Source organism: Pelophylax lessonae, assembly GCF_965119305.1.
Source record: "Pelophylax lessonae genome assembly, chromosome: 1".
In the NCBI taxonomy this organism is placed as follows: Eukaryota; Metazoa; Chordata; class Amphibia; order Anura; family Ranidae; genus Pelophylax; species Pelophylax lessonae.
In genome coordinates, this window is record NC_138768.1 from 627,865,177 (window position 1) to 628,009,355 (window position 144,179).

The 144,179-nt window shown below is 44.7% G+C and overlaps 2 protein-coding genes across 2 annotated transcripts; both read right to left on the reverse strand.

Annotated features, from left to right (window-relative positions):
• Positions 1-34,633: 34,633 nt before the first annotated feature.
• On the reverse strand, positions 34,634-106,022 carry BBS7 (Bardet-Biedl syndrome 7). Its single transcript, XM_082244195.1, has 21 exons — positions 105,844-106,022; positions 105,587-105,633; positions 101,237-101,400; positions 96,081-96,146; positions 95,925-95,987; positions 93,134-93,309; positions 92,469-92,655; positions 83,192-83,264; positions 78,479-78,595; positions 67,418-67,548; positions 64,556-64,640; positions 57,631-57,733; positions 57,338-57,530; positions 55,388-55,462; positions 55,234-55,299; positions 55,006-55,145; positions 53,336-53,500; positions 51,637-51,746; positions 44,631-44,734; positions 40,157-40,280; positions 34,634-35,410 (listed from the first exon to the last, which is right to left on the reverse strand). The coding sequence occupies exons 3-21, from the start codon at positions 101,270-101,272 to the stop codon at positions 35,277-35,279; spliced, it is 2,148 nt and encodes a 715-aa protein (XP_082100321.1). The 5' UTR covers positions 101,273-101,400; positions 105,587-105,633; positions 105,844-106,022; the 3' UTR covers positions 34,634-35,276.
• On the reverse strand, positions 87,493-88,143 carry LOC309544692 (uncharacterized protein; the record flags this gene model as incomplete). The annotated part of the gene is made up of 1 exon (XM_082243604.1): positions 87,493-88,143. One exon carries the CDS (start codon positions 88,141-88,143, stop codon positions 87,493-87,495), a length of 651 nt encoding a protein of 216 aa, XP_082099730.1.
• Positions 106,023-144,179: the final 38,157 nt, after the last annotated feature.

Sequence of the window (144,179 nt, forward strand, 5' to 3'; positions counted from 1 at the left end):
GTTAAGGAAGCATCCTCATGATCAGAATATTTAGAGGCTTGATTGTCTCTTACATCTGGTAAGAGGCTTGTATTTATTTATCACCTGGGTGACCTTGCACGTGTGCAGGTGGAATTAGAACACTGGTTTTTCCATATTAGAATATCATTATCAGGCACTTACCTTCTTTCCGCCAGGTAAGGAGGCATTTCACCCGGTGGAGGGAACACTACATCATCACCTTGATTTTTAATTGGATTCTCTTCACCATTTTTCACATTTTGGATCACATTATTCAATGGACTTTTATTTTAATGTTTATTTGTATAGTCACATTGAGTGTTATTTGATAATTTTGTTTGTTCATTTTACACCTACTCACCCATCACTGTGATTTCGATTGGGTTTTTTTTCCCATTTTTGTTATATATTGTTCAATATATGATTTTTCACATTTAAGAAAAGCGCACCATCACCTTTAAACATACCCACCACTTGGCTCCCGCTGTGATCACACACGGGTCATCCAGACCCAGATGTGCCAGATCATATACTAGGTATCAAATAAACACTATAACATAATGGCCATCATCTGTGTGTAGAAAAAAAAAAAAGCGGGAAAATCCCCGTAAAGAATAACCGCATTGGTTAGGCCAGTAAAAGGAGCGTATACAGTTGTATAATAAAAAATAACAATGTTTATTTAGATATAAAATAACACACTACAGCTATAAACATAGCCAAATAAAAACCCCATTAAAATAACCCTATACCCACATGCTATTTTAATGGGGTTTTTATTTGGCTATGTTTATAGCTGTGGTGTGTTATTTTATATCTAAATAAATTTTGCTCTTTTTTATTATACAATTGTATACAATTGTATTGTACACTCCTTTTACTGGCCTATACAATCCTTTAGGGGGATTTCCGCGCTTTTTTTTTCTTTTTTCTATCGCGTACTAGGTATGTGATCTGGCACAGAGCGGCCGCCCTGCCGCAGTCAATGCATATGGGGTAAGTGGTTAAAGTAGAGTACCTTAAATGAAACTGTTTTGGGAAACAGCTACGGTACATCAATGAGTTTAGTTCCACTTTAAAGGGATGGTTCACCTTTACAAAAAAAACTGCCTATGCAGGTAAGGAGTGTTTGTAGATAGAAACACACTGGGCAGCCCTAACTAAAGTTGAATGATGCCCTTTCTATTGGTGTAGGCCATTTACTTACCTTCCAAAGCCTGACTGGAATAGTCCCAGGACATTGCTAGGATGTGGCTAAGTAAGGCCTAGTCATTATTGCTCACCTCCACCATCACAGGATTAAGCTTTTTCTCTGATTTATACCTCCTCACGTGTTCTTTCTCTCCTCTGATACAGTAGCTCTGAGCTCAGCATTTGGGAGCTCACTCCTGTAATGGAGAAGGTCAGAAGTAACAACTAGGCCTCATTAGCAATGTCCTGGGAGTATTCCAGTCTCGCTTCATGAGGTATGTAAATGGCCTACACCTATAGCAAGGGCATTATTAAACTTTAGTTAGAGCTGCACAGTTTTTTAATCTACAGATGCCCTTTATCTGCATAAGCATTTTTTGGTAAAGGTGAACAAACCCTTTCAGTGTTGGGCACAGTGTAAGGGTTAGGTTATGTTTGAGTGTCTACATGGAGCTGTAATGTACATATGTGCAGCTTGAACTAAATTTCTATTTTGAAATCTGTAAGCAGGCAGAAACCTATCTCAATGCTCGCAGTCTGCTTTGGAATGTACACTGAGCTGCACCAGCACAGCTAAGTTTACATTGCCGCACAGTGCCTGTGTGCCGGGATGATGGCACTCCTGTGCATGCACAGAAGTGACGTTATCCCATGCTGGCCAATGAAGATGGCCACAGCCGGCACCCATAAGAAACCGGGGAGAAGATGTTGGCGTGTACAAGGGACATCAGACTGTTGAAGGTAAGGTAAGTATGACAGAGTTTATCCCTGCACTAGGACTCGCAAAATGTATGTTTGTTCTGACAGGAAGTGAAGTTAGTTCTATGCCATGGTGGCACAGACAAAAATACAGGAGAGTTGGAACTTCTGGTAATGATGCCCCTGATTTGGAGGGGCTTTTGGAACAAATTCTCTCTGACCTTCTTTCCTTCCATTTGTCCCTCATTTTGGTTGGTTATGTAGACCTCTATTAAAAATGCACTATTTACCTATCAAAAGTGTTGTACTGTGCTAAACTTTTCATCCAATTTCTAAATAGTTTTTTTTTATTATTTATAAATTTCAAAATCCATACAAAGGTAGTGGTAAAGAAAAGCACTTGCGTTCTCTATCTGCTTCCAGACCAGCGAATGACCCGTACATTACTGGACTTCAGGAGGTTATACCAGCATGATGCCTGCAGCTGCAGGCATCATTCTGCTACTGTTTTTTTTTAGAGTCAGCCCTCTTGTAAAAGCAATCCTAGCAGCTAACTAGCCACTGGATTGCTTTTACAAGCAGTGGGAGGGGAGGTTCCCCCCTCCTGCTGGCTTCCACAGCTTTCTTGGGCTTTCCAGGGGACTTGAAAAAAGCTGGGATCGGCTTTGATTGGCTCTTGGCTATGGTGACCCAGAAGCGATAACCTGGACATCACTTCAGGTTGACCCGAATGTCAACAGCACCATTTTAAAAAAATCAAAAGCATTTGCAAACAACAATCCTGGTGTTTTGGATGCTTTTAAGGGCAAAGGAGGATGTATAGACCCCAGATCTCTCTATAAAGAAAGAGTACCTGTCACATGGCTATTCAGGGGTGGCACGTCCATTGGGGGCGCAGGGGCGCTGCCCCCCCTATCCATGCGTCCGGCCCCCTAATCTACATGCAGGGCACTGGATGCATGGATTCCAATGGCATTTTTTTTTTTTTAAGCATTTTTTAAGCACGTGATTAGAGCCAGAGGCTCTAATAGGCTTCAAAAAAGGGTGGGCTCGGGGCACATCCCAGTTGTGTGACAATAGCGAATAATTATTCCCTATTGTCACAACGGATTCTTCTCCTGGCCAATCAGGAAGCGGGTCCCGATGGGCCAAAAGGAGAAGCTATGCCATTGGCCGAGGAGGAGGAGACGCAGAAGACCGATGGGTGCTGCTGACTGCCGACTGCCCTCCTCATGTCCAGGGTGAGAGGGTGAGTGAGCCGGCGACCGGGGGGGGGGGTATTATGTGCGGGCTGGTGTGGTCCGGGGGAGTATAGTGTGGTCCGTCTGCCGCCCCCCCCAGCCCATGGAGCATTAGCCGCCACTGTGGCTATTGCTGTCACAAGGATGTTTACATTCCGTGTGACAGCAATAAAAAGTGAGCCAAAAAAGTATTTTTCTTAAAGCAAAAGTGTAAAAAAAATAAATAAAATGAATTAATAAAAAATAAAATAAATAAATTGAAGTGCCAATCCCGCCCGTAGCAAACGCGTCTCGGTTCTGCACACACACATACAAACAGCGATTGTCCCACACATGGGAAGTATCGCCGCAAACTTCAGATCATGGGCAGTAATTCCAGCACTGGATCACCTCTGTAAATCTAAAGCGGTAGCCTGTAAAGACTTTTAAAGCGTCGCCTATAGATAGTAAAATATAAGTTTGCCGGCGCTGCAGGGACATGCGCAATTTTAAAGCTGACAGGGTTGGTATATATTTACTTGGTGTAACATTATCTTTTACATTTTGCAAAAAAAAATGCGTTATGTATTTTGTTTTGTTTGTTATTTTTCCCAAAAAATTGACTGGGTAGAAATACATGTATTATACAGTAATGTAGGCAGCCTAAACTCTGACAGCACATGGCTCTGTAACAGCAGGTGGGAAATGGGCTCCTTATAATAACAATAGCAGGAGGTCTTTTGACCTTCATGTAAATTACTGAATGACAGGTGAAGTCTGTGCTTTAAACAGTCTGTTCCCATTTAGAGGGGGAAGGAATTATAAATGCCCTGAGGTCATGTCTTGTGTTCATCAATGCACAGGACATTCTGCTGTAACACTCTGCCATTCGGCATCCCACAAACATAACTTAGTGCCAAGTAACATCTGTAACAATTTCCTTAGGCTGGCCATACATGTTCAATGTTCTTGTACAATTTTCTGTTAGATTTACCAAAAACCATATGATGTGAGGTCAAAACTAAACAACACTTTCAATTGTTTCCTATTAAGCAGGCCTTTGTGCTACATAGTTGAAGGTAAATCTAAAGAAAACTGTACAGAAATTTATAAGAAAATTGTATAATGTTTGGCTGGCCTAAGTGAGAACATCATTTTATCTGTAAATTAGCAGCATGAAATAAAACAACCACTTTTACAGTAAAGGAAAGTAGCGCTCCATTGTAAGTGTGTAGGTGCACACACTACAAGATGTCCGCTATTGTTATAGTTAACCGCTTGCCGACTGCCTAACGACTATTTACGTCGGCAGTCAGCCCCTCACAGGCTCACGTCGCTAGCCTGTGAGGCTCTAGGGAGCGAGCGCGCGTTGCCGGAGGCGCGCTCCCGCTCGCTCACGGACCCCCCCCCCCCCGCACGAGTGAGCGGCGGACTCGATGTCCGCCGCTCACTCGCGATCGTCGGTTACACCGGGAGAAAGGCAGGCGGCTAATGTAAACAAAGCCGCCTGTCATTCTCCCCTGTGTAAGAACAGAGATCATAGGGTTCTGCTATGTAGGACCTTAGATCTCTGCTGTTACATCACTAGCAACATCCAATCACAGTTAGAAACACACCCCTAGGGACACACTTAACCCCTCCTTCTCTAATAAAGTTAACCCCTTCCCTGCCAGTGTCATTTTTACAGTAACAGTGCATATGTATAGCACTGATTACTGTAGTAATGTCAGTGGTACCCCCAAAAGTGTCAAAAATGTCAGTCAAGGGTCCGATCTGTCCGCCGTAATGTCGCAGTCCCGCAAAAAAAAACGCAGACCGCCGCTATTACTCGTTAAAAAAAAAAACAATAAAAATGACAAAAATCTTTCCCTTAGTTAGTAAACGCAATAACTTTTGCGCAAACCAATCAAAATACGCTTTTTGCGATTTTTTAAACCAAACATATGTAGCAGAAAACAAATTGGCCTAAAATGTTAAAAAATTTAGATTTTTACATTTTTTTGGGGGGGAATTTCATATAAAAAAATGTGAAAAATATTGTTATTTTTGCAAAATTGTCGCTCTTTTTTTGCTTATAACAAAGGTTTTCTTGCACTTTGTTACTGGACGCTGACTTCATGATTAAGGTGAAACTAAACTTTAAATATAAAATTTGCCCAGCAGATATTTTTTTTGATTGAAGATATACCCACGGGCCACGTTAGTAGGTACACCTTGCTAGTACCGGGATTGACCCCATTTTGCCTTCATAACTGCCTTAATTATTTGTGGCAAGGATTCAACAAGTCGTTGGAAAAATTCCTCAGAGATTTTAGTCCGTATTGACATGATAGCATCATGCAGTTGTTGCAGATTTATCGCCTGCACATCCATGATGCAAATGCCCCGTTCCACCACATCCCAAAGGTGCTCTACTGGATTGAGATCTGGTGACTGTGGAGGCCATTGGAGTACAGTGAACTCTTTGTCATGTTCAAGAAACCAGTGGTGAGATGATTTGAGCTTTGTGACATGGTGCATTATCCTGCTGGAAGGAGCCATCAGAAGATGGGTACACTGTAGTCATAAAGGGATGGACATGGTCAGCAACAATACTCAGGTAGGTGTTTGAAGAATTCTCAATTGGTACTAAGGGGCCAAAAGTGTGCCAAGAAAATATCCCCCACACCATTACACCGCCAGCCTGAACTGTTATTACAAGGCAGGATGGTTCTGACCACCAGTGTAATGGGAGCTTCCTTACCACTGGCCACCAATGTTGAAGGGATTTTCCCACTGAAATCCTATGAATTGGATTTAGCAAGGGTTATTCAGGACCTAAAAACTGTTTTAAGGATTCCTCTGGATAAAAAGATTGAGAAAGGCTTTTATAAAAGACTCTACAGAGTTATCGAACGATCTGTCGTTCGTTTTTTGTGACAAGCTAGTCTGATGTGGAAAGTGAAGAGGTTTTTTTCATACGAATTTTCCCGTACAACAGAATTCTACTTCAGAAGTGATGTCATGTGTTGGATTGTTTTGTATGTCTTCTTTCGTCTCTGAGCATGCCTAGTCTTAAGATTTTTTTCAGATGAAAACTTTACCAAATAAACGAAAATGACGTACGATAAAAATTTTATAGCCTGCACATCCGGTCTTTGTTGTCCGAAAATCCGTAATCGGCTGTCAAAAGCACTGTACTAACAATCCGAAAATGGGCAGATCGTTCGTCGGACGAAATTTCCCTTCCAATTTTCGTATCGTGTGTACGGGCCTTTAGTTTTCTCTGCTACAATATGTTTATAGATACTGAAAAAAATCTGGGTTTTCTGTTTTGGCCCATTTACTGAAAATGTAGAAAAGTTGTTTGCAGTTCCTTTTTACAAATTCATTTGATCAAAGAAACCCTGTTAGGCCCAAAGTCACAGACAAGTCTGCCATTTAACGTAACTTTTTTATTTATTACAGATACCTATATAGTGCCGTCAATTTAGGCAGCGCTTTACACATATTTATTTTTCATTCACGTCATTCCCTGCCCTTAAAGCGGAGTTTCGGGCACAAAAACTATTTTTTTTTTTTGTGCCCCTCCGCTAGGTAGAGCTCACCTGAAAAGGAATTGGATAGTTATTTTTATTTTTTTTGTTTACTCACCTTTTTATTGAAGATCGTAAATACTCACCTCTGACTGCTTCCTTCCTCGGAGCCGCGGCTCACCCCGTCACTTCCTGCCTCGCGATGATTCCTGGCTCATAGCTCCCAGGAATCAATGCGACGGCACCGGCCCCGCTCGTCATTTCCGGGCGACGCCGCATTCCCCTGCTAAACAGCTTCTGGGCATGCCCAGAAGCTGTTTAGGAATGCGGCGTCGCACCGGAAGTGACGAGAGGGGCCGGTGCAGTGCATTCTGGGACACGAAGACGCGGAAGAAGACAGAGAAGAGGACCGCGCCGGCTTCAGCTGCCCACAACAGAGATGGAAACGCTGTGGAAGAAATTTTCTAAGTAAGTATTTCTTCTAAAAGGTAAGTGCGAACCGGGACAGATCAGAGGCTAGCCATTGTGGAATGTGCTAGCCCTGACTGTCCCGGGGGTATGTTCAGCAAAAAATAATTTCTGTGCCCGGAACTCCGCTTTAAAGTGATTCTAAATGCAGAAGGTTTTTTTATCCTAATGCATTCTATGCATTAGGATAAAAACTCTTCAGTGTGCAGCAGCCCCCGTCAGTCCCCCCAATATTTACCTGAGCCCCATCTTGATCTAGCCATGTGCACCAGTGCCTCAGCTGTCCGGGACTCTCCCTCCTGATTGGCTGAGACACAGCAGCGGTGCCATTGTCTCTCGCTGCTGTCAATCAAAGTTAGTTAGCCATTCAGGAGAGAGAGGGGGTGGGGCTGAACTGCTACTCTGTGTCTGAATGGACACACAGGGCTGCAGCTTGGCTCAGGTGCCATTTTAGCAAGGAGGGAGGGGCCAAGAGAGCCGGTGAGGGACCTGAGAAGAGGAGGATGCAAAACCACTGCACAGAGCAGGTAGGTATAATATGTTTGTTATTTTTAACAAAAACAAAAACTGAGACTTTACTATCACTTTAAGAAGCTTACAACAAGGTCCCTGCTAACCACTAAGCTTTCGTAATACTTTTACACCCAAAATTTTAAATGTAAGAAAATATTCAGCTTACTGGAAAATATTAACAGCCTTTTTGTCACTCTACAATATTATTATTATTATTATTATTATTTCTTTTTTGAGTTTTCACCTGGATTTTGTTTAAACTGAAAGAAAGTAACAAAATGTGTGACACATTTATAAGATACACTATATTACCAAAAGTATTGGGACGCCTGCCTTTACATAAACTTTAATGGCATCCCAGTCTTAGTCTGTAGGGTTCAATATTGAGTTGTCCCACCCTTTGCAGCTATAACAGCTTCAACCCTTCTGGGAAGGCTGTCCACAAGGTTAAAGCCTCGTACACATGCACAGATTGTTGGCCGTAAATTTTCGGCCAACGCCTGTTTGGCCGATTGTCGGCTTGTTAGTATGATGCTTCCGACAACCGACTGCGACTTTTCGGCCGAACAAAATCTGGTGTGCAGGCTATAACATTTTTGTTGGCCGTCACCAGAGCGGCCGATTGTTCTTCAGTCAGTACAGATTTCGGCAGACAAAAATCAGATGAGCAAGACTGGGCATGCTTAGAGAAGAAAAAACACATGAAAAGTAAACCAGCACATGACATCACTTCTGAAGTTGGTTGTTGTTGGCCGACAAAATTTGTGTGCAGTCTAGGCACATTTCAACCAACACAACAACACTGGACAAAAGACGGCCGATCGGTCGGCCAACAATCGGTGCGTGTGTACGGGGCTTTAGGAGTGTGTCTATGGGAATGTTTGACCATTCTTCCAGAAGTGCATTTGTGAGGTCAGGCACTGATGTTGGAGGAGAAGGCTTGGCTTGCAGTCTCCGCTCTAATTCATCCCAAAGCTGTTCTATCGGGTTTAGGTCAGGACTCTGTGCAGCACAGTCAAGTTCCTCCACCCCAAACCCCTTTATCAATGTCTTAATGGACCTTACTTTGTGCACTGGTGCGCAGTCATGTTGGAACAGGAAGAGGCCATTCCCAAACTGTTTCCACAAAGCTGGGAGCATGAAATTGTCCAAAATGTCTTGGTATGCTGATGCCTTAGGAGTTCCCTTCACTGGAACTAAGGAGCCAAGCCCTAACCCTGAAAAACAACCCCACACCATAATCCCCCTCCACCAAATGATTTGGACCAGTGCACAAAGCATAGTCCATAAAGACACGGATGAGGGAGTTTGGGGTGGAAGAACTTGACTGGCCTGCACAGAGTCCTGACTTTAACCCGAAAGAACACCTTTGGGATGAATTTGAGCGGAGACTGCGAGCCAGGCCTTCTTTCCAACATCAGTGCCTGACCTCACAAATGCGCTTCTGGAAGAATGGTCAAACTTTCTCATAGATACACTCCTAAACCTTGTGGACAGCCTTCCCAGAAGAGGTGAAGCTGTTATAGCTGCAAAGGGTGGGCCAACTCAATATTGAACCCTATGGATTAAACTGGGATGCCATTAAAGTTCATGTGTGTGTAAAGGCAGGCATCCCAATACTTTTGGTGTAACACTCCGTTACGTGATCAAACTTTGTGATCTAATAAAAAATAAATAAACAAATGCATAAATAGCGTAGCTGGATTTGATGTTTAATAGAGACATTTGTGCCAAGCTGAAGTATGTTGTGGCAACCCCCCCCCCCCCCCCCCCCCAGTGCCACACACAGCAGTCATTAGGGTAATACTGTTTAACTGACAAATGCAGTCTGAAGCTTCTCCTGCTTAGCGTGGGAATTAATGACATGGGGGAGGGGAAAGTACAGCTCAGCGTTTTTTGTTCCTCTAGTTTATAAAAGACCCTGATGAATATTTCTTCATTATAATCTGGCATATACAAGCCATCTGTACAACAACTACAAAATTATGTTCTGCCTACTATAATAAATGATATAAAATATTATTATATAAGGTAGCATTTAATAAAATATGTGATAAAGCTTATCCTGGAAGAGTCAAGAGTAGAAAAGCAGTAGATGTCATCTCTGATACCATCATGCAAACAAGAGGCTACCTTTGCATAAAAATACATTGGCTTTACGAGTTCCATTTGAATTTAGTTATTAAATGTTTGATTCCATTATATGTCAGAATCACAAAGCAGCGGCAGAAGACATTAACTGGTACTTTCAATCATCCCCAAAAATTGGATCAAAATTTCCCTGACCTAGCCCACAATTCTTTCTGCTTTCTGCTGAATTTTTATATTTTTTTTTTTCTTATATCCATTTTATTTAGTTCTGTTAATAAACTACATTTAGGCTTTTGATTTAGAAGTCAATTTGCTGCTTAGCTTTTATTTAAAGTGGGAGAAAACTCCCATGGATGGTTTTTACCTTCTGTATAGCTAAGCCTATAGTTTAGGACAGTTTAGGAGATATTTACATTTGAAACTGTCAGTGACATCATCCCGTGCCGTGAACAGCGGCTCCAGCACGCATGCGCAGGAGTGACGTCATCGCGGCTCGTCCAATCAAGGAAGGACTGGAGCCTGACAACCCAGAAGGAAGGCCAGGTGAAGATGGAAGCCCTTTCAGAAGTGATAGTGTGCCACTGGAGGACTTCGCTTTAGGGTATTTTTCAAATAATGTGCTAGTATGCAATGCATACTAGCACATTATAAAATTGCCTTGCAGGTTTAAAAAAAAAAAAGCCTGCGGTTTACTACCCCTTTAAAAGTCAAATTCAGGTAGTCAAACATACTCATAAGTGGTAGACTGTATGGTATCTGGGGATCAAATTATCCCCAAAGGGATTAACATTGACTAGAAGTTGACTTGAGGATGGCCAGCTTAAGTGTGAGGGTTAAGATTAGAGGGAGAGTAAATCCTACTACACACCAAAACTGACAGCTCCAGTCAGAGATGCTGTACTAACAATCCGATGTTAGTACAGTGATCTCCCCCGCTGACCTATTGTGTTCTGAGTGAGAATCGGGAGCTGGTGGTTGGCTGCTGGTTTTCCAGCACGCACATCCGATGGAAGCTGGCCGATTGGCCTGCTTCTGTGTAACCAGGTGCCATACACACGGGCCGAATGTTCAATAAAAACCGGCCGATGTCGCCTCACATTTGTCCCGTGCGTACTATGCTTTAGTATGAGGGGGCCCTTAGAGTAGGGTAGAGCATCACTCTTGACACTAGAAACTCTACATTGAAAACTACCAGCAGCTCCTCTATAGCTTATTTAGATGCCAGGATATTCATTGTCTCTTTGACTGCTGCACATCCCCCCACATCCAACCTAACCTTCCCCATTCCTCTATGTCCCTTGTTAAATAGGTTCAAGGAATTTTGTATGTTCATTCTCAGGTTATGTATACAGTAAAAAGTGAGTACACCCCTCACATTTTTGTAAATATTTTATTATATCTTTTCATGTGACAACACTGAAGAAATGACACTTTGCTACAATGTAAAGTACTGAGTGTACAGCTTGTATTAGGGCTCTTTCACACGGGCGATCCGATCAGATCCGCCTGTCAGTTTTTTAGGCGGATCTGATCGGATCCTCCATGCAGCTCTATGGGGCAGCGAGTGTCAGCGGAGACACCTCCGCTGACACCCGCTGCCATCCGCATCCGCTCCTGTGCGGGAAATCTGGACGGATGGAAACCCTATTTTTCCATCCGTTCAGTAATCGGAGCGGAGCGGATCTGATGAGAGCGGACAAGCGGTCCGCTCTCCTCCGATCCCCCATAGAGGGCAGCGGGTGCTGAGACACCTCCCTCTCCGCTCTGCAAGCGGAGACGGAGCTGTCATCCGCCCGGCTCAGCGGGGATCGCGGATCGATCCCCGCTGAGCAACACGGATCCGCCTACGGAGCGGACCGTGTGAAAGAGCCCTAACAGTGTAAATTTGCTGTCCCCTCAAAATAACTCAACACACAGCCATTAATGTCTAAACCACTGGCAACAAAAGTGAGTACACCTCTGTGAAAATGTCCAAATTGGGCTCAAAGTGTCAATATTTTATGTGGCCACCATTATTTTCCAGCACTGCCTTACCCTCTTGGGCATGGAGTTCACCAGAGTTTCACAGGTTGCCACTGGAGTCCTCTTCCACTCCTCCATGACGACATCAAGGAGCTGGTGGATATTAGAGACCTTGCGCTCCTCCACCTTCCGTTTCAGGATGTCCCACAGATGCTCAATAGTGTTTAGGTCTGGAGACATGCTTGGCCAGTCCATCACCTTTACTCTCAGCTTCTTTAGCAAGGCAGTGGTCGTTTTTGAATTGTGTTTGTGGTTATCATGTTGGAATACTGTCCTGTGGCCCAGTCTCTGAAGGGAGGGGATCATGCTCTGCTTCAGTATGTCACAGTACACGTTGGCATTCATGGTTCCCTCAATGAACTGTATCTCCCCAGTGCCGGCAGCTCTCATGCAGCCCCAGGCCATTCATGGATCTCTTGCTGATCAGGCTAGACATGGCCCATGTAAAAGGATCCTAAATTGGCCCTAGTTTGTATATGTATTTCTGCAAAATAGGGGCCTCATGCCCCATTCACATAGGCACCATCTAGTCCCATCAACAGGGAATATATGAACACATCCACTGCTGAATTGGAAAAGAACGATGTGTAATATTTGGATCTGATTAATTTTTCTTGCTACATTTTAAAACCAAAGCTTTTCAGACCCATATTAGACCTATGGGGGCCAGATATGAACATATTTGTGTCTGTTTACATCAGACTACCCCAGATCTGTCATATTTAGGTCCAAAAAAGCAGAAAAGGATGCAGACATTTTCTTTTTTTTTCCCCAACCCACTTATTTGGAAATTGGATGTAGTGAATGCACGTTCATTCACATCCAACCACCCATAGATTGACATAAAACATCCGATCAGGTCCACCTGAAAAACTGACAGGCAGATCTGATCAAACTGCCCATGTCAAAAGAGCCTTATGGCCCCTACACACGATCCGAAAATCGGACGAAACATATATGATCATACGATAAACGGATCGGTAGTACAGAGCTTTTGAGAGCCGATCACGACAGTTCATCCAATCAGAAAAGCACGAAAATGTTTCTCGTAAAATACCAGATCGTACGATTTTTGTTTAATCAGTACAGTTGTTGTCCAAAAATACAATACAAACACACTACACCACATTACATCACTTCCAAATTTTTATCCTGTCATACGAGAATTTTCGTAACTTTAGTAACTTCTCCATTTTCGATATGCGACTAGCATGCAAAAAAAAACGGATGATCTGTTGTCTGATTTTCAGATCTTGTGTACGGGCCATTAGACTGTAATCTCCTTGAGGGCTAGGACGGATGTGAATGTACATTATGTAAATCGCAGCATACATCGCCTGTGTTATATGTATTACATAATTACCTGTGATAAATAAATAATTAAAATACATTGAAAAGAAAGCCACCAGCAGCAATATACTGTTGTCTAAAGCCAACGTATCACAGACCAGACCTGCTAACTAACAGTCACATTTGCAAATATGTATGAACATTTAGAGGTGCTAATGTGCACTACACCCTTGTTTGTAGGTGTAAATAACTCCCAGAACAGAAAGTCATTCATGCTGCTGAAATGGGGACTTGCTAACTAATCTTTTATCATGTAAATAAATACTCTTACATATCAGTCAGTGCTAGATCTTCTACCTACAAAGCAAATAAACATTGTGTAGCTCCACTTACAGGCCTCCAGTGTTTCCTATAGAGGATACGGTTAAAGTGAACATATGAGGCAGAGGCGTAACTAGAACCTTCAGGGCCCCGGTGCAAGAAACCATGAAGGGCCCCCTGGACCCCTTCCCTTTAAGCTTGGGGCTCTTCCCACTGATCCTGGGGCCCTTTACTCTCATTGCGGGGCCCTTTATTATGGTCCCACAGCGGGACCCTTTCACAAGTTATGCAGTAGGCCCCTTTCCTGCCATCTTGGGGCCTCCCCACAGTGGTGGAATGCCAGGGCCCAGTCGCAATTGTTACCTTTGCGATCCTGGAAGTTCACCCACTGGAGTCAGTAGTTTTTATTTTTTGGTATTTTAATTGTATTATTTTTTTATCATTTTATTTTATTTTTTTACAATGTCACTGACTATGACTCTGTCCATTCAGAAAAGGAAGGAGCTGGTAAATGACATATTTAATGACCTCTTCCTGGTTCTCTATTGTGACACATCCCCTGCAGCAGCCGACAGGAGAGGGGAGGGAGCACAGTGGGGGGGTTATAGCACAGTGGGGTGGGCGGGGACCAGTGGAGCACAGTGGGGGGGTAGGGACCAGGGGAGCACACAGGTGCCCAGAGACAGCAGAACACAAGTGAACTAGATAGGAGGAGTGGCGGGGGCAGCATACAGAGGAACCAATCTCCTCCATTTTCCTCCTGCAGCTACAGGGGGAAAAAGGAGGACAGTGATTTCTCTACATGCTGCCCCCGTCGCCCCATCGCCCCTCCTATCCAGATGTACAGGGGACCTGCGCAGGACCTGCCCCTGGAGCATGGGCCCCGGTTGCAATTGCAACCACTGCAACCCCTGCAGTTACGCCCCTGATATGAGGGCTGAACCATGGAAGTACCTCAGTCCCTGTCAGGAGTCTTGCGCCCCGGGGGATCAAGGTCAGGGTCCGTCCTCTTCAGGGGTGGATCATTTCGCACACCCTGTGCACTTTTTGTGTTCTTCACGTTTGCGTGTGTGCACTTTTTTATGCACGGGTGTTAGTCTGAGTGTGTTTACACACCACGGGCTTTAAAAAAAAAATATGAGGGCAGAAAAAAGAGAGCTGCCATTACTGATTTGGCTTTTAGGCTCTATTCACATTTACAAATGTGGACATCTGTGATTAGATGCGGGAGGGAAGCCACATTGAGGCTAGGTTCAGACATCGCATGTGATTCGCACCGCATTGCTGTTACAGATCACATGCGATGTCTGTGCGATGCAAATTCAACCATATAAATTGTATGGCTAAAATTGCATCACATTCGAAAAAAAATGGTGCAGGACCCTTTTTTTTGGTCGGCACTGGAATTGGATTGCATGGGTGTTCACACCTATGCGATCTGATTCCTGCAACATTTGACAGTTTGCACTGCGATCTGTGAAAGAATCTGGGGGTGTCATTAACTTTACATTGACACCCCCAGGAGTTCGCATATGTCATTGTGAACCCGTGTGCGATTCAGGTGCGATGCAGGAACCGGCACTGATCGCAGGGTTTCCCGCATTGCACCAGTGTGAACCACTGTGAACCATTGTGGCTATTGAGAAATATACTGTATTTAAATGAAAGTTTCCCGGTCTGGAGTTAAACTTTAAGAAGTTTCCTGGGCATACATTGAATAGATTATTTAGGCAGGACATCACATCACATATATTAAAAAAGAATAGCGCGCAAATGCAAAAGAAATTACTACTATATGTCTTTTGGTTCAAAGTAGCAGCAGATTTGGAAATACATGGGTATGCTCCCCCAAATTTTTTGCCTGTTCATCACATCACATAGGTAGATTTGATGTACAATGAGTCCAGGTGAACACAAAAGATGTATGAAGATTAGGAGATGACTTCACAGCCAGAGACAGCCGGGCAACTAAAATTTTCAGAATGGGTTTGCAGTGGCAATATAAATACAGGTTTCCTCTAAGGGTACAACGACATATCCAGTACTTGGGATTTTGCCAATATTCTGCAATATGTGGAAATTCGGATCAGGGGCTGACTGGCAACTTTTGGCCTAGGTGGCAGTAAAAGGTATAACCCAGAGGCCTATGGTGCCCCCATCCCAGTCTCCCTCTTTCCTGCCTTCTCCCGACCCCATTCCTCTGCTCCAGGTATTCTCTGCTCACCGGGCAGGTCGGGCTGGAGAGTACCTGCTGCACCAACTCTGGGTTCCCAAACTGGTCAACAGGGAGTTGGGATGACTTGATTGGGGCTGGCAGGGGGGGGGGGGGAGCCTCCAGTGGGACATGGAGCCAGCTTCTGCTCGGCCTGCACTCTGTTCTTGTCCTCATTCCGTACTCTGTAGGACACCGGCGGGACGTCTTACTCCTCTTCATCAGGAAGCCTTTAGGCATGTCTGTGGCGGAAGCGGTGCAGCCTTTTTACAGGGCATCAGAGCTGCCCAGGGGGCAATTTCCCCCCCTGTCCTTTGGCCCAGTCCACCCCTGATTAGGATACTCACAGTCACTAGAGACTGTTCTTGGATTTTGCTGAAAAAAGCAGGATAGGCATAAACAAAGATCACAGGGATATCACAAGCAGGGTTTTTCAGACAGGATTATGCAAGTAGCAGCAGGTTTCAGATTAATCTTTGCTTACTTGTATATCAAAGGCATTGTAAAAAAAAAAAGATCAGAATGTGCTGGTGATCATTTATAGATGATACTGATATGTCCAGAGATGTGGACAGTGCACTGCCAGTCCCCAGAGGGTTTTTCATTACTATAACATGAGAGTTTCTGTTGACATTCTGCTCTTACAAGGATACTGGTGTCCAGGATACTAAAGCCGATAGTTCAGGTAGACCTTTTTTCGGGGATGTTGGCAAGGATAGATTTCTGCTATGGTCAAAAAAGAGCAATGTCACTTCACAGATTTTTTTTTTTTTCATCAGCGGAGATAAATGCTTGGATCCACTGCTCACTGACATCACTTGAATACAAATCTGTATATTTTGCCAATTTAAAGAGGCTCTATAAAATAACTGATATATATAAATCTATATTCTTTTCACACAGAAGACTGAAAGAGAAGGTTACTACATGACTTATTCAAAAGTTTTAGGCAGTCAGCATAGCTTCTTGAAACTGTTCAAAGCAGTATAAATATTCTGATCTGCCACAGCTTTTTGCATAATATTTTATTACTGCTGATACATAAATCCCAGTTATGATGCTAATAAATCTGTACAGAACAAAGTACAGATAACCAAGGTGCTGTAGAGTAAGGCTCCTTTCACACGGGCAATCCACCGATCCCCGCTGAGCAGGCGGATGACAGCTCCGTCTCTGCTTACTTTGCAGAGACAGAGCTGTCAGAGCCCCTCTCTTCTCAATGAGAGATCGGATGAAGACGGACCGCGTGTCCATTTTCATCCGATCTGTTCCTCCAGACGGATAGAAAATAGGGTTTCCATCCGTCCGGATTTCACAGACAGGATCGGATCGGATAGCAGCGGGTGTCAGCGGAGATGTCTCCGCTGACATCCGCTGCTCCATAGGGCTGCATGGAGCATCCGATCCGGTCCGCCTGAAAAACTGACAGGTGGACCGGACCAGAGAAAAAGGCCTAAATCTACTAGTCAACACTGGTTCAAGGGATTTTCTACCAGCTTAGAGAATATAGAAAACTCTGATCACAAAACAAAATTAAAGTCAGGTGATACCCAAACAATGCTAGTTCCTTACCACTGTTCTAATTAGGTCCTATAAAGTGTAACTTCCTGTTTGTCAGAAAAGTTTGTTTGTTTCCTTGGCAACAAATGACAGTACAATATAGTTTCCTGTTTCTCAATCCTTTTACTTTCTGTGATTTCTGTATACTACAGCCGTGGCCAAAGGTTTTGAGAATGACACAGATATTAGTTTTCACAAAGTCTGCTGCTTCAGTGTTTTTAGATCTTTTTGTCAGATGTTACTATGGAATACTGAAGTATAATTACAAGCATTTCATAAATGTCTAAGGCTTTTATTGACAATTACAATAAGTTTATGTAAAGGGTAAATATTTACAGTGTTGACCCTTCTGGGGCCCTGGCATGCTCTCAGTCAACTTCTGGGCCACATCCTGACTGATGGCAGCCCATTCTTGCATAATCAATGCTTGAAGTTTGCCAGAATTTGAGTTTTTTTTTTTTTTTCACCTGGCCTTTAGGGTTGACCACAAGTTTTTTTTTTTTTTTTAAGCCCGTGGTGTGTGAAACACACTCAAAAGACTTACACCCGGTGCATAAAAAAGTGCACACACACAAACGTGAGACACGCAAAAAGTGCACAAGGCGTACGAAGAGGAAGGGCCCTGACGCTGATCCCCCGGGGTGCGAAGCTCCTGACGGGGACGGAGGTACTCACTTTGGTCCGCCCAGCCGAAGCCAGGCAGACCCCGTTCTCCAGGGGGACTGCCGAAACAGCCCACCCCAAGTACTTGGTGGGGCTCCCTCGAAGGCCAGAAGTCCATATCCACCCCCTCCCAAGACTTTCAGGGCAGGCCCGAGGACCTACGCCATACCAGTCGTGCAAGTGATCAACAAAAAAAGGGACAAATGTGAACACACAACAAAGAAAAAAGAGTGGGGAAAGGGGAAGTGGAGAAGTGCTGGGTAGTGCCAAAGTGCGAGACCTTGACAGGCCCCCTGGCCAGGAATAAAAAATTCCTCTGGTGCTGGCCAAAAGAAAAAGTGTGATGGTGCAGTGACCAAGGTGCCAAAAAACTCAGGTGAGCTGCCCCTCACCAGTGAGAATTAAGACACCCCTGGGCTGCCACCCCAGGGGCACGTACACCACAGGCTTTTTCGGTCTCGGCCCCCGGCCAGACCCAGTGTAGCCCATCCTACCAGGAGGCATCAGAACTTTAGACAGCTTTGGGAGAACCTACCTTCAACTGGGGACAAGCCTTCTGCAAGGCCAGATTCAACCCAGGAGGAAAGGCTCTCCCACCGCCATCCGCCATTCCTTACCAATCACATCCAGGAGCAGTACTAACCGGTCGGACAAGCCGGTTTTCTCGCTCCCTTCAAACTGATAGGGGCGGACCCATTCAAATCAGAAGGCGGCGGACCCATCCGGCTTTCTCTGACAGTGCCTACTTCCCGGTCCCCCAGTTACGCCCAGGGCGCCCCGGTTCATTTAAGCCCCTGACGATACTAACCATCAAGGTCCATACCAACTGATAAGAACAGATACTACACTTGATCTTAGCCAAAAAGCCGAGAAGCGATTGACCACAAGTTCTCAATGGGATTAAGGTCTGGGGATTTTCCTGGCCATGGACATAAAATTTTGATGTTTTCTTTCCCAAGCCACTTAGTTATCACTTTTGCCTTATGGCAACTGGCAAGGTGCTCCATCCTGCTGGAAAAGGCATTATTCCTCACCAAACTGTTCTTAGGTGGTTGGAAGAAGTTTTACCATTCTTTATTCATGACTGTGTTCTTAGGCAAAATTGTAAGTGAGCCCATTCCCTTGGCTAAGAAGCAACCCCACACATGAATGGTCACAGGACGCTTTACTGTTAGCATGGCACAGGACTGATGGTAGCACTCACCTTTTTTCTTCTCTGGACAAGGATTTTTCCAGATGCCCCAAACAATTGGAAAGAGGATTCATCAGAGAAAATGACTTTACCCCAGTCCTGACAGAATATTAGTCTGTCCCTGATGCTTCTTTGCTGCCCTTCTTGACACCAGGCCATCATCCAAAAATCTTTGCCTCACTGTGCGTGCAAATGCACTCATACCTGCCTGCTGCCATTCCTGGGCAAGCTCTGCACTGGTGGTGACCCGATCCTGCAGCTGAATCAACTGTAGGAGACAGTCCTGGCGCTTGCTGGACTTTTTTGGGCGCCCTAAAGCCTTCTTCACAAATGCAGTGGAAATGTTTTTTATGAGATTAAGTTAATTTTCAAGGCAAAGAGGGACTTTGCAATTAATTGCAATTCATCTGATCACTCTTCATCACATTCTGAAGTATACGCAAATTGCCATCATAAAAACTGAGGCAGCAGCTTTTGTGAAAATCTATATTTGTGTCAAACTCAAAACTTTTGGCCCCAGCTGTTGTCTTGCTGAGCAGAGTTAAACACTTGCACTCATACTGGAACTTTTTTTTTCTTATAATTCTCTTCTTGTAGTTGCTACATGCGAATAGGATGGATCCAGTAAAATATTAAAGCACAGTGTTAAAAGGGCAAGTCTACTTTAGTTAAATCTAGACCCTGTATTTATGATGACCCAGAAAACTCTAACTTTATTCCCATGACTGGGGGACGGCCCCCTGGCAGACGTCAGCCTTCGATGGCCCCTTTTCTTGATATCATTTCCCTGGCAACCAGTGGACCTGATGACCTTTATTCATATGGTTGCGAATTACTACTGTTCTTAATGTTCTTTATTTTCACCTTTTTTTCATTTGTTGTTACATGTTATCATGTTTACTCACAACTGGAGGGCAGGGATGCATCATTACTCAGCTGTTTCTGCCTTACACACCCCCACAAAGGCCTGCACTCACTTTTTTTTTCCAAAACATTTTATTGAGAAAAAGAAGAAGCATTACAAGAAAAATTAACCACATGCAAGTATACAGGCATGAACAGTGAATAACAGTAAACGAACATTGTAATTTGGAGACAACCCCACCATCACATATAGGTATATGAAGGTCAAGAAGAGCAAGGACCAACCAAGGGCAATGTGAACCCAAATGTACACAGAGTGGTCAAGGCGCATCGTGCGTCTCATGTACAGCATGTATAAACCTGGAAGGTATCCCAAAATGAGGGGGAGCATTCCCATATTCTGGGGTCTAAAATGGGAAGGAACCCCAGCTACAAGGAGGAATGGAGATACCATAAACGCCAACGAGCCCTACATCGGGACAAACTAACCAGGAGGGGCATGACCTAGCTCGTGCCCATGCTCAGGGCACAACCGGCCCAGGCACGGCGAGGGAGGGGCGTCACAAAAGGGGGGAGATCCTGAAGAAGGCGGTGGAGGTAGTAGAGAGGTGCGCACTGCGTGGACCAGACAAACAGCGAGGTAGCACCTAGGAAGGTAGGGGGAGGGAGGGAGAGGAGGGGGAGGGGAACAGGGGGGAAGCAGGAGCAGAGGGGGAAGACTTGAAGGGGGAGAGAAAAAAAATAGACACACAAAATCAAAACTTAAGTCAACATCGCGAAGGCGAACCCAGAGGCTATGATTCTGAAGGCCAAAACAAGTCAGACTCCATCAAGAAATTCAGAGCGAAGGAGTACCGGTAAATCCCAGCCTCGCTAAGAGTTGAGACTAGAGAATTCTGCCGTGGTCGTGAAGCGAGTCCAGCACGCCCATTTCTTATGATATTTAGCGGGGGTGTCATTGGCAACATGGATAAGCTCTTCCATGTCCGCAATTGCAGCCACCCGGCGCAACCAATGTTTGATCATGGGCCTGCACTCACTTAGCTAACAGTTAGTGTTCCTGAGTGCCCATACTCCTTTTTACTATTAGCTGAAGTAGCAGGGTTTTCCTACACTCTCTTTTCCCCCTGTTAGGTCCTCCTCCCTTTTCCCCTTTCTTTCCATTTTATTCACCCTTCTCCCAACACCCCTTTTCCCAGACCCCCCCTTTTTTATTTTCCCTCTTGCTGGAGGATGGGATTGACACACACAGTGTCATGTCTTTGAGCGCTAAGAGGCTTAACATGCCTGAAAAAACGGAGGATGCTGCTTCATGATCTGAAACGCCTGCATTCTGATGTCTCATTTATTATGGAAACCCATTTTAAAGAAGGGAAAATCCCCTTTACTTAGAAGCAGATTCTATTATTTTTCCTATAATGCCTTTAACTAGGTGTCCAAATCTAAAGGTGTTTCCATCCTGATCTCAAAACGGGTTCCTTAGACTCTCAAAGTCCTGAAATCAGAAATTGAGGGCCGATTTCTGTTTCTCAAAGACTTAATTGTCGGCGATAACTTCACTCTGGCTACATTATATTTATCTAATTTTAATCAAGATCACTTTCTCAGCTCCACTATAGATAATCTACACGCTCTTCACAGGGCCCAGTTGACGGACGGTTGGCGCTTACTGCACCCCGACGAAAAGGACTAGACGTTTTACTCCTCTCCACATAAAACGTATTCCCGTATTGACCTTTTCATAATCATGCACCACCTGCTCTCTATGATCAGGGATGCTGACATAGGAAGCATCACTTAATCGGACCATGCCCCAGTTATGTTGAAACTTGTCCTCAGAGAACTTTTTGTCTACCACCAGACACTGGAAACTTAATGAGTCTTCTACAAGATAAAGTAGTAGTCACAGATGTGGTTAAAGAGCTTCAGTTCTACTTCTACTTTCAGATTAATGACACCCCACACAGTGACCTGGGAATAGTGTGGGAACCCATAAGACTGTGATCAGGGGGGCTCTGATCAAACATGGAGTGAGAATCAACAGTCAAAGTCAAGTCAAATCTACTTTATTGTCAATTCTTCCACATGTACAATACATACATACAGAGAATCGAAATTACGTTACTCTTAGACCCCTGGTGCATACAGATAACACTAACAATATAGCCTAAAAATCTAAAAACACAAAAAAATAAAAAAAATAAAATAAAAATAAGGTTAAATAAAAACAGCGCAAGGCACATGACAGATAAAGTGCAGACCAATGACTTCAGTTCCATGGTGAATGAGGTAGTGAACAGACCAATGCTGCCAAAGTGACTGGTGCAAGTCATCGAATGCTAGTGGAAGGAGGGGGTGGAAGGACCTAGGGATATAGGATCTAGGGAAGGGGAGGTGCATAGTTCAGTGGTGCCTATGGCAGAAAAGGGACAAGGGGGCAAGTTCGAAGAGAGTTCAGCTTCCTGACAGCCTGATGGATAAAGCTGTCCTTCAGTCTGCTGGTCCTGGCCTGGAGACTCCGCAGTCTCCTCCCTGATGGCAGCAGACTGAAGAAGCTGTATAACGGGTGGGTAGGATCACCTGCAATGCATAGAGCTTTGCGAGTGAGACGGGTTCCATAAATATCCTGAAGGGAGGGGAGAGAGACACCAATGATCTTCTCAGCTGCTCTCACTATGCGTTGCAGAGTCTTCCGGCAAGACGTGTTGCAGGTGCCATACCACACAGTGATGCAGCTGGTCAGAATGCTCTTGATGGTGCCTCTGTAGAAGGTGTACGTTATGGGGGATGGGGCTCTGGCTCTCCTCAGTTTGCGGAGAAAGTAGAGATGCTGCTGTGATTTCTTGGCCAGTGCTGCAGTGTTATCAGTCCAGGAGAGGTGACCGGGAGGCTAAGTTGGTGACTTTACTAACGGATATACAAAAGCTAGTAACCCACCATAAACATAAACCGAACACTTCCGTGGAGACAGAACTCTTGAGCCTTTGCAGACAGGTCACCTCCCAACTTATGGGCCAGGACATTACAAGAATAATGTGCTCAATCTTACGCCCCACACCTTGTGGGTCCAGGCAAGATTGGTTATATAGCGTCCTCCCTTCTTTTACTCTCTCGGTAGACCTTGAATCACCCATTACCATCGAAGAACTTTAGTTGACTGTGGGCTTATCCAAACCGGGAAAAGCACATGGCCTGGTTGTCTTTACATTTAAATACTACCAACTTCTTTTGCAACCCTTAGGCCCACATATGGTAAAAACACTCAATGCCTTAGACCAAAAAAAACCTAATTTCCTCCTGATACGTTGAAGGCGCATATCTCTGTTATTCCCAAAGAGGAAAAAAACCCTCCTCTTGCATCAGTTACCGTCCTATATTGTTGTTGAATGAGGACCTGAAACGATTTACTAAAATTCTTGCAACGTGTATCCAACCACACTTCTCAGACCTGGTCCATCTTGACCAGGTTGGCTTTATCCCTACGCATGAGGCCCATGATAATACCATTAAAGTTCTAAATTTAATCCATTTGGCCAATCCTTTAAAACACACCCTCTGTATATCTGGGAACTGATGCTGAGATTGGCTTTACACTGTGTTAGTTGGTCATTTATGTTTGCAGTCCTACGCCACATGGGCCTGGGAGACAGGATGCTCAAACTAATTTCTAGTGTTTACACTGCCCCAACAGCGCAAGTTAAATTTAACAGACTTCTCCAAGAGCCCCTCCCTATTTCTAATGATAACAAGCAAGGGTGTTCCCTCTTGCCACTCCTTTTTTCCTTCTCCTTGGAACCTTTTCTCTGTAAGGTTTCACTCAACCCAGACATTTCGTGCCTCTAGATAGGAGATGCTTACATGGAGGATATGTTATTTTCGCTCACCAATCCCATCATATCTCTAACAAATCTACCCCAAGAACCTGAAACATACGGCTCCCTTTCTAATCTGAAAATAAGCCTATTCAAATCAGGGGCGATGAGTGTTGCGATGAGCCCCAAATTAATGCCCTAAGATCTCATTTTAAATTTAAGTGGACTTCAACAGCCTTGAAATACTTGGGCACCTATATCCTCACAATTGACCCAGACTTACGCATTGAACTTTCCACCTCTGCTCAGTAAAATACATGACTTACTCCACAAAGGAAATCAAGATACTTTCTCCTTGTTCCAAGCATTTCCAATTTGCATTACTCCGGCCTGTTTTAAAAAATGAACACCATAACACCTGTTAACCCTACTCAAATGACATGGTGGCATTGCGATGACTAATATACAGAAATACTACCAAGCGGCTCACTTGGGGAGAGTTATTAACTGGTGCAGACATTTTGACATTATATTATGGCTACAAATCGAACTAGAGAGTGACGTCCCACTATGTCGGGCAGCTTGGTGCTTCAGGGACCTTCCATCCATGCGTATAACATACCCAACCCTAGGACCCACTCTGAGGCTGGGTTCACACTGCTGCACAGAGCGACTCACAGCAGGGGTCCAGTGCATCCCTGTTCACTGCTTCAGGCCTGATTTCATTCAGAATTTTTGGCTGAATTCAGACCTGAAATGGACCAGAAGATGCACAGGACTCTTGTGCAATTCGCACCAGAGCAGTTTCGGAGATATGTGAACCACCTCCATAGAGAGCCGGTCACAATCTCCTGACATGCAAATTGGATGTGGGGAAACCCGCATCCAATTCGCAAAAGTGTGAACCCAGCCTGAAAGAATTATCCTGCGTCTGTTCCACCACTTCATTATCGACTACCTATTACCTACTCTATCCCATTTTGGGGAATTCTCATTTTCCCCCCAGGCTGCAAGGGGGACTCTCTGTTCCCTTCTGGAGACCCAGGGTTTGCAAGCCTCTCATTTTTTTGAATCAGCTCATTAGCCATCCATTTGAATGCTGACATTGTCAATCAGCATCTATTGCCTTGATTTCTGGAAAACACTACAGCTCTGACATTTTCTATACTCCCTTTCCCCTCCTCACAACTTTTAGCAGCTGTTGACTGCATTGGGAAAACTGCATGGATACTGGTCCTGTCCCCCATACCCTCATTCAGATGTATTCCCAGCTGATCACTTTGCCCAATGACTATACCTCTCCTTTCTTCGGAAGTGGGAAATGGCACTGAACAGAATATTCTCCCTGGTCCCTGGAGGATGCTGCTTCATGATCTGAAACGCCTGCATTCTGATGTCTCATTTATTATGGAAACCCATTTTAAAGAAGGGAAAATCCCCTTTACTTAGAAGCAGATTCTATTATTTTTCCTATAATGCCTTTAACTAGGTGTCCAAATCTAAAGGTGTTTCCATCCTGATCTCAAAACGGGTTCCTTAGACTCTCAAAGTCCTGAAATCAGAAATTGAGGGCCGATTTCTGTTTCTCAAAGACTTAATTGTCGGCGATAACTTCACTCTGGCTACATTATATTTATCTAATTTTAATCAAGATCACTTTCTCAGCTCCACTATAGATAATCTACACGCTCTTCACAGGGCCCAGTTGACGGACGGTTGGCGCTTACTGCACCCCGACGAAAAGGACTAGACGTTTTACTCCTCTCCACATAAAACGTATTCCCGTATTGACCTTTTCATAATCATGCACCACCTGCTCTCTATGATCAGGGATGCTGACATAGGAAGCATCACTTAATCGGACCATGCCCCAGTTATGCTGAAACTTGTCCTCAGAGAACTTTTTGTCTACCACCAGACACTGGAAACTTAATGAGTCTTCTACAAGATAAAGTAGTAGTCACAGATGTGGTTAAAGAGCTTCAGTTCTACTTCTACTTTCAGATTAATGACACCCCACACAGTGACCTGGGAATAGTGTGGGAACCCATAAGACTGTGATCAGGGGGGCTCTGATCAAACATGGAGTGAGAATCAACAGTCAAAGTCAAGTCAAATCTACTTTATTGTCAATTCTTCCACATGTACAATACATACATACAGAGAATCGAAATTACGTTACTCTTAGACCCCTGGTGCATACAGATAACACTAACAATATAGCCTAAAAATCCAAAAACACAAAAAAATAAAAAAAATAAAATAAAAATAAGGTTAAATAAAAACAGCGCAAGGCACATGACAGATAAAGTGCAGACCAATGACTTCAGTTCCATGGTGAATGAGGTAGTGAACAGACCAATGCTGCCAAAGTGACTGGTGCAAGTCATCGAATGCTAGTGGAAGGAGGGGGTGGAAGGACCTAGGGATATAGGATCTAGGGAAGGGGAGGTGCATAGTTCAGTGGTGCCTATGGCAGAAAAGGGACAAGGGGGCAAGTTCGAAGAGAGTTCAGCTTCCTGACAGCCTGATGGATAAAGCTGTCCTTCAGTCTGCTGGTCCTGGCCTGGAGACTCCGCAGTCTCCTCCCTGATGGCAGCAGACTGAAGAAGCTGTATAACGGGTGGGTAGGATCACCTGCAATGCATAGAGCTTTGCGAGTGAGACGGGTTCCATAAATATCCTGAAGGGAGGGGAGAGAGACACCAATGATCTTCTCAGCTGCTCTCACTATGCGTTGCAGAGTCTTCCGGCAAGACGTGTTGCAGGTGCCATACCACACAGTGATGCAGCTGGTCAGAATGCTCTTGATGGTGCCTCTGTAGAAGGTGTACGTGATGGGGGATGGGGCTCTGGCTCTCCTCAGTTTGCGGAGAAAGTAGAGATGCTGCTGTGATTTCTTGGCCAGTGCTGCAGTGTTATCAGTCCAGGAGAGGTGACCGGGAGGCTAAGTTGGTGACTTTACTAACGGATATACAAAAGCTAGTAACCCACCATAAACATAAACCGAACACTTCCGTGGAGACAGAACTCTTGAGCCTTTGCAGACAGGTCACCTCCCAACTTATGGGCCAGGACATTACAAGAATAATGTGCTCAATCTTACGCCCCACACCTTGTGGGTCCAGGCAAGATTGGTTATATAGCGTCCTCCCTTCTTTTACTCTCTCGGTAGACCTTGAATCACCCATTACCATCGAAGAACTTTAGTTGACTGTGGGCTTATCCAAACCGGGAAAAGCACATGGCCTGGTTGTCTTTACATTTAAATACTACCAACTTCTTTTGCAACCCTTAGGCCCACATATGGTAAAAACACTCAATGCCTTAGACCAAAAAAAACCTAATTTCCTCCTGATACGTTGAAGGCGCATATGTCTGTTATTCCCAAAGAGGAAAAAAACCCTCCTCTTGCATCAGTTACCGTCCTATATTGTTGTTGAATGAGGACCTGAAACGATTTACTAAAATTCTTGCAACGTGTATCCAACCACACTTCTCAGACCTGGTCCATCTTGACCAGGTTGGCTTTATCCCTACGCATGAGGCCCATGATAATACCATTAAAGTTCTAAATTTAATCCATTTGGCCAATCCTTTAAAACACACCCTCTGTATATCTGGGAACTGATGCTGAGATTGGCTTTACACTGTGTTAGTTGGTCATTTATGTTTGCAGTCCTACGCCACATGGGCCTGGGAGACAGGATGCTCAAACTAATTTCTAGTGTTTACACTGCCCCAACAGCGCAAGTTAAATTTAACAGACTTCTCCAAGAGCCCCTCCCTATTTCTAATGATAACAAGCAAGGGTGTTCCCTCTTGCCACTCCTTTTTTCCTTCTCCTTGGAACCTTTTCTCTGTAAGGTTTCACTCAACCCAGACATTTCGTGCCTCTAGATAGGAGATGCTTACATGGAGGATATGTTATTTTCGCTCACCAATCCCATCATATCTCTAACAAATCTACCCCAAGAACCTGAAACATACGGCTCCCTTTCTAATCTGAAAATAAGCCTATTCAAATCAGGGGCGATGAGTGTTGCACTGTCTGAGCCCCAAATTAATGCCCTAAGATCTCATTTTAAATTTAAGTGGACTTCAACAGCCTTGAAATACTTGGGCACCTATATCCTCACAATTGACCCAGACTTACGCATTGAACTTTCCACCTCTGCTCAGTAAAATACATGACTTACTCCACAAAGGAAATCAAGATACTTTCTCCTTGTTCCAAGCATTTCCAATTTGCATTACTCCGGCCTGTTTTAAAAAATGAACACCATAACACCTGTTAACCCTACTCAAATGACATGGTGGCATTGCGATGACTAATATACAGAAATACTACCAAGCGGCTCACTTGGGGAGAGTTATTAACTGGTGCAGACATTTTGACATTATATTATGGCTACAAATCGAACTAGAGAGTGACGTCCCACTATGTCGGGCAGCTTGGTGCTTCAGGGACCTTCCATCCATGCGTATAACATACCCAACCCTAGGACCCACTCTGAGGCTGGGTTCACACTGCTGCACAGAGCGACTCACAGCAGGGGTCCAGTGCATCCCTGTTCACTGCTTCAGGCCTGATTTCATTCAGAATTTTTGGCTGAATTCAGACCTGAAATGGACCAGAAGATGCACAGGACTCTTGTGCAATTCGCACCAGAGCAGTTTCGGAGATGTGTGAACCACCTCCATAGAGAGCCGGTCACAATCTCCTGACATGCAAATTGGATGTGGGGAAACCCGCATCCAATTCGCAAAAGTGTGAACCCAGCCTGAAAGAATTATCCTGCGTCTGTTCCACCACTTCATTATCGACTACCTATTACCTACTCTATCCCATTTTGGGGAATTCTCATTTTCCCCCCAGGCTGCAAGGGGGACTCTCTGTTCCCTTCTGGAGACCCAGGGTTTGCAAGCCTCTCATTTTTTTGAATCAGCTCATTAGCCATCCATTTGAATGCTGACATTGTCAATCAGCATCTATTGCCTTGATTTCTGGAAAACACTACAGCTCTGACATTTTCTATACTCCCTTTCCCCTCCTCACAACTTTTAGCAGCTGTTGACTGCATTGGGAAAACTGCATGGATACTGGTCCTGTCCCCCATACCCTCATTCAGATGTATTCCCAGCTGATCACTTTGCCCAATGACTATACCTCTCCTTTCTTCGGAAGTGGGAAATGGCACTGAACAGAATATTCTCCCTGGTCAAATGTAGGTGCGTCATCCACTTTGCAATTTCAAACACCTCACAAGGTGGTACCGCATGCTGTTGGAGGTTCAACAAACCTTTCTCTACTGTATCTGATCACTGCTGAAGATGCAATGAGGGGCAGGGGACTCTACTACACAATTTCTGGTGCTGCCCAAAACTAGAACATTTTTGGAAGGAGGCACGTAGAATTTCCCAAAAATGTACTAATTACACCCTTCCAGAGAACCTGGCTTTTTTTCTCCTACACATGTCTGATATCCCAGAGATAGCATACAAAAAAATCGATCTTACGTCACCTCTGCTAAATTGAGTATCGGATTAAGATGGAAAGATCCACGCCCACCCTCTCACTATGGTTTATGAGAGTGAAAAAATTGAAAAAAAAAGAAAGACTTGGTTCTGTCAGCTCAAAATAAAAATGAATCTTATTCTAAAATGTGAATCCATTGGAACATATATATAATTCATATTTTCCGATGAGGGTAAAGCCCTTTTTAGCACTGGCACGCAGTAAACTATCCTGTATCGCATCCCTTTTTCCAGCGAGTCTCCCCTTCCCATCCCCCCTTTTTTTTTTTCTTTCGCATTACCTTCCCCCTTTCTTCCCTGTAATATTGTCCATGCTCCGTTTCCCTTCAGTTATTACCCACCCATTTTAATGTAAAGAGAAAACTCTGTATCCTAAGCATTCTTTCTTACTACCGTGCCTTGGTTAAGCATTTGTCTGGTAATCCAACAATTTTGGAAAACTTTGTTTTTAATGGACTTATTGGTGTGTGATCATTTTGATTGGACACCCATGCACTTTGTGGTTTCTTCATTTATATGTCTTCCATTATTCAGTTTAGGTGCGTGATAAAAATCCTCCAGATAACAAGCTTTCACTTGAGGATGTGAGTGCTTTGTTAGGTACGACCTATGACACATTGGATATTCAGGAGGAGCAGGTTTCTCTGTCCCTTCATGGTAAAATGTACCAAACTCTTAAGGAGGACAAGGGAAGAGTTTTCACAGTGCTTAGGCTTCTATTGGAATCCATAAAAAAGGAATGGTTTGATTCAGTAAAAAAAGTTGTTTTCCCTAAAAGCTTGAAGCACAAATTCCTTTTGAGGTCAATGCAATAAGGCCTTTAAACTGGATGTAGCCTTCTGCTAAGTATCCAAGTCCACTGACTTATCCTTTAAAGATATGGGCATCCTTAAGGAGCCCATTGGCAATAGGATAGCGACCTTTGCTGAAGTGGGCATGGGAGGTGGTTATGGCCAACATGCAAAGCATGCAACATGCAATCTTGAGGTTTGACTAACCCAGTTGCAGTTCCACTTGGAGTTGGGGACCTCACAACATGCTGAAGTCTTTTCCAGTCTAATTTAATGCTGCAGGCTACATGGCTGATGCTTCAACTAAGAACACAGTGATGATTGGTCAAAATGGGCCTGGTTCTCCAGCCTCTTATGCCTAGTGATAGAGCCTCGCTTGAGGTTCCTGGAGAGAGAGGACTTGTTGGTTCAAGGTCCAGAAGTTTATCAGAAAGTTCAGAACCTAAGCCTGTTGGCCTGAAGAATATTGAAAGGGAACCATCAGGACGTTCTCTATCAGAGTAAACAAACACATTGCTAATATTCTGAAAGGGAAAACCAACCATAGTGTTCCCAAACATTACCTGCAATATCACAAGAAAGACCCTACGGGAACTTCTTTTCAAGTGATCGCTTGGTTTGTGGCTCCTTGAAGGGGGGTCCACTGTCCGAGGTGTTTCAAGACTTGAGACGTATTGGATATATACTCTTCAGTCCTACGCACCCTATGGACTTAATATAGTATGGGACATCAACGCGTTCATTAACAAGTCCTAGCGTTTTTGTCCCTTTCAAGTATCATTTGTATTTTGTCCATTGTGTTTTTTCTTGTAATTATAGTGCGATTTACATTTCCTGATTTGTTCTCACTTCTCCTATGTTAATTTAATCTTCTATTTTAATGTTTCATTTTAATGTTTATTACATTTTTTACTTGCAATTGTTGATTCAAGTTGTATGCAGTAAGATGTTTATGTGCATACAAAGATCATCGTATTTTGTGAAATGGTGCAATTTTACCGCAGTGCATTTATTAACTTTGTAAAATGATAGAGGCTGATTAGTTTATGCTGTTAGCTGATGCCCATGTCCCCATCCTGTTTGTACTAGCTGTTTCCTGTAGAATTTGCCCGTAAATCCGTTAGCTAGATAAGCGGTGTAAGCCTCCTCGTCCTTTTTAAGGAGGGACTCTTCAAATAGGTATCTCATTGCTTAGGGACCACAAAAGGGGCATTTTGGACGTTCCCACTATTTTACGACAAATCTGTCAAAAAAGGAGGGGAAGGGAAACACCTTTGCCGTACTAGACGGCTTGTGAGTGCCAAAGGTAACCGGTGCCTCAGCTGGGTCCTCCATTTTAAAAGTCTCACGCACAGACACAATCAGTGCGTCCACCAACGCCTTTTCGTGCGCAGGTACAGGTGTGGAGGAATCATCCTCACTATCAGAAAAGTCAAGGCGCGTGGCAGACCTCGCAGAATGGGCCACGTCCATTGCAGCCAAATCAGATTCAGGATCTGAGGAGACAGATGAGGCAGGGGGCAATTTTTACTAGCCCGCTGCCCAAAAGCCATCTCCACCCAGGACACAAAGGACTCCAGGACCGTCGTCAGTGCATCAATGAATGGTTGGGACCAGGAGGGCCCTGCGGCCTCTGAAAAGGGGGTCAGGTGGGGAAACGTGCCTCAAAGACTCCATGAGTAATAAGGGGACTCCACAAAATGTGCAAAAAATGCTGCTAAGGGACACTCTAACTGTGCTGGTAATGCCCCGTACACACGTGCAGATTATCTGAAGACTTTTGTCTGCAAACTTACCAAAACCATATAATATGAGGTCAAACCTAAACACTTTCAATTTGTATGCAATCCGGCAGGCCCTTGCACTACATAGAAAAGGTAAATCTGAAGACAAAAGTCTTCAGATAATCTGCACGTGTGTATGGGGCATAACACCACCCGGTCACCAGCAACAGAGCACCCCACGATCCTACAGCAGAGAGAGGAAGGCCCTCACCAGACTCATCACCCTACCAAGCAGGCACCGGCAGCACCAGGATGCAGTGTGCTCCACATGTGGCGTCCAGAAGGAATGAGACCCAGAAGTCAGCACCAGGGGATAAGGAGGGGCTCCCACTGCTGAAATCTCCCCCCAGAAGGCAAGTACAGACCCCCCCCATAGCCGATCGCCCGGTCGCCAGCAGCGCACCCCCTCCGAGCCCCTATCACCAGTACAGCCCACTTCCACAGAAGGTAGGCCAGACCACCACACTACAACAAGATAGAAGGGGAGGGAGGAGAGGGGGGGGGTGTATGTGGGGCTATATGACCCACAGGGACCACCAGGCACAGAGGAGGGGGGTGCCTAATAGGAAGAAGGGAAACAGGTGGTCCAACCATCCCAAGGAGGGGCCCACATCCACCCCAAAACCCTCCAGGGGGAGGGGGGGGAAGCTACTCACCATACCAGGAACCAGGCAGGCACCACTCCAGACAGAACCTCCTTGCCATCTAAATAGGGGGGCTGTTGGCCAGGAGGAATGCTGCGACGCAGGCCAAGACCTGTGGTATGCAACCTCGCAAGGCGTTTAATTTGCAGGCCAGCCCGCGTCCAGTGGGGCTATGTCGCGGCTGACCTAGTGTGGAGCTGGGGTTTGCCCTGCTCGCTGGCCAGACTGGGGTGACCACTGGATCTAGATTATCCAGCCCGTTGCCCAGTCTGGCAGTTGATTGTAGATCTCGCAGGAAAAAACCAGGAGGAAAAAAAAAAATCTATCTAAAAGGAAAAAATTGCCAGGACCAGAGATCCCAGCAAGGAACTAGGTCCTCACTCCTGACTAGGCAGAAAAAAAACTGAGTACCTATAGCAGAGAGGGGGAGTGTACCTCCTGAGACTGCCCATAAGCGTAGTCATTCTTTTTTTCTGCTTAGTGTCCTACTCCTATAGGGGGCAGTATAACCCAATGGTCAAGAAGATCAGGAGCTGTGTTCGTCAATAAACTAAAGAGAAAGACTGTTCATCACATTATCACATTCAAATAAGACCCTTCGGTGTGACCACTTTTATATGGTAAACAATTCTCTGCTCCGAACTCGCAATTCTATTCTTGGCCAAAACAATTCAAAGAACCTTTACATCCAACTACCTATTAAAACATAAACAGTATGTTATCCCAATATTTCATATCCCTGAAATGTGCCTGCTATATACCATGTACTTGTGTTAAGAAGTATCCTGTTCTTTTTGCATTGCTACGTTTGTGTGAAATCCCTGGTGATCCTGCCAGTCCCACTTCTTTCCTATTTCATGCTGACCATGTTAGGCATGAGAGCACATCCCTCCCAGTGTGGTAAGTTTTCTGGGAGCACAGTCTGCCTGTCCTCCAATGGCCAAGACAAATACACGCACACACACACGAAATATGGTAATGAAGAAAATGGGCCTTTTTGAAGCATCTTTTATTCTACTACTCCACACAGGTGTGGCAATCTTACCCTTTACACATATTCACAAAAAAAAAAATCATGTCACTGATAAGTTACTGATAACTTAAGTTTAAAAACTTATAACTGTATATTCTGCTGATTGAAAGAAAAAAATGTACAGAGTTATATGAGTGCTGATACTATGTTCTTAGTGAGCAAACTTAAAGTCAATAGGTTAGCTACCCAATCTCTCAGGAGTACTGATGGGCATTTAAATCGACATTAAAAATGGCAAATGAGAGATATATGGAATACAGGGTTATTCAAAAAGATGGAGCAGAATTCAAGTTTTTATTCCAAACAAACTGTAAGGGATAGAAGCACATGCAAAGTTTTATGGTCCTTGAGGTTGTATGCACTCAACATGATTACCATGTGTTGCGTGATAAACTTTAAAACGGTCAACCATTTTTTGCCACACACGAATCAACTGATCGATAGTTATTGAATTCACAGCGGGCATAGGTGGGACAAAACACCCTTTCTTTTATGTACCCCCACAGATAAAAATTGCAAGGGGTAAGGTCTGGTTACCTGGGAGGGCACAGATGATAAACAAAATTTTGTTGTCCACCTCGTCCAATCCATCGTCCTGGGATAGTGTGGTTCAAATAACGCAGGACCTCCAAGTGCATACGCTCAACATTTTCATCTGAAGTGCAGGGACGGCCAGTGCTTTCCCATTTGCACATGCAAACATCTTCAACAATTTTTTATGCCACTAGTAAATTTGTTTATGCTGATGCGGCTGTTTGTTGAACCGATGGCAGAATTTACGTTGCACTTGCACAATGGATTTACAGTTCACAAATTGCAGTGCACAAAACGACTTCTCCTGTGGTGTCACCATTTTCCTATTAACTTAACAAGAAACAGCGCCGCAGTGTGGCATTGCATGCAACTTCTAGGCAGGCTTTCACTTTTGAACCTTCCCCTATCTAGTGATGTGCAGAATGTGCTTCTATCCCTTAGTTTATTTTAAATAATAATATAATAATATTCAACTAATTGAATAACCCTGTATAGTGTTATGGGGATTCATAAATAAATCCTTACAATTGTTCTTGCTGTAAAAAACGGAATATTTAAAGAGCTTATTTGGTGGGCTAGCAAGAGAACCTGTCACTTTGCCCTAAATAGGCAAAGCGTTAGATTCTCTCGGATAAAAGCATATGAATATTTTAATATAATTACTGAGGTCACAACATTGTCAGCAAAAACAGAGTTTATTTGGTTCTTCAGATAACATTTATACAGACTAATATATAAAAATATAGCCTTTCCTATGTACCATTACATATTTACAACTATTGATTGTTAATTCAAATGATATTAGCTAAGAGTGATAATAACAATGATCTATATATTGCTTTATAAAGCTGATATTGATAGTGAAGGATGGGTTTTATTTACAGCAAAATGTACCCATAAGCTTTATGGGACCTCCTAGGAGGCTGTAAACTAGGTTTTGCTTTCACACTGCACATCCATGAATGGGGAGCTGTAAGAAGAAAACCATCCAATGCTCCCATGCAATCAACACAATTGTTATTGAAACTCTTGGTGACTGCCTCAAACATTCAGCTAGGCCGGAATCCTAACCTTTGTGGTGTTGATTAGCTATAATTGCATATACAAGTCAGCACATGATATGCTAAGCTTTTAACAGATCAAATCCCATGGTGAGGATATATTAAAATCCACAGAAGACATAAAGTAAAAAAAAAAAAAAAAACACAACAACAAAACAGTTATACTACAGAAACATGATCTATCCAATACAATAAATACTGTACATAGTTGCTATAATTCACAGTACTCTTGAGCAATTCATGAAGTTATGATGCTTCTTACGCAGTATCAAAGAATGTCATGAGTGCATTCTGGTCATAATTGTCCAAAATCTCCAGCAAGAGAGGCACTTTAGTTTTCACATTTGTGCCTTTGAACTTGAACTTATCAATGAAGAGATCGGTTATCATTCCTATGAAACAAAACAAAAAAAAAAAAAAAAAAAAAAAAAGAAAAATGTTAAACATTTTTCAGATAACAGTAACAAAATGAGCTGCCTAGCAATATTTCACTACATTTATCAGGGGGTCCTATAAGAATTTATTTAGGTGATAAATAATAGAATTTTTGTAAGAACTTACCGTAAAATTCTTTTCTCTGAGTCCTCTGACAGTCGCCGCCCGTTCAGTTAGCCTTCACTAGTGGGTAATGGCGCCTCTGCAGGAGCAGGCTAGGCAGTAAAAGGTTAACAAACAAAAGCCTTTACACATAAACATACCTCTAGGGGGCTGTTCCTCAGCTATTACCCATCAGCCACTAGGAGCTGTTCTCCAGTTTTGTAGCAAGCAGTACATGAAGACTATCAACCCCAAAAAGAAGAGCGGCGGGGGCGGCGACTGTCAGAGGACTCATAGAAAAGAATTTTACGGTAAATCCTTACAAAAATTCGGACAGTCGCCTTCACTAGTGGGATGTCCCAAAGCAGTGTAGGTGTGAGGGGTGGGAAGACGCAACCAAAGAAAAGGCAACGTGCAACCAGGCCAGAGTCTAAACAAACAGAGCCAACCCTGGACAAAAAAACACCCCAAGAAGAGACAGAAACACACGTCTCCGCAAAACAACCGCCGTGCACAAAACTTTGCGACCAAAGGAACTATCCAAGGATCCTATCACAGCAGGTGTGTAAAAACCAGTGAAAGGTCGCACAGAGGACCAGGTCGCCGCTGTGCACACCCGAGCCACAGAAGACTGATGACGAAAAGCCCAAAAGACACTGACAGCTCAAGTAGAATGAGCCCTAACAGGGAAAGATTGAACCTGACCCTTGATTGAACAGGCCCGAACAATCGTCTGTCTGAGCCATTTAGACATGTTTGCCTCGGACACTGCCGCACCCCCCCCGAGGATCCCCAGGAAGGACAAATAGGGAATCAGACGTCCTAAAAGACTCCGTGGCGGGCAGGTAAACCCTGGTCGCCCGAACTACACCCACGGAAAGCAAGGCAAAGTCCTTGGGATGCTTGGGCTTTGCCCAAAACGAAGGCAGAACAATATCCTCATGGAGGTGGAAAGCAGATACCACCTTGGGGAGAAAAGTTTGACTGGGTCGCAAGACCACTAAATCCTTATGAAGAACCAGATAAGGTGACTGGCAAGACAGAGCCACCAACTCAGACACTCTGCGAGCAGAGGTGATAACTACCAGAAAGGTAACATTTTGGGACCACACAGGCAGAGGAATGGCTCGGATGTTCACAAGAGAAGGCATTGCAAAATGGGCAAAGCCAAATTCAGATCCCAGGGAGCCTTCTGCGGGGGAGCCAGATGCCGCACCCCTTGAAGAAAGGTGCGAATCAAGGAAATCAGTCGCCAAAAGGATGTTGGAAAAGAAAACAGCCAAAGCCGACAACTGACCCTTCATCGTGGTTAGCTCCCGGCGCTGATCCACACCTTCCTGCAGGAAGGCCGAAACCCTCGCCACTGAAAAGGAGCGGGGATGGAAACCAAGCGACTCGCACCAGGCAAAATACGCCTTCCAGGTGCGATGAGAAAGTCTAAAGGTAGCTTACCTCAGTCATTCCTATCTTCAATAAGGTAGGAATGACAGCAATCGGGAGACCTTAGTCCCTCAAGACTTGGCTTTCAACAGCTACGCCCAGAAAATGCGGGCACTGCTCGGATACGGGAGACCTCCCACCCTGAGTGGGGGTGCCGTCAGCCAAGGAGGGATGCTAGCAACACACGGTCATTCCGGAGTTGAGACACCCCCGGCGAAGATGGACCTCCGCAGGCTTGTCTCCATCCCGAGGGGCATGGTCATTGCGAGGCCAGGGCGCACCAGTGACCTACGACGCCCATTGGCAGGCTGGGACTCCATAAGGATCTATATTATCCAATGCGAGGCCCAGCTCTGCTGTTGCTTGTAGCCCTCCAGGAAAATTCCCTGACTAAGTAGCGATAGTGAGAGAAAATAAGCTAATTTCAAAAGAAAAAAACAAAGAAACTGAGACGCTAGATCCCAGCACGGAAGAGCTAGCTTACTCCTGACGCTAGGCAGCATAAAACTGGAGAACAGCTCCTAGTGGCTGATGGGTAATAGCTGAGGAACAGCCCCCTAGAGGTGTGTTATGTGTATAGGCTTTTGTTTGTTAACCTTTTACTGCCTAGACTGCTCCTGCAGAGGCGCCATTACCCACTAGTGAAGGCTAACTGAACGGGCGGCGACTGCAAGAGAAAGAAGAAATGATCTAAAATAGCATGTAAAGTCAAGTCCAAGGTTCAGTTCCAAGAAACCAGAGAAGTCACCTAAGGAGACTAAAAACAGGGCTAGACAGTTACTAAAAGCACAGCCGTACACTAGTTGATTTTTGTATGAAAAAATTTGTATGGAAATTCTCAGGACATTTGATGACTTACAGTCAGGTCCATAAATATTGGGACATCGACACAATTCTAATCGTTTTGGCCTTCTCATCCACATCAGTGCCTGACCATACAAATGTGCTTGTGGAAGAATGGTCAAACATTCCCATAGACACACTCCCAAACCATGTGGACAGTCTTCCCAGAAGAGTTGAAGCTGTTCTAGCTGCAAAGGGTGGGCCAACTTATTGAACCTGAAGTCGCACAGATATGAACGGTACTATTTGGACATCATGGAGTACTTTGTAGTCCCAAATCGCAGGACAAGTTGCACAAGTGTGAAAGGGGCCTTAATAGTTGCTAAGCTTTAATTGATTACATTTTACAAAACTCATAAAAACGATAACATGGGAACAATTGCTAAACAGGTAAAGCACAAATTTGAGACAGATCCACAGAGTACATTGGCCATTGGATTTGCTCTCTCTCATTTTGTGCAGCATTTAAGGTCCAATATAGCAAAAAATATTGCATTCTGGAAACTGCATGGGGTTACTAACTGTAATGCCGATATTCAGCATATACATTCCCTTCTTATTTTTACAGGCCATGATTCAGCAAAAGTGACAGTGTGGGGGTTACAAACAATTACATTGACGGGGGGGCTTAGAACGGTTACTTCTGAAAAATATAAAAATAAACTGCTGCTGTAATGGCTTAAAACATGTTAGCTGGAGGTGGGCTATAATTTGTTCATCTAAAAATTCCTTGTCCACAAAGTGACAACACTGCAGTTATTTCATGGCAGGTTAAATAGTGTTTTCATCCCTTTTCATAAGAGGAAAATGAAAGCTCTACTGGCAGTATCAATAAGTAATAAAATTATGTTGGTTTGGGTGGGGGGGGGGGGGGGGGGGAACTCATAAAAACAAAAAACTGACGTGTTAATGCTTTTGACATACTAAAAGCATATATTTTCTTCTTTTGTCTATAGTTCTATTGTAAAGACCAACTGAACTCTCACTATATAAAACTGTCATTCTGCCAGGCTTCATACAAAATAATAAATATGGGGCTCTATGTTTTTTTTTTTTTTTCTTAGGCAATTTTTTTTTTTGGTCAGCGTGGAGAGGGATTAGAACTCTTGTCAGGTTTTATTGCTGTCTGTGCCCCCATTAGCCCCGGTTCACACTAGGGCGACCTGTGAGGCGACCTGAGCGACCTGCAGCCCGAGAGGGAGTCCATGAGGGACAAGAACAGCTAGGAAGATGCAGAGCTGTGGTGCAGCATCTGTGTATAAACACTGGGACGTGTTTCATGGTCAAGAGCACCACAAAGGTAATGTTCAAGAGGGACTCTGAAGAGGTACTTGGAGCAGTAAAGCTGCCACAAGAGAGCCAGGAGGCTGAATGTTTGATTTACTGCAGTGATGGTGAGAACCCCTGGCATGGGAAGATATACCAGTGATGTTATTTTAAATAAAAGTGGGCAGGAGAGCCCTAAAACGATATCTGGCGTGGAGTAAACTCCCTGTTTTGGCACTACCAATATTATTAAAATTAATGCCAATCTACTCACAAAAAAACACAACAAATTGCATATAGTATTTCCTAACAAGCCACCAGAAGCGTGTCCATCCACCAGGGCACGGCTTATGCATTTCAAGGGCTATGCCCTCTTCCTCAGAGCTAACTCGAGCCCCTTCCCTGCAATTCATGAACAGTGGTATCATTATGCCAAAAAATGCAAACTCCCACCCATAAAAAAGGACGAGGGGTCAACTCATGAAACAGCACTCAGTGGAATCAACCCTTAAATGGGAACAGTCCTGGACATCACAATACATACAATATCCAAGGGTACACCATCAATACCATAATTAAAATGTTATATGCCCTCAAAGCTATTAGACTAAGCTCACAGCCATGCACTATCTACATAAACTTTAGGGAGCAGTGCTCATACCACAACACCTTATCTAAGTACCCGATCATGCAAGAAATCATAGTAGCAGCTTCATGGTGATGCATGGCAAATATTTTACTGATATTTATCATCCCTTCAATATATGTTTACTGCACGTGTTTCTAGCTTCTCTTTATTTGTCTTAACTGGTGATTCAGTAGGAGCTGGCAAGAAACTGTATACAATAGACAAATGTTTTATTGAAAAGAATAGGGTATTTATGGCCTGTTAATTTACAGTAATCTAAGAGAACATTTGCAATTAATATTGTTCTGGCTCACTGCATTTTACTGGTTTACCTGGCTTATGTAAAAAATGTATGACCAGGGTTATACTAACTTAGAAAGGTCCTTCTTATCGCGATTTTATACAAAGGACCTGAAGACCTTACCATAGAGCCTTTCAAGATGTGCTGGCTGCTTCTTATATTCCTCCTGGAGCTTTTCGGCTTCCTCCAGAATAGATCGATACTCTGGGATCAGAAAGTCCGTGTTCCCTTCGTGAACTTGCAGCTCCTTTCCCAAAAAACAGAAGAAAAAATTATAAATCACAGATACAACACCTTCATTAATGCTACAGCTCTTTACAAGCACGTTACTTTTTCAATCCAGAAAGAAAAAAACAACTTCTTTGTGATACTTTACTTAAAAAGATAAAGTAATGTACTGTTTCCAAGGCTTGCTTACCAATCACATATAGACATGCAATGTGATTCAACTCCCTCCTCACTGGCCTACCTTTACAATGGCTATCCCCCCTTCAGTCTATTATGAATGCTACTGCGCTGCCAAACCTTTCACTGGCTTCCCCTACCCCCATCGAATAATCGTATTAAAATTCAAAATACTAACCAGAACATACAAGGCCAACCTCAACATCGCCCCCAGCTACATCACCAACCTCATCTGCATAAATCACCCATTTTGTACTCTCTGCTCTTCGCAGGACCTCCTGCTCTCTAGGACCTCCTGCTCTCTAGCTACCTTGTTACCTCCTCCCATGCTGGCCTCCAAGACTTTTCTAGAGCCTCTCCCATCCTCTGGAATCCCTACCCTAGTATGTCCAGTCAGCGCTTACCCTGTCTGCCTTTAGGCGATCCTTGAAAACTCCCTTATTCAGTGAAGGCTACCCCACCTCTACCTAAGAACTGTACTCGAGTCACCTTCATCAGATCATCCACTGCAGCTTTTACCTTTTGTACCATTTCCCCCTCCCTTCAGACTGTAAGCTCCATGAGCAGGGCCCTCTTACTGCCTTTGTATTGAACTGTATTGTAATTGTACTGTCCCCCTTTATATTGTACTGTACTACATAAATCCTGTATAATAATAATAATAATAATACAGGAGAAATTCAACTAAGCCATGGGACATTAAGCACCGAGCTTCCCATAATTATTATTTTACACAATGCCAAATTTTGAGTATCACCTTCAATAACTGGGATGCTTGTAACTAACAGGTCATGGTGGAAAGGAAATTGGGGAAGCATTCACACCCGTTTAAAACCAGCAATAAGGGTGGATTCATAAAAAGCAGACCAACTGGTCAGTGCAACTTTCATCTCTTAAAAAAATCAAGAGCTGGGATCAATCTAAAGCAGGCAATAGATGATATGATTTTCTTTCCTTTCACTACGAGTGGAAGGACAGATAATCGCTCGATTTCCCAATCAGCACAGTTAGTGTTGATGGGGGAATGCCTCCTGCAAAGCTATTGTATTCTGCCAGCGGGGGCGCCAGGAGCATTCCTGGCCAGCAGAATACAATAGTTTTTGCTAACGACTGTAGCAGCTGGCAGTACCCATAAGTAGAAAAATCCAACAGGCTGGTTGCACCCAGCTTACCTGCTGCTCTAATCTTCTTAGTTATACTTTTTGTAAATTAGCTGCAATGTATGGCTTTAGATAAATAATGCATAATGTTAGGCAAGATGTAACAATAGTAGTACGGACCTGACTGCAGAATTAAAGTGCCACTAAACCCACATCATTAAAAACTATCAATAAATGCTGTATTAACCACTTCAGGACCGCCTGCCGCAATTATACGTCGCTACTTTGACGTTAAATACCGGGGTTATGGCAGCAGATAGCTGCCTTAACCCTAGTATTTTTTTACGGGATGGGTGGTCCCCTTTCTCATAAAAGTGGTCCCAGTGGCGGATTCGCCACAGGATCACTTTTATGGGCGGCGGGAGAGGTGCCCCTCCCACAGCTTCATGGTAGTTTTCCCCGCTTACTGGAGCTGTGGCGAGGAAAACAATCCGGTCCTCTCCCCTCCTAAGTTGAGTGAGGGCAAGATGGCCTCCACTCGACTCTATGGCCTTGGAGGACCAGAGCGACATCATACGTCGCTTCCTCCAAACAGCCTTAAAGGGCCCATTTTTTTTCCATGATGAAAAAAATTTCATTTTTTATTTATTTATTTTTTGCTTTTTAGTGTAGATGTGAGAGGTCTTTTTGACCCCAGATCTCACATTAAAGAGGACCTGTCCTGCTTATTTCTATTACAAGGGATGTTTACATTCCTTGTAATAGGGATAAAAGAAAAAAAAAAAACGTTTTTAAAAAGGGACAGTGTAAAAATGAAAAGGTAAAATAAATAAGAAAAAAAAAAAAATATATAATTTAATGCGCCCCGTCCCTCCGAGCTCGTGCGAAGAAGCGAACGCATACACAAGTCGCGCCCACATATGTAAACGGTGTTCAAACCACACGCGAGGTATCGCCACGGTCGTTAGAGTGAGATCAATCATTCTAGCCCTAGACCTCCTCTATAACTCGAAACTGGTAACCTGTAGAAATGTTTAAAGCGTCACCTATGGAGATTTTTAAGTACCAATGTTTGTCGCCATTCCATGATCGTGCTCAATTTTGAAGCATGACATGCTGGGTATTTATTTATTCGGCATAACATTATCACATTATGGAAAAAAATTGGGCTAGCTTTACTGCTTAGCTTTTTTTAAATGCAGTAAAAAGTATTTTTTCCAAAAAAATTGCATTTGAAAAACCGTTGCGCAAATACTGCGTGACAAAAAATATTGCAATGATCGCCATTTTATTCTCCAAAGTCTTTGCTATATATATATATATAGCAAAGACTTTGGAGAATAAAATGGCGATCATTGCAATATTTTTTGTATATATATATATATATATATATATATATATATATATATATAATGTTTCGGGGTTCCAAGTCATTTTCTAGCAAAAAATACAGATTTTTACCTTGCAAACAACAAGTGTCAGAAATAGGCCTGGTCCTTAAGTGGTTAAAGTGTTACCAAACCCACAACAGTAAAATCAGTCTGCATGCGCAGTAAAGCATACTTGTTATACTCACTGTGGAACCCAAGGGGTTAATCCTCCACATTGTGTAAAAAGGCTGTTTGATCCTGTCTCCTCTGATCCTCTCCTCCTTCCACTGACTCCTAATAATTTCCTGATAACACAGTCTATGGAGTCAGGCTGCACATGCTCAGTTTGGTATGTATTGCTAGAGAGGTTTTTTTTCTTTTTCTTAGGAGGGTGCATGTGATCAGCACAGAGCCAATCAACACTGTCCAGACAGAAGGTCAAGGGTCTTGAAGTCTCATAGGTCAGTCAGAAAACTCATCCTTCAAGCTTTTACACTAATAGAAGTCACAAGACTGCTATATACTGCTGATGAGAAAAGGTATTTTGCAGTTTATATTTACTAAAATAATTGAATTTCTATGTTCTGTGAACTGTGGGAAACCAGATATAGTGAATGCAGGGTCCTGCATTTAGTAACACTTTAAATGCTATTCATGCCCACACAGTTACTAGGAGATTAGTTTTTTGTATTCTGCAAAAAAACTGACTGATCCTGCTCTTCTCCATCTCCCCCTTCTGTCCCCAATTCAGCCAGGGATTTTACAGAGCAGTGTTGGAAGCTCTGCACATGCTCAGTTTTCAGTTAGTTTTTATACTGAGCATTTCCTCACTATCACATCTGAGCAGCCCATGTGACAACAGTCACACATGTGGGCGTATACACAGTGGTAAATGACAGCCCACTCCCTCCCCTCCATGTCCACTAACCAGCTAAACACAATGGGGATGGGATATTACATGTAGATTAATGGAGGCTTCATCTGCCTCTTATTCTAAGACACAGGCTAGAGGGGAGTGACACAGCCTGTAACTGGCGGAAGTCCGCACACACCATATTGCTGTCAAATAATTGTTTTCAATTATAGATTTGTATGACAATTTAAGACAGTTTATGGATAGTAATAATTTATTTTTACCCTGGATTCCAAAGAGCTATTTTTATTTTGATCAGGAAAAAGGTACTCAGATTTGTTTTTTTAATAATTGCAGGACCATCATCCATATACAGAAAATAAAGGGACAATGTAAGTTAAACAGAGTCTTAGTATTATTTTATATCATAAGACCACCAAGCATAATGTGATAAGTTCAATTTTTGCTAGAGAAATACTGCATATAGGAATAAAAACCTCTTGGTGTCCAACCTTCTGCAGGCAGGGTCTATACAACATTGCACTAACAATCATTGAAAAGTCCCAAAATGCTGGAAATTCTGCTGACTTATAACATTGTTTGAAAAAAAGGCCATTTGCTAAGAAAGGAAAGACATCTTTTTACTGCACACATATTCTTCTTTCAAAAACACAGAGAAAAAACCCTTTCTGGTAATCAAAACTGAACAATTTTGGGAGGAGGTGCAATCAAATCTATGCAGATGTTATATCTGCCTGTGTATGCCCAGTAATAGGCAGATGTCTGGCACAGCAGATGATATGAATGTAAATTCACATTACTCCTGAAGAAAGGTCACTGTAATAAAGCAAAGAATATAGACAATGTACCTTGAGAGCGTCAATCAAATGAACCTTTTTGGCCAAAAGCAGCTGGTACTCCAACTTCGGATGGATCATTCTCAACGTGTGGCCAACAGATTCTTCACTTATATCTGCATAGGGGAACAGCCATGATAAGGAGAAGGAAGATCAGGAAACACAAACTGGCTGAAGAAACCATCAGTTATAGACAGTTAAAGTATATCTGAAGCCTAAACCTGTTGTCAAAACACTTGTTGAAAGATTTATTGTGTACCCCACTTCCCACTTATCTAAACTTAAAGTGTAAAGTCCCCAGATTTTTTTTAATAACAAACGTGATACTTACCTGCCCTATGCAATGGTTTTGCACAGAGCAGCCCCAAACCTCCTCCTCTGGTGTCCTCCACCGACACTCTAGGCTCCTCCTCTCCTCCGAGCGCCCTAACAACAAGCCACTTGCAACAGGGACACTGGTGTGGGATCGCTCTTGAGCCAGGCAGTGTGCATCTATTACAGTACATACAGTTTTTTGATGCAAAGCACCCGTGACCTGCGCTCGGAGTGGTGTAAACTTTAGTCCACCTTATTAAGGTATTAAGAGTATTTCTGTAGCTGTGGACCCGACAACCCAGGAAAAATGCTACGGCCTTGCTGCCCCTTACCCGACCAGGAAACACTGTAACAACAAACAAACACAAGGGCGCACCGACCTAGTGCATTATCATTTGGATGGTTTATTTAAAAAAATAAGGATTAAAAATACTCACAAACAAGTTCTTGTTAAAAGCATGTCACAAAAGAAACGCAGTCCTCAGTAAAGGTATCCGAGGATGAGTAGTCCCTTCGATTCTTGAAGGCTAACGCGTTTCGAGGCCTAGCCTCTTCCTCAGAGCCTAGAGTAGGCCTACAGTAGGGACTACTCATCTTCGGATACCTTTACTGAGGACTGCGTTCCTTTTGTGACATGCTTTTAACAAGAACTCGTTTGTGAGTATTTTTAATCCTTATTTTTTAAATAAACCATCCAAATGATAATGCACTAGGCCGGTGCACCCTTGTGTTTGTTTGTTGTTACAGTGTGCATCTATTGACACACACAGTGTGGCTCAGCCCTGCCCCTTGCTCCCTCCTCACTGAATTTGACTAGACAGCAATGGCTCCCACTGCTGCCTGTCAGCTCTTGTGTGAAGAGGGAGAGAAGACTGCAGCTGGGCACAGCGCTATAGTGTGCCAAGAGTGAGTTAAGCATTTAAAAGGGGAGGGGGGAGGCACAGCAAGTCCTAAAATGTGCATTAAGTTATAAAAACATTTTAGCTTTAGAACCACTTCAAAGAAAATCTTTGATCACAGCACGCACTTCCTTTTTTTAACATCAACATTATAATAGCAATACAAACTATCCCATGTTATCTTGCTGCCTGCAAGCAGTGATTCCTGTACTAACTCTACCTTTTGAAACTCTTCCTCGTAGCACCTCTGTAGTTCAGAAGGCAGGCTCTGTGAAATGGGTGACACAGCAGTGCCCATCAATAGGGCATAGTGAATACATGTCAGAATTCAAAGAAGTAAATTATATTTTCAAGAGCATCAACACAAAACAATAGGGCTGAAGGCTTCAGCTGAAAATGGTCATCTAAGACAGATTCCTGGTATCTTTTTATTTGTCTTGATCAGTTAGCAGTAGTCTGGCAAATAGACATGGCAGCAATTGTTGGCTGTAGGGATGGAACTGCAAGAACAAATAAGGCCTTTAAAAGAGCTTTAAGAATTCTTAAAGGAGGTAACATCTTTAATAGAAACTGTAAAGCAATTATAGAGAACTGAAATGGCGGGGTCCACAACCGAAATAGTGCATTTCTTTTTAAAATCCTTTTCCATGAGAAAGATCCTAGCAAAAAGCTAAGTAGGAATAAAAACCATTTTAGGGTTACGCCAGTCCTCACAAAGAGCACAATCGTGTGTGTGTGTGTGTGTAAACGACAATACATTTCTGGGATTGCCCTCCCAAACAGTAACACCACCCAAAAAAATATTAAAACTGGGATTTTAAACTGGCATACCAGAAAGGTATTGACATTTAACGTCTCAAACACAAACATTTCACAAAACTGTTTTAAAAGTATTAAAAATTCCAATGTTATGCAATAAAATCATGCGTTATGTCAATTGCATCCTAACTTAAGCGTTAGTCAATGCATTCTGCTTCTTTAGGACCGCTCATATGTTAGGATATAACTTGAACAAAAGACACAACTGTCTGAAAAAAAAACGCAACAAAAATGTGGAAAGAACATCAACATCATACCAGACTGTGGGGAAGCATCAGGGGGCAGAAGAGGAAGCACATACTATTCTTTTCTGGATTAACGGAACACCATACCCCAAGGATAATATTCCAAATAATCTTGCTATCCAAAATATAAAAGCGCCTAACACTTATCTAGCACTTTATCCATACTGGCCACAAAATAAACCCCTGCCCTACTGGTACCTTGCCATACCTAATACTTATAATAAAGTGTTATGAAAATGTTTATTTATTTGTATGAGGAGTTATAGGAAAATACTTTTCTGGAGTGCTGGTCTGAAATTCCAGTTTTTGTAATTTTTTGGGTGTTGTCTGGGAAAAGTCTTTTTAGGCATAGCCACTCTTTTAGTACTTGTAGGGGTCTGCTTTGGCTGTGGAGAATCAGGTGCTGTCATACAAATACATCAGTGTGTCCGCGGTGGAAAGCATTTGGCGCAAAGTCATAACTTGTACCTCATAGAACGCAGGGGCGAGGAAAATCCTCCCCTGCCCCCACAAAATCATTACTCGATACATTTCCCCAATATTATACACAAGTAAAGCAGATTTAGCTCCTGATTCCTGAACAGGGTCAGGGGGAATAGAGGACACATAGCGTTTTTGGCTAAAGAATTCTGAAATAGTGGCAAAGAAATCTGCTTTTGTCAGACAGGTCACATGGTACATGCCCAAGAAAGAGCTAGAGTCATAGAGGACATTGCTTTGGGACAGGGGAACAGTATTCATCCTGAGCGTTCAGTGATTACTATAGTCCATTAGCAGAGCGCATGTTATTCTGACCTTTGGTTGTAGTTTTCTTGCGTCAGTTCTAGTGAGGAGGATCCCCAGTGGGGTACTCACGATTCAGGAGCGCAGAATGGATGGAGTTTTGTGTGTACAGAGAAGAAGCCGCTAAAACGTATGCATTGACCCAGTTCCTGTGTATCCATAAAAGATGGCAACAGGAATGCAGCAACATACTGCATGCATTTTTGGGGGAACAGGCAGGAAGAAAAATGTCATCTGGGAGGCATGACACAGTCCATATAGGAGGAAAAAAAAAAAAAAAAAAACACAAAATTCAAAGAGCTCACGCTGAGAAGTATTAGCAACAAAATGACAGGGGTTAAGAAAAAGTAAAAAAAAACTCCTAAATCCTCTGCCCACTAAACTGCCTAGTGTAATATACCCTGCGGATAGTGTTAAGGAACCTGAGTCACTGTACAGGAAAACCATCTTATGTTTTTCAACACTGGGCCTGTTAAAAGTCAACCATGGTGGGCATACCCACAAAAGGGTCTTTAATGTCTGGGAACCAGAGAAATTGACCATGTCCCTAAATGAACAGCTAACTTCACACACTGCACTTCATCCCAAAGTGAGTGCCTAATACAGGATCCTGTGCCTGAAGAAAACATTGCAGGCCAGCCCCACACAGTGGGGGTCTGGGGTTGGTCCCCGAGGTACACCCCAAGAGAAAGCAATACCAAAACGACTAAAGTAGCTCAAGGAAATAAGCAGTTGGATGTTGAGAAAAGCTTGAGATAAAAAAAAATGTCAAAGTTTTAAAAAAATTAAAACTCCAGAGGAGAACAGGTAGCAGCATATGACCCATGTGCTGTGCTATGAATACATGTTCTGTGTCGCATATTGTACGAATAAGATAAAATATTTTGCACGTTCAAAGTTGTAGGCATGTTCTGTATATCACATGGCACAGATCCTTAAAAATCCATTTTAATTCTAGGTTGTATCGAAACAAAACAGAAAACAAAAACAGGGGTGGTAATACTTTTGCAGGACACAATAAAAGGATTAGTAATATTTACATGCGGTACTTTAAAGAGAAGTATGGGTTTTTGTTTTCCACATTCATACTTACCTAGGTGGATACAGCATCGGTCCAATAGTACATCTGTCCCAGGTCAGCTTTAACACTGACAACCGAGCGATCAAACACCACTGATCGCTCAGTTCTCAGGTTCAGTGAGAACTGAGAGCTGGTGACTGTTAGTCCCTGCTGTCTGCTCTGCCCCCACTCCCTCATTCACTGGAGCACAGGGCTGTGAAGGGGCAGGAGCGGCCAGCTCTTGACTTCATTGTCGGGATCTTTCCCCAGACTGCACCAGCTCTGTGACGTCAGCCGACAGAAGGCTTCAGCTCACTGTCTGCTGAAAACAGATCACATTAGTGCATAACGAACTGCACTCCTGTGATCCACAGGAGAAGTACAGCCAAAGGAGCTTTGGCTGTACTTCTTCTTTAAGTAAAATTGTCAGATGCTCATATAAACCTAAGATAATTGTGAAGAACATCTAATCTTGGGGACAGAGAATTTTTCTACACTGACCTATTTACCTATTGAAGGGCAGTGTGGATTTTTGGTTATGGTGCCCTAACATTAAACAGGCCAAAAACAATTAGCAGGGTTGGATCTTTACAGCTGACCAGGTGAGGTTTAGTGTATACAAAACGTATTTTTGTTTTTGCAAGAGTAGCTATCAGCTAGTCTTCTGTCTCTTCAGGGAGATTTCGCCAAACCAAGGAAATACACCTCATAGACAGCTGTCTCCAGAATCTATTTACTTTTCCGAAGATCTCCCATCATCTTCTCTTCTTGTAAGAACACAAACATTTTGGATTACCCATCATCTTCTGCATTGAAGACAATGGTCACTAGGACCAATATTGAGGGGGAATATCCCAAGTAGGGACACAGATGGCAATATTAACATTTCTACATCCAATATAAAGCTAAAAAGAAGCGTGGGCTTCACATACACTTTAAAGGGGTAGTAAACTCAGCCATCACAATACCAAATAAACATTAGGGCAATCGGTCAAATACTTAAAATGGTGATGCGAATTATATTTCCTTTTTTTTTTTTTCCAAAATATTTATTTCCTAATAATTTGTTTATAATAGGGTTTTTGTGGCTTACTTTCATTTGTCAGATTCCCAGCTGAAGTTTGTGCTGCGTTGTCTATTCTATTCTGCTTCCAGCATGATTATACTTCCTCCTTCAGTCTAGTATGAGCGCCGTAATCTCGCACATGTGCATTAGGAGTCAGGAAATCAGTCGAGGGTCAGCACTCTTGCGATATTGCAATGCAATGCTGCAAGTGCTGCTGATGAAGATACATGGCAGGAGGATGGCTTGGGTTGAGTCCCAGTGGCGTGAGAACGTCCCGGACTTAACGGAGGAGGTGTGGCATGACGTCCTTCCTGAACAAATCCCGGTTGTAATTTCCTCCAGGGATAGAGTCCTACAGTTGAAATTCCTGTATAGAGCTTACTACACTCCCCAGTTTCTTCATAAAATCGGTAAATTATCCTCCCCCCTCTGCTCTAAGTGTTCTGATGATGAGGGATCCTTTTTTCATATGTTTTGGGATTGCCCACCTATCCGCACCTTTTGGTCGGGGGTGACGGCCTTTATAAATAATATCTCTCAGTTATCCAATGTTTGTAACCCCCTTCGTTGTCTACTAGGGTATGTGGATGATGAGGATGCCCCTGCTAGCACAAAACTAGTTTTGCGTTTGCTCTTCTTCTATGCTAGGAAAGCTATTGCTCTCCGTTGGAAATCTTCCACACCCCCTGACGTTCCATTTTGGATCTCTATTGTTAATCAGGCTCTGCCTTTGTATAAACTGACGTATGAGGCCAGAGACTGTCCGGAAAAGTTCCGGAAGATCTGGTCTTTCTGGGTAGACTCTGACCTTACTGCCTCCTCGGTGTCTGACACTACCTAGGCGATGTCTAAAGTGCCTTCTTTTGCTGTGAATGTATTGATATATTGCATGTGATATCGTGTTCCCCCCCTAGGGGTTCTTTGCTGTGCTCCTTATACCATGACTACTGTATATTCTCTGTACTATTTTTATTTTGCCATCTGATTTGAGAGGATGCTTTGTATGTTATGCGTATCCTCTCTTTTACGCTGTAATGCCCTTTTTCTCTTGGTTTACTGTGTTTTGTTTGTTCAATAAAAATACCTTTAAAAAAAAAAAAAAAAAAAAGGGAGGATGGCTTGACTAACGGCACACACACAGAGCATGCCGCAGGTGACAGGCAAATTGTGCATGCGCCGGTGAAGTCCCTATAGTAAAAATCAGGCTAGATCTTCTAAAGGGCGCAGATTAGGAAATGATAAAAACAGTGCAGAGCAAGTAAGAGTTCAATGCTTGTTATGGGGAAAGTGTGGATTGTGAGTTTACTACCCCTTTAAAGGGTACATTTAACCCTCTAAGGTCAGGATAACTGTTAAGGGTTAATATAGGGGTTACTTGTAAGGAGGGGGTGAAGGGTTTTGGGTAGGCAAGAGTACAGGTGCACATCTACAAACATTTGTATGCTAATTTTTGGTACCAAAAGCCCAGTGCTTAGAATATCTGCACCTGTCTCCAATAACTGAGAACCAATGTATACTGTGCTAGTGTCTGACTAAAGTAGCCTGTAAACAGGGGTCTCCAAACTTTTAAACAAAGGGCCAATTTACTGTCCTTCAGAGTTTAAGGGGGGCCGGACTGTCCTGGCATCAGTGGGAGTAAACAGTGCCACATCTTTGATAATAGGCAGAGAAATAGTGCCCCATTTTTTGTGTCAGTGGCAGAAATGATGCCCCCATGTTGGTAACAGTAGGAGGAATAGTGCCGTAAAAGCAAGCAAAGGGCCGCATCTGGCCCCCAGGTCGCATTTTGGAGACCACTGCTGTAAAGTGTTTATTAAAATAAAAAACATACCATAAGATATATTGAGATTGATCTTTCTTTTAGTGGCTTCCTTTGACAAGACATCTTTCAGAATTGAAATTGTGGAGATATTGTCTGAGTTAAAGATCCCTTCACCTTTTCTGTAATGAGAATAACAACCGATTATAGCTACAAAACAGATTTCATTACAGTATTGCTTAACTGTCCAACAAAACACTACAAAGTATACTCCTGATGTTGGGTAGGGATTAAAACTATGCAGTTATATTTCAAATGCCATATAATGTACACATGGAACAGCATGGCAATTTCATACAATGAAACAGCATAATATACGCAAGAGGAAAATTAAATAATTTAGAGGAGATGGGAAATTGGGTAAGGTAAAAGGAACTCTTTACTGAACGAACTATTTGGGTTGCCACTGTTGATCTACCACCTGACTGTTATGGAGTTCTAGTGGCTTTAAAGCGAACAAGAACAAGCATGCAGCAAGTAATGTGAGAACTCCTTGTTCTTGATTAGTGATATAGAAAGCATTGACACCACTGGATGACCACCACAGCAAATCAACTAGAATCTACAGGAGGGAAATGTTAGTAATGTATATATTTTTCCTTGGGGCCCCAGTTACACTTGTGAATGGGGTCATTTGCTGCAGTAAATCCAGCAGGGGATCCCTATGATTAGCTGCAAGCAGGAAGCCTTTTTGAAAGCAAACGGAAGACAGTCTAATCCCACAGCTTTTTGCAGCCACTCACGTGTAACTGCTTGTCGAACAATTACCTGTAAATGATCGGCCCTGGCGATCATGGCAGGGAACCCCCACTGGGTGTCCTGCAGCTAATCGCAAACAGCCCTATTCCCAAGTGTGGTGCAATGGCCCCATTCACAAGTGTGAATGGGGCCTTAAAGTGATTTAAGAGGCTTTAAATACTTCTGTGTGCTGCGGTCTGCCCCCAAGCCCCCCAATCCTTACCTGTGCTCCCTCCGATCCAGCAATTTTCACAATTGCCTTGGCTGTCCCGTGACTCTACCTCCTAATTGGCTGAGACAGCAGCAGAAGCTCATTGGCTGCTACTGCTGTCAATCGTATGGAGGCATAGAGCAGTGGCTCAAGAGCTTGCTTTCTCTGGGGGCACTGCTTGAGGGGGAAGAGCAAGGAGAGCGGCAGGGGACCCAAAAATAAGAGGATCGCAGCTGCGCTGTTCAAAGTATAACATGTTTGTTAGTAAAAAAAAAAAGAAAAAAAGTAATACTTGTTGTGCTAGAGGGCGTATTAAGCTGGCAGTAGGAACCTACAGCCCTCTTTATGCACCTTCTGCAGCAGCAGGTTTGGAGCTCCCTAACCTGGGGTATTCCATAATGGTAATGTCAACTGACAGATTCAATCTTCGACCTGTTTCCGCTTACTATTTTTTTTTTTCTCAGAATAAGGTTGGATTTACTGACCGACAACAAGGTGCAGAAGGTTAAATGAGACAAACAGAGCTCAGTTTTCTTTATGGAAGTTTGGATATGCACAACAGAGCGCCCTGGTTTTCAGGGCCCCTGGGTGCTCCAGCAGTGCACAAACTTTCAGAGGTCTACTTTTTAAAACCTGTTGGCTATGAAATAGTGTTACTAGAAATGAGGATTTCATGAAGTGTAAAGTTGTTCCTGTTCTGTTCATTTCATAAGGTAAAAAAAAAATAATAATAATTCAAGGTAAAATATTTTTTTTTTTTACCTGTATGAGCATTCCAGCTGTGTGTCCAGAAAAGTATTCTGAAAATAGAAAGTGATGTCTTCTCCAACTGGAGGCTTCTCTGGGACTTCAGGCAAGCAGAACACCATCCAGGAATGGATCTCCGCAAAACTAAACTGGCCAGTCAAGCTCAGAGTATTCATGGGCCTGCAACAGATATAAAATCCTATTACCTGTGTTATGGGTAGAAGTAAACTGATAGATACCTAAAGAAGAGGATTGATGAGTATGGTTGTACAACAGACTTGGCAAAAAAACAAACTCAGTAATCTAAAAAAGCAACATTTTATATAAATAAAAAAAAAGGGGTCACCATCCATTTAACAATCAGACACATACAAGAAATAACAAAAAACATATAACATATGTGTGGCAATCCTTTCTACAGCTTGTCACCAGGAAAAAAAGGTCTGATCCCATGGTGCAGCTGATGAACAGTTCCCATTGGGGCTACAGTCCCATTCATGTTCAGCACAGAAACAGATAGCAAGAGGCTACAGTCCCACCCATGTTCTCCTGCTAACTCTAACTGCACTGGGAGAATAATGAAGGCTTAAAGTAAACATTAAAAAAAAAAAAAAAAAAAAAAGATGAAAAATCTATTCCTCGCTGTGTGCTAGGCACCATCCTGTGCCTGAAATTACCCTTAGTGCTACCACCCACAACAACCATCAAAAGCTAGCTAGCAATTTTTGACAATGGCTAGTATTGTTAATATTTGGCTTGAAGTCCCATTTTTTTTTTTAAATGTGTTGACGTTGGTCTTTAATTTTTCCAGAATAGTATTATTAAAGTGGAATTTAGTCAGAAAATAGATTACTTCAGGCTGGCCCCTTTTGCAGGTATGCAACTATGTTAAACGTTAAAAATAAGTGCATATACTGTGTCAAATCCAGTAATACACTACCTCACCCTGCTCTGCACATGCTCAGTTGCTCTCTACTTTTAGGCACTGTGCAGAATTTGTAGAGGCCGGTCTATCTGCTGACAGCCTAAAGATTTACTGCTGCTTAGAGGCTCTGGTCTTCAGCAAAATGGCAGCCTCCAGTAACAAGAAACAGTATCAATGCTGGAGGCAATTTACAGTATACACTAATTTTGGTGGCATAATTAATAATGTGTTTCTTGCTAAAGAATATTATTTTTATCAAGTTGTTATGGGTAAAGTTCAATTTAAATTTTTTCACTGACCTCACCTGCTGGCTGGAATTTCAGTTTCAAAGAAACCAGTACAGAGAGAAATATGGCATTGCAATTTTAAAAAGTATTCTGAACAGAATAAGCATGCAGTGAGTGAAATCAGAACCCCTGGTCTGCATACGTGTTCTAAGCCTGAGTCTTAGAAAGAATGAATGCCACTGGATCAGCATGATAGCCAGGGAACTTGCATATTTTAGAAGAAGCCCGCAACAGGAGCGTCTATATTCTCTTGATACAGGTTTCCTTTAACATTTATAAAAACACTTGAAGTGCACGATCATTTCTTTTTCAGTTTCTATTGATTTTTTAGGCCAATATATACATTTCCTAGAAATGCAAATTGTAAACAGTATCCAAGCAGCAATGAAAGTCATGTATACAGTATTTACTGGCCATGACCCCAGGGTCATTTCATGAAACATGCACTTTCCTGGATAGTTTTTAAAAAGTACCTGTTTTGATCGAACACATGGCTCCTCTGATGGAGAGACAAAGGTTTAATCAAATACCGCCGCACCTGGCAGGTTTTGGGTTGAATTCTAGGTGTTACATAGGCCAATAATGTTCCATACTGCCCTTCAATTGACCGAATCTGCAAAGCAAAAATAACACACAGGTAGTTATTAAAGAAGCTTTGTTTGCTGGCAATATCATGAAAATAAATGTGTTCTAAATATCACCTTCAGCTCCAGTCTGGTGGTGTTTGCCTGGCAACGATAAGTAGCAAGCAGGAAGTTTCCATTTGGCTGTGGGGTAAAGAATATCTGTTGCAAAAGCGATTTTAAAAGACATAAAAAATATACAGTACCTGTAATGATATGAAAACATTCTCACCTCACTTTCGCAGCCACTAAAACTTACAACCGCTGAGTTCTTATCCACATCCAGCAGATCCACAGGAACATCACTCTGCAAACAATCATACATGCACTGAGATCCTTCAACAAAAGTTTAGCTTTAATTCATTATTGCCATTTTTTTTTTTATGTCACAGAAGAACTATAATTTTGAATTTTATAATTTTGAATTTTAAGGCAAAAAACACAATACATAACTAATTTTGTTTTTGTACAATATAAGATGATGTTACGCCAAGTAAGTAGATACCAAACATGTCACGTTTTAAAATTGTGCACGCCTTTGCAATGACAAACAACGGAAATTTTACTCGCCTATATTTTACCTTAGGCAATGCTTTAAAAGCCTATACAGGTCATCACTTCAGATTTATAGAGGAGGTCTAGTGCTATAACTACTGCCCATGATCTGACGTTTGCACGTGACCGGGGGGGGGGGGGGCTGGGGGGGGGGGTCTGGGGGCTTGGTATTTTAGGGGTGTTGGGGTGGAAGCACTTTAATTTTTTTATCAATTTATTTATATTTTTACAGTTGCAATTGAACACACCAAAATTGGTGTTTTCGAATACTTTTGATTATTGAAAATGGCGTTGTTGACATCCAGGTAAACCGGAAGTGATGCCAGGACATCGATTCTGAATTACTATAGCCGATAAAAGCCGATCCGGGCTTTGTTTGGCTCTGCGATCAGCTGGCAGAAACACCAGCTGGTCGCTCAGGTCACCAGATGGGACGGGAGAGCCGGAGTAAGCCGGGGAAGGCAGTGGGTGGAAGGGGGAGGGGGGGTTGGACCTCCTATGGCGCTGCTTTTAAAAGAAATCCAGCTACTCTCTGCCACATTCTAAGCCTAATCTATCTAGCCCTGTAAAGTATAATAGTGGCACTTTTCCACTGCAAGTACCGGCTAGTACCGGCTCGGCTCTACTCGGCCCTGCTTTGCCCGGTTTGCTTTTCCACTGCAGTACCGCATGGTATAGTGTCGGAACGGTTCGGTACGGTACGGTAAAGGTTTGCTTTTCCACTAAAGTAGTACTAAAGTTAAGTGGGTGGGATAACAACGGGGTGGGTGTGATTCTCTGACCAATCAGTGGCTAGTAGTGACTGCATGCAAAGGATTGTGGGATATGGTACCAGTTTGGTACCTGTTGGAACCACAATCGAGTAGGTACTGTTTTTTCAGAGCCGTACCGTACCGTTCGGTTCCATGCAATGGAAAAGCAAACCTATACCGTACCGTACCGAACCGTTCCGACCCTATACCATGCGGTACCGCAGTGGAAAAGCACAAAAGCGTGCCGAGCCGGTACGGTTCTATGCAGTGGAAAAGCGTCATAGCTGAACCTACCTGTACTGCAGCCACTCCGGTCCCACGCTGAGCTGTCAGCGGTGGCTTAAGCGTGTAGGAGAGACAGCCGACAACTGAGTAGTAAAGCCTAGTACACACAAGCCAAATGTTTGGTGACATCGGCTGGTTCAGTAGAAACCAGCCGACATTCGGCCTGTGTATACTGCAGTGGGCCTGCTTAGCCAGGTTCTGTTGAAGGGGTTTCACTGAAAAAGTTCTGCCGATCGGCTTTCGCTCAGAACTCCCAACCAATGGCTGAGAGTGCTGACTGGAGTGTTTTGGTGGGGCAAAACCAGCAGGGGAGATCGCTGTACTAAAGTCGGATTTTTAGTACAGCAGCTCCTCCTGGAGCTGTCAGTTTTTTTGGTTCTGCTGGGTTGAAAAAAAAAAAAACTACTAGTGTGTACTAGGCTTATATCTACGGGTGAAGTCACTTTCCAGCTATTGACAGTTGTCTCCTGCACAAAGCATCCGCTTCTGGAGATTAGGCTTAGAATGTAGCAGAGAGTAGATTTAGCGAAATCCACTTTAAAAATGTTCCTTTATTCACATGTCATACAACATAGTCTACAATCACTTACCTGTATTAGAACATTGTCAATAGCCATTTGAACCTCTAAAATAAGGCTGTAGCTGGCATCATCCTTATTAAGTGTAAACTTGTCATTTACACTGAAGACTGGCACTGCTGAGACTGCCGTGGTAGACTGTGACGAGTGCTGATACTTCTCTCTCTCCTGCACAACCTTGAATTGCAGCTGCTCCAGCTCAGACCTGGGTACATAGTAATGGAGAGGACTACTGTCAAGCACTCAACAAAACTCATTTCATTAGAACTGCATGAAATAAACTGTACATATTTGTTAGCACTCACCTTAAAGATGCTATTTTACCTTGCATTTCTTGGCTCACTTTAAATTCTTCACCAGGACCAGATTCCCTGTGGACTGGCTCTGTAGTAAGCCCAGTCACCCAGCCTGACAGAAAAATAAACAGATAGAAATTCTATACCTGTAGTTCTTTTCATTTCAGTAAGTTTTTATTGAAAATGTTTATTGAATATAGTGTACAACTGTGGTCAGATATAAAGATTCAAAATGTATCATTAATGACTAGCAAGTCAGTCACAGTTGTACATCAAATAGAAAAATTATGGCAAAAAAAACATTCATGCAGCTCTTTTCAACAATGTAACTCATACAGGTGCATCTCATAAAATAGAATATCATCAAAAAGTTAATTTATTTCAGTAATTCAATTAAAAAAGTGAAACTCATATTATAAAGATGTATTACACACAGAGTGATAGATTTCAAGTATTTCTTTCTTGTAATTTTGAGGATTATTGCTTACAGCTAGTGAAAACCCAATCTTCAGTATTTCAGAAAATTACAATATTACATAGGACCAATAAAGAAAGGTTGGTTTACTGAAAAGTATGTCCATGTACAGTATAGTATGCACTCAATAGTTGGTTGGGGCTCCTTTTGCATGAATTACTGCATCAATGCAGCGTGGCATGGAGGCGATCAGAATGTGGCACTGCTGAGTCCATTGGAAGCCAAGGTTTCTTTGATAGCGCCTTCAGCTCGTCTGCATTGTTGGGTCTGGTGTCTCATCTTCCTCTTGACAATAACCCACAGATTCTCTATGGGGTTTAGGCCAGGTGAGTTTGCTGGCCAACCAAGCACAGTGATACTATGATCATTAAACCAGGTATTGGTACATTTGGCAGTGTGGGCAGGTGCCAAGTCCTGCTGGAAAAATAAATCAGCATCTCCATAAAGCTGGTCAGCAAAGGGAAGCATGAATGCTCTAGAATTTCCTGGTAGAGGGCTGCGCTAACTTTGGACTTGATAAAACACAGCGAACCAACACCAGCAGATGACATGGCTTCCCAAATCATCCCTGACTGTGGAAACTTAACACTGGATCTTATGCAACTTGGATTCTGTGCCTTTCCACTCTTCCTCCAGACTCTGGGACCTTGATTTCCAAATGAAATGCAACATTTTCCACAGTCAGTGATGATTTGGGGAGCCATGTCATATCTGCTGGCATTTATGAGACGCACCTGTATATTAAGCAGGCCCCTAAACCTAGGGGTCACATGCACATGAAAAATATATATATATATATATATATGTATATTGAGCAGGCCCTTAAACTTGGGGTCACATGCACATACAAATTATATAACAAAAAAACGATAATCTAAGTTTATTAACTATTTAACAGTTCCTAAAGTGTAGGTCAGGACAAAATAAATAAATATGTAATAAATGCACATTTTTCCAGGCTTATCCCCTTTAAAAAAAAAAAGTACAGGAAAATACCTGTCGATCTGCCAAAAATCCAGTAAGCTCCTGACTGGGCAGACAACACAATGTCTTTGCTGCATTTCATTTTCAATCAGTGTTGTCAATCCTTCCTGTTGCACTAAAGAACTCCACCCTTTTCTGTCCCACTTCACATGAATAAATTGATTCCCAACAAAACAGTTCTGCTGTCCTGACTCCCAAGAACTTTCCAAGAATTATGGGGTTGATTTACTAAGGGGAAATCCACTGTGCATTGAAAGTGCACTTGGAAGGTCAGTCGCTGTAGATCTGAAATAAGGGGGAAGCTCTGCAGATTTCTATCATCCAATAATGTGCAAGCAAAGAAATTGTATTTTTTACTTACTGTAAAATCTATTTCTCTCATGTTCATTGACGGACACAGCTCCTGATCTTCCTAACCATTGGGTATACTGCCCCCTACAGGAGTAGGACACTAGGCATAAAAAAAGTCTGGCAACGCCTATGGGCAGTCCCAGGGGGTATACTCCCTCTCTCTTCTATAGGTACTCAGTTTTTGTTACAAGCAGTGTCAGAAGAATTACAACTCCACAGAGGGGTGGGTGCCGTGTCTGTCAATGAACTTCAGAGAAATATATTTTACGGTAAGTAAAAAATCCCATTTTCTCTTTCGTTCATTGACGGACACAGTTCATGATCTTCTCAACCATTGGGATGTCCCAAAGCAGTGTTAAACATGAGGGGTGGGAACAGCGAAAAATACATTCTCAAGGCTAACAATAGCCAACCAGGTAAACAGGAGCTTAACCAAAACAACTGGAGCTCACCTGAAAAAAACAATACACCCTCAAAGAGGCTTAGGTCCTCTAAACAGCAGCATGAAAAACCTTGCGGCCAAAGGAAGCAACCGCAGATGCCAACACATCCACTTTATAGAACTTTGTGAAAGTGTGCACCGACAACCAGGTTGCCGCTTTGCAAACCTGCGTCACTGACGCCTGAGAACAGAAGGCCCAGGAGGCACTGAGCATCGAAGTAGAGTGTGCCTTGACAGGGAAAGGAGGAACTAACCCTTGATGGAATAGGCCTGAATCACAGTCTGTCTGATCAATCTGGAAATGGTCACAGAGGAAGCAGACAACCCTTTCCGAGGCCCACCCATAAGCACAAATAGTGAGTCTGATTTCCTAAAAGACTCCGTAGCTGCCAGGTACACCCTAATGGCCCGGACCACATCCAAGGCATGCAAAGCAATTTCCTCTTTAGATGTTTTGGCTTGGGACACAGGGAAGGCAACACAATGTCTTCATTCAAATGAAAATCAGAGACAACCTGAGGAAGGAAAGACGGACAGGGGCGAATAACCACCTTATCACTGTGAACCACCAAGTAAGGTGAACGACAGGTTAACGCCGCCAATTCCAACACCCTGCACACAGAGGTGAAAGCTTTCAAAAAGGCCACCTTCTGGGACAGTGTAAGAAGAAGGGGAATCTCCCGAAGTTACTCAAAGGAGGCTTCTGGAGGACTGATAGCACCAAATTTAGGTCCCAAGGCGGCAACAGAGACTGCACTGGATGGGTCAAGTGCCTAACTCCATGAAGAAAAGTACGCACCAAGGAGCTATTGAAAGAAGACCGCTAAGGCCGAAACCTGACCCTTGATAGTAGTACTCAAGGCAAGTTTCTGCTCAACCCCCCGTTAAAAGGAAGGTCAAGATCCGAGCCACCGAAAAAAGAGCGAGGATGAACCCCAAGAGACTCATCACATCACGCAATGTATGTCTTCCACGTACAATGGTAGATCTTTCTAGAAGTAGATTTCTTAGCTTTTAATAGCGTTAGAATCACTGACTCAGACAAACCTATATCCATCAGCACCTGGCGTTCAAAAGCCAAGCCGTCAAAGCCAGTGACTTTAAAGCAGGATGGAAGATTGGTCCTGGGGACAGCAGATCCTTCCTGAGAGGAAGCTTCCAAGGAACGTCGGCGACCAGCCGCACCACATCGGCGTACCAAGCCCGGTGAGGCCAGTCCAGGGCCACTAAGATGACCGTCGCACATTGGAAGGAAGAACCTTACCGGAGGGTAAGAACGAAACTCGATTTAGTAGCCACACCGAATGACTTAGTGGACCCACCTGACTTGTACCAGGGGAGTCCATGGGTCCGGGAACCAGTGAAGACGTCTTCGCTCCCCAGATACGACCGAGGGCGCACCTTCATGCTGAAGGGGCCTTGTCCGTGGGTCTGGAGAAGCCCGCTCTTGACTTGACAAACTAAGTTCGCTTGGATCCTCCAGAGGAGGCCCCAAAGGGCTTTGATCCCTTGTTAGTCGACCCTGGGGGTCGTGGGGTCCTTGCCCTTAGTAGCCTGCAGAAGAAAGGTACTCTTCCCCCCTGTAACACCTTTAATGATGTCATCCAGGGTAGCACAAAAAAGGCGATCTCCTTAAAAGGGAAGATCAGTCAAGGCCTTTTTAGAAATCTGGTCCGCAGACCAGCATTAGAGCCAAAAGACACACCAAAAGGACCACTGCCGAAAAAGAGAGCCATCACAGATAAACTGCAGGCCCTGGACCAGCTGGTCCAGTTGGGCAAAGACAGGGGGAGCTACTCTCCCTCCAGGTCACGGCGCAAAAGCCTAGCCCATTCGGTCAGAGTCTGCTACACCAGGGCAATGGTGAATATCAGCCTCAGTGCCGATCCAGCCAGAGTGTACATACGGCAGGCCACAGCCTCTGCCTTTCTGTCAGCAGAGTCCTTAAAGGCCGATTACTCTTCAAGCAGAATCATGGTTGCCTTGTTCAATTTGGAAACCGGAGGGTCCACCACCGGTGGAACAGTCCACTTATTAAGAAGGGACTCCTCATAGGGGTATCGCCAAGCAAAAATCACTTAGGGACCCCAAAGGGGTTGCTTTGGTTGTCCCCACTATTTAGTCACAATTCTGTCAAAATAGAAGGGGAAAGGGAACACATTTTCCGCTCTAGATGGCTTGTTAATGCCAAAGCAAACCTGCGTCTCTGCCACCGCTTCAGCTGCGTCCTTCCTCTTTAAGGTCTCACACACACTTACAATCAGTGCGTCCACCAGCGCCTTTTCCTACACCGTTGCAGAAGTGGAGGAATCCTCCTCACTATCTGGTGATACAGGGCACGTGGTCGCAGACCCAGCAGGGTGACCCACGTCAGTGGCGGCCAAATCAAATTCAGGATCTGGTGAGACAGATAAGCCAGGGGAAGGTGGGGGGTGCTTTTTGCCAGCCCATCGCTCAAAAGCCATCCCCACCTGGGACACCAAGGACTCCAGGACAGCCATCAGTGCATCGATAGATGAATGGGACCCGGAGGGCCCCGCAGCCTCAGAGAGGGGATCAGGTGGCGAGATGTGCTCCAAAGACTCCATGAGTCACCAGGGTGACTCCAAAAAAAGTGTAAAACACTGCTAAGGGACAACCCCCACCGCTCTGGCAGCCCACCCTGTTGCCAGCCACAGAGCACAAATTGATCCTTGGGAGAGGACCCCACCAGACTCCCTACCCCGCAGAAACCAGGCAACACAGCTACCAGAAAAATTTGCACTGCAAGAATGGCGATCAGTAAACAAAAAGATCCAGGAGTCAGCACCAGGGGATAAGGAGGGGCTCCCACTGCCGAAATCGCCTCTATTTTCAATAGAAAACAACCGAAAAATGGCCACCAGACTACACAAACATTAAGCACACAGGCTACAAGAAAATGGTGGCACCATGGGGATCCCTAGGCCTAAGAAAACAGCACAGGCAGAAAGGGGGGACCCTGGCAGGAGCCCCCACCAGGTAAAGCCCCCCCCCCACAGCCGATCGTTTGGTCGCTGGCAGCGCACCCCCACCCCCATCGTCAGCACCCTGCCCCCACCCTAGGTGGTGAATAAGGCCACCTTACAGCGTCAGTGAAGGAGAGGGGGGGGCGGGATGGCCCACAAGGTATAGCCAGACTTTTTTGCTGCCTAGTGTCCTACTCCTGTAGGGGGCAGTATAACCCAATGGTTAAGAAGATCAGGAGCTGTGCCCATCAATGAATGTAAGAGAAAAGCTGTTTTTTAATTTTCCTTGCATTTACCCTCAGATCTACAGCGACTGCACTTCCAAGTGCACTTCCAATGCACAGTGGATTTGTAAAACCCCTATGTGTAGGTAAAGGGCTCTTGGGAGGTGTAGTTCTGGGGACGTGCCTAAAATCAATAGGAACCGAGCTCCCAGCCGCTGCTCCAGGAATAATTTTACAAGCCTGGTGATGACATTACGGGAATAATAAAAACGGGTTCTTGCTGCATAAACGAGGAAAGGGAAGAAAAAAAAATGCTGAGGCGTGCTCTGCAGTGGGGTACATTTTTATAATGCCTGGAATACACTTACAAATATAGGCTTACATTTATATAACGCCTAATTTACCAACGTTCTACACAGTACCCTTAAAAGGAAGTATCATTTTTTTAGTATGCTACACAATATATCTAGTTATAACCGGAACAGCTAAATATTTATTACAGTCTATAATTATTTTTTTTTCTGACCAACACTGCCTTGCCAGTACAGGACCAGTGTACTGTTTACTTGGGCTGTATATCTGTTATTTACAGTCTGTTAGTCCTAGTGAGAAATGTAGTTAATAGCGAGCCAATTACATAATGTCAGCCTCAAAATAGTTGTATTTAAAGTAGTAGTTTCAGTTTTGTCCCCTCATCTGCCTGCCTTCCTGTCACACTGACTGAGTTTTAGGGCTCATTCACACTAGCGGTTGGGCAGTAAAACCCAGTGGTTGAGCTGCACTTTTACCCCCCCCCCCCCCAACTGCTACCCCCTTTATCTGCAGCGGCTACGGCCATGGGTGTACACATGTGTCAGCCACAATGCTTTGCTTCATGGCTATAGCAGGAATTATACCCCGTCACTTTCGGTGTTCATACCACCCACCAAACCTGACCTGTTCAAGTGCCACGCAACTGCAAGCAACGTGCGTGGTTGTGGTTTTCTGGAGCAGGGTTGAAGATGTTTGAAGGTTGGGGCAAGGGGTTGGGGCAAGGGTTTGGAGCAGGCAGTGAGGAGGCGATACAGCACCCCCTCACTGCCTGTCAAATGCTCTCTGAATAATCAACCTAAACGCAGGTCCCTCATTCAGACAGCAAAGCTAATGTGTACAAGCCCTCTCCAGCCCTGCCTAGTAATGAAAACCTGTCCATCCTACTAGTCTTGCTCTTGGGGATGCTCTTGTTCTTGATCTTCATTACCCAGCAGGCACCTTCCCACCAGTGGAACTGGAATTCATGAAAAAATTGTGACAGTCCTGTGCAGGCCATGCAGCAGGAAACACTACTCAAAATAATACGGGTCTACAACACGTGGGTTGATAGAAAACACGTCACGTTCCACATTATGATACTAAGATCCATAGAATTCCTTCAAAATTAATGACAAAATAAAATTTAACAGATATAATTTTCCACTACTGCTTAACTGACCAGAATAAGTGGACAGAACAATTTCATCATAGCCTTCCTTCCCAACACAGCCTCCCTGGATGGACGTTATACTTTCTGTCAAGGCCTAAAAAAAAAAAAAAAAGAAGAGAAAAAAGGAGAGGAACAGTAATACAATGGAACTCATTTTCACATAACCTATACCAATTTATTAATTAAGCATATTTTAAGCAGAACCATGAGCAAAGGTAAAAAGACTCTAGTTTTATACCCATTAGCAAATGGCATTTATTTTGGACTATTACTACAACAATAACAGCCTAAAAAAGCCTGTAGACTTCTGGCCAGTTCCTTGGTTGAGGAGCTTGCTAATACCATGAACAAAAGCAATGATTTTTTTCTACATAAAAAAAAAAAAAAAAAAAAAAAATCAATACTTAAAAAATACATGTGATGGTGAATATATGATTGAAACAATGCTTCTCTTTGATTATTTGTTTATCTTAAAGTGGTTGTAAGGCTCCGTTCACATGTAGGCGTTTTGGGGCGTTTTTGGGGAGTTTTTCTGCTCTAGGATCAGCTCTCAAAACGCCCAACAAGACAAATCCTATTCATTTCAATGGCCCCTGTTCACATCTGAGCGTTTTGACGCTGTAAGCAAAACGCCCAACGCTCAAAAAAGTACATGAGCTTCTTTTTGGGCAGATTACAGGCGTTTTCCATTGGTTTCTATTCAATCTAAAAACGCCTGCACAAAAAAAGCCTGTAAATCGCGGTAAAAATCGCGGTAAAATCGCGGTAAAAAAACCGTGCGAAAACACTACGCTCAGGTGTGAATGTAGCCTAAACCTCAGACATGAAAAAAACAAAAAACAAAGCATATCTATCTATATATAGCTCTATATTATATATAGATATATAGCTCTCTCATATATATTAGTAAAATAAAAAACTGGTAAGTATATTTTCTCATCACCAGTCTATAGCAGTCTTTTGACTTCTATCAGTGTCCAGGCAAGCACTGGTAAAGCTTGAAGGAGGAGTTTTCATTCTCCTCTGACTCTCCTATGATGCTGCAGGACCCCTAACCCTCTGACTGGACAGTATTGATTGGCCCTGTGCTGATCACATGCACCCTCCCAAGTAAAAAAAAAAAAAAATTCTAAGAATACACAGCAAACTGAGCATGTACAGAGTGCCCCCAAGGCTCTGTACTATCAGATGGATTGGGGACTGTGGAAGAAGGCGAAGATCAGAAGACAGGTTCAAACAGCCTTTTTACACAATGCAGGGGATTAACCCCTTTTACGGTTGTGGGTTTAGTAACATATTAAAGCCACTGCATCTAAGCACTGATAAGCTGCAATATATGCAAAAAGCTTGTGCATCTGGCAGGAAAAACTTGTCCACCTCTTCAGACTGATGTTCTGGCTACATTCACCTATCAATAAATAAAAAATTCAGCGCAACTGTATAAAATAATAGAAAGCTGCTATGCACTAAAGGATCAATAAACCAAAAGTTCCAATAACAAATATATAACAAAATGTGCAGCGCTATCAATTATGGATTATGAAGATGATATCGAGGAGAGCAGTCCACTGGTGCAAATTATGGTGAAGCGTGCACAAGATATAAACATTCAGTGCTCTTCAATGTGCTGGTAATTCTCCACCCAGTCTCATTAGCCTCTCACCTCACACTTAGCCCCTGTGTCACCAGACGGGCTAGTAAGACATAAACTTTCTCCAAGGATATCACCAATATAGATCAAATCAGTATTCCTCTTCATCAGAAAATAAGTCTCACAGGTAACAGATCACAGATCCATAAAGCGGGTCACAGGTCCATAGGAAAACAAAGGTCCGGACATAGTGCATTACCGCAATAAATTACTTTATTGAACATAGCATAAAATCATAAAATTACCTTGTAAAGCACTATACAAGTGCATGGGATGAGCAGATCGTATTACACACACTGTAATACTGATCTGATCTATATTGGTGATATCCTTGGAGAAAGTTTATGTCTTACTAGCCCGTCTGGTAACACAGGGGCTAAGTGTGAGGTGAGAGGCTAATGAGACTGGGTGGAGGATTACCAGCACATTGAAGAGCACTGAATGTTTATATCTTGTGCATGCTTCACCATAATTTGCACCTGTGGACTGCTCTCCTCAATATCATCTTCATAATCCAGATTTGATAGCGCTGCACTTTTTGTTATACATTCAACTATGAAAGAAGAACTATCATCAGAATAAACATTCAGAGACTCGAAATCACACTTTTCTTCAGATCTCTTCAGGTCTTCTATTTTTGACATCTTATGCCCCGTACACACGTGCAGATTATCTGCAGACTTTTGTCTGCAGATTTACCTTTTCTATGTAGTGCAAGGGCCTGCCGGATTGCATACAAATTGAAAGTGTTTAGGTTTGACCTCATATTATATGGTTTTGGTAAGTCTGCAGAAATAATCTGCACGTGTGTATGGGGCATTAGATTCTTGAAGTAATGCCAATTTACACTTTAATAATGGATGTATACACTTTATTTGAAATAATAAAATGATTTGTTTTTATGCTTGTTCCTGATGTCTCTCGAACAATTCAGAAAAGATTAATCAGAACAAGTACTTCAGGAGGAAATCATCAGCATTTCAGTGTGCTGCAACAACATAAAAATGGACTACAGTATCTCTCTGTGTATGACTATTTAGTCCCTGTTCATTAGTACCATTCCTTAGAAATACCCCTCATCTGAACAGTGACAGCAACCCCAAAAATGGTAATGCAAATGCCTGGAGCTCTTCTACTCTAAATGCTTATACAATATCTGTTCAATGGGAAAAATACAAATATGTTATTTTAACAGATTATAAGGAAAATGACTAACTTACATGATCAAAGTGAAGAACAGGCTCGTTTGCACTGTCCAAGCCATAAATCTCCACTGTCCCATCATCCCGACCAATTAGCAGGTCCTTGACTCCATCCCCCATGATGTCAAAGTTATCAATGCACAATACACCTGCCAGTATGTATAAGATTCAATATATTATTTACATGCACCAACACGAGACAAGATTAAGCAATGAAAATCTCTGAACTGAATAGCGTCTTATCAAGGCTCTACATCAGTGCTACTGATGATTACACTTAGGTAGCCCATAGATGGATTTGTTTTTTCATTCGGCCAGCAGGTTGAACAACAAAAAGTGACCCGATTCCCCCATCCACAGACTCGATGTGGATGGGGGAATCCTCCTCACTGAGCTATTGTATTCTGAGAGTAGGAAGACTTCCCTGTTGTCAGAATACACTGATCAGCGCTGCAGGCTGTGATTAAGCGAGGAGAATCCGACAGGGTTATTGTATAGAAGTAGATTGGTGGATCAACTTCTTTACAACCACCTTGCCCATACTAGGCTTGTGACGGTATCAGATTTTCATGCTGCGATTAATTGATTAAGGTTTTGCCACGGTATACGATATTATCACGGTATTCAATTATTAAATTTCTACCTCACTTGAATTTCATTGCTGAATTTAGGGGCTTTGGTTCACTTATGCACATTATTATATAGTCAGTCAGTACAGACTCTGTGAACCAGGCCTAAAATAGGTCATCAAGCAGTGTCTGGCCTAACTGGTGATAACTGGTCCTGGCGCTCGGCTCAGATCTGATGGACTGGTCATTAAGAGGGCAATTCCTTGTGGTCAAGAAGTGGTTAAACCTGAAGGAGGTGTTATTTATAAATTACTTTACTATTGCTTTAGGCCTGGTTCACATGTATGCGGGTTGGCGGCCCACATTTGCACAGGCATAGCAGCCCATTGATTTGAACGGGCTGCTATGCCCTCATTTTCTGCAGAAAAAAGGTGCATGCAGCATTTTTTTTAAATTCAGTGGCCTTGAAATCCATCCTGTTTTTGCACCATGCGACTAACCTGCAGTTCCTGCTCTGGCAAGCTTTCTGCGTTTTTTGTATACGTGGGCACGGCATTTAAAAAACGGAATTTTTGTAAAATCTTACCTGTAAAATTCCTTTCTCTGAGTCCTCCGACAGTCGCCGCCCACTTCATATTCATCACCAATGGGGTTATGTCCTTTATTCCGTAGGAGTAGCTAGGCAATAGAATATGTTAGTACAAAGACTTTTAACATATCCCACCCCCAGGGGGTGGTCCCCTCAGTACATAACCCTCCACTTCCTGTATCCAACTCAGTTTCAGTGGAATAGCAGTAGAGAGTACAACAAAACCCCAAAAGAGGGGCGGGGGCGGCGACTGTCGGAGGACTCAGAGAAAGGAATTTTACAGGTAAGATTTTACAAAAATTCCGTTTTCTCTTACGTCCTCCGACAGTCGCCGCCCACTTCATATTCATCACCAATGGGGATGTCCCAAAGCAGTGTAAACATGAGGGGTGGGAAGAACACAGCCGCGCCCAAGGCAACGCCGTCTCCCCATCAGAGAAAGGAACCTTACCAAAGGAAGGAAACCAGTTGGGCATAAGAACAAAACACTCGCTCAACAGGAGCAAGAAAACCCAGGGAAAAAACAAAAATCCCAAAAAGCCAAAGAACCCGTAACAAGGGCTCTAGGAAACTGCCGCACTAAGAACCTTGCGGCCAAAGGAAGCATCAGCCGATGCCTGAACATCTACTCTGTAGAATATCGTGAAAGTGTGAACGGTCGACCAAGTCGCCGCCTCACACACCTGGGCCACAGAGGCCCCATGACGACAGGCCCAAGACGTACTCAGAGATCCGGTAGAGTGCGCCTTCACAGGTACAGGGGGAACTTTCCCCCTCAAAGCATAGGCCTGATCAATGGTCCGTCTGATCCATTTGGCGATTGTAGAAGCCGACGCCGCCATGCCCTTCCGAGGACCTCCCGGAAGGACAAACAAGGCATCCGACTTGCGAGAAGACTCAGTCGATGTGAAAAAGACTCTAATCGCCCGGACAACATCCAAGGAGTGAAGCAACACCTCCGTCGGATGCTTCGGCTTCGCGCAAAGCGAAGGTTTGACAAAGTCCACATTGAGATGAAAGTCCGAAACCCATTTTGGAAGAAAAGAAGGGTTAGGTCGCAAGACCACCTTGTCCAAATGCACAACCAGACACGGAGACTTGTAGGACAAGGCTGCCAGCCCCGACACTCGACGAGTTGAGGTGATAGCCACCAAAAAGGCGACCTTCTTGGATAACAAAGACAGCGAGATCTCCCTGAACCTTTCAAAAGGAGCACGCTGCAATACTGATAGAACTAGATTCAAGTCCCAAGGGGTAAGAGGGTCCCTCCTAGGAGGGATCAGATGACGTACCCCCCGCACAAAAGTGCTAACCAAAGAATCAGATGCCACAGGCCGTCGAAAAAGAACGGCCAAAGCAGACACCTGACCCTTGATCGTGGCCAGCGCCAGACGCTGGTCAACACCCGTCTGAAGGAAGGGCAACACCCTAGACACCGATAAGTGTCAGGAGAGAAACCCCTGGATACGCACCAGGCAAAATACGCCTTCCAAGTACGGTAATAAACCTTCCCCGAGGAAGACTTCCTCGCATTTATTAAGGTGTTAAAGAACTCAGGGGAAAGACCCCTGTTCTTCAGGACCTCGGTGTCAACAGCCAGGCCGTCAAGGCCAGCGACTGTAAAGCAGGATGGAAGATCGGTCCTTGCGACAGAAGATCTTCTCGAAGAGGCAGACGCCACGGGGCGTCGATTGCCAGATTTACGAGGTCTGCGTCCCAGGACCGGCGAGGCCAGTCCGGTGCCACAAGAATCACCGTGGTCGGTTCCGCAAAGGAACCTGGACAGCAATTGAATCGGCGGGAACGCATACATCAGTTGGTACTGATGCCACGGGGCAACCAACGCGTCCGACGCGTCTGCCCGAGGATCGCACTCCTTGCCACGAACCGTGGTACTTTGTAGTTCAGACGAGACGCGAACAGGTCTACCTCCGGAAGACCCCACCTCGCGCACAACATCTGGAAGACAGCCGGGTGAAGGGACCATTCTCCCTGGTCCAGGGTTCGACGGCTCAGATAATCCGCCTGCCAAATTTTCACCCTCCAGATACCCCAGAACCGAAATGCCCTGGGCCCTCAACAAAGCCAGAACTGGTGCCAGCACTTTGGTGAACACCCTTGGAGCAGAGGCGAGACCAAAAGGCAACGCCACAAATCGGTAATGATCTTCCGCTATGGCGAATCGAAGGTACCTCTGGTGACCCTCGAAAATCGGGATGTGAAGATACACATCTTGCAAGTCGATGGAAGCCATGAACTCCCCCGGAACCAGGGCAGCCACCACCGACCGCAGGGATTCCATGCGGAACTTGCGCACCCGCACAAGGCGGTTCAGCGCCTTCAAGTCCAGAATCGGACGCACCTTGCCCTCCTTCCTGGGCACGGTGAGCAGATTGGAATAGAACCCCCGAAATCTGTCCCGATGAGACACCGGGACCACCACTCCCTGAGCCCTCAGGTCCTGCACCACTAGATGCAGGTCCCGCAAACGCTCCGGGGATAACAGAAGACTTGAGGGAAAAAATCTGCTCTCCAGCCGAGAGAGAAACTCGATCTAGTGGCCAGATCGAACGATTTCCTGTGAAGTGGGTGAGGGCGCCCCTTCAGGCCGCACTGTTGTGGGCCGCAGAACCGGAATGGCCGGACTTTTGCCTACCTGCCCACGGCTTCTTGCGGGAGCCTTGACCCTTGGACGGCTTGTCCCAAAATGTGACCGAAAGGCACGAAAGGACCCCTGAGGGGGCCGAAAGAAATCATTCTGTTTTCCAGGAGCCGTCTTAGTCTAGTGGGATTGAGGTAAGAGCGTGCTCTTACCCCCCATGACTCCTTTAATTAGGGCATCCAGGGATTCGCCAAAAAGGCGAGAACCATCAAACGGCAGATTGGCCAAGGTCTTACGTGAAGATTGATCCACAGACCAACACTTCAACCAAACCAGGCGGCGAGATAACACCGCCACACTGTGTACACGTGCAGCCAACGGAACCATATCCAGGTCCGCATCACACAAATACATGACACCCTGGTGGATTTGATCCACCATATCCAAAGTCGCCTGGGGGGCAGAATCAGCCACCAGGACACGCCTAAGCACCTGCGTCCAGTTCGCGACCGCCTGGGCCGCCATAAGTGAAGCAATAAAGCTTTCAACACAGAATCCATAATAGAATAGGTACGACGGGCAAAGGACTCCATCCTCTTGTCCGTGGCATCCCGGAACACCGGGGTGTCTGCAGCAGGAATCGCAGTGGACTTGTTCAAAACTGCTAACGCCTGGTCCACCGGAGGTGGGACACACCAACGCCCATCAGTAGCGGGCGTAAAAAGATAGCGCAGCTTAAACCTACTTGGTACAGCAAAAGGTTTGCGTATATTACGCCATCGTTCTTTCACAGCGCGCTGAAAATCATCATTGCATGGAAACATCTGCGATGATATGCGCCTTTTCTGCGTCCCATAAGCCGCCAAGGCAGCAGGAGGACATGTTTCCTCCGCCAAACGCAGAGTTTGCTTGATAGAAGCAACCAATTCATCCATGAGCGCAAGCTCTTCAGACGAGCCAGGGGGAGAATTATCAACCCCCTCTACCTCAGCCTCCATTACTGACCCTATAAGGTCCCGGGAGGAACGAGACCCCGATAAGGAGATCTCTGCCCCAGCAGCCCCAGTACCACCACCCTCTTGAAACAGAGGAAATTGAAAACTCTGGGCCTTTTAGAGGATTGAGCAACCACCAGCATTTGCACCTGAGTCGCAAGGCTAGCCACAATCGCAGCCAAATCCCCCCCCGGGGGGGGGGAAACCGCAGTCCCCTGGCTTCCCCCTAAATTGGCAGGAAACTAGCATTCCTGAAAATCCATGCCCTTGTAGCAGCAAAAATAAATGGGTGACCGCCCCTTTAAGAGAGCGCTGCGATCGTAGCCCACTCACACTAAGCATCCCACACAAGGGACCCCCACAGGGACAAGTATACCAAGGCAGGATACAGGGAATAAAAAGAAATGAACCTGGAGAGATCGGTGCTGCTGCTGCTGCCTGCGGTGCTCCTGAAGGAAAGGAAATGCTGGCATACAGGGCGCTCTATGAAAGCCTATGGAGGCTACAAGAAAATGGCCGCCATGCATGTAAAACATGCGGCCGGAGCGATCGCAGTCAAAATGGCGCCGTTTGGCGCCGAAACTGCCGCTCCCACACCCCATGAGGGAGAAGTAAAACACACCATCTGCCCAAAAAAGGAACATGGTAAACCGCCGCAGCGGCGCTGTAATGTGCCCCAAGCATGAGAACCTCAAGCCCCACAGCACACAGCCGTTCACACAAACAGAAAACTGACACAGAGTGCAGCCAGCCCCCCCTCCTGCAGCCCACAGCTTGCAATGTGAGAGATAGGGAAAACGTAATAGTGTGAACACAGGGCAAGGTACACAGTCCCAGACTGACACCCCCCAGACAGACAGGTCCCCACATAAATGCACTTACCTCTCACATGGCGTGGGGGACCCGCACAGGCGAACAAACCGCCGCACATGAGGCAGGGAGAGTCGCGTCCAGGACGCATCAGAAGGTGGGTTGAGAAACCGCACAGCGTCCAGTGAGGTAGCCACCTCACCTAGCATCCCTGCACGGAACAGGGATGGGTCGTTCAGATAACTCAGGAGCGATACCTGACTGAACGCTCGATGGCGGGCTGAGAAGCCACTGACCCACAGCCTGCTACCAGGGGGGTCAGCCCGAGACGCAGCCCGCATGATCCTCTTCGTCAGAAGAACTAACTAACGCTGGTAAAATAACAGCTAACAAGAAAGAGAGAAAAAAACTCAAATAAAATCCAAAGAAAGGAAAGAGAGCTGAGACAAGGTGCCCCAGCACAGAAACTTCCAGCTACTCCTGACAGCTAGACAAATGAAACTGAGTTGGATACAGGAAGTGGAGGGTTATGTACTGAGGGGACCACCCCCTGGGGGTGGGATATGTTAAAAGTCTTTGTACTAACATATTCTATTGCCTAGCTACTCCTACGGAATAAAGGACATAACCCCATTGGTGATGAATATGAAGTGGGCGGCGACTGTCGGAGGACGTAAGAGAAACACAGTTTGCGTGTGCAGCAACGGCAGGTAAGTCGCATGGTGCAAAAGAAGGATGGATTTCATGGCCACTGCATTTTTTTAAATTCTGCATGCACCTTTTTTCAGCCGAAAACGCAGGCATAGCAGCTCAAGCCCATTCAAATCAATGGGCTGCTATGCCTGTGCAAATGTGGTGCCCCAACCCACATACATGTGAACCACCAACCCGCATACATGTGAACCAGGCCTAAAGCAATAGTAAAGTCATTAATAGATAAAAACACCGCTCCTCCTGCAGGTTTAACCACTTCTGGACCGCAAGGATTTGCCCCTTTAAAGACCAGGCCATCGGATCAGAGCGCCAGGACCAGTCATCACCAGGTAGGCCAGACACGGCTTGATGGCTAAATAATAATGTAATGTGGGCTGCTATGCGTGTGTGTATATATATATATATATATATATATATATATATGATATGCTGCTATGCCCATGTATGTATGTATGTATGTATGTATGTATATCTCTATCTATCTATATATATATATAATATCTATCTAATTCTATCTGCAGAAACTTGCTTGTATTAGGCAGTGTTTCTGTGTCTGAGCCCTGGAAAAAGCATGTGGGTGTGTGCTGAGTGGGAGCCGTCTGATTGGTTACAGGGAGGAGCCAAGTCTCTCACTCTAGGACAGTGGTTCTTAACCTTGTTGGAGGTACTGAACCCCATCAGTTTCATATGCGCATTCACCGAACCCTTCTTAATTGTAAAAATAAAATATGATTTTTTTCAAATTCAAAACATAGGTATATATTATTTTAGGTATATATTTATACATAGGTGCACAAAATGAACAAAACCATTAAGAACAAAGAACAAAACCATTAAAACATGATTTTCACACAAAAACAAAAACATAATAATGAATATTTACTGCAAATTATTGTGACTTCTGCTGTTGTCTTTCAGAGACCAGTTCAGAAATGCGCGGCTTTATCTTGGCAAGTGCCACTCTCATGTCATTTTCGCAACAAAGTCTGTTCCTTTTCTTTGTTTTTATGTCCAGCATCCCCCATTACAGCAGGCCAGGGTGAGGTGAGGTCCTGTCCCCCATATAGATCACCCCCTTTACATTAGGCCAGGGTGAGGGGGATCTATATGGGGGACCCCATATAGATCCCCCCTAACAGCAGGCAAGGGTGAGGTCCCCCATATAGATCCCAGGTCCCCCATATAGATCCCCCCTTACAGCAGGCCAGGGTGAGGTGAGGTCCCGTCCCCCATATAGATCTCCCCCCTTACAGCAGGCCAGGGTGAGGTGAGGTCCCGTCCCCATATAGATCTCCCTCCTTACAGCAGGACAGGGTGAGGTGAGGTCCGGACCCTGGCCTGCTGTAGGGGGATCTATATGGGGGACCCCAGAGTGACCTAACCTCACCCTGGCCTGCTATAGGGGGGAATCTATATGGGGGACCTCACCTCACCCTGGTCTACTGTAAGGGGGGATCTATATGGGGGATCATGTCCCCCAAATAGATCCCCCTTACAGCAGGCCAGGGTGAGGTGAGGTCCCGCCCCCCATTTAGATCTCCCCCCTTACAGCAGGCCAGGTTCCCTATAAAATAGATCCCCTTTACATAGTCTTCTCAGTGTTCTCACACAGTCAGTCAGACAGTCAGTCACTAGACTAGTACAGCCAGTACTACTCCAGTCCTACCTTTTTTTTCACTTGTGTCCCGACTCCCGATCACAGGCTAGGTTTTCCTCCTGCAGGCTGCAGCACCACTGTCCCCACTGGCTCTCTGGCCTCTCACCTGCCGGCTTCTTCTGCTGCTGCGGCTGCCTGGCCTAGTGGTTCTCTCCCGCGCTGCGCTGCGCGGCCGCTGCACGGGTTAGTCCCTCCCCCAGACAGTCCCTCTCCGCACCGCACGCCTGGCCTGTAACCCCCCCCCCCCCACCACTCCACAGTGGGCGACGCCGGCTCTGGCTGGATCAGATTCGGCCGGGAGCCGAGCTGCACAGCCAGCAGTGAGAGTGAGCCAGGGGCAGAGAGAGTTGCGAGTGCGAGCAGACTCAGCGGGCGGCAGCGGCCAGCCTATCATGACAGAGTGAGTGACATGACACTGCGGAGCGGATGCGCCCCCCCTCCCCCAGATGTTGCGCTCGGTGCGGCCGGCCCCCCTGCACCCCCCACGCTACGCCACTGGATGTTATGTATTTCCATGATGACGGCGCGGAGCGGGAGCGGAAGGACATGCCCGTAACTGGAGAAATAGTCCCTGACAGCGAAGTGGTACTAGCGGAGGGTGTGCCGAACCCTCGAGACTGACCCACCGAACCCCTGGGGTTCGATCGAACCCAGGTTAAGAACCACTGCTCTAGGATCATATTACCAGAGCTGTTTCTATTGAGTGAGTGAACTACTGAGTGAATGAGTCATCCAGCTCACTGAAAATGTATCAATTCTAAAGTCAGGCAGACTTGACAGAGAAACTCTGTATTTTAAAAATGCCACAATAACAATACCGTGGGTATGCAATACCGCGATATATCGAATTACCGAAAACCGGCATATGTCTAGCCCATACATGGATGAAAATTTGCTGGTCCCTGCTTATGCTTAACTGTCCAAATTTCGATCCATTTATGGCTGGCTTCACCCAGACAGAAAGTCAAAGGAAGCCATGTTAACCTAAACAAAAAGCTACTCACTGCTATGCCTAACCAAATAAAATGCTACTGAAACTCATATTTCTCCAAACAGAAAGCTACTGATGGTCACATTTGCCCAAAGATAAAACATCCATTTCCCAAACCGAACACTGCAGAGAGACCCATTAAAGCTGGCCATACATTTTTTTAAATTGGGCCAGTTCCGCAGCGAGGGGCCAAATTACGATCAGTGTGAGGTTGTCCCACTAAACATGAAGTTGATCATTTGAGCAACTTCTGCTGAAGGGACATGCTGGAAAACGTATCAATTAATACAATTTCCTGGCGGGTGGGAGGGAAAATATTCCTCACATCTCCTTTTGTGTGGCTGAAAGAAATTGGTTAGTGTATTTCAGTTTAACAGGCTGAATGAAATAAAGCTAAGCATCTATGGCCAGCTTTATCCTAACAGCAAGCTACTGTGATCCACATTTACGCAAATAGAAAGCTTCTGAGCGCTATGCTTACCCTAACAGAAAGCTACTGAGATCCACACTTACGCCAAATAGAAAGCTGACAGCCACGCTTACCCAAACCGAAAGCTACTGAGATCCAAACTTACCTAAACAGAAAGCTACTGAGAGCCACACTTACTCATACAGAAAGCTACTGAGAGCCACGCTTACCCAAACCGAAAGCTACTGAGATCCAAACTTACCTAAACAGAAAGCTATTGAGATCCCCGCTTACCCAAACAGAAAGCTACTAAGATCCCCGCTTACCTAAAGAGAAAGCTACTAAGAGCCACGCTTACCCAAACAGAAAGCTACCAAGAGCCACGCTTACCCAAACAGAAAGCTACCAAAAACATTGCTTACCCAAACAGAAAGCTACTGAGATCCACACTTACCCAAACAGAAAGCTACTGAGATCCACACTTACCCAAACAGAAAGCTACCAAGATCCATGCTTACCCAAACCGAAAGCTACTGAGGGCCATGCTTACCAAAACAGAAAGCTACTGTGATCCACACTTAGCCAAACAGAAAACTACGGAGATCCAAGCTTACCCAAATAGAAACCTACTGAGAGCCACGCTTACCCAAACAGAAAGCTACTGAGAGCCACGCTTACCCAAACAGAAAGCTACTGAGAGCCACGCTTACCCAAACAGGAAGCTACTGAGAGCCACGCTTACCCAAACAGAGAGCTACTGAGAGCCACGCTTACCCAAACAGGAAGCTACTGAGAGCCACGCTTACCCAAACAGAAAGCTACTGAGAGCCACGCTTACCCAAACAGAAAGCTACTGAGAGCCACGCTTACCCAAACAGAAAGCTACTGACAGCCACGCTTACCCAAATAGAAAGCTACTGAGAGCCACGCTTACCCAAACAGAAAGCTACTGAGAGCCACACTTACCCAAACAGAAAGCTATGGAGAGCCACTCTTACCCAAACCGAAAGCTATGGAGAGCCACTCTTACCCAAACAGAAAGCTATGGAGAGCCACTCTTACCCAAACAGAAAGCTATGGAGAGCCACTCTTACCCAAACAGAAAGCTATGGAGAGCCACTCTTACCCAAACAGAAAGCTATGGAGAGCCACTCTTACCCAAACAGAAAGCTATGGAGAGCCACTCTTACCCAAACAGAAAGCTATGGAGAGCCACTCTTACCCAAACAGAAAGCTACTGAGAGCCACACTTACCCAAACAGAAAGCTACTAAGAGCCACGCTTACCCAAATAGCAAGCTACTGAGAGCCACACCTAACCAGATAAAAAGCTACAGAGAACATTTACTAAAAAGAAAGCTACTGAAAGCCACACTTACCCAAACAGAAAGCTATTTAAAGTCACACTTAACCAGAAAGTAAGCTATGGAGAGTCACACTTTGCCCAAATAGAAAGATACTGAGAGCATCACTTATCAAATAGAAAGAAACAAATGATCTCCTCATCAACCTGCACATTTCTTATTACAGATGTATTTCACTGCACCTTTTTGCATATTCATGCTTCACCGCATTGTAAAATAATGGAAGTATAAATAAAAGGAGTGAGATAACTTCTTGAGGCTCCCCCACAAAAAAACACACACATTGTGTGCCCTGTACAATCTTAGTTTACACTGTGTATCTATAGAGAAGACAGGAGGCATATTAATCAAATTCTTTTTACAGATTATTTGCAACAAACCTCCTCTCTTCTTCTCATTGAATATTTCCCATTTGGGCACCGGAGAACCTTTTGCAATTTGAATTAAGCCAATCTTGCCATCTGATGTTCCATACAAAAGCTCCTCTCCGCTCTCACCTAGATATAAATGAAAGAAACATAGTTGATAAGCAAAGTTACAATGCACATGTTTTATTTTATCCATCTGAACGAAAACAAAATTTCACAAAAAAAAATACTGAAAACTACTGAATCAATTCTATTGTGATTTTTGTTACAAAATAAGAAAATGAAATAATAAACCTTAGAAATATTTTATATTATATATATATATCTCCGTAAAAACTGTCTTATTGCTAAACTGATGAGCAGACTTTTGAAGCGGTGCATGAAAAAGGCAGGAATCATACAAAGGACTAGTCACCAGTATTGCATGTGGTCTCCCTGCAGCAAGCTGATCTTTCCCCATTACTGACTTTAAATGCCTTGTTCTGAGGGGTCTCTGTGTGGAGGTACCCATCTTGGTCAAGGTAGAGAGTTTTGCTTTCTCAAGTCAGGGCCCTTGAATAAGAAAAATGGTGAGCAGCACATGTCTCATTCCAAATCTCCTGAGACTAGCAGACAGAGGGGTTGATTTACTAAAGTTAAAAAGTCTGTGCACTGCAAGTAGACCCACAAGTGCAGTCGCTGTAGATCGAAGGGGGACATGCAAGGAAAATAAAAAACTGCATTTTTTCTTGCAGGATTGGATGATAGAAATCAGCAGAGCTTCCCCTCATTTCAGAGCTTCCCTTCAGATCTAGAGCAACTGCACTTCCAAGCGCACTTCTAGTGCACAGTAGATTTGCCTTTAGTAAATCAACCCCACTGGCAGCAGGACCTTGAGAGCCGGTTCACACTGGGGCGACTTGTCAGGCGACCTGGTCGCCTGACAAGTCCCCGTGGGTCGCCTGCCATAGATTAGCACAGGACCCGTTCTAATAGGAGCGACACAAGTCGCTCCGACATAGAAAAAGGGTCCTGTACTACTTTGGGGCGACCCGCATTGACTTCAATGATATGAAGTCCGTGCATGCCGCTCCGAGGTCGCGGTGCGAGCTGCGCACTGTGACTTCACAGGTCGCCCCGGCAAGTCGGGTCGCGCCTATGTGAACCGGCTCTTAATGTCACACTGCAGATATACAGCTCTGAGGCTGCAGGCACAGGAGTGCCCAGGCACATGCTCATACTAGGAAGTGTATTTCTATTTTTCAGGTGGAATTCAAAACAAAATGTTCATTTTTAGGTTACTGCTTAGGCGTAATTAACACCTCCAGATGTTCCCTATAACCAACCAGGTTCCCTGTGCCTTTAAGGAGAAGCGTGCCCCCTTAAGGCAATTTTCCCTTAAAGTGGATGCAAACCCTTACATATCTCTTAGATTGTAAGCTTTAATGAGCAGGGCCCTCTGATTCCTACTGTATATTGTATTTGTACTGTCTACCCTCAAGTTGTAAACTGTCCTCGCTAAATAAATCCTATATAAATAATAATAAACAGTGCATCCGGAAAGTATTCACAGTGCTTACATTTTTCCACATTTTGTTATGTTACAGACTTATTCCAAAATGAATTAAATTCAAGATTTTCCTCAAAATTCTACAAACAATCTCCCAACGTGAAAGAAGTTTGTTTGAAATCTTTGAAAATTTATAAAAAAAAAAAAAAAATAATAAAAATAATCACATGTACATAAGTAGCACAGCCTTTGCTCAATACTTTGTTGAACCCCCTTTGGCACCAATTACAGCCTCAAGTTTATTTGAGTATGATGCTACAAGCTTGGCACACCTATATTTGGGTAGTTTCTCCCATTCTTCCTTGCAGAACCTCTCAAGCTCCATCAGGTTGGATGGGGAGTGTCAGTGCACAGCCATTTTCAGATCTCTCCAGAGGTGTTCAATCGGGTTCAAGTCTGGGGCTCTGGCTGGGCCACTCCAGGACATTCACAGAGTTCTCCTGTAGCCACTTCTTTGTTATCTTGGCTGTGTGCTTAGGGTTGTTGTCCTGTTGGAAGATGAACCTTCACCCCAGTCTGATGTCCAGAGTGCTCTGGAATAGGTTTTCATCAAGGATGACTCTGTACATTGCTGCATTCATATTTCCCTCGATCCTGACTAGTCTCTCAGTTCCCGTCGCTGAAACACATCTCCACAGCATGATTCTGCCACCACCATGCTTCACTGTAGGGATTGTATTAGCCAGGTGATGAGCAGTGCCTGGTTTCCTCCAGACATGATGCTTGCCATTTAGGCCAAAGAGTTCAATCTTTGTTTCATCAGACCAGGGATTTTTGTTTATCATGGTCTGAGAGTCCTTCAGGTGCCTTTTGGCAAACTCAAAGTGGGCTGTCATGTTCCCTTTTACTGAGAAGTGGCTTCCGTCTGGCCACTCTACCATACAGGCCTGATTAGAAATGAATCCTTTATTAACATACGTCAAAGGTACACAGGATACAGAGATAGACGCGTTTCACACTTTAAAGTCCTTGTGACAAGCACTTTGAAAAGTGTGAAACGCGTCTATCTCTGTATCCTGTGTACCTTTGACGTATGTTAATAAAGGATTCACCTTCCTAGCAGCTGGTGGTGTGCGGCCGATTTCTCCTTCATTTCTACTGTTGCAGTGGTGGCGAGCCAGGGTCAGCACCCACAGCACCTGGAATGCTCACCTGAGCGGTGGTTGTTTTCTCATTTTTATACAGACTGATTTGTGGACTGCTGCAGAGATGGTTGTTCTTCTGGAAGGTTCTCCTCTCTCTACAGAGAAACTGTGGAGCTCTGTCAAAATGACCATCAGGTTCTTGGTCACCTCCCTGACTAAGACCCTTCTTCCCCGATCGCTCAGTTTGGCCGGGCAGCCCGCTACTAGGAAGAGTCCTGGTGGAGTCCAAAATGCTATCATTTATGGATGATGGAGGCCACTGTGCTCATTGTGACCTTCAATGCTGCAGAAATTTTTCTGTACCCTTCCCCAGATCTGTGCCTCAATACAATCCTGTCTTGCAGGTCTACAGGCAATTCCTTGGATTTCATGGCTTGGTTTGTGCTCTGACATGGACTGTTAACTGTGGGGCCTTAAAAAGACAGATGTGTACCTTTCCAATTCATGTCCAATCAACTGAATTTACCACAGGTGGACTCCAATCAAGTTGTATAAACATCCCAAGGATGAGCAGTGAAAACAGGATGCTTCTAAGCTCAATTTTTAGTGTCATGGCTAAAGGCTGTGAATACTTATGTATATGTGATTTTTCCGTTTTTTCTTTTTAATAGGTTTGCAAAGATTTTAAACAAACTTCTTTCATGTTGTCATTATGGAGTAGTGTTTGTGGAATTTTGAGGAAAATAATGAATTTAATCAATTTTGGAATAAGACTGTAACATAACAAATGTGGAAAAAGTGAAACGCTGTGAATACTTTCTGGATGCACTGTACCCAGTGAAGTGAACAGCCTCAGATGATCCACAGAGATTAAACAAATCTCCCTACATAAGATTTACATGTATATCTGCTTTCTTCGGTTTTATATATTGTTTAGAAAGTATACATCATGTTAGATTTTTTTCTTCTTGTTTCAGCTGTGGTGTACTCTTGGCATACACTGTGTGACAGCTGATTGGAGGAAAGGCACACACCCCCCTCCATATAGGCAGATAAAGGAAGGAATGTGCAGAGCTGTGCTGTGAATAGACCAGCTCTCTGCTAATCTATTTATAGCACCCACCCCGACACAAATTTTCAGCTGCCTTTATCTCCTGTGTGGGAGAACTTGCCAGAAGTTATCATGCTGATAACAGAATAATGGAGCAGCATAAAGTCACGGGACTTAGGGTTTTGGAGAGAGATAATTAAACACTACAGATATATGTGCTCAGGTCAAATTTCATGAATGGGGTTTAAATCCTCTTTAAATTTATCTACTACTATATGTGCTCAAATTTGGGAAACTCTAAAATCTATAGAGTTAGGACCACAGTATACAGAGAAGAGCCCTGAAGAGACACTACGGCTTTCACATCAATTTGCAAATGTATGCAACTAAACCCTCTGTCTTTAACATACACTGTTAGACAGGGCTAATTGTTTTTTTTTTTTTTGTAGGCTAACTGGTAAGGGTGCTGGGAATTGTTTTGTTGTTTGTAATGTGCTATAACCAACCAGGAAAACACAGCACCCAAACCAGAAGTGACAAAATCCTTGGCGCTTCCAGCTTCATTTGCAAGAGGGGATGGGGGAACAGTTGGTCCTCCATGTCCTCTATGGACAGTTGACCTGACCGTCTGCAGTGGTCTCAGGTTCCCTGGTGGAACGAGAGAGCCCGGGAATGGTGGCGGGAGGCCTTCAAAGCCCTGTAAAAGTGACCCAGTGGCTGTGAAGCAGCTTGATCACTTTTACCTGAAAGTGATCACCGGATGTAAAAACGGATACCAGGATCATGACTGGAGCTGCAGTTTGTCTTAGCCCTCTAACTGCTACATCTGCAGGACAGCTTGTTCTGTTGAAAAACAAAAGACTTACTGGCCAGATCACCAGATGCAAATAAAAGAAAGAAAGCCTAAAACAGAAAACAAATGCAGCCATCGTATCGAAGAACTGGTGTAAGTAGCATGTTACCATAAATAAATGTTTTGCTTTTGGGTTTAATACCGCTTTAACACTACTTTAACATCTTAAAACTGTAAGAAAGCTCACCTCCATCCCCACTGTTTAAAGCTAAAACAGAAGGTGGTCCAGGAACTTCAACTTCATACATTAAATCAGAACCCTAGAAAAGAAAATATTAGGAAATGTTGTCTAATACATCAAATATACAAAAATGATAACCATTTTCAGATATTCAGGGCAGGTTCACACCACGAATTGCACAGGAATGCTCTGTGATTGCACTTTTACTAATGCTAGGAAAAAAATTCCTCTTTGCTTCTGCCTCCTATAGGCACAGGGCTACAATGTTTTATGATAAATGTGGCTCTGTTCATAGCTGAATTCTTTCTTTAAATCCTTATTTAGCCATGGAACTCAGCAAAGCAATACAGAACAGCCTGCATACATTACGTAACAGAGTAACATTGCCCAGAGTGGTTGCATTTTGTTTCAACATTTGAAATCTAGAAATGGTGAGCTGTTCTTTTAAACATATATAAAGCAAAAATAATGTGCATCAAGATAAAAAATAAATGTGATAAGTATTTCAACCTTAAGAAGTCTTGTAGATGTCATTGTCAAGTCTTGTCAAGGATTAATAATAAACATCTGATGTAAAACTTTGATTCAAAAACCATCCAGTATCTTGATATAAAAAAATAATTATCCAGTAAACAAAGTGCTCTCAGTCCCGATTCACATATATGCAATGTGGGAACCCTGCAAATCCACTGCGGGTTTCCACATCGCATTCAAATGGTAGGCAGTTCTCCCTGCCATATGCAAATCGCTGGAGGGGGTCAATACAAAGTTAACGACACCCCCACAACCATTTGCATATCGCAGTCAGTTCGGACATGAATTGGATCGCATAGGTGTGAACACCCATGCGGTCGGATTCTGGTGCGGACCCAAAAAAGGGTCCTGCGTGACTTGGGTCCAAATGCGATGCAAATTCAGCCATACACTTTGTATGGCTGAATTCGCATCACACAGACATTGCATGTGATTTTCAGAGCAGTGTGCTCCGAATCACATACAATGTCTGTCATTGCACATATGTGAATCAGGTTTTAAATATAACAACGGTAACAGCCAATAATTTGGAACAGGAACCTGGAACTGCAGGCTTATACGGTGTAGTAAAGAAAGCCCCTTAACAGGGCAAAAACAAGCACGGAGGAGATGCACAAAGCCGATTAACGCAGATTAATACAATCTGCATTTACCGACTGTTCAGGTTAGTGTGTATGTGGGTGAATAATGCACCCAGAGGTGATTGGTGGTTTAAGCACTGTTTAGACACTCACCCTATTCTTATCTATTTGAAGTGTGGACTTTATGGAGCACTAATATTTTAACATAAACACTTGTTATATTTGAGTTATATTTTGTTCACTAGATGATTTATGAATCAAACTTTTGCATGAAATGTTTATTATTTATCAATGTTGATACAAGACTTATTAAGGTTGAAATACTTATGTTTATCTTAATGCACCTTATTTTTGCATTATATATGTTTAAAAGAACAGCGCGCCATTTTCTTAATTTCAAATAGTTTTAGAGTGATTGAGTACACTTGTTGGGTAGTTGCAGGCACGTACACAAATACATGTATTTTATTTATTTATAATTATTTATTTAGTTATTATTTAATTATTTATTTTATTTATTATTTTAGATATTTAGCAGTGTATGAGTTTACCTATATAAAATTGTATAACTTTTAACATTTGTCACTAAGTGGTAGATTTACTAAAACTGGTGCACTCAGAATATGGTGCAGCTGGGCATGTTAGCCAATCACCTTCTTTCTTCAGCTTGTTCAATTAAGCTTTGGCAATAAAACCTGGAAGCCGATTGGTCTCTATACAGAACTGCACCAGATTTTGCACTCTCTGGTTTTAGTAAATAGCCCCCTAAGTATCGCTTCCTTGAGACAGATCAAATACTAAGGAAAGGGTCACATCTTTCAACTGGTATTCCAATGTGCAAATCTTTTTTTCCCCAATTAAAAATGCAGTACTCATAATATTATAGCAGCCTATGCTACGCTTTAACAACATTTTATTTTTTCTTTCACTCAATCCTAACTTCGTTGATTTAGTACAAAGCATGCCTGAGCCTAAACTTGCATGGCTAACCTGCGTAACACCAAGGCTTACACAATAGCACAGATCAATATTATATAGTAGTATATAGAAACCAACTTCCAATAGTTTGCATTAGAAGACTACAAAAACTTAAACTGAACTGGCTAATGGGCATTTCAGTGAATCACCTATCCTTCTCTCAACACAGAAGGAAATAAAAAAGATTTTATGACCTTCTCCCATTCTACTATAAAAGCATTTCTTTGCAGTTTGTGTCCCTGTTGGAGAGAATTTGAGAAAATTACAAATCAAAAAATTCATATATAAAAAAAAAAAAATAGGGAAGACTCAATGGACCACTCATACTTTTTTCTTCTATACTTTTATCTTTTAATTTTTGCTTTGTGACCCCAGTGGTGAGCTTTCTACAAATAAAACAAAAGAGAAAACAGGCGCCTCTGAGTTAAGACTGCGATTTAATATGGCAAACAAGTAATAAAAACTTACATCAAGGTAAGTATAAGCAGACAAGATGGGTCCTTCCAGTGTCCATGTGGAGGCTGGGGCTTGGAGTCATCACTGTGGGTCTGTAATCATCTCCTCTCTTCCTCTTCCTGTCCAGCAGGAAGTGGAGTGTGTCACAGCAGTGAGATGGAGGCTTGGACAGCAGGGTGAAACCGCAGTGAGATGGAGGCTTGGGCCGCACGGTGGCCGTGATGCTTGTCCACAGGATCTTCCGGCGTAATGACTGACGCGTTTCCGAGCATGCGCACTGTGGGGGGAAAAACAGCGCGCGCTCCTTTTTCAAAGTCGGATGTAAAATGGAAAGAGAAGGACCAATTTATGTGTTCCGGGACAATGCCCTCTGGTGGTGAAGTTATAAAATTACTATCAAAGTAAACATGACTCTACGTTATAGCTGTATGAGGAACAATGCCCTCTGGTGGTGAAGTTATAAAATTACTATCAAAGTAAACATGACTCTACGTTATGGCTGTATGAGGAACAAGAGTCCCTCTAGAGGTCAAACCAGTAAGAAATAAAAATAAACAATAATATACATGTGATACAATGCATGAAGAGAATAGTGCCATAGACAATGAGAGGAAAATTAGAGAAAAAAAAAAACATGGGATGAAATGAGAAAGAAATGATAAATGTGGAACTAAAATTAAATATGAATAAAAATAAAATATAAAAAGTAAATTAAAATAAAAATAAAAATCAAAAATGGGAAATTAAAAATTAAAATAAATGTAAACAAAATAAAGAATTGTATATGATGTATGCATATCATTAACTGAGACTAAATATACAATAAAAAAAAAAAAAAATATATATATATTATATTTGTATGTGATAATGTAAAATTCTTATAGTATATATTGATACATGTATGTATAAAATCAGGAAATGGATACTAATGCAATGAGATGGATGGAATGGGAACAATGATGAATATCAACCTGAAAGAGGTATGAATATGGAGGGAGTTGGGGAAAAAAAAAAAAAATAATAAATAAATAAAATAATTGGCACTGTATGGATTACCTAAAGTGAACCCTAGAGGGGACTAATTAAAGAATGGTGGATACATCCAATTCTTCATTCATCCCATTGGGCGGAAGTGTATTGAGGGAATAGATCCAAAACGTTTCACGTTCGCACAGTTTGTGAAATCTTTCGGCTTCGGGAAGGTCTTTTGATATTTGCTCAATGATCCATACCTCAAGATTTGAGGTAGATTTGTCATGGTGTCTGAGAAAGTGGCGGGGGACGCTATGTTTGTCTTTTCCTTCCTCTATTTTTCTCCTGTGTTCCCCAAATCTTTGTCGAAGGGGACGGATCGTGCGTCCTACATAGAGGAGGTTGCAAGGACAACTGAGGCAATAAATTACAAAATCAGATGAACAATTGTAAAAATCAGCGAGGTTGTATGTTTTATTATGTGTATGAAATGATTTTTTACCATGTTTTACATATGCACAGGTTTTGCACAAAGACTTGTTGCACCTATACATGCCTGTTAAAGGAATCAGGCACACCCTAGGGGTGGCGTCCTTAATAGTTTTAAGTTTGCTGGGTGCAATTTTGTTTTTAAGGTTGGGTGCTTTCCTGTATGTGACTCTGGGAGTACTTGGGAGGACTAATTTGAGATGGGGGTCCTCCAAGAGTATAGGCCAGTGTTTTAGAAGAATCTGTTCCATGGTCTTGTGTTTGTAATGGAATTTGGTGGTGAAACGAATGGATTGATCAAATGTGCCTTGGGTTTTGGCAGGAGGGGGGATCTGTGAGGTACAGATGATATGCTTGATCTACCAGGGGGAGTGGATAACCTTTGTCCAATAATTTGGCTTTTAGAAGCTGACTTTCAGCTACATAGTCATCGTGCCTGGTGCAATTACGCTTCAGCCGACAAAATTGTCCCTTGGGAATATTGTTGGTCCATTTGTTGTAATGGCAGCTCTTGTAGTGCAATAGGGAATTACCTGCAGTAGGTTTGGAGTAATTCTTGGCATGAATTTGATTTCCTATGTAGTACAATTCAAGGTCCAGAAAAGCAAGTCGTTCAGAATTGGTGACATGGGTGAATGTTAATCCGTGGGGGTTTTGGTTGCAATGTTGTGTGAAATTATGGATGATGTCGGGGGGTCCGTCCCAAATTATAAGAATATCATCTATGTACCTACCATAGAAGATAAGGTGCCTGGAATATGGGTTGTTGTGCCATATTTTCTGAGATTCCCATAGCCCCATGGCTAAATTTGCGTATGAAGGTGCAAAATTTGCTCCCATGGCTGTTCCGTTGATTTGTAAATAAAATTGATCATTAAATTTAAAATAGTTATGAGTGAGACAAAATTTTGTACATTCCAGAATGAAGTGGGCTTGTTTGGGGCTCATGTAAGGATCCAGATGGAGAAAATGATCTAGGGCTGTGAGGCCGAAATGGTGTGGAATAGATGTATACAGTGAATTAACATCCAGAGACATCCAGGTATAACTAGGTTCCCATGTGTAGGGGGACAGTAGTTCCAACAAATGAGTACCGTCTCTGATGTAGGCAGGTAAACTTTGAGCTAGTGGTTGGAGAAAATGGTCTATGTATAAGGAGAGACCAGAGGTGATACTCTCCATGGATGCAATGATCTATTCCGACTTCCTGAAATTATGCAAACCATCTTCCCACACCCCTACCCAGTTAGGCACCCTTACACCTCAAGAATCAAAAGCCCTTTCATCATTGATTAATAACAATGACATTATCATTAAAAATGCTGATAAAGGAGGAGGCATTGTCCTCCTGGATCGAGATTCTTACATCCAAGAGGCCGAAAGACTTTTGGCTGATTCCAACACTTACACTCCACTCCATAAGGATCCCCTTCCTGAATACAAATTGGACCTGAAGGCTATCATTGACCATGCCATTGAAACCAAAACTATAGACTCCAATGAAGCCTCCTTCCTCAATAGGATGTTTTATCGGACCCCATATTTTTACCATATTCCCAAGATCCACAAAAGTATCACCGATCCCCCAGGCCGTCCCATCATTGCATCCATGGAGAGTATCACCTCTGGTCTCTCCTTATACATAGACCATTTTCTCCAACCACTAGCTCAAAGTTTACCTGCCTACATCAGAGACGGTACTCATTTGTTGGAACTACTGTCCCCCTACACATGGATACCTAGTTATACCTGGATGTCTCTGGATGTTAATTCACTGTATACATCTATTCCACACCATTTCGGCCTCACAGCCCTAGATCATTTTCTCCATCTGGATCCTTACATGAGCCCCAAACAAGCCCACTTCATTCTGGAATGTACAAAATTTTGTCTCACTCATAACTATTTTAAATTTAATGATCAATTTTATTTACAAATCAACAGAACAGCCATGGGAGCAAATTTTGCACCTTCATACGCAAATTTAGCCATGGGGCTATGGGAATCTCAGAAAATATGGCACAACAACCCATATTCCAGACACCTTATCTTCTATGGTAGGTACATAGATGATATTCTTATAATTTGGGACGGACCCCCCGACATCATCCATAATTTCACACAACATTGCAACCAAAACCCCCACGGATTAACATTCACCCATGTCACCAATTCTGAACGACTTGCTTTTCTGGACCTTGAATTGTACTACATAGGAAATCAAATTCATGCCAAGAATTACTCCAAACCTACTGCAGGTAATTCCCTATTGCACTACAAGAGCTGCCATTACAACAAATGGACCAACAATATTCCCAAGGGACAATTTTGTCGGCTGAAGCGTAATTGCACCAGGCACGATGACTATGTAGCTGAAAGTCAGCTTCTAAAAGCCAAATTATTGGACAAAGGTTATCCACTCCCCCTGGTAGATCAAGCATATCATCTGTACCTCACAGATCCCCCTCCTGCCAAAACCCAAGGCACATTTGATCAATCCATTCGTTTCACCACCAAATTCCATTACAAACACAAGACCATGGAACAAATTCTTCTAAAACATATTGATGGGGGGCCTATACTCTTGGAGGACCCCCATCTCAAATTAGTCCTCCCAAGTACTCCCAGAGTCACATACAGGAAAGCACCCAACCTTAAAAACAAAATTGCACCCAGCAAACTTAAAACCATTAAGGACGCCACCCCTAGGGTGTGCCTGATTCCTTTAACAGGCATGTATAGGTGCAACAAGTCTTTGTGCAAAACCTGTCCATATGTAAAACATGGTAAAAAATCATTTCATACACATAATAAAACATACAACCTCGCTGATTTTTACAATTGTTCATCTGATTTTGTAATTTATTGCCTCAGTTGTCCTTGCAACCTCCTCTATGTAGGACGCACGATCCGTCCCCTTCGACAAAGATTTGGGGAACACAGGAGAAAAATAGAGGAAGGAAAAGACAAACATAGCGTCCCCCGCCACTTTCTCAGACACCATGACAAATCTACCTCAAATCTTGAGGTATGGATCATTGAGCAAATATCAAAAGACCTTCCCGAAGCCGAAAGATTTCACAAACTGTGCGAACGTGAAACGTTTTGGATCTATTCCCTCAATACACTTCCGCCCAATGGGATGAACGAAGAATTGGATGTATCCACCATTCTTTAATTAGTCCCCTCTAGGGTTCACTTTAGGTAATCCATACAGTGCCAATTATTTTATTTATTTATTATTTTTTTTTTTTTTCCCCAACTCCCTCCATATTCATACCTCTTTCAGGTTGATATTCATCATTGTTCCCATTCCATCCATCTCATTGCATTAGTATCCATTTCCTGATTTTATACATACATGTATCAATATATACTATAAGAATTTTACATTATCACATACAAATATAATATATATATATATTTTTTTTTATTGTATATTTAGTCTCAGTTAATGATATGCATACATCATATACAATTCTTTATTTTGTTTACATTTATTTTTATTTTTAATTTTTAATTTCCCATTTTTGATTTTTATTTTTATTTTAATTTACTTTTTATATTTTATTTTTATTCATATTTAATTTTAGTTCCACATTTATCATTTCTTTCTCATTTCATCCCATGTTTTTTTTTTCTCTAATTTTCCTCTCATTGTCTATGGCACTATTCTCTTCATGCATTGTATCACATGTATATTATTGTTTATTTTTATTTCTTACTGGTTTGACCTCTAGAGGGACTCTTGTTCCTCATACAGCCATAACGTAGAGTCATGTTTACTTTGATAGTAATTTTATAACTTCACCACCAGAGGGCATTGTCCCGGAACACATAAATTGGTCCTTTTCTTTCCCTTTTACATCCGACTTTGAAAAAGGAGCGCGCGCTGTTTTTCCCCCCACAGTGCGCATGCTCGGAAACGCGTCAGTCATTACGCCGGAAGATCCTGTGGACAAGCATCACGGCCACCGTGCGGCCCAAGCCTCCATCTCACTGCGGTTTCACCCTGCTGTCCAAGCCTCCATCTCACTGCTGTGACACACTCCACTTCCTGCTGGACAGGAAGAGGAAGAGAGGAGATGATTACAGACCCACAGTGATGACTCCAAGCCCCAGCCTCCACATGGACACCGGAAGGACCCATCTTGTCTGCTTATACTTACCTTGATGTAAGTTTTTATTACTTGTTTGCCATATTAAATCGCAGTCTTAACTCAAAGGCGCCTGTTTTCTCTTTTGTTTGTTGCATGTTTGGAGATCGCTTCTGCTCCCCAACAGGCTGGCCCTGAGCATCCAGACTATTTCCTCATCTCACCTTAAGACTTTATCATAGCCTTGATGTGCTACTATATGGACTATCATTTTTATGTAGTGCTAACAGCTTGCGCCACTTGTTCCATTTCTTGCCAGCTTTCTACAAATTCCTGTCTTAAGGCAGCCATACACAGCTCAAATTTCAGCCAATCAGAATGCCATTCGGTTGTGGGTGCTGCTGTCAGTATCCTGGGCTCAACAAAAAGTCAACCGTTTAGTCGACTTCTGTAAAACCAGTGGTACAGACAGTGGCATCCACAGCTCAAATGTCGCCTGATTCAGCATGAAATGGCCAAACGGAACCAGGTGGAGAATTGTCGGTTAAACAGCACCTGCATCCAAGCAGATGCAGCAACTGTTCAGCTATTCTGACAGCCTGGCTGTCGGAATACAATAGCCCATAGCAGGAGTTTTGCCCATCCATACTGTTAACATGGATACTAGAGTCTATCAGATTTATTTTTTTCAGCCTGTTGTACAACCAGCTTTGGAGGCCACTGTGACAAAAACGAACACTTCAGCAGGAACCAGCCGAGACTCAAACCGTGTATGGGCAGGGTGAATGTACCAAGTTGATCGATCAATCAACTTGTGTACAACCAGCATGCTGGGTTTTACCTGCGATTATTACTAGCGGCTGGGAGAAGACAATGGCCCGACAGGAGGGATCCATGCATCAACACTGTCTGTGTTGTTGGGGGAAACAAACCGATTTCTTTCTTACAACACGTGATTGCAGGAAAGAGATTTGCTGCATGTATGGCCGGCCTAAATCCCCTTCAAGGGAGACAAGGACAAGAGTTACAACTCAACAGAAGTTCTTAGCCATTCTTAATGGTAATTAGTCACAGGAAATGAATGTTTGAAGGTACCTAGTTATACATGCAAGTTTAGGAGTTGCAGTGGAAGAGAAAGAGCACAAGAAACTGAATGATAAAAATAAAAAAGGTTACCTCTAAAATACGAAGCACTCGGTCCTGGCACGCTAATATAGGGGTGATTCGCTCCAATTTTTCCACTGGCAGACAGAGGACATCACTAATTTTGTCCCCGGACAAATAGTAATGTTGGTCTTTGCAATCACAATAGTGGTTGTAAATATAATTTGCACACAAAAAAAGATCAGAACCAGATATATGCCTAGAAAAGACAGCACAAAGAGTGAGTCATAAACCTATTCCACATTTAAACCCATTTTTTTATTTTAAATAACAAACATGTTATACCTATCTGCTCTGTGCAATGGTTTTGCACAGAGCAGCCCCAATCCTTCTCTTGGGGCCCCCACTAGGGCTCTTGGCTCCTTCCCCTGCCAAGTTCCCCCCATTGGAAGCCACTTGCTATGAGGGAACTTCTGGGGGCTTGCTCCCAAGCCAGCTCTGTGTATCAATAGACATTCTACATACATTGCGCATACAATCTACAGGGTATTGTGAACAGGCAGGTAAATGTATTTTATTGCATGTCTCTTCTGCAATAAAGAGCTTCAGTTCCACTTCAATTTCAGGTGGTTTCAGATGCACACACAGATGGTGCTTACAGCTAAAAGAGTAAGGTAAGTCACTATATACAAGTAGACACAAGTAAACACAATTGAACAAAAGACCACACTACTTACATTGCTCTAATGCTTTCTGTTAGATTGGTTTCAAATGACAGAAACTGCTTTCCTCTTTTTGTAAAACCACGAACTTCAGACCCAGATGATACAAATATCTTCTCTTGTACAGTTCCAAGGGCACCTCCAAGCTCTAATCTGGATATCTTCTGTCCTGGCAAAGTCTTGAATACAGGCTAGGGAAAAACAAAATAATAATAGGAATTTTGTAGGAACTCATCAAAAAATATTTTCCTCAAAATCAACTAAGGGATACAGAATTTGTAGACAACTGCCTACAGGAGGATTGAATGCTGGTAAACATAAAAATGGTAAAGCCATCCTATGGGGTATAACCCATCCCACAACAAGCTAATGAGGTATTTACTGCAACTGAAATGTATGCCAAAGCCAGAAAGGTCATCCAGGTACCTCATCAACGCAGGGCCGGCGCGACCCGTAAGGCAGCCGCCTGTGGGCACCAGGGTGGTGGGGGCGGTACATTTTCATACCTCCTGGTCCTGGATTGGTCCTGGAGTCCCGGCGAATCCTGGGCTGGCGCAGAGCAAGTTCCGGCACTTGGCTCCAGTCATCTGCCCAGGAGGGGATCGCTAATTTTGGACACCAGGCAGCACCAGTTTCACCCCCTCCCCTCCGCAGCCTGTGCTGTGCCATACGATCTCCGCTCGGCTCCACACTCTCCCCGGACCCCGCCCATCGGCCGCCTTTCAGAAGCCGCCCTCTCTTTCTCCCACGGCTCTGATGTATTCCTGCTGTACACAGACAGGAAGAGTCGGGGAGGAGGGAAATCATTGGGCATGCCATGCTCCGCGCTGATCTGAGGTCTGTGATTACTAGTCAATGGAATGCCTCAGCATAGCAGACCCAGAATCAAAGCCAGCACCCTGGTAAACACCTGAAGTGCAGAAGAGAAGCTGCCCATGAACTGTGAGTGAAAGGATCCAGTGGAGAGCTGAAGACATAGCTTGTGTGTAGAGAAGATGGGTATGTAAAGATACGCATCTTTGATGTTCACCAACATCAGGAACTTCCTTTGATATAGTAATGCAATGACCCGCCATGGGGGACTCCATTCGCAAATTGCGGAGAGGGATGGATATATTTGGGGCTTTCATGTCCATGAAGAGATTAGAATAATAATCATGAGAGCACTACAATGGAGGACACAGAGAAATAACTCCTTGCGCCCAGAGACCTTGAAGGTCTTGTTAAAGGGCTTTGCTAGAGAGGTTGCAAGTCAGAAAGCAAGAAGGGGTAATTAAACTTTAGTTTGTAGCCTTGAGACACAGTCTCTTACACCCAAGCATTGGTGATGCAAGACTTCTAGATATCCTCTTGGAAGATGAAAGGGATGGTGTTGCATTATGAAGCTGGACCTTGAAATTATACGATTCCAGGAGAGGGGAACTTTTCTCTCTGATGTCATTCTTGAGGAGTTCGTACAACGAAGCCCCAAAAAGGCCTTACAAAGGGCATAAAGAGAAGCACTTTTTTAAAGGTTTGCTCCACCGTCCAACCCTTTAGCCAAAGTATTCTATGCATCTGTATGTACATGAGACTTACGAAAGAAAGCAAGTGACTGGTATCTAGCGCTGCATCACAAAAAGTTCAACGTGTGGTCCATCTAGTCTGCGCAAGCCACCATATGTTAGTTGAGTCCCATGTTGGCCATATAACCCTAATATTATTTTGACTAATCTGGGCTACAAGTGCCAGTATCAGCACCAGTTGCATAGCAGAATTAGAGAGAGCAAACACAGACCAGGACAACGTTTTTAAGGCATTTGTTGGTGGGTGCTTAAACAAGGATGTATCCTCTACCTCAGAGTAGTTGTCCTGTTGAGGTGACAAACCACAAGGGATGGGGAAGTAGAGCACCTCTATGCAAAATTATCTGCCAAAGCACAGAGTGCGATAAGTGATTGGGGTGGCGTGTTTCCAGGGTTTATAGATAAAATTACAAAATAAGGGGTGGTGAGGGAAAACCCAAAACAGACTGGCATGGCTTGTAGGAGCCAAGGCCCCATATGGAGCTAGAAGATGTAAAAGGCTTCTAACTTTAGTATTGTTTGCATTGCATCAACCAAGCAAAACACAAAATCCTTCACTGGAAGAGATAGCAACAGCCTGCAAGTCTACTCATTAGAGATCATCAACTAAAGACCACAGTGTTTCATAGCTAGAGAGGGGTCATCACCAATACGTCAGTAGCAATTAAGAAAGCCTATGAATCCTCAAATTTAGCAGGAGAAGGCAAGCAGAATCATAAATCTCTCTATAATGGATGAGAAAACTGCCATAGTTAAGATAAAAGGCACAGAAAAGAGCAGAGAGGGTTCAGAAGGGGGCATGGAGGCCATAGGTTTTGATAAGAGGTAACAAAATGCTCAAACAAAACTGCCTTCTCATCTTCACCTAGAGGGAATTAGGGCTTGCATGAGAAAACTGTGCGCCAGGAAGACAGTGGCATGACCACAAATACGAAGCAGCAATAACAGGATCTGATAGGGTTTTAGCCCCCCCATGGGGTACAAACATAACCTGAGTAGCTTGAACTGGGCAGTGATAAAAATATCATGCAGTAATGAAAAACTAAAGTATGCTGGTTGTGGGAGGGGTAAACTCCATAAGGCTGGACTATAGTTTACTAGTGTCCAATCTTCATGTAGGCGACAGTATAACCCAGTTGTCTAAAACTCCTGTGTCTCTCAATGGAAAGAGAAAAAAGCTATTATCTTTATTAATTATAGGTGTACTGTATGCAGCAAATTCTTTGAGAAAATATTCTTACCACTGCTTCACTTTTCTTGATACCAAAGCAGGTTATAACCCCATCTTGATCTCCAACAACAACCTAGCCAACAGTAGATTGGAATAATTAAAAATGTACAAAAGCATTTTAAAGTTGCATATGAAGTTGATGAAATCTTGATGCAGGCATACCAACCTTTTGAGTTGCTCTTCGTCCAGATGCTGGAAGCAATCTCATTGTTTTCTGTGATGTAACCCCAACCTGTTGAAATATACAAAAAAGATGGAAAATTGCCATGGCTTGCCTAACTTAAAAATGTCTATTGCGAAAGAAAATATCAGAATATGGTTCTAAATTTGGCAGTCACTGAAGTTACTAGTTATAAGCAATGAACACGTTTACTAAGGTGAGCATCCCTCCTTGCTTGTTGGGTAATGTTAAAATCCCTCTTGCCCAGAAGAACAGGGACCCTTGGGTACTATACTGAAGAGGTTATGAATATTTCTGTAGAACTGTGGACAGGAAGCTTGAAGCAACAAACAGTTACTTTTCAGTATCACAAAGAGCATGTCCGCCGTCCCCAGCCCAATTGCTAGGCATTATGCCTAAAGGGTTAGTCCATTCATTGTCCAAATATAAGCCAAAACCAGAAACAGCTTCCATTACTCACTATAACATTATTAACCGGATTGTAAATTATTGTAGAAGCAGTCACTGGGAGCTTAGTTAGGGCTGACGATGCTGGTTTGGATTTCACCACAGCAAAAGCACTGTGGAGGTCACCCAAACAGAAAGTTGGAAGCAGATTGAACTTCTAGAAAAACAGGTACTTTTCTGTACCTGGAATGTTTTGTAAATAGCTAAAACATTGGAAAAATGTGCATGCATTGCAGAGACGTGTGAAATAACGTTTTTTTTTTTTTACTTAATGTGGTTGTAAACACTCACATATACCCAGTGAAGTGACTGGAGATGAAACAAATCCTCCTGGATAAGTTGTGTCTGTCTATCTGCAGTCTTCTCTTCTCTAAATCCATTCAAAGTGCTGAATTATAAAGCTTGTCTGAGAGTTCAGAAAAAGGGGATCAAAAAAGCTGAATTTACACTCTGCCGAGCTCAGAGAGGAGAACTCTGACAGCTGATTGGAGGGAAGGGATACACCCCTTTCACACAGCATGCAGGCACAGAGCTGAGGGTGTCAATTAGCTGAAGATCCCTCCCCTGTCACCTTTTTGTTATCTTAGTGTCAGGAAAAATTGTCAGAAGTGATTCCTGCTGATAGCAGAGGAAGGAAGCAGCAGACAGAAATTACACTTAAGCCCCGTGCACACGTACTGATAGTCGGCCGAACGATCGGCCGTCTTTTGTCCAGGGCTGTCGTGTCTGTTGAAAACTGCAAAAGACTGCACACGAATATTGTCGGCCAACAACAGCCGACTGCAGAAGTGATGTCATGTGATGGTTAACTTTCCTTGTCTTTTTTCTTTTCTGAGCATGCCCAGTCTTGCTAATCTGCTGTCTGTCGGCCGAAATCTGTACTGACTGGCAAACAATCGGCCGTTCTGGTGACGCCCAACAAATATTTTAAAGTCTGCACGACAGATTCTGTTCGGCCGAAAATGCGCTGTCGGCTGTCGGAAGCATCATACTAACAAGCCTACAATCGGCCGATCGGTCAGCGGTCGAATATTTACGGCCGACAATCGGTACGTGTGTACGGGGCTTTAGTGCTCTTAAAGTGGTAAAGTCTTTTTTTTACTTGTAACTACAGGTAAGCCTATAGTAAGGCTTACCTGTAAGTACAGTAAAAATATCTCCTAAACGTGCACTGTTTAGGAGATATTCACACTGCATGCAGCAGGGGACGTCACCGGCGCAACTGGCTCAGACTCTCAGTGGTGTGCTGGGAGGCTGAGCCAGCTGTTGGTCGGGCATCTGGGTGGATCCTGACATTATTGTTAGGATCCTTCCAGAGTCTGGGCATTAACCTGCTGTAGGAAGATTTTGGGTTACAGGAGAGCACAAGTAAGTGCACTCCTGTGACCCACAAGATAAGTATGGTCATAAAAGCTTTGGCCATACTGCTCTATTTAATATGGTGGCTGTATTAATTTTCTTTTAATATGATTTTTTTTCCTTTTTATACAAGGCAAAAAGGAGCTCTCTGAAGACACACGATCAAGAGTAGTTGATCTGCATAAGGCTGGAAAGGGATACAAAGCAATCTCAAAATGTTTAGGCATCCATCAGTTGACAGACGAATTGTCTATCAATGGGGAAAGATTAATACTGTCAGGGTCTGGATCGGAACCTTCACGCAACTTTCTACCTTAGCAGAAGTTGGGTGAAGCAGCAGGACAATGACCTTAACCATCAAAGTAAATCCACAACAGACTGGCTTTAGAAAAACAAAATGCGCCTTAAGGAGTGGCCCAGTTAGAGCCTAGACCTTAAACCCATAGAGATGCTGTTGAAGGACCTCAAGAGAGCGGTTCACACCAGAAATCCTAAAAATGTGTCTGAGCTAAAGCAGCTTTGTAAAGAAGAACGGTCAAAAATTCTTCCTAAACATTGTGCAGGTCTGCTCCAGAGCTACTGAAAATGCTTTCTTGAAGTCATCGCAGCCAAAAGAGGTTTAATGTCAAGGGTTCACTTACTTTTTCCTCCAGAAATTTAAATGTTTAACGGGTATATTCAATAAAGACATTACAAACTAGAATTGTGCGTGTGTTATCAGCTTAAAGGGAAACTCAGTCAAAAATGAAATTTTTCCTATTAATAGAATGTTAAATATCTTTATCTTTGATATTATTCATTTTCTGGCTAGCTGCTTGTGAAGCTTAGAAAGTCCTATCTAAGCTGGACAATCAGCTTCTTCCTGTTCTTCACTGACAACGCTATCTCCCTTAATCTGAATTTAATAAGCTGTTTTTAACTTCCTGAAAAGGTTTTCGGTCTTTCTTAGACAAGCATGCCTTGACCTGCCCAGCCCCAACCCCATCCCTCCTATCCTTTACAGAACATCATGATCTGTCTTCATTGCCTCGTTTAGGCTAGCAGCTTCGAGAGATCAAGAGAGAGAGATCAAGAGAGAGAGATCAAGAGAGAGAGATCAAGAGAGAGAGAGAGAGAGAGAGAGAGAGAGAGAGAGAGAGAGAGAGAAAGAGACTTTAAATTACACAACTTAAGGAGTCGCACTAGTGGAATCATAGCCACTAGGCTAGAGTGCACTTTGGAGTGCAGCTTTGATCCAACTTTACACTCTCTGGATCAAAGTCGCATCAAAGTAGTGCAGGTACCTTTTCAAGGTCGCTGATTTTCAAAGTCGCATAGATGGGAAAGGTGCCATTGTCATCAATGGGCTGTGATTTTTCATGGGACTTTGTGTGTCCAAAGTCACATAACAAGTCACACTAGTGAAAACGGAGCTTAAAGCCTCGTACACACGTACTGATCGTCGGCCGAATGATCGGCCGTCTTTTGTCCAGGGCTGTCGTGTCTGCTGAAAACTGCAAAAGACTGCACACGAATTTTGTCAGCCAACAACAGCCGACTGCAGAAGTGATGTCATGTGATGGTTAACTTTCCTTGTCTTTTTTCTTTTCTGAGCATGCCCAGTCTTGCTAATCTGCTGTCTGTCGGCCGAAATCTGTACTGACTGGCGAACAATCGGCCGTTCTGGTGACGGCCAACAAATATTTAAAGTCTGCACGACAGATTCTGTTCGGCCGAAAATGCGCTGTCGGAAGCATCATACTAACAAGCCTACAATCGGCCGATCGGTCGGCGGCCGAATATTTACGGCCGACAATCGGTACGTGTGTACGGGGCTTTAGTCTACATTTCCACTATTGCAATTTAGAGTGCGACTTTGATGCGAGTGATTCAACTTTACACTCTCTGGAAAGTGGCATCAAAAGTTGCATCAAAAAAGTGCAGGTACCTTTTCAAGGTCGCTGATTTTTAAAGACGCATAGATGGAAAGAGTTGCCATTGAAATCAACTGGCTGAGACTTGTCACGCGACTTTGTGTGTCCAAAGTCACATAAGTCACACTAGTGGAAACGGAGCTTTAGTCTAGATTTAGAGTGTGACTTTGATCCAACTTTACTCTCTCTGGATCAAAGTCGCATCAAAATTGCATCAAAGTAGAGCAGGTACCTTTTCAAGGTCGCTGATTTTCAAAGTCGCATAGATAGGAATGGGTGCCATTAATTAGTTGCACTAGTGGAAACGTAGACTTAGTGTGGTTGCCTGTACTATGATCATTGTAGACTGTGAGCTGAGACCCCAGAGCACATCTAGCTACACAGACAGTTCCCCTCCCTCCATGTCCAGCTTCCTTCCCTTATGGTAGTCTTCATTCATAGCCCTGCACAGCTATACTGTATATGTGCCCCCCCCCCCCCCCCCCCAGTACAGCTATATTGTATATGTTGCCCCCCCCCCCCCCCCAGCACAGCTATACTGTATATGTGCCCCCCCCCCCAGTACAGCTATACTGTATATGTGCCCCCCCCCCCCCCCCCCGGATCCTGTGTGAATTATTTCTTTATTGTCTCATGAATTAGGATGTACAATGTATCCTTACTGATGAGAGAACACTGGGCGGGAACCTATGATCAGCTCCTCCCATTCTGTATGAGCCCATTGGCTACACAGGAACAGTGTCCCTCCCTGGAAGTGATGTCACTGGCTTTCAGTAACCACACCAACTTGCTGGACTCAGAAGGAAGAATAATAATAATAATAAGGAAGTCATGTGACAGCAATAAAAACTGCAAAATAAAAGGTAGAAAAAAACTGGGAATTTTTCATTTTGACACATAAGGCTGAACTCTGCTCACATTAATGATTGCAGTGGAGAATTGAAGGTATTAGGCTGTACTTCTGCTTTAAGCACGTTAGGCTTGATTTACTAAAACTAGAGAGTTCAAAATCTGATGCAGCTCTGCATAGCAACCAATCAGCTTCCAGATTTTCTTTTTTGTCAAAGCGTAATTGAACAAGCTGAGGCTAGAAGCTGATTGGCTACCATGCACAGTTGCACCAGATTATGTTCTCCCCAGATGGTGTTTATCTATTGTTGTGACTTAGATGAGAATCGGATCAAATTTTATGGCAAAATACCAGCTAATTCCAATAGGGTTCACATACTTTTTCTTGCCACTGTACAATAAACAGCAGAAATGTCTGTTCATCCCTGCACAGACGGACTTAATTGTGGTTTTAGACTGCTATGCAGTCTGTTATGGATTAAAGCCACTTTAAGTAAGGAATAATGCTGTACTCCCTAGCTTCACAACACTTCTCCTTGACAACAGTATAACAAGGATTATTCAGTGCTGTACCTGTAAGTAATCCACTCGGTTTAATTGTAGCTCCATGGTGAGGACAGACAGATGCCTAATATTCCTGTTAGAAGCTCAGTTCCTGGATTACAATGGCACTGTGTGGATGGTGCTCAGACTGGTCATTCACAGCACATCTTCATTTAGTACAGAAGGGTGCATCACTGTAAAGGGATATCGTAAAAAGGATTAAAAAACAACAACAAAAAAATTAAACATGACCTTATAGTTATAGTTACAGGATTTAAAGGGGAACTAAACCCTCCCTATTGTTTTCAGCCAAAGAAGCTGCAATATTGGACTCTGTTTGATCTTCAACTGCCATGTTGCTGCACATGTGATCAGTTATAACACCAGATGGTTTGACCGTTTGGTCAGGGCTGGCCCAAGACATTGTGCTGTCTGAGTCCGAGAATGAAATGCTGCCCCCCCCCCAAAAAAAAAAAAAATTCACACCCTCCAAGAGGCCCCCACATTCTATAGGACTATGAAAGCAGTCAGAGGAGTGTGAGTGTGTACGGAGTGACAGCAGGAGTAGGACAGAGCAGTAGACACTGGGCAGATGAGCGCACCAGGCTTTCTACTGTCTATAGTGCCACAGTGCCCTACAGGGCTGCGGCCATGGTACAGGAGAATGCGGGGCTGCGGGCATGGTACAGAAGAATGCGGGGCTGCGGGCATGGTACAGAAGAATGCGGGGCTGCGGGCATGGTACAGGAGAATGCGGGGCTGCGGGCATGGTACAGGAGAATGCGGGGCTGCGGGCATGGTACAGGAGAATGCGGGGCTGCGGACATGGTACAGGAGATTGGGGGTTCTGCGGACATGGTACAGGAGATTGGGGGTGCTGCGGACATGGTACAGGAGAATGCGGGGCTGCGGGCATGGTACAGGAGAATGCAGGGCTGCGGGCATGGTGCATGAGAATGCAGGGCTGCGGGCATGGTGCATGAGAATACAGGGCTGCGGGCATGGTGCAGGAGAATGCAGGGCTGCGGGCATGGTGCAGGAGAATGCAGGGCTGCGGGCATGGTAAAGGAGAATGCGGGGCTGGGGGCATGGTGCATGAGAATGCAGGGCTGCGGGAATGGTGCATGAAAATACAGGGCTGCGGGCATGGTGCAGGAGAATGCGGGGCTGCGGGCATGGTACAAGAGAATGGGGGGCTGCGGGCATACTACAGGAGATGCAGTGCTGTGGGCATGTACCATGCCCGCAGCACTGCATCTTCTGTAGTATGCCTGCAGCCCCACATAATGGCAGGTGGTGTGGCTGTGGAGCAGTCTCACTTACCTGTTTCTAAAGGCACCTTAGGATTTAAAAATGTAGGACTGCCACTGTAGGAGCCAGGCTAACGTGTGCCCCCCCCCCCCCCCCCCCAGTTATTTTCCTGAAATACAATTGTTTTGCTGCAATCAGGGTCACCACTGAGGAGATCTCTCCTCACTTCCTGTCCCAACAGGAAATGAGGATAAATCTTTCCACTGAGGCAATAAAAACCCGCCAAGGATTCGCTCACTCCCCAGTCTCTCCAATGGAAAATAAAATACTGTGTTTGTCTGGGTGCTGGGCTATAAACCGCTATTGTCTCCCCATTCAGAAGTAAAACAAGCACCGGCCATCACAAATCCCATTTAGAAAGCATACACAGGACACAAGTATGGCTCAACCCCCTCCGTGTATAGTCATCTCTTACTACAAGGACAGCTCGCTCCTGCTGTAGTCACCTTCACTGCACCCGGAAACATCACCAGACATACTACAGTCTGTATCACATAGCCGCCAGGACTGCTGATTGGCTGTAAATGATGCGATAAAAAAAAGGTCCGCAGCCGGCCTGACATGCACACTGCGCATGCGCCGCTCGGGAAAGCCCGAACGTTTACGGGCTTTCCCGAGCGGCGGCGCAGTGTGCATGTCAGGCCAGCCGCGGACCTTTTTTTTTCTTTTTTTCTAGCAATAGCCGTAGAAGAGTAGAGGCGGCCGGGGGCCGCCCCTCTCTAAGTGCCGCCTGGGTCCCATGGTCCCACCGGGACCCATGGTAGGGCCGGCCCTGCGTTTGGTTGAGAGCACAACCAATGTGACAGTAACATTCCCAGAACTGTTTTTTGAACCTGTTAAATCAATGGGTTTAGTTTCGCTTTAAAGTGGAACTTTAATCAGAAAGATAAAGTCCTGCTAAATCGCTTCAGGCTGGCCCATTTTGCAGGTCTAGCTATGTAAGAATAAATGTCTGTACTGTTTAAAATCCAGTAATACACTGTCTCACCCTGTTCTGCACATGCTCAGTTGCCCTCCCATTTTAGGCACTGCTGAGTTTGTAGAGGCCGATCTGCTGACAGCCTTAGGCCCCTTTCACACATGCGGACTGTTTAGATCCGCCTGTCAGTTTTTCAGGTGATTCTGAACGGATGCCCCATGCATCTCTATGGGGCAGCGGATGTCAGTGGAGACATGTCCGCTTACATCCAATCCGATCCTGTCCGTCAAATCTGGACGGATGGAACCCCTATTTAACATCCGTCTGGCGGATTGGATGATAACGGACAGATGGTCTGTTCCCATCCGATTCCCCCATAGAGAACAGCGGGGATCTGACACCTCTGTCTCCGCACACAGCGCAGAGACAGAGCTGCCATCCGCCTGCTCAGCGGGGGATCGGAGGATCGATCCCCCGCTGAGCAGAACGGAGTCAGCCAACGGAGCGGACAAGTGTGAAAGGGGGAAAGGGGCCTTAGGCCCTTTTCACACAGGGGAGTCCGTCGGCGGACTCCGTTTTTTTTAAGCGGGGGATTGATCCGCCGATCCCCCCGCTGAGCAGGCGGATGGCTGCTCTGTCTTTGCGCTGTGTGCGGAGACAGAGGTGTCAGATCCTGCTGTTCTCTATGGGGGAATCGGATGGGAACAGACCATCTGTCCGTTCTCATCCAATCCACTCGACGGATGGAAAATAGGGTTTCCATCCATCCAGATTTGACGGATCGGATGTCAGTGGACATGTCTCCGCTGACATCCAATGCCCCATAGAGATGCATGGGGCATCCGTTCAGATCCGCCTGAAAAACGGACAGGCGGATCTAAACAGTCCGCATGTGTGAAAGGGGCCTTAAAGTGAAGTGGTTGTAAAGTCAGAAGGTTTTTTTTATCTTAATGCATTCTATGGACAGAATAAAACCTTCTGTGTGCAGCAGCCCTCCTCAGCCCCTCTAACACTTACCTGAGGTCCCTCTCTATCCAGCAATGTCCACGACTGTCTCAGCCATCTGAGATTCTCCCTCTTTATTGGCTGAGACACAGCAGCAGCGCCATTGGTCCCTGCTGCTGTCAATCAAAGTCAGCTAGCCAATCAGGAAAGAGAGGGGTTGGGGCTCCATGTCTGAATGGACACAGCTGTGACTCGACTCGGGTGCCCCCATAGCAAGCTGCTTACTCTGGGGGCACTGAACAGGAGGGAGGGGCCAGGAGAGCAGAAGAGGGACCTGAGAAGAGGAGAATAATGGCTGTTCTGTGCAAATCCACTCCATCAGAGCAGGTAAGTATGACGTTTTTTATTTTTATAGGAAAAAAAAAAAAAACGAGACTTTACGAACACTTTAAAGCAGAATTAAACCCTCCTATCCTTTACAGCCAAGGACGATGCTTCTGTTTGATCTGCAACTGCCATGGTGCTGCAGATGTGATCAGGTATGACACCACCAGCCATTCAATGGTTTGACAGTTTGGTTGAGGACACAAGCAAATGTGACAGTTAGCAATTCCACCATTCATGGAATGTAATTGTTTTTTGAAACTGTTAAATCAAAGAGTTTAGTTCCACTTTATGATTTACTGCTGTTTGGGGGCTCTGGGCTTTAGCAAAATGACAGCCTCCAGCAAGAAGCAAGTTGTTATGGGAAAGTTCCGCTTTAACCACTTCTTGCCCATGGTATGCAGAATGACGGCAGCGGGTTGATTGTATTATCCTGACTGGGTGTCATATGACGTCCAGCATCATAAACCGCTTGTGCGCGCCCCCTGGGGTGCGCAGCACAGCGATTGGTGGTGTGCTGATCCGACACACCGCATCTCCGATCTAGGCAAAGTGCCTATGACGTAGGCTCTGTACCACGTGATCAGCTGTGTCCAATCACAGCAATCACATGGTAACCAGGAAGTGCCGTGTATCGGCTTTCAGTTTGTGGTTAAAATTAAAGCAATTGGAATTATTGAATGGCATTCATGGAATGTACAAAGAACTTTCATACAAATATTCTTGTCCAAAAATCTACTCGTTTATGGCCAGCATAACTGTAGAAGAAAAAACATTTGCTCTGACACCAAACCAGAGATGATAGTGATCGGTATACATACCTCTCTGTGTGACATGGTCCTTGGCTTCTACATTAGCTAACAGGATCCTAATAGGAAGAGCAAGAAAATAAAGTCATTCCAGAATATAATAAATATAACATGGTAAGATCATCCTACATGATGGCATACAGATCCATTGTGGAATATGACAGCTCAGTTATGATCACACTCCCTGTGCCCTTCTCCCAGGAGGATCCCTATAATCCACAACAATAACAAACCCCCCCCCCCCCCCCCCCCCCTCCATCCAATCATACCATTCACTGACTACGGAGTGCAAACAAGGGACAGCGGCCCCTCCACCTGACCGCCCACACGTGACGTCACGTAGCCCGACTCTCCCGGTGTGAAGAGAAAACGGCAGCAGGAAAGAACTCGGGTGAGCGTATCCAGGAGGACCATAGCCCGGGCAACCAGCGCGTCCGGGGCGGAGCCATTCCCCCAGCAGTCACGTGACTCATACGCTCCATTCCCACAGTGGGTTGGGAATGGGGGTGGAGCCTCGTTTGTGGCGCTTTGGATGGGAAGGTGTTCCGTGAGAATTACCTACCCGTGAGAATTACCTACCCCTCGTCACTTCCGGTGCTCGGCACTGTATGTAATGCGGCGGTTACATTAAAACAGCTGGGCTGCAATACGAATCATCTCCGCTCCTGTCCCGGTCACTTCCCTGATCTCGGATAGTAAATATAAAAGCGGCGGCGGCTGTATGAAAACATAAATCACGGAGCCGAAAGCCGCTTTTATATTTACTTGCCGAGAGCAGGGAAGTGACCGGGACAGGAGCGGAGATGATTCGTATTGCCGCACAGCTGTTTTATGTAAGCGCCGCGTCGGTAGGTTTTTCTCACGGTACACCGTGATCGTTTCATACTAGTGCGCATGCGCACTAGTAAGCTCCTCTGTTCTTCCATCACGTATCCGGGGCTCTGAGCATGCGCAGTGCTGCGCTGCTCAGCTCTTTCTGGCCGGAAGTGACGAGGGGTAGGTAATTCTCACGGGGTAGGTAATTCTCACGGAACACCGGTGTCTCCTAGCCGCTCGTTCTCGCGGCGGAAGTGACGTCTGGGGTTGAATTATTCGGCAAGTTGAAATAATCGGCAGTACACCGGTGGTGTTACCGGAGGTTGTTCGTCTGTTTGAAAGCTGTGTATACTGGAAGTGTCTGTTATCAGTAGCTGTGTGATAAAACATGATGCTGAAGGTGGCTCCTTATTCAGCCTGCTTCCTATTCGAATGCAGAAGTTAACCTCCTTTATACACAGATTCTTATTCATGTTGGGTCTTTGTGCACAAAGGTTCATATTTACTATCTGCAAAGTTTATAAACAAAATTGGGAAATTTGGCAACAATTCTATCTCCCTAAGAGGTTGTGAACCCCCCCCCCCCCCAAAAAACCCTGAAAGACAAAGGCATAATGAGTTAGTATGCATCACATACTAGCTAATTATGAAATTCTTACCTTAGAACGAAGCCCCCGCAGTGCCGCCCACTCAGCAGTGACACGGCGGACATGTTCGGCCATCCTGGTTCGCGTCCTCCAGCCATCTGATTGGCCAGAGGCACGATGACATCACTCCCACGCATGCACGCAGGAGCCGTCGTTCATGGGGCTCTGAAGGAATGGCACGGGGTGGCTGTTCCTTCAGGGCGCAAGCGCCGGTGACGTCATCGGCTGCATTAAAAGTAAATATCTCCTAAACGGTGCAAGTTTAGGAGATACAGTGCCTTGCGAAAGTATTCGGCCGCCTTGAACTTTGCGACCTTTTGCCACATTTCAGGCTTCAAACATAAAGATATAAAACAGTAATTTTTTGTGAAGAATCAACAACAAGTGGGACACAATCATGAAGTGGAACAAAATTTATTGGATATTTCAAACTTTGTTAACAAATAAAAAACTGAAAAATTGGGCGTGCAAAATTATTCAGCCCCTTTACTTTTAGTGCAGCAAACTCTCTCCAGAAGTTCAGTGAGGATCTCTGAATAAACCAATGTTGACCTAAATGACTAATGATGATACATAGAATCCACCTGTGTGTAATCAAGTCTCCGTATAAATGCACCTGCACTGTGATAGTCTCAGAGGTCCGTTTAAAGCGCAGAGAGCATCATGAAGAACAAGGAACACACCAAGCAGGTCCGAGATACTGTTGTGGAGAAGTTTAAAGCCGGATTTGGATACAAAAAGATTTCCCAAGCTTTAAACATCCCAAGGAGCACTGTGCAAGCGATAATATTGAAATGGAAGGAGTATCAGACCACTGCAAATCTACGAAGACCTGGCCGTCCCTCTAAACTTTCAGCTCATACAAGGAGAGGACTGATCAGAGATGCAGCCAAGAGGCCCATGATCACTCTGGATGAACTGCAGAGATCTACAGCTGAGGTGGGAGACTCTGTCCATAGGACAACAATCAGTCGTATACTGCACAAATCTGGCCTTTATGGAAGAGTGACAAGAAGAAAGCCATTTCTTAAAGATATCCATAAAAAGTGTTGTTTAAAGTTTGCCACAAGCCACCTGGGAGACACACCAAACATGTGGAAGAAGGTGCTCTGGTCAGATGAAACCAAAATCAAACTTTTTGGCAACAATGCAAAATGTTATGTTTGGCGTAAAAGCAACACGGCTCATCACCCTGAACACACCATCCCCACTGTCAAACATGGTGGTGGCAGCATCATGGTTTGGGCCTGCTTTTCTTCAGCAGGGACAGGGAAGATGGTTAAAATTGATGGGAAGATGGATGGAGCCAAATACAGGACCATTCTGGAAGAAAACCTGATGGAGTCTGCAAAAGACCTGAGACTGGGACGGAGATTTGTCTTCCAACAAGACAATGATCCAAAACATAAAGCAAAATTTACAATGGAATGGTTCACAAATAAACATATCCAGGTGTTAGAATGGCCAAGTCAAAGTCCAGACCTGAATCCAATCTAGAATCTGTGGAAAGAACTGAAAACTGCTGTTCACAAACGCTCTCCATCCAACCTCACTGAGCTTGAGCTGTTTTGCAAGGAGGAATGGGCAAAAATTTCAGTCTCTCGATGTGCAAAACTGATAGAGACATACCCCAAGCGACTTACAGCTGTAATCGCAGCAAAAGGTGGCGCTACAAAGTATTAACTTAAGGGGGCTGAATAATTTTGCACGCCCAACTTTTCAGTTTTTTATTTGTTAAAAAAGAAAAGTTTGAAATATCCAATAAATTTCGTTCCACTTCATGATTGTGTCCCACTTGTTGATTCTTCACAAAAAATGACAGTTTTATATCTTTATGTTTGAAGCCTGAAATGTGGCAAAAGGTCGCAAAGTTCAAGGGGGCTGAATACTTTCGCAAGGCACTGTAGATGTATGAATGCTGCCAGTATTGCTGCAGAGGTTGGAGGGGTGGAGGGGTCAGCCTGTCAGCGATCAGACCATACACTGCACACTGCATCAAATTGATCTGCATGGCTGTCATTCTAGAAGGAAGCCTCTTCTAAATATGATGCGAAAAAAGCCTGCAAACAGTTTGCTGAAGACAAGTAGACTAAGGACATGGATTACTGGAACCATGTCCTGTGGTCTGAAACCAAGTTAAACTTATTTGGTTAAGATGGTGTGACGGCAACCAGGTGAGGAGTACAAAGACAAGGGTGTCTTGCCTACAGTCAAGCATGGTGGTGGGAGTGTCATGGTCTAGGGCTGCATAAGTGCTGCCGGCACTGGGGAGCTACAGTTCATTCAGTAAACCATGAATGCCAACATGTGCTGAGGCAGAGCATGATCCCCTCCCTTCGGAGACTGGGCCACACAGCAGTATTCCAACATAACGACTCCAAACACACCTCCAAGACGACCACTGCCTTGCTAAAGAAGCTGAGGGTAAAGGTGATGGACTGGCCATGCATGTCTCCAGACCTAAACCCTATTGAGCATCTGTGGGGCATCCTCAAACAAAAGATGGAGGAGCGCAAGGCCTCTAACATCCACCAGCTCCTTATGTGGTCAAGGAGGAGTGGAAGAGGACTCCAGTGGCAACCTGTGAAACTGGTAAACTCCATGCTCAAGAGGATTAAGGCAGTGCCGGAAAATAATGGTGGCCACACAAAATATTGACACTTTGGGCCCAATTTGGACATTTTGACTTAGAAATTTACTCACTTTTGAGGGGGCAGCAAATATACACTGTTATACAAGCTGTACACTCACTTCTTTACATTTGTAGCAAAGTGTAATTTCTTGAGTGTTGTCACATTAAAAGATATAAAAAAAATTACAAAAATGTGAGGGGTGTACTCACTTTTGTGAGATACTGTAATACATGAAATATGGCACCAAACTTGGCACCCTATCATCCATTCATTTTAATTGAAAACTCTGAATAAGAAAACAGGCAGTTCCTATATGAAAACCATTTTGGCTCACCTATCTTCCACTGTTTTTAAACTAATTGGACATCCTTCTAAATAGAAAAGTTCAATTTGGCTTTAGCCATGTGATATAAATCATGGAATATGGCACCAATCGTGGCACAATGTCTTCCATGCATTTCAATGGGAACTTCTGAATAAGAAACCAAGCAATTCCCATATGAAAACCAGCTTGGCTCACCCAAATTCCACTTTTTATACTAATTGGGAATCCTTCTATATAGAAAAGTTCAATTTGGCTTGACCCAAGTGATATCATAAAATATGGCAACAAACTTGGTACCCTGTCAAACATGCATTTCAATAGGAAATTCTCAATAAGAAGCCAAGCTATTCCGATATGAAAATCATCTCAGCTCACCCAAATTCCACTTGTTTTATACTCACTGGGTATCCTTCTAAAATTTCAATTTGGCCTGAGCCGAATGATTATAAGTCATAAAATTTGGCACCAAACCGTGCACCCTGTCATCCATGCATTTCAATGGGAAATTCTGAATAAGAAACCAAATCGTTCCTATATGAAAATCATCTTGGCTCACCAAAATTCCACTTGTTTTATTTTAATTGGGCATCCTTCTATATAGAAAAGTTAAATTTGGCCTGGGACATGTGATATAAATCATGGAATATGGCAAAAATCTTGGGACCATGTCTTCAATGCATTTCAATGGGACATTCTGAATAAGAAGCCAAGCTATTCCTATATGAAAACCATCTTGGCTCACCATTGGCGTCTCCAGCTTTTATATTTAGGGGGGGCACATGGGGGGACGGGATCAAAAGTAGGGGGGCCAACTATAAAACGCAATTTATATATATATATATATATATATATATATATATATATATATATATATATATATATATATATATATACATACATACATACACATATACACTATCTATCTATCTATCTATCTATCTATCTATCTATCTATCTATCTATCTATCTATCTATCTATCTATCTATCTATCTTAGAATGCACTCCAGAGGCCTTGTTACAAATTCACTTTGTTTTATTTGTTGAAAATACAATACACATGAGCGTCAATGTTTCAATCTGACTAGGGACTTTCATCTAGATGCTAAAAAGTCCTTAGGCGTACTTCCGAGAAGTAAGCTGAAGAGTCCCTTTAACATGACCTATAAAAATAAACCTGAAATATTCCTGACAGTGGACATCAAAACACATAAACATGAAATATTACTGACAATGGACATCCAATGCATAATCATGAAATATTCAAGTTAAATGGTCAGGAATACTTCATGTTTATGCGTTTGATGCCCATGGTCAAGAATATTTCAGGTTTATGTGTTTGATGGCCAATGTCAGGAATATGTCAGGTTTATGCGTTTGATTCTCAAAATGGAAATCAAACACAAACTTGAAATATTCCTGACAATGAGCATCAAACTCATAAACAAAGTACACCTCACAACGGGCATCAACATTAACATGAAATATTGCTGGCAACGGCCGTCAAATGCATAAACATGAATTTTCTCTTACGTCCTCCGACAGTCGCCGCCTCTTCATATTCGTCACATATGGGGGTATTAGACTTTGCTCCGAAGGAGTAGCTAGGCAACAGAATATGTTAACATTAAAGCTTTTAACATATCCCACCCTCAAGGGGTGGTCCCCTCAGTCAATACCCTCCTACTTCCTGCAACCATATCTCAGTTTCAATGTCTAGTTTGTCAGGAGTGGCTGGCTCTCTCTGTGCTGGGGCTTTGTGCCCCAGACTCTTTCTTCTTTTTTGATTTTTTGTTTGAGTTTTCTCTCTACCTTTACTTAGCTGTTCTTTTTGTCAGCGTTAGTTAGTTCTTCGGATGAAGAGGATCATGCGGGCTGGGTCTCGGGCTGATCCCCCTGGTCGCAGGTCGTGGGTCAGTGGCTTCCCAGCCTGCCATCGAGCGTTCAGCCAGGTAACGCTCCTGGCACAGTGAACGACCCATCCCTGTTCGGTGCAGGGATGATTGGTGAGGTGGCTACCTCACTGGACGCTGTGCGGTTTCTTAACCCCCATTCTGTGCGTCTTGTATGCGACTCTCCCTGCCTCATGTGCAGCGGCTTGTTCGCCTGTGCGGGTCCCCCACGCCACTGTGAGGTAAGTGTATCTATGTGGGGACCTGTCTGTCTGGGGGGGTGTCAGTCTGGGACTGTGTAACCTGCCTCTGTTCACACTGTTTGTCTCCCTATTTCTCGGCTGCATGCTGTGGGCTGCAAGGGGGGGGGGGGGGAGCTGTGTGACACTGTGTGTGTCAGCCTTGTCAGTGTGAGAAGCTGTGTGCTGTGGGGCATGTTTTGTGGCATGTTTGGGCACTATACAGCGATCGCTGCGGCGATCTAACATGTTTTTTTATACATGGATGACATGTGTGCATTACTGTACTGTGGAGCGGCGGTTTCGGCGCCAAACGGCGCCATTTTGTCTACACTCGCTCCGGCCGCATGTTCTACATGCATGGCGGCCATTTTCTTGTAGCCTCCCATAGGCTTTCATAGAGCGCCCTGGCAGCATCGCTTCCTCTTCTCCAGGAACACTGATCGAGGCAGCAGCAGCGGCGAGGGTCTCCTCAGGTTGTATCCTTCCTATCCATTGCCTGTGTCAGTTTTATTGTCCCTGTGGGGGTCTCATTGTGCTTGTGTGTGGTGCGGTGGGCTGCGCTCGCCGCGCTTGTTAATATCCGGCATTTGTTATAGGGGCAATGGATTCTCAGGAGGGCAAATTTCCTACCGCCTTGGTGGAAAGCCAGGGGACCGCTGTTTCCCCCCCAGGGGGGGATTTAGCCACTATTGTGGCTGGCCTTGCTGCTCAGGTGCAGATGCTGGTGGCTGCTCAATCTACTAAAAGACCCAGAGTTTCTCTTTCCTCTTAATCTGAGGGTGAAGGTGATGGGGCTGTTATGGCGGGGGCCTCCTTATCGGGGTCCCGCTCCTCCCTGGATCTAGTGGGGTCCGAGGTGGAGGCTGAAGTTGAAGGGGTTGATAATTCTCCCCCTGGCTCGCCTGAAGAGCTTGCAATCATGGATGATTTGATTGCTTCCATAAAACAAACGCTGCGTTTGCAGGATGAAGTGTGTCCCCCCGCTGCCTTGGCGGCTTATGGGACGCAGAGAAAACGCAGGACGCCGCAGGTTTTTCCCTGCAATGATGATTTTCAGCGCGCTGTTAAGGAACAATGGCGCAATCTGCGCAAACCTTTTGCTGTACCAAGTAGGTTCAAGCTGCGTTATCCTTTCTCGCCTTCCACTGATGAAAGGTGGTGTGTGCCACCCCCAGTGGATCACGCAATTGCGGTTTTAAACAAATCCACTGCGATTCCTGCAGAGGATTCCCCTGTGTTCGGTGATGCCACGGATAGGAGATTGGAGTCTCTTGCCCGTCATACTTATTCTGTTACGGGTTCTATGCTTAAGGCTCTGTTTGCCTCTCTCATGGCGGCCCAGGCGGTCGCAAGTTGGACGCAGATGCTTAGGCGCGTCCTAGTGGCCGATTCGGCCTCGCCGGCGACCCTGGATATGGTGGATCAAATCCACCAGGGTGTCATGTATCTGTGTGATGCGGACTTGGACCTAGTCACGTTGGCTGCACGTGTGCACAGTGTGGCGGTGTTGTCTCGCCGCCTGGTTTGGTTGAAATGTTGGTCGGTGGACCAGTCTTCACGTAAGACCTTAGCCAATCTGCCTTATGATGTGTCTCGCCTTTTTGGGGAGTCCTTGGATGTGTTGATTAAGGGGATCACCGGAGGTAAGAACACTCTCTTGCCCCACTTCCCCAAGGCTAAGGGGGCTTCTGGGAAGAAGCATGCTAATTTTCGGCCCCCTCAGGGGTCCTTTCGTGCCTTTCGGTCGCACTACAAGGGCAAACCATTCAAAGGTCAAGGCTCTCAGAAGAAGCCCTGGTCTGGAAAACAGAAGTCCGGTCAATCCGGATCCGCAGCCCATAACAGTGCGGCCTGAAGGGGCGCCCTCACCCAGTTTTTGGGGTGGGGGGACGCTTGCTCGGTTTTCTTCAGCCCTGGTTGGCCCGCGTGCGGGACAGATGGGTTCAGGAGATCGTTCGATCTGGTTACAAGATCGAGTTTCTCTCTCGGCCGGAGAGCAGATTTTTTCCCTCAAATCTTCAACTGTCTCCGGAGCGTTTACGGGACCTGCACCTGGCGGTGCGGGACCTGAGGGCTCAGGGAGTGGTAGTTCCGGTGCCTCATCGGGACAGATTTCGGGGGTTTTATTCCAATCTGTTCACCGTGCCCAGAAAGGAGGGCAAGGTTCGTCCAATTCTGGACTTGAAGGCTCTGAACCGCTCTGTGCGGGTTCGCAAGTTCCGCATGGAATCCCTGCGGTCGGTGGTGGCTGCCCTGGTTCCGGGGGAATTCATGGCCTCCATCGATTTGAAGGATGCGTATCTTCACATCCCCATTTTCGAGGGTCACCAGAGGTACCTTCGATTTGCCATCGCGGAGGATCACTACCAGTTCGTGGCGTTGCCTTTTGGTCTCGCCTCGGCTCCGCGGGTCTTCACCAAGGTGCTTGCACCGGTTCTGGCATTATTGAGGGCCCAGGGCATTTCTGTCCTGGGGTATCTGGACGACATTCTGGTTCGGTCTGCGACCAGCCAGGGTCTGGAGAAGGACCTGTCTGTCACGATGCAAACTCTGCAGGAGTTTGGTTGGACGATAAATTTTCCAAAGTCGACACTGAGTCCGTCGGTTCGTCTTCCCTACCTGGGAATGATTCTGGACTCGGTGCAGGCGAAGGTCTTCCTGCCGGAAGACAAACTCAGAACTCTTCAGGAGGAAGTCAGGTCCCTCAGGGACGTTCCGCACTCGTCTCTGCGGACGTGCATGAGATGTCTGGGATTGATGGTCTCGGCCTTCGAGGCGATTCCCTTCGCCCAGTTTCACACGCGGGGTCTCCAAGCGGAGATCCTGTCCATGTGGGACGGGCGACCTCAATCTCTGGATCTTCAAATCTCGTTGAGTCATCGCACCAGAAGAAACCTTCTGTGGTGGCTCCAGTCCCCGATGGTGTCCGGGGGCAAGTCGTTCCGTCCTATCTCGTGGACGGTAATCACCACGGATGCCAGCCTGTCGGGCTGGGGTGGTGTTCTGGGCGTTCTGTCCGCCCAGGGGACTTGGTCGGAGGGGGAGTCCTCCCTTCCGATCAACATTCTGGAATTGCGTGCGATAAATCTCTGTCTTCATCGCTGGACGGACCGGCTGCAGGGCTGCCCGGTTCGGGTGCAGACGGACAATGCCACGGCGGTGGCCTACATCAACCACCAAGGGGGCACCAGGAGTGCCCGAGCGGCTCGAGAAGTGGCCGACATTCTGACTTGGGCCGAGACTCATGTCCCGGCGATAACGGCGGTTCACATTCCGGGGGTGGAGAACTGGCAGGCGGACTATCTGAGTCGCCAGACCCTGGATCAGGGGGAATGGTCTCTCCACCCGGCTGTCTTCCAGACGTTGTGCGCGAAGTGGGGTCTTCCAGAGGTGGACCTGTTCGCGTCTCGTCTCAACAACAAGGTGAGAAGGTTCGTGGCAAGGACGCGCGACCCTCGGGCAGACGCGTCGGACGCGTTAGTGGCCCCGTGGCATCAGTACAGGCTGATGTACGCGTTTCCACCGATTCAGTTGCTGTCCAGGTTCCTTCGCAGGTTACACTCGGAACGCAGCACGGTGATTCTTGTGGCACCGGACTGGCCTCGCCGGTCCTGGTACGCAGACCTCTTGAATCTGGCGGTCGACGCCCCGTGGCGTCTGCCTCTTCGAGACGATCTCCTGTCTCAAGGACCGATATACCATCCTGCTTTACAGTCGCTGGCTTTGACGGCCTGACTGTTGAGACCGAGGTCCTGAAGGAGAAGGGTCTCTCCCCAGAGGTCGTTCATACCTTGATCAACGCGAGGAAGTCTTCCTCGGGGAAGGTTTATTACCGTACTTGGAAGGCCTATTTTGCCTGGTGTGAGTCCAGGGGGTTTTCACCCCGCACGTACTCGGTTTCCCGAGTGCTGTCCTTCCTTCAAACGGGTGTCGATCAGCGTTTGGCGCTGGCTACGATAAAGGGTCAGGTGTCTGCGCTGGCCGTTCTGTTTCAACGTCCCGTGGATTCCAACTCCTTGGTTGGCACTTTTGTTCAGGGAGTGCGGCATCTGGTTCCTCCTAGGAGGGATCCTCTGCCCCCTTGGGACTTGAATCTCGTTCTATCTGTGTTACAACGTGCTCCTTTTGAACAGATCAGGGAGATCTCGTTGTCTATGTTGTCCAAAAAGGTCGCCTTTTTGGTTGCAATCACTTCGGCTCGCAGAGTGTCGGAGCTGGCGGCTTTGTCCTGCAAGTCTCCGTATCTGGTTGTTCATTTGGATAAGGTGGTCTTGCGACCTAATCCTTCTTTTCTTCCGAAGCGAGTTTCGGAATTCCATCTTAATGAGGATATTGTCTTGCCTTCGCTGTGCGCGAAGCCTAAACATCCAAAGGAGGTGCGATTACATTCTTTGGATGTTGTTCGGGCGATAAGGGTTTACCTTAAATCGACTGAGTCTTTTCGAAAGACGGACTCCTTGTTTGTTCTTCCAGAGGGTCCTCGGAAGGGCATGGCGGCGTCGGCCTCTACCGTCGCCAAATGGATCAGGCAGACCATTGAACAGGCCTATGCTTTGCAGGGGAAGGTTCCCCCTGTGCCTGTGTAGGCGCACTCTACTAGATCTCTGAGTACGTCTTGGGCCTGTCGTCATGGGGCTTCTGTAGCCCAGGTGTGTAAGGCGGCGACTTGGTCGACCGTGCACACTTTCACAAAATTCTACAAAGTAGATGTTCAGGCATCGGCGGATGCTTCCTTTGGCCGCAAGGTTCTTAGTGCGGCAATTCCCTAGGGTCCCTTGTTGGGGACCTCTGGCTGTTGGGATAAGTTTTTTATCCCCTGGTTATTTGTCTTTTCCTGGGTTGTTGCTCCTGTTGAGCACTTGTTTTTCCTGTAGCCCAGCTGGTTTCCTTCCTTTGGTAAGGTTCCTTTCTTTGATGCGGAGACTGCGTTGCCTTTCGGCGCGGATGCGTTTCCCACCCCTCATGTTTGCACTGCTTTGGGACGTCCCCATATGTGAAGAATATGAAGAGGCGGCGACTGTCGGAGGACGTAAGAGAAAACGGAATTTTTGTAAAATCTTACCTGTAAAATTCCTTTCTCTGAGTCCTCCGACAGTCGCCGCCCCTGCCCCTCTTTTGGGGTTTGGTTGTATACTCTACTGCTATTCCACTGAAACTGAGATATGGTTGCAGGAAGTAGGAGGGTATTGACTGAGGGGACCACCCCTTGAGGGTGGGATATGTTAAAAGCTTTAATGTTAACATATTCTGTTGCCTAGCTACTCCTTCGGAGCAAAGTCTAATACCCCCATATGTGACGAATATGAAGAGGCGGCGACTGTCGGAGGACTCAGAGAAAGGAATTTTACAGGTAAGATTTTACAAAAATTCTGTTATTCCTGACAATGGATATTAAAAGCATAAACCTTAAATGACAATGTGGACTGACACACTGACAGAATTTTACAGCTGGACATAGCAAACTTACAGACATGTATTATACATGTTTGCCATGTTCAACTGTAAATTTCTGTCAGCGGGTCAGTCCACATTGTCATTTTCAGGGGCGTGAGGATGGTACGAGAAAGGAAATGTGCAGTGGACTCACTGCTCCACTTACCTGGCACCTCTAAAACCGATGTCCCCGGGCCTGCTCCTTGTGTGCTGGCTGTGTCTGGCACCTCTGCTGCGTGCTGCTGCCTCGCCTTACCGGTGACTCCACTGATGTTGTCCACACACTCTGGGCCTTCAACAGCATAAAACATGAAACATTTGTGAAAAATTGGCCAAATAAAGACATAAACATGAAATATTCCTGACAATGGGCATCAGTCACGAATATTTAATGTTTATATATTTGAAGGCCCAGAGAATGCGGACAGCATTAGTGGAGTCATCTGTAAGGTGAGGCAGCAGTACGCAGCAATGGAACCAGACACAGCGAGCCAGCACACAAGGAGCAGGCCCGGGGACATCGGTTTTAGAGGTGGCACTAGTGGAGCAGTTCAGCTCAGATCAGCTGTAAAATAAATTCGGTCAGCATGTCAGCCCACATTGTCATTTTCAGGGGTGTGAGGGTGGTATGAGATGCAAATGTGCAGTGGACTCAATGTGAGTCCATTGCATATTTGCATCTCAAACCACCCTCATACCCCTGAAAATTACAATGTGGGCTGACATGCTGACAGAATTTTACAGCATTGTTCAGCTGTAAAATGCTTTCAGCTCAGCATGTCAAGCACTGTCCACATTGACAATTGTTGGGTCAGGGTGTGAGGGTGGTATAATGCATGGGCAGTGAGTGGACTCACTGCTCCAGTGACTCACCTCCAACTGGCTGAGGCTGCCACCTCTATGATGCCGAATCCAAACAGGGAAGACCGCTCTAGGTGAGGCTGGAATCAGGTGCCGGTCGGATCCGTAATCCAGGATAGCTTCATACAACAAAAGGAATGACCGCACTTCCGATGAGTTTCAAAAAGGAGTGTCTTTATTCCACATCAATCGGCAAATACAGATACACACTGTGAGTGCAGGACAATCGGTGGACGCGTTTCACGACTGGATGTGTCGCTTATTCATCACATCATGATGACACAGTGTGTATCTGTATTTGCCGATTGATGTGGAATAAAGACACTCCTTTTTGAAACTCATCGGAAGTGCGGTCATTCCTTTTGTTGTATGAACCTCTATGATGCCGCCAGGCCTGCGGCTGCTGCTCCTCGTGTCCTGGGCTGGTGGCTGGCTTGGCTCCTCAGAGTCCTCCACTCGGACCACTCTTCTGTATACTGGCGCTTGCTTGCTGAAGTTGCTGGCTCACTGGCTGAGCTGGCATATGCTTTCTGCTGCCAGACGCCAGTGTCCCCGGTCCCCGACAGACTGAGACTGCTGACAACACGTGACGCCAGTCACGTTGCTGCGGCGCGCGCGCTTTTGGCCAGGCTGGGGCAGGCTGGTGCTTGGTGCACACTGTGCAGATGTGCGCCACGCACTCTCCCTATGCTGACGTCATGCCGGCGCCGCTCCACTGTGCGCGCCCCCTCCGCCCACCCGCCGGGACGGGTCTGGACGCCGCCCCGCCCGCCGGCCTGTGTGTTGTGTTATTAGCAGGGGCATTGCTAGGTGGGAAAAAGACCAGGGGCTTCAGCCCGAAGGTAAATTTGATAACCCCTCCCACATTTTAAAGTCCCGCCCAAGCACCTCCCACATTTAAAAAGTACCGCCCATACTCCACCCAATGCCCCCCCTCAGTCAAGGGTCAGACATGGGGTGCTATGGAGCATGGTACAGGGGGTCAGGAGAGGAGAGGAGAGAAGAGGTGAACAGGTAGTCAGGAGGAGAGAAGAGGAGAACAGGGAGTCAGGAGGAGAGAAGAGGAGAACAGGGGGTCAGGAGGAGAGAAGAGGAGAACAGGGGGTCAGGAGAACAGGGGGTCAGGAGGAGAGAAGAGGAGAGGAGAACAGGGGGTCAGGAGGAGAGAAGAGAAGAGGAGAACAGGGGGTCAGGAGGAGAGAAGAGAGGAGAACAGGGGGTCAGGAGGAGAGGAGAGAACAGAGGAGAGGAGAGAACAGAGGAGAGGAGAGAACAGAGGAGAGAAGAGAACAGAGGAGGAGGTCAGGAGGAGAGGAGAACAGGGGTCAGGAGAGGAGAACAGAGGAGAGGAGAACAGGGAGTCAGGAGAGGAGAACAGGGAGTCAGGAGAGGAGAACAGGGAGTCAGGAGAGGAGAACAGAGCAGAGGAGAACAGGGGGTCAGGTGGAGAGGAGAACAGGGGGTCAGGAGGAGAGGAGAACAGGGGGTCAGGAGGAGAGGAGAACAGAGGAGAGGAGAACAGGGGGTCAGGAGGAGAGGAGAGGAGAACAGAGGAGAGAACAGAGGGTCAGGAGGAGAGGAGAACAGAGGGTCAGGAGGAGAGGAGAACAGGGGGTCAGGAGGAGAGGAGAACAGGGGGTCAGGAGGAGAGGGGAGGAGAACAGGGGTTTAGGAGGAGAGGAGAACAGGGGGTCAGGAGGAGAGGAGAACAGGGGGTCAGAAGGAGAGGAGAAAAGGGGGTCGAGAGGAGAGGAGAACAGGGGGTCGAGAGGAGAGGGAGGTCAGACATGGGGTGGTACACCAATGAAGCGCATACTCCTCCCAGTTTGACCCATAAAAGCAAAAAAGGGGCTTGATAAAAAGGTAGGAAAAGAAATAAGTAGAAGGGTGGGACCTGTCTATGGGGATCTGAACCCGATTCACTGACACCTACACTGACCCCCCCTACACTGACCCCTTCACTGACACCTACACTGACCCTTACACCGACACCTTCACTGACCTCTACACTGACCCCCTAGACTGACCCCCCCTACACTGACTCCCCCTACACTAACACTTACACTGACCCCCTACACTGATCCCCCCCCTACACATTGACTCCTAAAATGACCCCCCTACACTGATCCCCCTGCATTGACCCCTTCACTGACCCCCCCCCCCACATTGACACCTACACTGACCCCCCCTACACTGACCCCTTCACTGACACCTACACTGACCCCTCCCCCCCACATTGACACCTACACTGACCCCCCTTCACTGACACCTACACTGACCCCCTACACTGACCCCTCCTACACTAACCCCCCCTACACTAACCCTCCTACACTGACCTTTCCTACACTAACCCCCCTACCCTACACTGACACCTACACTGACCCCCTTCATTGACACCTACACTGACACTTACACTGACCCCCCTTCACTGACATCTACACTGAGCCCCCTACACTGACTCCTACACTGACCCCCCTTTACTGACCCCCCTTGACTGACACCTACACTGACCCCTCCTACACTGACACCTACTCTGACCCCGCCACACTGACACCTACACTGACCCCTCCTACACTGACACCCCCACACTGACACCCCCTCACTGACACCTACACTGATCCCTCCACACTGACCCCCACCACACTGACACCTACACTGACCCCTCCTACATTGACACCTATGCTGACCCCTCCTACACTGACACCCCCACATTGACACTTACTCTGACCCCTCCACACTGACTCCCCGCCACACTGACACCTACACTGACACCCCCACACTGACACCTACACTGACCCCCGCCACACTGACCCCTCCTACACTGACACCTACACTGACCCCTCCTACACTGACACCCCCACACTGACACCTACACTGACCCCTCCTACACTGACACCCCCACACTGACAGCTACACTGACCCTTCCACACTGACCCCCGCCACACTGACACCTACACTGACACCTACACTGACACCTACACTGACACCTACACTGACACCTACACTGACCCCTACACTGACACCTACACTGACTCCTACACTGACACCCCCACACTGACACCTACACTGACCCCTCCTACGCTGACACCCCCACACTGACACCTACACTGACCCCTACACTGACCCCTCCTACACTGACACCCCCACACTGACATCTACACTGACCCCTCCACACTGACACCTACACTGACACCTACACTGACCCCTCCTACACTGACCCCTACACTGACCCCTCCTACACTGACACCCCCACACTGACACCTACACTGACCCCTCCTACACTGACACCCCCACACTGACACCTACACTGACCCCTCCTACACTGACACCCCCACACTGACACCTACACTGACCCCTCCTACACTGACACCCCCACACTGACACCTACACTGACCCCCGCTACACTGACACCTACACTGACCCCTCCTACACTCACACCCACACTGACCCCTCCTACACTGACCCCTCCTACACTGACCCCTCCTACACTGACCCCTCCACACTGACACCCCACACTGACACCTACACTGACCCCTCCTACACTGACACCTACACTGACCCCTCCTACACTGACACCTACACTGACCCCTCCTACACTGACACCTACACTGACCCCTCCTACACTGACACCCCCACACTGACACCTACACTGACCCTTCCACACTGACACCTACACTGACCCTTCCACACTAACACTTACACTGACACCTACACTGACCCCTCCACACTGACACCCCCACACTGACACCTACACTGACCCCCGCTACACTGACACCTACACTGACCCCTCCTACACTCACACCCACATTGACCCCTCCTACACTGACCCCTCCTACACTGACCCCTCCTACACTGACCCCTCCACACTGACACCCCACACTGACACCTACACTGACCCCTCCTACACTGACACCTACACTGACCCCTCCTACACTGACACCTACACTGACCCCTCCTACACTGACACCTACACTGACCCCTCCTACACTGACACCCCCACACTGACACCTACACTGACCCTTCCACACTGACACCTACACTGACCCTTCCACACTAACACTTACACTGACACCTACACTGACCCCTCCACACTGACCCCCGCCACACTGACCCCTCCTACACTGACACCTACACTGACCCCTCCTACACTGACACCCCCACACTGACACCTACACTGACCCCTCCTACACTGACACCCCCACACTGACAGCTACACTGACGCTTCCACACTGACCCCCGCCACACTGACACCTACACTGACACCTACACTGACACCTACACTGACACCTACACTGACTCCTACACTGACACCCCCACACTGACACCTACACTGACCCCTCCTACGCTGACACCCCCACACTGACACCTACACTGACCCCTACACTGACCCCTCCTACACTGACACCCCCACACTGACATCTACACTGACCCCTCCACACTGACACCTACACTGACACCTACACTGACCCCTTCACTGACCCCTCCTACACTGACACCCCCACACTGACACCTACACTGACCCCTCCTACACTGACACCCCCACACTGACACCTACACTGACCCCTCCTACACTGACACCCCCACACTGACACCTACACTGACCCCTCCTACACTGACACCCCCACACTGACACCTACAGAGAAGAGAGGAGAACAGGGGGTCAGGAGGAGAGGAGAGAACAGAGGAGAGGAGAGAACAGAGGAGAGGAGAGAACAGAGGAGAGAAGAGAACAGAGGAGGAGGTCAGGAGGAGAGGAGAACAGGGGTCAGGAGAGGAGAACAGAGGAGAGGAGAACAGGGAGTCAGGAGAGGAGAACAGGGAGTCAGGAGAGGAGAACAGGGAGTCAGGAGAGGAGAACAGAGCAGAGGAGAACAGGGGGTCAGGTGGAGAGGAGAACAGGGGGTCAGGAGGAGAGGAGAACAGGGGGTCAGGAGGAGAGGAGAACAGAGGAGAGGAGAACAGGGGGTCAGGAGGAGAGGAGAGGAGAACAGAGGAGAGAACAGAGGGTCAGGAGGAGAGGAGAACAGAGGGTCAGGAGGAGAGGAGAACAGGGGGTCAGGAGGAGAGGAGAACAGGGGGTCAGGAGGAGAGGGGAGGAGAACAGGGGTTTAGGAGGAGAGGAGAACAGGGGGTCAGGAGGAGAGGAGAACAGGGGGTCAGAAGGAGAGGAGAAAAGGGGGTCGAGAGGAGAGGAGAACAGGGGGTCGAGAGGAGAGGGAGGTCAGACATGGGGTGGTACACCAATGAAGCGCATACTCCTCCCAGTTTGACCCATAAAAGCAAAAAAGGGGCTTGATAAAAAGGTAGGAAAAGAAATAAGTAGAAGGGTGGGACCTGTCTATGGGGATCTGAACCCGATTCACTGACACCTACACTGACCCCCCCTACACTGACCCCTTCACTGACACCTACACTGACCCTTACACCGACACCTTCACTGACCTCTACACTGACCCCCTAGACTGACCCCCCCTACACTGACTCCCCCTACACTAACACTTACACTGACCCCCTACACTGATCCCCCCCCTACACATTGACTCCTAAAATGACCCCCCTACACTGATCCCCCTGCATTGACCCCTTCACTGACCCCCCCCCACATTGACACCTACACTGACCCCCCCTACACTGACCCCTTCACTGACACCTACACTGACCCCTCCCCCCCACATTGACACCTACACTGACCCCCCTTCACTGACACCTACACTGACCCCCTACACTGACCCCTCCTACACTAACCCCCCCTACACTAACCCTCCTACACTGACCTTTCCTACACTAACCCCCCTACCCTACACTGACACCTACACTGACCCCCTTCATTGACACCTACACTGACACTTACACTGACCCCCCTTCACTGACATCTACACTGAGCCCCCTACACTGACTCCTACACTGACCCCCCTTTACTGACCCCCCTTGACTGACACCTACACTGACCCCTCCTACACTGACACCTACTCTGACCCCGCCACACTGACACCTACACTGACCCCTCCTACACTGACACCCCCACACTGACACCCCCTCACTGACACCTACACTGATCCCTCCACACTGACCCCCACCACACTGACACCTACACTGACCCCTCCTACATTGACACCTATGCTGACCCCTCCTACACTGACACCCCCACATTGACACTTACTCTGACCCCTCCACACTGACTCCCCGCCACACTGACACCTACACTGACACCCCCACACTGACACCTACACTGACCCCCGCCACACTGACCCCTCCTACACTGACACCTACACTGACCCCTCCTACACTGACACCCCCACACTGACACCTACACTGACCCCTCCTACACTGACACCCCCACACTGACAGCTACACTGACCCTTCCACACTGACCCCCGCCACACTGACACCTACACTGACACCTACACTGACACCTACACTGACCCCTACACTGACACCTACACTGACTCCTACACTGACACCCCCACACTGACACCTACACTGACCCCTCCTACGCTGACACCCCCACACTGACACCTACACTGACCCCTACACTGACCCCTCCTACACTGACACCCCCACACTGACATCTACACTGACCCCTCCACACTGACACCTACACTGACACCTACACTGACCCCTCCTACACTGACCCCTACACTGACCCCTCCTACACTGACACCCCCACACTGACACCTACACTGACCCCTCCTACACTGACACCCCCACACTGACACCTACACTGACCCCTCCTACACTGACACCCCCACACTGACACCTACACTGACCCCTCCTACACTGACACCCCCACACTGACACCTACACTGACCCCCGCTACACTGACACCTACACTGACCCCTCCTACACTCACACCCACACTGACCCCTCCTACACTGACCCCTCCTACACTGACCCCTCCTACACTGACCCCTCCACACTGACACCCCACACTGACACCTACACTGACCCCTCCTACACTGACACCTACACTGACCCCTCCTACACTGACACCTACACTGACCCCTCCTACACTGACACCTACACTGACCCCTCCTACACTGACACCCCCACACTGACACCTACACTGACCCTTCCACACTGACACCTACACTGACCCTTCCACACTAACACTTACACTGACACCTACACTGACCCCTCCACACTGACACCCCCACACTGACACCTACACTGAAACCTACATTGACACCTACACTGACCCCTCCACACTAACACCCCCACACTGACACCTACACTGACCCTTCCACACTGACACCTACACTGACACCCCCAGAGTGACACCTACACTGACCCCTCCTACACTGACACCTACACTGACCCCTCCTACACTGACACCTACACTGACACCCCCACACTGACACCTACACTGACCCCTCCTACACTGACACCCCCACACTGACACCTACACTGACCCCTCCTACACTGACCCCTCCTACACTGACACCCCCACACTGACACCTCCACACTGACCCCCGCCACACTGACACCTACACTGACCCCTCCCACACTGACACCCCCACACTGACCCCCGCCACACTGACCCCTCCACACTCACCCCCGCCACACTGACCCCTCCTACACTGCAGCATGGCTGTAGTGTCACAGATTGGAGGAGGAGCAAGTGTGTAATAGGGAAAGTTCTGTCCTCCTCTGGGAGCTTGGGGGTGGGGCAAACTGATGATGTCATTTGATATTAGGACCCCGACAGACCTAGCATCCAATAACTAGAGGGGAGCATGGAGATGTTCAGAATGTCTCAGCCCTATCTTAGGCTTTGCAGTGGTGATCACAGTGAAGGATCTTTCAGCTGCTTTTGACACTCTCTGCTGCTCCTAAAAGATCGGTTCTCTGTGATCACTACTGCAAAGCCTGGGAAAGCTTAGCTAGGAGAGCATTTCTTGGTGTGTGCACTCAGCACAGGCTGCAGGAGACACATTTATACTAACTACACAGATAAGAGAGAGAGAGATAAGGCACAGTGAGGATTGTTACAGTGCCCTGAATGAGGGAGAATCACTCCTATGTCAATGAGGCAGAACTGTGGAAGCTCCCAATGCCCCCCCCCCCTCTCTACATATTAAGACACTGTCCAAGGTGTCTTCACTTCCCACTGATTGTAACTACTGTATGTGTACCCACAGCATCATGCATGTATAATAAACCTGAATTATACACTGCTGAGTGTCCACATACAGTAGTTACAATCAGTCCCTCCCCGTCTCCTTCCTCCCCAGCAATGTAACGTCCGCTGTTTGTCTGTGCATGGGCTGTCTGACAAAGGGGGCGGGTCCCGCATATCAGTTCCGCCCATCCCCGACATCAGAGCTACATTTTGACAGCTCTACTCTTTCTCTTTGCAGCTGCCTGGCTTCCCACCAATCACTAGCGCTGCGCGCGGCGCGAGATGCAGAATGAGAATCCATGACTGACTGTTGTTGTGCACATAAATTGGGGGGGCACATGGGAGGGCACAGACTAATTTTGGTGGGGCCATGGCCCCCTCTGGCCCCCCCTGGTGACGCCACTGATAGCAATGTAATAGGTTGTGTATCCATAAAATGTCCATCCACAAATGGCAGCCTCCACAAAGGGATTAGAAGCAAAATTCAGTAGGAGATACAGAGTATAAAAGAGAAGAGAGGCGCCTCTAAGTGTAGCAATATGGTTACATTTAATGAAGGTGCAACATTTAGCAACTCATGTGGTTGATGATTAAAACAGGCACATCTAAGTATGCAGGCATCCGGGGTAAAGCAAGCCGCTGATAGCCTGAGCTGGCTGCTTCCTCCCCCTCCCCAGCTCAGCGCTTCCGTGGGGGAGGGGGGCAGAGCTTACAGTCAGCAGCTTTCTGTTCACAGAGCTGCGAGAACCGAGTGATCAGCGGTGTTTGAACACTCCGTTCTCAGTCTTAGAGCTGCCAGGGGACAGATGCAGCATCAGACCAACGCTGCATCCACCTAGGTAAATATGGCATGAATCTTAAAAAAAAAAAAACACCCATACATCTTTTAAGAGGGCTGAACAATAAGGCTTCTGAATGACCTTCATTTGCTCCTTTGGACTTGAATCTGTGTTTGTTCCTTTTTGGGACCCAGATTTGATTCTGACCTTGACCCATTTGTCTACTTGTTGCTGACCTTGACTTTCTTACTGACTATGATTCTGCTGATTACTTATTGCTGACCTCAGGTTGTTTTCTGACCATGATCCTGCTGTCTACTCATTGTTGATCTCGGCTAGTTTCCTGGCCACAATCCTGCTAATTGTTTGTTCTGACCTTGGCTTTCCTCCTGACCACACTTTTGTCTTCTTAAAGTCTGATACCTGCCTTCATGGTTGTCAGCTGCTTGCCATCTCTGACCTTTCCTCCAGCCTGTCAAGGGTTCTGGTGTTCCTGTCAGCTGTTGTTCCAGTCTGTTCTGTGGTAGCCTGAGCCTCACCTGGTTCCTTGTTGACCTCCCTGACAGTGTGAATGAGCACATTCCTGCCAAGTCATTTAACAGAATTGAACACTTATGGACTGAACTGCTGGTGCCCATGCCACGTTTTGCTCTTCTCAGGTCCTGTTACCATTCCAGGGGTATTTGGTCCAGAGGTGTAAGGGAGCCCTCTCATCACTTAAATACTTATTTTCTATGATCTTTCGCTCTATCTATAAATACAGTGTGTGTGTGTGTGTGTGTGTGTGTGTGTGTATATTTATACATGTATAGACCCCTACATCTCTTCTGCCTGGACTCCCACCTACCTTTTTTTGTCTACTGTTCAAAATACCATTGACAGGATTTTGCTGACACAGGAGTATGTAGGGGATTGTGCAGAACAGACAGGCCCTTGCAATGAGTGTAGTTTGTGATGTGACACTAGATACCAGTAGCTGGCTGTCGCCCAAGAGCTTCACGTCCATACAGATTCATTTTTTTATTACATCGCTGTCAATTTACTCAGCACTTTACATATATATTGTACATTCACATCAATCCCTGGCCTCAAAGAGCTTACACTCTAGGGTACTTAACTCACAACATACTAGGGTCAGTTTAGACAGGAGCTAATTAACCTATTAGCATGTCTTTGGATTGTGGCAGGAAACCAGATTACCTGGAGGAAACCAACACAGGAACAGGCACGGATGTGTAAAACCCTTTGGCTCAGGCTTCTAAAAAGGTCCCTCTCCTTTTGCCCTTTGTGGGTGATCTAATACAAATAAAATGTCACTGGGTTAAGAGTACCCATCTCCCATGAGCTTTGAAGAGTATTGATTAGCCTTGTAAGGTAACATCATACTTCTTTCCCAAGTGTTTTTTTTTTTGCTTCCCCTATATGGCTTTCTCACGAAGGCCCTTCAAGGCTACTGCCTTTGCAGAAGCCCAAACGTCCTGGCACTCCAAAGGAGTAAGGCCCTAGAAAAACGTTTTACAGAATGAAGTTGCATTTTCACCGCTTTCTTTCTGGGCAATTTGTGTTTCTCCTATTTGGCTGCTCATCTGCTCTTGGTGTGCTCACCATGCTACTGGACCTTAAATTACCTCTTTTATTATCCCAGGGCATTCCAGTGATAGGGAACATGGTTGAGTTTTTTTTTTTTCCCAGGAGCATCCATTACTGTCTTTGGAGAAAATGTCAGTTGTAATGAAGACTCTGTAGGACTGTAATGGATCCCGAACCTGCAAAAGTACACAGACACACCATCTGGAGTATCTGGGGTTGGTTCTAGATTCCTCTCGGTTGTTTTCCCCCTCCATTAATAAATTCCCAGTCTTAGGTCTGTACTCTCCCATTTTAGAGTTGATTGATTTACTGCTTCTGCCTGAGAGTCTTGGGACTGATGGTGGGATTTTTCAAAGCTGTTCTGTTTGCTCAGTTCCACTCCCAGAACTTGCAGTGGAACATGCTATTGTCATGGAACAAATCACCAATGACTTTATCAAGGGTGATTAGTTTGAATCCTTGGACCAGGATGTCCTTGTTGTGGTGACAGCGCAAGGGTTTCTTAACCTTTGTCGTCATTTGGGACACTGGACATTTATTTGACATGTTATTACACTCGGATCTAAACATTCCCTCCCTTGAAGCTGCTTCCCTGCTTACTCTGCATGGTGGAGGGCTTTTCAGTGGTCCCCATAACCCCTTAATTGGCCCAGGAGAGCATGGCCCATTAACCTTGTAGGGTTAGGTATGAATGCATCATTGGTTCTTCCACTCTTCTTTATCACTGGTTTAAATGGCTTTCTTGTTGAAGCATATATTCCTAGAGACAAGGACATCATGGAATCTGTCGTTCCCGTAATACTAATGGCAATAATGTCTGCTTTCAACAAGGTGTACCTTTAGACCTAATAGGCATATATTAGATGATGTCTAAGGGCTATCACCTCAGGGGTTTTACTGGATGAGAGATCATTTTATTTCTGTAGCTTGGTGTGGAGCAGTGTTTGATCTGTAGAACCATCAAGGTTCTAGTCTCTGCATTGGCTATGCTGTTCTAAAGACTGATGGTGGGGCACTCTCTGATGAAGACGTTTGTCCAGGGTATCACTTACACAACTTCTCCTCTCAAATTCTTTCATGGAATTTTGATCCTAGTCCTGTTAGTTCTTCAAAGGCCTCCGTTTGAGCCCACCAGGGACACTGCTCTTTCATCCTTCACCCACAGGGTAGCATTCCTTGTGGCCATCATCTTGGCAAGATGGGTATCTAAGCTGGTGGACCTGTCCTGTAATGAGCCCTTTTCGGTTATTTTGAGACTTAGACCTTTTCTTCTTGGCTTTTACCTCATTGAGGATATAGTCCTGCCATCCACTTCACTAGATGGAAGTGTTCATTTGTTGCCTAGGTGTAGTACACGCTGTCCATGTATGTCTTCCACCCATAGTTTCCATTGGAAAAAACGAATCTCCATCTGGAATGGAGAGTCTTCCTTCACCCTAGAAGCTCTCAGGATGGACATTCCGGCTTCCACCTTTTTCAGATGGATCTGTCAGACCATTCTTCAGGCTTATGGCCAGAATGAGCTTTCACTTTCCTGTGAAAGCTCATTCTGCTAATGCCCATTTCGGAGGCAAAATGTTGCAGGCAGCTCTGTGATTTGCCACAGTTCTTTTTTATTTTATTTTATTTTTTTCTTGTTGGGCCCACTAGCTTGTGTTGTCATGTTGCTTGCCCTTATAGCCTCAGGCCCTCTATATCTACTTTGGTGCTGATACTGTAGTGTTAGAAGAAGATAGGGCTTACATCAGGCCCACTATTATTTACTATTAACTGGATAAACCACACATCTAATTATCTATTATTTTTTTTTAAAACCCACAAAAGACAGTCAAGCCATAAAAGTTGATAACATTCATTGCAAGTGGTGTTGTTAAAAGTCGACCACTTTCATTGTGAGAGTAGCAGTAACCATTGCAATAGACACTGTAAAATGCTGAGAAAATTATCCTTTATCTAATGCTAGGGTGCGGACCTAAAACCACACTTACCTGTCTTCCATGAAAAGTGATATTTCACTTCGGTAGAAGCATGAAATTTTAACCATGTCTAACCGCTTGGGCCTTTAATACTCCTGATGTCCAGAGCTTTCTTCACCTGCCACATATTTGTATAAAGAACTTTTATGTTTCCTCCCTTAACATATGCAGTGAAAGAAGTGGGAAATAACAGGCAAGTCTGGAAACTGCAGTGAATGTTTTCGTCAATGCAAAACAATGCGGTTGCTCTTGTAAGTTTTTGAAATGCTGTAAATTTATTCTGTATGTATAAGCTTATAAGTGTTTTGGATAATTACTTGAAAATGTTAACATCTGTGTACATGATGTTATCATGCTGTTTTCAATGAATTATAAATGCAGAAAAAAATCTAATTATAGGTACATTCAACTGCTTAAGTATTATATAAAGCAAACTTGTCATAACTAATTAAAACCCAAATGCACCGGGTTAGGCCGTGGCTACTGGATCAAAGTATGCATCTGAAGGAGAGTGGAGTAGTTTAGGTTAAGGAAGATAGGCAACAGAATAAGTACTTAGTTATAAAACACAATTATTCTTTGATTCTCTACTTTGTTTTTAATTTTTGCTTTTTTTTTTGTTTTGTTTTAGATAGATTTGGGAATAGATAAACTCCATAAGTTTTTTTTCTCAATTGTATCTTATTGGGGAGATTTCCCTTTTTTATTTCCAGCCCAGTAGACCTACAGGAAGAAAGGAAAAGTGAGGGATATCCCCTCTTTGTCAAAGAAGCAAGTGTCTCCATTTGGAAAATTGGCTTTCAATTTGTTTTATGGTGGCAACTCTAGAAAGTATATTCCTTCATTTTTGTAGCCAAACACACAGATAAAGTTTTGCTTAATGGCAACATCATTGGCTTAGAAAGAAAGCGAGGTCTAGCTGAGACTCTGAGATGTCCAAGAATCATTATTCTGTTGATACAGGGATCAGCGAGAAAAAGAAACAAGTTTTGCTTAATGGCAACATCATTGGCTTAGAAAGAAAGCGAGGTCTAGCTGAGACTCTGAGATGTCCAAGAATCATTATTCTGTTGATAAAGGGATCAGCGAGAAAAAGAAACAAAGACACTTGGCCCAATTATTTTTCAAAATCCCATATCTATCAATGTTGCTAAACGAGGGAGTCAGTGAATAATTGTGTAATAAAGGTTGGTTCACACCAGCCACTGCACTATAGTGCAGTGAGATCCGACTAAGATCAGCAGTGATGTGCTACGCTTGTTTTCTTCTTCCTTTTCAAACAAACATTTAATAAAGTTTAATTGCCGGCTGCATGCATGCGGTACTTTTTTAAATACACCACAACGCAGTGGGGTGAACCAGGCACATAGGAGAGAAGGCATTTTGCCTTGCCATGAGGTGGGACTGCGCTGGCATAGCCACCCAATGCAGTCCCACCACATCTGATTTGAATCTACCCTCAACAATAACTGAACAGAGTACCAAAGTTATTCGACCCACTGCAATTTAAGAAGACCTATCATTGCTGACCTCTTTTTCCCAAATGCTACAGGTCTGATTCACTGACCTGCGACAAATGTATAGGTCAGGAGTCCTCACTTTCTGCATGCTTGTTGTGGGTAGATTTCTAAGAAGGTATTGAAGCCAGAGACAGACAGGCATTTAGCATTTTCAGAAGGAGATCCGCAATGACAACCTCATATTTCTCCCAGAACAGATTTCCTTTATATTGTAGAGGTATGGCAGTGTCTTTACTCCTGCTTTCCCATGAGCTTCGGCCCTTGTATACTATGGCCACAGCTCATTTATATGCAGACATTAGCAGAATCTGCATATAAACTCATTGTGCCGACTCCTTTATATGCTAAATTATCAGAGCTGCTGCAGGAATATCTGTAAACCATACCCATATGTCCATGCTCACCTCTCACTGCAGTGCGCTACACGCGCGTCATTCTGCCCCTATAAAAATTGTCCCTCCTCAAGTTCAAATGTTGGGAGGTATGAGGAAGGGTTAAAACCCCTGTCATTTTTGCTGTCTGTGTCCTGTTGGGGAGCTTTCCCTTAACTTTCTGAATGTAGATATAACAGGCAGGTGCGACAATCCCCATTAAGTGAAAGGAATTTCCATCTTAGTTGTCACAAGCACATAAAATGTCCTCTCACCTTTTGCTTTCATCACAGCTTAAACATTTTGAATTTCCTCTTACTTTATTTCAGTGACAATGGTTATTAGGACAGGAGGTGTAAAATCTTCCCAGCAGGGACACAGACAGCTATAAAAATTGGATAGAGGGTCCAAACTGGAGAGGTCTCCAAACTTTCTAAACAAAGGGCCTTCAGAGTTCAGACTTTGGGGAGTTGGGGGCAGACTGTGGCCATTGGGGTGGATAATGCCTCAGGCTTGGTGGCCAGTGGGGATAAAAAAAAAATTACACCCCTGTGGTCAGGAGGAGGAGGAATAGTGCCCCCATCATTGGTATTGGTGAAAAGAACAGTGCCCCCATCATTGGTATTAGTGAAAGGAATAGTGCCCCCATCATTGGTGTCAGCGAGAGGAATAGTGTCACGTCATTGGTGTCAGAGGAGTAGAACCCCATCTTTGGTGTCCGTTGAAGGAATAGTGCCCCATCGTTGGTGTCAGTGTGATGAATAGTGCCCTATTGTTGGTGCCAGTGAAAATAATTATGCCCCACTATTGGTGTCAGTGGAAGGAATAGTGCCCCATTGTTGGTGTCAGTGGGAGTAATAGTGTCCTATTGTTGGTGCCAGTGAAAATAATTATGCCCCACTATTGGTGTCAGTGGAAGGAATAGTGCCCCATTGTTGGTGTCAGTGGGAGTAATAGTGTCCTATTGTTGGTGCCAGTGAAAATAATTATGCCCCACTATTGGTGTCAGTGGAAGGAATAGTGCCCCATTGTTGATTTGATTGAGAGAAATACTGTCCCATCATTGGTGTCAGTGGGAGAAGTAGTACACCATTGTTGGTGTCATTGGGAGAAATAGTGCCCCATTGTTGGTGTCAATGGGAGGAATAGTGCCCCATTGTTGGGTTCAGTGAGTGGAATAGTGCCCCATTATTGATGTCAGTTAGAGGAATAATGCGACCATTGTTGGTGTGAGAGAAAGGAAGAGTGTCTCGTATCAGTGGAAGGAATAATGCCCCAAGAGCCAGATAAAGGCAACCAAAGGGCTGCAGTTTGGATATCACTGATCTACAAGTTTCTTATTTGTACTGGAAAACCCGCCTGGGTGGTGCACTAGACTTACCTTCCTTTATTAGACAGGTTGCTTTGATTAGATACCCACAGGCCTTTGTACCTGCATTGATGGTTGTTGTTCAGAAACAAGGAAAGACACATTTTTATTCTTAATATACAATTTGTTTTTATTATTATTGCCATAACTATCTGTACATTATCAGTAAGTATAACATTATTTACACCATATTCATTCACTGGCCACTTGTGATGCCTTAAGCGATTGCACTTGTAATGTAAGACAAGAGTACTGCATTATATTCCTAATTGCCCTGCTACTCTTAGGCACCCTTCACTAGCCAGCAACCTCTGATACGTCTATTATTTGCTGTACATATATTTTTGCTGCATTTTCTTTTTTATTAAAAGCAAAGCTGTATACAGTTTAATGTAAGATAAATTATTAAATAGAAAGTTCTTACTAAAATGATGAAGTCCAAAGTTGTTTTCTTTATCAAAGATTTATATTACAACATGCTTTGTTAAATAATTTCTAGTTTTGTTGCCCTGGTATACTGGGTGTTGAAGCGATCTTTGTATAACTCATTTAATGCTAATAAATGCTGGCATTAAATCCTTTGTTTTCCATGGCTTACACAATAGTACATGTTCATTCTACATCATATATGAGCTAGTTTGAGTTCAGATAACATAGTAAGGAAGCAGACAATTACTCTACTTATCAGCTCTTCTTTCTGATAGGATTCGTATCTATATTCTGCAACCCATACAGCACACGTCTATTCTTGGTTTATACACATATTCATTAGAAATGCTTATCTTGTTCAGTAAGTAGGATAAAAAAAAAAAGCACTGTGTGATTCAGTGCTGCAGAGGTCACATATTACGAATGTCTTTGTAAATGTAATTCATAATAAATATGAGAAACAAGAATTACAAATGGTTATGCACATATTGACCACTAGATGGTAGTGTTGTAGCATTTTATAGTATTGTACCCTGGTTTATATAAGTTTGAGCATAATGTCGTTTTCGACTAGTTATTACCAGAGATGAGTAAATAATCAAAATTCTTGCTCACCAGTTATTTTTCTGATCTGCTCCCATGATCCAACCCATGAAGTTCGAATGATCCCCTGATAAATCTTTTTTTAAATGTTTCTTTCTCCTATATTTAGATATTCTTCTTATTAATGCAGTTTAATGTCTTTCAGCATAAAACCAGCCCACAAAAACTGGCAGGGGGCTAGGTTTCCTCCCCTGCAATACTGATACCAACTTGTATGCCTTTAGGCCTTAGACAAGTGCTTTAAAAATTATGTTTATGTATGTTTTTTTTCTTGCATAGTTACATCATTTCATTTTGGTTATATATATGTGGCATACATGCAGGCCTGGACTGGCCATAGGGCCCAACTGGCATTATCTGGGGCCGCATGTGTTTTAACCAAGGCTGTGACATGCAGGGCTGGTCGCGGGTGGATGTGCCATGCGGGCATGCTCCGCCAATACTTGCCACATAAGTGATGGTGGGAGGAGTGGAATAAGTCTCTCCATTCCCCCACCCCCCCCCTCCAAGACGCTGCATGACAACCTATGCCGGAAAAGTCCAGATTTGTGCAGCCGCAGGTGGCCTTGCAACCAGGACCCCAGGAGAGGAGGAGGGAGGGACAAGCCCTCTTCCGCACCATGCAAACAAGGATCGATTAGAGCAACCCACATTTTCTGCTGCTTCATACTATTTTCAGGACTCCACCATCAAAACCAGAGTTAAAAGCAAGACATCATATGGTAGGTCCGACCTAAATTGATCCCAATCTGTGACATTAAACTAAAAAAGGTACCGTAATCGAATCCACACATCCTGGAACCCCAAATCTCATCACCAATGCCCCCCCTCCAGTGGAAGTTGCACTCAAAGCTTCCACCTTTCATGTAAAGTGAATATCACCTTGCTGTGCTCCTCTACTAGGTTGGAACCCCTTAGAAATATCCTGTACTTACGGATATGGAAGAGTGGATAATCTTCTCCCTAATTTCAGGATGCATTGCCTTGGCCTGAGCAACCAATCCCCAAGTCTGATAAACCTTTAAGATGGAGAAGGTAGCTTGTTATTAATGGAGCTTACACAAGGATTAGACTCTGGTCTCCAGTGGGAGATAGGGGAGTGGGGAGAATGTCCAGTGAAGGGACGTGTTACTTTTTCCCCGAATGACAAATTATCATTAAAGCGGAGTTCCGGCCACAAAATTGACATAATTGATTTTGGGCCATCCGCTTGCTCTTGGTCACCTGAAAAAGAAATGGATAGTTAAGATTTTTTGTTTTTGTTTACTTACCTTGTTATTGAAGAGAAATATACTCACCTTTCTTCCACTTCCTCCCTCTGCGGCCGCGGCCCGCGCCGTCACTTCCTCTTTGCATTGATTCCTGGGAGCTGAACGTCATCGCTCCCAGGAATCAATGCGCCTGCACCGGCCCCGCTCCCCACTTCCGGTGCGGCGCCTCATTCCCTGCTAAACAGCTTCAGCTTTTTTTTTTTAACAAAAAAAGACCAACAATTCTGCTATATAACATTCTCAAAAAAAAAAATTAAAAATCTAAATTTTTCCGCATTTTAGGCCAATTTGTATTTGGTTACATATTTTTGGTTAAACAAAAATCCCAATAAGTGTATATTGATTGGTTTGCGCAAAAGTTGTTGCATCTACAAACTAGGGGAACGATTTGTCATTTTTATTTTTAATTTTTTTTTACCAGTAATGGTGGCGATCAGCGATTTTTAGCGGGACTGTGACACTGCGGCAGACAGATCGGACACCTAACCGACATTTTTGACAATTTTGGGGGGACCAGTGACATTTCTACAGTAATCGGTGCTAAAAATATGCACGGTTACTGTACTAATGACACTGGCAGGGAATGGGTTAATACCAGGGGCGATCAAAGGGTTAAATTTGTCCCTAGGGGCTGCTTTCTAACTGTGGGGGATGTATTTACTAAATGAACACAGAGACCTGTGTTCCTAAATAAGAGGAACACAGGATTCCTGTGTTCATAACTGACAGAACAGCGGTCTGCCGTGTTTACAATGGCAGACTGACGCTCTGTCTTCATGGCGAGCGATTACAGGTGCCCAGGGGCAATCGCGGCCGCTGGGCCCGCAAATTGGCTCCCCCTGTGGTGAATGGGCGCATGTGCCCCCCGCTAGTGGTCCCGCGAAGCGACGTACAGGTACGTTGTTTCGCAGGACAGAGCCGACCTGCCGCAGTATATGTACGGCGGCTGGTTGGCAAGTGGTTATTCACAGCTGGGTTATCAAAAAAATATCCCAAACCTGAACATTCGCTCGAGCACCAGTAAATCCATTATAAATAATAAAAATAATATGGAACAACCATGACTAGAGAATGCTGTGCTGAAAAACTTAGTAGGTAAGGCTGGGTTCACACCGATGTGAATTGAATGCGGGTTTCCTCGCATCCAGTTCCTATAACAGGAGAGTGTGACCGACTCTCAATGGAGCCGGTGTTTTGTCAAATTTTGCAGATCGTCGAATAATGCCTCAGATGATCTGCGTATGCACAGTACGTGATGTCAACACTGCGCATGCACAAATCGTCGGAGGCGTTATCTGATGATCAGCAAAGCGCAGAGGCAGAATTTGATTGTCAGATTCTGCCTCGCTCTCCAGGCTCCACGCAGTGTACTGTATAGTGTGTGTGGCGGTGGTCACGTGTCGCTGCAAGGGATACTGAGGAGGAGGTGGCAGTGACGTTGGCGGGAACAATGGAAGGTTTGCAAGGAAAGGTGGGGGGAGAAAGGAAGCCTGGCACACAACTCCAGAAAGTCCGAGAGCAGCGGTGAGCACCTTCTTACCACGTGGGCGGTGGGAATTTTTCATTGTACCTTAGTGCTCCAGCCTGGCCGGATTTCTGTTACTGCAGATTGTTGGATAATGCCTCTGACGATCTGCTCATGCGCTGTGTTGATGTCACGCCAGCTGGTTGAGAGATCAGCTGGAGTGATGTTACGTACTGCGCATGCGCAGGTCATCAAAATAATTATTTGATGATCTGTTCTATTGGACAGAACACCAGTTCACACATTGGCGGCCTCGGAGCGCACTGGAAAAGGGTCCTGTGCATCTTTGGCTCAGTTTCAGGTGCCAATACAGGCAAAAATTGGAACCCCAGGCAAGAACCTGCGACCGCGTCAGTGTGTACCCAGCCTTAGAGTCAGGGAACTGAAGGAGCTATAGAGGCCCATCCCTGGGATACAGAAAACCATCTGAGGTTATTTAAAGGTCTACAAAGCTTTATAGAGTGATGAGAAGAAAGCCAACATTGCAAAATACTTCTATATACACCTTTGGAGTTTGCCAAAATGCATAGGGATGGCAAGGTAAACATACTGAATGAAATAAGGTAAAAAAACTTTCTGCCTTTAGAATCACTTTATATACTGTATGTTGTGTAAATTAAATACATTTTAATTTCAGGTCATAATACAAAAGGTAGCTATGTCCAAGAGTTGGGTGGGATGGAAAAGAAAAGCTATGCAAAGCACTATAAGGTACGCAACATATACAGTATGTAGTCGTGTACACAGACACATAATAATTTATGGACCCTTACAAAGTTCTAAACAGCAGTGTTAAAGAAAAACTGCAGTAAGTTTCTATGGACCCAACCTAACCTAGCTGTCTCATTATACCAGTTCCCTGGCTGTCGTGATGATCCAGTGGCTTCAGTATTTTCATGGTCGCTGTCTCAGAACAAGTCCTGGCTTCAATCTGACTTTCTTTACCTGCATGCATGTTCCACAGCAATGTCTCAAGGTATCAAAGTCAAAGACAGCCATGTAACTAGCATTTTCCTCAATTGTCCACTCAGTATTTCCCTAAGTACATGTTTAGTACACTTTGCAGTGAATTACAATAAAAATCATAAGAGAATACTATCTATGTAAAATGAGGTATACTTTTTTTGTAATTTTTATGCTGTGTATTTATAGTCATACAGCGCCCCAAGCTTAGTAGGTAAACATTTTTTACAAAAAATGTGTGTTTTAGTTGAACTTCAGGTATGATCTTTATTGCATACTTACATTGGTCCAACTTGGACCAATGAAAGTTAGCCTATTTCACACCTGAGGGTCCACTGAGAGCCTGACAATCACTGTAGTAGCCACGATCTTCCGGGTCCTGTGCCAAGCGGCTTCCCTTCTGACTGGGGATCGCTTGTTTGGCCCTGCTGTCATTCAAAGAATGCTTGTATTTTTTTATGAATAAAAGGCATCCTCATTGCACAAGCTGGAAAGGAGGGGTAGTGCCATCACAATATCCACCTGTAAGTATGCAGTAATGATCATACCAGGAGTTCAGCTTTAAAGCAGTAATAATTAAATGTATGCCGTGAAATGTTTTGAATTGGTGTTTATGGACAATAAAGTTGCATGCTGTAGACTAAACCTATGTACCAAACACAACCAATAGCAGCTGAGGTTATAAATGCAATTATTGTACCACTTTAATTAACTACTGTGTTTTAATTATTTTGTAAAAACAAAATAATACATTTTCATTTAATTTACAAGGCCATTGTGGAATAGTTTTAACTGTCTTTATTCATGTCAGTATTTAAAGTGTTTCCAAGAAAAAAATGTTAAATATTAAAGCTTGCCAGTCCTTAGATGTGGTGCTGCATTAAAAAGGTGAAAACACTCACTCACTGTATTTATAGAGGAGCAACACTGTAAACATAGGCTGCTCTACTGATTTGGACTACAAACATTATAAAAGGAAAATTTTCTCATCCTTATGTTCATTTCATGTACCACATCCCGTACATACTGGCTACATAGAAAAAATTCTTGGACATACTGCCCAGATTATAAAGGGACTTTCAGGCTGGGATCAGGCCTAAATCGGATGTGGCTCACAGCATGGGGTCCAGTGTGTCAATGCTCTCTGTTTCAGGGAGGAATCGGGCCCGCATATTTGCCTGAATTGGGACCTGAAACAGAGCCAAAGATCTACAGGACCCCTGTGCAATCCGCTCAGCATCCAATTTGCACTAGTGTGGACCCAGCCTTAAAGTGCATGTACTGTATGTCGCTGATAGGATCAAAGAATTTGCAAACACTAATGATCAAATAAAATCTATGAAACTATAAAAAATGCATTAAAATAAAAATTTAAAACCAACTTTTTGATCATCTGTTCTTATGTTCTGTAACATCCATAGTCATCTGCATATCCACACACTGTGTGTGTATATGTATGTATGTATGTATGTGTGTGTATATATGTGTATGCGTGTGTGTGTGTGTATGAAGAAAAGCTAATGACATGGCCTCCTTGTTCACCTGATCTGAACCCCATTGAGAACCTGTGGTCCATCATCAAATGTGAGATTTACAAGGAGGGAAAACAGTACACCTCTCTGAACAGTGTCTGGGAGGCTGTGGTTGCTGCTGCACGCAATGTTGATGGTGAACAGATCAAAACACTAACAGAATCCATGGATGGCAGGCTTTTGAGTGTCCTTGCAAAGAAAGGTGGCTATATTGGTCACTGATTTGTTTTTGTTTTGTTTTTGAATGTCCGAAATGTATATTTGTGAATGTTGAGGTGTTATATTGGTTTCACTGGTAAAAATAAATAATTGAAATGGGTATACTGTATATTTGATTTTTGTTAAGTTGCCTAATAATTATGCACAGTAATAGTCACCTGCACACACAGATATCCCCCTAAAATAGCTAAAACTAAAAACAAACTAAAAACTACTTCCAAAAATAGTCAGCTTTGATATTAATGAGTTTTTTGGGTTCATTGAGAACATGGTTGTTGTTCAATAATAAAATTAATCCTCAAAAATACTCATTTGCCTAATAATTCTGCACTCCCTGTATATATATATATATGTATATATATATATATATAAAATCAATTCCATAAGTTATTCCTCTAAACAGTAAGTTAATAGCGATGTCCACCACTCCACTAGATGTCACTAAGGATCCTGTTCAGGTGCCACTTAGGTGTCCAGGAAGAGGAGATTTTGGAGGCTCATTTAAGGCTCATTCACACATGTGTTGATTATGAATAATTAAGTAATGCTTATTAACCACTTTGCCACTGAGTACCGTAGTACTACTGCGGGAAAGTGGCTCGTTATAGTCTGACGACGTAGACCTACGTCGTCAGACACTCCCCCTTGTGGGCGGCGCTCGCGCGCCGCCGGAGGTTTTGCTCCCGCTGTATTCAGTCACAGCGGGAGTCGGGCCGGGGGAGGAGCAAATTTTTTTACCAAACATATGTAGCAGAAAACAAATTGGCCAAAAATTAAAAAAAAATTTGATTTTTACATTTTTTTGGGAGGAATTTCATATAAAAAAATGTGAGAAATATTGTTGTTTTTTCAAAATTTACGCTCTTTTTTTGTTTATAGCGCAAAAAGTAAAAATCGCACAGGTGATCAAATACCACCAAAAGAAAGCTCTGTTTGTGGGAAAAAAAGGACGTAAATTTCGTTTGAGTATGGCATCGCATGACCGCGCAATTGTCAGTTAAAGTCGCAAAAAGTGGCTCAGACATAAGACAGCAAAATGCTCTAGTGGTAAAGTGGTTAATGTGCCTATAGCATTTATGACATGTTTTTTTCAGTGTTTGAAAAAGCTTTAAGAATGCTTAATAAATGCCTATGAAAGTGTTGTGTTTCTTAGAAGTGATGTAGAGGAAATGATCTACTTTGAGAAGTATTTAGATTGTGGTATGATAGCAGAAATATTTTATGTGAATTTTCTGCAAGATAGATTTGTATACTTTGACACTAAAGTCGGGACACGGGGTCAAATGTCGGGAGACCTTTGCTGTTTCAAAAAAAAATCCGACATTCGGCATGTGTGTATCTCAGACAAGCATGCTGGAAAACCAGCAGCCGACAGACTCTTGAACAGCGTTCTCAGCCAATGGCAGAGAGCGCTGATCTGAGGGGGGGGGGGGGGGGGAGGGCGGCGTGTCCCCCTGTCAGAAAAACAATAGCTCAGCAGGGGAGTTCTCTGTACTTACTTCACATAGTGAGTACAGCGGCTCCAACCACAGCTGGCATTTTTTTTTTTGTTCAGCCTGCTGGACTGAACGGAATAAAAGTGATTAGGGTGTACCAAGCTTTAGTTTGGTCCAGACTTAGCTTTGCTAACAAAAACTTTGCTACTGGCAATAATTCTCAACGCCTCTGCTCCTACCTGGCACTTAGGATTTTTCTGGCTGGCTTAATGCTTTTGTCTGCATACAGAAGCAAATGATGTTACCACACGGCTGCTCTGTACAACCAGGAAGTTACCTGAGCTGCTCTGTCCTAGTTCTCTATTATTTCCCAGTGCATTCTGGGATACAGGAACCTCCGCTTGGTCTTCTCAAGCACCCAGCTAACACTTTATAGATTTTTTACAAACACGCCATAAATGCTAAAGGAGCAGTTATGATATGTCACCATTGAAATTAATGGAGGCAGCTTTCAAGTGTCAGTGCCTCATGAAAGCGACATGCTCCTTCATTTTTGACACAACACATTGTTACTGCTCCGGTGTGTACAGTACTGTGTGGTGACCATTGTAATTTTCATGGCAGGGATTAAAGGATGCTTATGAGGCTTTGAAAAATGATGAATAAATGCTACTTAAACACATGGGGGATGATTTACTAAAACCGGAGAGTGCAAAACCTGGTGCAGCTCTACATAGAAACCAATCAGCTTCCAAGTTTTCTTTTTTGTCAATGCTTAATTGAACAAGCTGAAGTTAGAAGCTGATTGGCTACCATGCAACAGCTGCACTATATTTTGCACTCTCCAGTTTTAGTAAATCATCCCAATGGCATTGAAGCACATGTGAACAAGCCCTTATGGTCCACCGTTACTAAGACAACACACAGTGCTTGTTGATAGCATTATGGAATTCAAACTGGTCTTCTGATCTCTTTTTAGTGAGGGTATGCCAGCCCCTACATCCGGAGAGTAGACATCTTTATTACCTTACTATTATTTGTGTTTGTAAATTCCTTGATTCAATCTGAGATATACATGCCTTTTGAAAGTATGTCCAAGAGTTTTATTTTTTTCTTAGGCTGCAAACAATTCATCTTCATGTAACAAGGGGGAGGGGGTGTTTTTGTAGTTAACGGAGGATAACTAAGAAGGCTGATAACATTGTTTAAGATATCAGTTCAGTGCACATGAAGTTACAAGGACACTGGATTTCTGTTAGGATCAACAATTCTGTTTCTATACTTGGGGAAAATGTACTTAGCTGCTTCCTTGAAAGGAGAAAACAAATGCAGATACCCTAAGGACTGGTAACCTGCAATATATTACATTTTTGTTCTTGGGTCCAGGTATACTTTAAGCACTATTTTAAAGCAAATATATAAAATTTCAATAAACTCCCACAAACTGCCTACTTGGAAATCACATAAAAACCAAAGGCATCCAAGTACCCTATCAAAAGCTTTCTTTAATTAGGCATACCAAAGTAAATTCCTGTTAGGAGTGTTCATGTAGTTGATATTCATTATTTGCCTAATTTGCAATATCATAGATATTTTAGATGTGAACATATGATAAAGTAACTCCTTGCATTGATAGATGGCACATAAATCGACCACCACACACAGTCCCAAAATGGCCAGGAATCTTTATCTGAAACTTAGGCCCTGTTCACACCGGAGCGTATTTCAGCTCGTAAAATGCTCATCTCTGAAGTCTCAAAACGCCCAAAAAGCAAAATCCCATTCATTTCAATGGCACCTGTTCACATCTGAGCGTTTTGTCTCCAGAAGGAAAACGCCAGAAGCTCAAAAAAGTACAGGAGCTTCATTTTTGGCTGATTACAAGCATTTTTGTTAGATGTCAATGCCTGCCTCCAAACACCTGCAAAAAAAGCCAGAAAAAATGCCTGTAAAAAGTGCAAAAAAAAAAAAAGCGCCTGAAAATGATACGCTCAGTTGTGAATGGAGTCCTTTATAAGGCCCTTTCACACAGGAGCCTCTGTTTGCAGGATCTGCT

What these genes read in the sequence shown, in the direction of transcription:
- BBS7 (XM_082244195.1), bottom strand. Translation starts at nt 101,272, where the DNA reads ATGGAGCTACAATTAAACCGAGTGGATTACTTACAG. An exon ending in CAATGAGAAGAAGAGAGGAG is followed by an intron (nt 67,549 to 78,478) that starts GTTTGTTGCAAA and finishes ACATACTGGCAG; the next exon opens with GTGTATTGTGCATTGATAAC. An exon ending in ACATCTTGAAAGGCTCTATG is followed by an intron (nt 35,411 to 40,156) that starts GTAAGGTCTTCA and finishes TTTGTTTCATAG; the next exon opens with GAATGATAACCGATCTCTTC.